We start from the raw sequence: 110,483 nt of genomic DNA on the forward strand, positions 1-110,483 counted from the left end.
AGCTGGGTAAGAAAATAGGGAAGAAACATTGCCATTAAAATTCAGTTGATCAGATACTCAAATGAATGCTTTGACCCCAGTGTCCATGACTGTAGTATTCACAATAGTTCAAGTTAGAAGCAACCCAAATATCCATGAATGGATGGATGGATAAAGAAATTGTGGTATATTCATAGGATGGATATTATTCAACCACTAAAGGAATGAAGTACTGATACATTCTTCAACATAGAAGAACCTTGAATATACTGTGCTAAATGAAAGGGGCCAGACATAAAGGTACTTATTGGATGATTCTGTATATATGAAATATTCAGAAGAGGCAGATCCATAGAGGCAGAAAGCAGACTGGTGGTTTCTAGGGGCTGGGGAATGAAAGGAAGGGGGAGTAATTACTATTGGGAATGGGATTTTATTTGGAGTGATGAAAATGTTTGGAGAGTAGAAAGAGGCAGTAGATTCACAGTATTGTGAGTATACTAAATGATACTGAATTGTCACTTTTAACTGATTAATTTTATGTTATGTGAATTTAAGCTCAATAAGAAAAAAGTTACCCAGAAGCAAAAGAAGGAAAGAAAGAGAAAGGGAGGGAAGAAGAAAGGGAAAGAAGAAAACAAAAGAGAGAAAGGAAGAAAGGAAGGGAAAAAAAGAAGAGAGAAAGAAAGGAAGAAAATTGCATAGTCAGGCTAAGTCTTTTTGAGAAGGTACTACAGGAGCCCTGACTTCCAGGAGGTGAGAGAGTTAACCTATTGGGTAACTGGAAGAAACTGTCCAGACAGAAGGAAGAACAAGTGTACAGTAGAAGCTGTCCTTGTGTGTTTAGGGTTGGAAAGGAGGAGTCAGAAGAGTGATGGGTAACCTCAGATTACATGGGCCCTCAGAGCTGCTCTAAGGGGGTTAGATGTGGGTGATGTGGGAAGACATTGGAGGCCTATATGATCTGACAGGTTTTAATAGGATTTCTGGAGCCTGTTTATTAGGAGCAGTCTGAACAGGGGGACTGGTGGAAGCACGGATAACTATTATAAGCTACTGTTGCAGTCGAGGTGAGAGATAATGGTGGCTAGGGAGAGGAAGATGGAGGTGGAGGTCGGCGGAAGTGTTTACAAATAGGATGTGTTTGAAGGTGAAACCTACAGGATGTCCTGGTGGATTGCAGGGCAGATGTGTGAGGACAAGAAGAGCCAATGACTGATGGTGAATTTTGTCTTGAGTAACTTGAGGAATGGAGTTGCCCCCACTGAGTTTGAAGAAGACTATGAGAGAAGTTGCTTTTCATAGGGGTAAGGCAGGGAAGGAGCGTCGAGAGCTCCTGGAGTTTGAAGTGTGGCAAAGAAGAATCCAAAGATAAGCACTCTTCCCAAGGAACACAGTGGGTTGTGCTGTCCCTAGAGCCTTCTCCCAAGACCACCTACCACCACATGGGATCTGCTCCCCTGTCCATTGCAGGCTGCCCCCATCGATTGCAGGCTCTACAAATACCCCATCATGAGAAATGGGAGAAAAGTGACATTCAATATGCTCTCTAATGAAATGGGGAAAAGATTTCCCCTTTGCTTATTCTTGTGAGAATTACTAAGAACCTGACCCACTTGGATTCCTATATGTGCAACATGACAAAAATGTCCTTGTTTTTGACATGGCTTACAGTAAGACTAGGCCATACATGGCCAGCTCTAGACTATGAGAGCACATCTTGATTTAGTTATGATACCAGGCAAGACAAATGGAGAAGTCTTACATGATATCTTATTAGTTATGAAATACTTGAGCGCCACAGTCCAAATGCAAATTGCTTGCTGTTACTCTGAAAATCAGGGCTTTTGGTTTTTGTTTATTTTTTGGCAGAAGTGTTAGTAAATTATAAATAGGGACATGCCAGATTTCAAAACTCTCATCCAAAATCAGAAGGAAATTATGGCTAAACTCAAAAATCAGAACAAATTTATAGCCAAATTAGGTTAGGTTAATTTTTAAAATGAAGAGTAGGTCTGAAAAATCCTTAAAAGAGGGTGTCTGCTAGAGAAATAAGCAGACATTGAAAGCTTTCTGCTTAACTCAAGAAATTTCACAAGTGCTCAAAATCACTGTTGTATTTATTAGTTAGAGGCCCTTGCCTTTCACATTTTGTCTCAGTTATTATGAACCATTATACATTTATATTGGATGGTGTCATAGTAGTGAGAAACCAAAGTGGTTTAGTTATTTATAAAAAGAAGCTTTTGGGAAATTAGACTAGCTTATTTTGTTTAATAACCCAGCCCACAATTTTAAGAAAGCAATCTTGACTGCTCTGTTTTTTTGTTTTGTTTTTTGTTGTTGTTGTTGTTGTTGTTCTCTCCTTTTTAGTTGGTATTCAAGAGAAAAAAAAAAAAAGAGCTTTGGCTTTGAGGTTCAACAAGTTTGGTTTCAACCCTAGCCACAAGTGGATGAGCTTGGTCTGATAATTTAGCTATCATCTATGGGGTTTTTTTTAATCTGTAAAAGTTGAGTGATATTGATGATAAGTACTTCATTTCTTTGAGTGAAAGAACTTAATTGCTGAATAGATTATTGGATTATCTACTGTAATCATTAGATTTTATGAAATGCTTCTTCCAGGTTTCAGGATCATGTTAACATTCTAATTGAAATCTGATTTTTAACTGAGAAATCTTATATTTGAAACTAGGAAACCCATGGAAACATGGTCTAGTCTTATGAAGAAATGCCTACATTATTTTTTAAAGATTTTATTTATTTATTTGAAAGAGAAAGACATCACATGCTAGCAGAGAGGCAGGCAGAGAGAGAAAAGGGGAAGCAGGCTCCCTATTGAGCAGAGAGCCCGATGGGGGGCTCGATCCCATGACCCTGAGATCATGACCTGAGCCTAAGGCAGAGGCTTAACCCACTGAGCCACCCAGGCACCCAGAAATGCCTACATTTAATCAAACCTTTTGAAAGATAGTTTAGTGTGTACAATAAAAGTTCATATTCAGGTTTAAGAACATTCAGGTTCATATTATTTTATTTAACAAAATGTTATCCAGAGTTTAACCATGCCCTGGGCACTGTTTCTAGCTCACTTGCTCCTGATTCTGTGGTCTCAATGTGAAACTCATATGCTCTTGATAATAAGAGCTTGGACAACTAACTCAAGACTAGAGATAAGCAGACCTGGTTCCTCGAATTGACACTGAACATCTTATGGTAAATCTGTGCTGTGACAGAATTTTGTATTTCTCCCTCCCAGAGTACATGACTGATGTCTAAACTATGACTAAATCCCCAAGCAGATGAGCATGCCTGCTCAAGAACACTGCCAGCTACAGTGGGGGGAATGAAAAACCTATTAGAAGAATCCTTTGTTAGCAGGAACCTCCTCTCTCTACCTTGGTCACCCAGTGGCAGTGTGACTTCATGATTAGACACCTAGCCTTAGAGACCAGCCTGTTTGGGTTCTGTCTCTTAGCAGTATGTGACTTGGCCAAGTTGTTTAACTTTTCTGGGCCTTCCTGTCCTTATCTGTAAAATGGGTATTATAACAAGAATGCCTGCCTCCCTGGGTATTGTGGCAATGAAGGAGTTAACACATGTAAGCCACTAGGAACTGGACCTTGGCATAGAGTGAGTTCTAGAGAAAGCTTAACTATTATCATTATATTATTGCACCAGTCTGCAATTAGTCCCTGGATTCTCTGGAGATGTGTTAAGTTTTAAAAGTGATTTGAATTTACTCATGATAGAGTTATTATAGCTATGTATAGCTCAAATCTAATTTTGCAATTAACATTCATTTTACATGGGGTCCAAGAGTTGAAGTTTATGGTCTTCCTATCAGTCCCCTTGAGGTAGCTTTCTTACTCATAGTTTCTCTCTATGCCCCTGAACTCCTTAGAAAACCTGTCCTTTTCCAGCAAAACTGATCTGAGTCCCTACGGGGACTTATATCTGAGGAGTTGAGATGCTGGGGGAATCTGGCTTTGGAAAGACTGTGTCACATTCTGGACCATAAGAAGAGCGCTTACAAACTCCGTAAAGTCTGGCTTACTCCTCATTACTTGTCTCCTCATTCGTTTTTGGAACTCTTTGTAGTTCATCCAGCCCAAACTGGATGAGCGTGCTGAGCTAGAATTTGCCAAATGAAGTGTCGAAGGATATCTAGAAAGGCAGATTCAAGGCCCCAGGACTTCAAAGATCACTGAGAACCTGGGGCACCTGGGTGGCTCAGTGGGTTAAGTCACTGCCTTCAGCTCAGGTCATGGTCTCTCTGCTCAGCAGGGAGCCTGCTTCCCCCTATCTCTCTGCCTGCCTCTCTGCCTGTCTCAAATAAATAAAAAAAAATATTTTTTAAAAAGATCACTGAGAACTAAATGAGTAATAATATCAGGGCAATAAACAGCAAACATTATTTAGCTTAAGAAACTGCTAAAATAAGGGGAGGTGGTTTGATGACTTCACCTAGAGGGATTACTCAGTGTTGTCCTTATGTTGAAGTATTTATGTACCAAGGTCAAGAATTCTTGGTACATGACGCACCCCTATTTTTGAACCAGTCATGAACTGTGACTAAAAATCAAATTTCAGTGTGGGTGGAGTAATGAATTCCAGGATGTCTTTGAGTGTCTCCCCTTCAAAATAAAAGAGAGAGTGCGTGCACCTGGGGAGACTTTGGAGCGGGAGTCACAAGAGCTGGAAACTCTTCTTAGCTCAGCCATCGACTTGGAGATTGCTCCCTTCCATCCTTCAGGTTGGGTAAGCATCACTTACTTATCTAAAGCTTATACTAAAAACTTTTCCATACACATAATAAGAAAAGTACCAGCAGATGATGTTTAGAGGAAATGTGCTTTCTTGAAGTCTATTTAGGGTTGCTGTGTCTATTGTTCTATTAGCTAGTTTCTATATTCATTCAATCCCTTCCCTGACTTTTTAAGAAAAAAAAAAATCTAGTTAAATGATTCTCTTGGTGAAAGGAAAAAGAAAAGCATGTAAATATTTTTCACAGACCTCCGACTATTCTTAGAAAAACTGGTGAATTTTGGAGACAGGTTGAGGTGGGCACACATTTTTGAGGGTTTGGCGTTGTGTCTAGGGCAATTACTCGATTAATGCTTGACCTGTCCCTTCCCTATAGTTTTAGTTGCTTTGTGATGACTATTTGCACGTACACCTGCATGTGGGTCACACGTGTGTGCACACAACCCCCAGCCTGTGTGGATAGCTGTGGTTTTTACCTTGGCATTTAGAACATTGTGTTTTCTAGGGTCTGTTGAATTTGTTATAATTTTAATTTGTTTCGAAAATAGAAACTAGTTTTCTTTCCTTCTAATTCAGCTTCTTCCAGTACATGGTCATCATACTATGAAACAGTACAACTATTGTAAAGCCTATGGGGCCCAAAGTTTCAGTAGGAATAAATGCAATGTTTCATGTCTGAAATCCTGCTGTTAAACATATTCATACCTAATAAATACCTGTTGATTGATTAATTCTCCTGGGGGGGGATTGAACAAGTAAAGATCATGACAGTAAGTGTTTTGCTTATGACTTTGTATGATGTATGTTTCAGCAGAGACATTGAAACTCTATGCTGCTGTAAATCTCAAAGGGTACTTTCAACCTCCTAGGGGAGACCTTCACCATCGTATGTCACGGATTCACCTTGAATAATTTCAACAATCAGTTACCAACACTTGCTCTGGATTGATAAGCTGAGAATGAGACTTTGGGTCTTGGCACTTCTAACAATTCTTGCACATTTCACAGCAGCTAAATTTAGTAAGTACTGCTTTTCAACTGAAATTGTAAAATTTTAAAATTAAGTAATTCCAAAGATGTTTGCCTTGTTTTTTTTTTTCTTAATGGTTTTATTTATTTATTTGAGAGAGATGGCACGATTATAAAATTTTAAAATTAAGTAACTCCAAAAATATTTGACTTTTTTTTTTTAACATTTTATTTATTTATTTGAGAGAGTGAGAGAGACAGCACGAACCATGGGGAATGGCAGAGGGAAAGGGAGAAGCAGACTCTCTGTTGAGCAGGGAGCCTGACGCAGGGCTCGATCCCAGGACACTGAGAGCATGAACTGAGCTGAAGGAGGAGGCTTAATGGAACCAACTAAGCCACCCAGGCACCCCATCATTTGCCCTGTTTTAAACTGCTTGTTTCTGGTTGTTTCTGGAAAATTCATTTATGCTTCACAGTCATTCTTTATCAGTAATCTATCAGGACAAATTCTTCACAACAAGTATATCATAATTTTAGTTTTACATATTTAAATACATCAAAATTTATCCTGCAGCCCACATGTAGGAGGTGCTGTAAGCGTTTGTTGTCCCATAGTATACTTCTCAGAGTGACATGTGGCTGCTTTGTCACTGGAGCAGTGTAGGAGGATTGGCTGCAAGTTAATTCACTCACCTGTGGTATGCATTAGAGCATTTCATAGAAGATCTTCATCATTTACCATCATTTACTATTCTTTCATGGTGAAAGTGTCACAGAAAATGGTCCATTTCTATATTTAATACCAGAAGGATACAGTATAAGAATATAATGTTGTTATATGGTCATTTCAGGATCCTATTTATGTTTTGTTTGTTTGCTTTTTGTATCTGCAGGCAAATCATCCTGGGGCCTGGAAGATGAGGCTTTAATTGTGAGATGTCCTAGGCAAGGAAAGTCTCGATACCCTGTGGATTGGTATTACCTGAAAACCAACGAAAGTATAACCACCCAGAAAAGAAATCGTGTGTTGGCTGCCAGGGAACGGCTTAAGTTTCTCCCTGCCAAAGTCAATGATTCTGGAATTTATACTTGCATTATCAGAAGGTATTAACAAGGCAGTCACCATAATCTTCAGCTTGTTCCCTTTTCTTTGCTAATTGACGGTGTGAGCTGTCCTTCCTTTCCTTTCCTTTCTAGACCTTTGTGGGACAGCTGAATTTATCAAGTGGTTTGAATAGAAGGGTATTTCTAGGAACACCATCTGGTTGGGTTTTGGGTGATTATGAACAATTTAAAGATAGAATTACAAGAATTTGTAATCCAATTAGGAAAAGACCTAGCTTTTGTAGTAACCAAGAAAACTGAGAGACTCACTCACTTTGGCTAGAAGTAGCAACAAACCAGCAAAAAGACCAGTAAGCTAGATGTTGGGCATCAAGAAGGCCTATAGTGGGAGCAAAAGGGCTGTTACCAGGCCTTAAACCTGAGGGTATTATAGAGGGCACGGATTGCATGGAGCACTGGGTGTGGTGCAAAAACAATGAATACTGTTATGCTGAAAATAAAAAATAAATTAAAAAAAAAAAAAAAAACCTGAGGGGCAAGCCTAAGAGGGTTGTGTAAGAGTGTGCCTGCAGATTATTGACTCTACATATATATTGTTAAATGTTCTGATCTTGTGCCTGTATTTGGTATATACAATATGTCAGATGAACTACATCAAAATGTGAGATGTGATTAGTTAGGCATCTAGCTTCTGAGGTCAGAAAACAGTCTTCGTTTCAAATTCCTGTCTTGTCACTAGTTGGCTATGTGATGGCAGCAAGTGATTTCTCTGTCCTTCTCTTTCCTTATCTGTAAAATGCATACAACAATATAGCCTACTTCAACACATCCTTATGAGAAGAAAATAATGTAATGTTAGCACCATGAATGATACACAGTAAACTCTCATTAAATACCAATTATCTTTATAAAATCCTGTTCTTGGCATGACAGCAGATCTAGTGCATAAAGAAATGGAGAGGGAGTCATTTCAGGGCTAATATAAGGAATATGTTTTATCTCAAATGCAATACAAAAAATATTTAAAACTCTAAATTTTTTAAATTAACATATAATGTATTATTTGTTTCAGGGGTACAGATCTGTACTCCTCAGTCTTACACAACTCACAGCACTCACTGTAGCACACACCCTCCCCAGTGTCAATCACCCAGGCACCCCATCCCCCCTCACCCCTCCCTTCCAGCAACCCTCCTTTGTTTCCTGAGATTAAGAGTCTCTTATTGTTTATCTCCCTCTCTGCTTTTGTCTTGTTTCATTAAAACTCTAGATTTTTATAGAGGTTTTTAAATAAGAAAACAATTCCTGTACATCAGTTGTTTGAAGAAAAAAAAAGCAGTATTAAGTAAAAGCTTAATGAAGTCATTTCATAATGCTGAGTAACTTTTTAAATCCTTTGACTTATTTTTAGTCCCACCTCCAACAAGACTGGGTATGTAAATGTCACCATCTATAGAAAACAACCAGATTGCAATGTTCCAGATCATCTGATTTATTCAACAACATCAGGATCAGAAAAAAATTCCAAAATACATTGTCCTACAATTGACCTCTACAACTGGACAGCACCTGTTGAGTGGTTTAAGGTAAAAGGACACGTGGGGGAAATGACTGAAAATTACACAAAACAAGGGCAAGTAAAGAGTCACTGAACATGAAATGGAATGTTTCCTTGCAGAATTGTAAAGCTCTTCACGGACCAAGGTATCACATACACAAGACCTATGTGCTGATTGACAATGCAACTAGCAAGGACACAGGTGATTATACATGCAAATTTATGCACAATGAAAATGGAGTCAGTTATGATGTCACAACAACCAGATCATTCATTGTGAAAGGTGAGCCTACCGAATGTAACAAAACATAATATTCAAAAAAAAAAAAATAACCTGGGTGGAATTGTGCCCTTCTTGTTGATTTTCCTTAACTGCAGACCCCCTTATCTGCAAAGGATACATTCCAAAACCCCCAGTGGATGCCTGAAATAGGGGATAGTACTGACCTTATATATATTATGTATTTTCCTGTCCATACATACCTATGATAAGGTTTAATTGATATGCTGGGCACGGTAAGAGATTAGCAACTATAACTAATAATAAAATAGAATGATTACAACAAAATAACATAATAAAAGTTACTACAGGTCCTAGCAAATTCAGCATATGATGTTTTTCTCTTTCCTTATTAAAGTTGAGAGCTTTCACCTTTTCACTTTGAGGAAGTGTTTAATGGCTTCTCAGGCTTCTCTGCATTGCCAGCGTCATTACTTTTGTGCTTTGGGGACACTATTAAGTAAAAGAGGGGTTACCTGAACACAAGGAGTGGGATGCCAGGAAAGTCTGCTCATAACCAAGAAAGCTACTAAGTGGCTAATGGACGTGCAGTAGAAATGGGGCAGATTTGCTAGACAAAGGGACAATTCACTTCCTGGATGGGACCAAGTGGAGCACTGTGAGATTTTATCGTGCTACTCAGAACAGTGAGCAATTTAAAATTTATGAGTTGTTTATTTCTGGAATTTGCCATGTAATCTTTTCGGACTGAGGTTGACCACGTATCCATGTGAAAAGTAAAACAAGTGACCATACTTCATGGTCCCGATATGTCTTCCGGCTTCATCTCCTCTTGCAAGTTCTCAACAACAGAGCAAAGAACTTTTCTAAATGCACTCTCAAGATTTCAGATGGGATTGGGAGGGAGACAAACCATAAGTGACTTTTAATCTCACAAAACAAACTGAGGGTTGCAGGCGGCGGGGGGGGGGGGTGGGGGGGGTGGGGGGGTGGGTTATGGACATTGGGGAGGGTATGTGCTTTGGTGAGTGCTGTGAAGTATGTAAACCTGGCGATTCACAGACCTGTATCCCTGGGGATAAAGATATATGTTTATAAAAAATTAAAAATTAAAAAAAAAGATTTCAGGAATTTTAGAGGGAGTTTACACTACTAATCTGAAATCAAATCTGTTCTCTCCTATAGGACTTAAACTTTCCTAAGGTGGTGTGATCTGAATGCTAACTTAATAAACTTATTTGGGGATGGCAATACAAGTGTTTGTAGAGCAAGATGAACTTTCCTTCTCCCAATTTGTTGTGAGAAGTTCTGTAAATAGAAAAAAATCTATTTAATCTCTACTGTAATTAACTGGATTAGAAATTTAGTGAGAGGTTCTGTAAGGGATGGATAGATATTGTTGGGTGGTTTTTAATTGTGAACCCAAAGTTATCAGGAGGCAATAAGAAAGCAAGAGTGTTTATTGGGGATAAAAGAATTGTAATTTGGGGTACACAGATTTGAGTAGCAACCCAGCTAGTGTCCACAGGTTGAGTAGCAACCCAGCTAGTGTCCCACTAGAGAGAAAAAGTCAGGTGATTTTAAAGCACAGAGGGAATGTGTGTAGACATTGTTTACAAAGAATTCTGATTAATATTGGCAGTAGAAAGCTAAGCTTCACTTAATACAATTGGTGACTAAGGCTATCGAAAGCAAGTCTCTTATTGTACCAGGTTGTAGCTGTTTGGGCTCAGTCTTGGAGTATTTGTAGTCTCACTAGTTCAAAAGTTCATGGTTCCACCAGTGAGGTCATGGGACCCATCTCCTTCACGGCCTCCTGGCTCCATTTCAAACCCCCTTGACATAAGGGACACCATTCCATTTTGCCTTTCACACAATCCTGGTTTGCAGTATTTTCTATGTTATCAATGACTTCATGTAGATAATTTGATTCTAAAAAGTGTTTTTCAAATGTTAAAGTCTATAAAAATACCTCACCACCAAGGCTCTCAAATCTATAAGGAGATTTCAGGGTTTCCTTAGCTTCACACTATCCTGAAATAAACGAGAATCCAGGGGTGTAGGAATGCAGCTGTGCTCCAGAAGATCCCCTTCAGTGTCCCTAGGCACCAGTGCCACAGCAATTAGATTTTCCACAGTGGTAGAAATCTGTGACCGGAAGTGTGGACTTATGTGTTTATGGTTGTCATAGAGCTTTTTAATTTTTTTTCATTCAATAAGCATTTATTAAGTATCTTATATATGCTAGTGTTTCACAGAACTTTGGAAATCTTCTTTCCTATATTGCTGTGCTTGTTCTGTAGAATTGTGGTTTTCTAGTAATTGCCAAGTTATGCAATTTATTTAATGTGTTGGACTCACATTTGTTTTAACCCTAATATTTGTAATATCTTTGTCTTTGATTTAAGAGGAAGAAAGTGTTTCTTGGTTTCCAGTAATTATAGCCCCTCCACAAAATGAAACAAAAGAAGTGGAAATTGGTAAGAAAACTTTAAGAATGCTATAAATGTTACTTGGAGAATCCTTCCATAGGACTCTTGATCTGAATTCCCTAAGCATGGGTCAGGCAGTTACATGATGGATCTTGGGAACTGAATGAAATGTCATGTGTAGAAATATTCATCTGGGTACTTGTTAATATTCGGAATACCCAGCATTTACATTTGCAATGTACTTGTAACTCATGGTGCTCTCACACATACTGTTTTACTTCATTCTTACTTCTCTCCTGGAGGTGGACATCAATCCCAATTTATGCGTGTGAATACTTAGGCTCAGGTAGGATCAATGACATGCCCAGGGCTGTGAATAATCGGTGATAGAAGGATAAGAACCCAGGCTTTCCAACTCTGCCCATCTCTGCCTTCTTTGGTTCCCTACCAGAAATGAGATACAGCTCAATGTTCTTGGCCTGTAAGAGAAGTTCCTTCATGAACTGGTTCTCACTGCATCCTGGCTTATTTGCAGCTGTTAACCCCATGTGCTCTGTGTCCCCTCCACCCTGACGACCTCACTGAGAAGGCAGCATTTCCATATTCTTTCTTGCCTTTGTCCATGATGTTCCTTCTTCTCATCTCTCAACAATGAATTAAATATCATTCCCCAACGCCACCCTCCTTACCTGCCAGCGGGCACCACCAGAGCCTCCATCCAATCTGGTCCAAGGAAAACATTTTCTTATACAGCGTGGCAGTCCTGCTCCCTAGGATGACTTCTCCCTCTGTATTCACATGTAATTTGTCATTCTTTCTATAGCCTAGAATACCTTGTATTTTAATCATTTGGGTGTGCCATTGTCACCGTCTGAGACACTCTGCATTCCTCATCCATCTGCACACTTCTTGACCCAGAACTAAGGGCTCAGGAAGGGATGGCTAAATGCATGTCCCCAGGTGGGCGGCAGCCCTCATGCTTTCTGCTCAGGGCAGAGGAAGCGTCCAGTAAAAGGAGGAGTAATAAAGGAGAGTTCCCTTGAAGGATTCAGTACTGGGATTGTAGCTGGGTCCAGCAAAACACAGTTTTACCAAAAAAGGGGCTTCCAGAGAGATGAAGAGAATTCGGTAGGAGGAGAAAGATGTGGAAGAAGGAAATTACAAAGAAATTCCAATTTAGAGTAAAAAGAAGCCCCTCCTTATAAAGTGGGATTGATAAATCCAGAGTTACTTACCTGCTGAGTTTATGCAGCAGGTGAGGGGAGAGAGGGAGCTGAGCGTCCTCCCAACTGTGAATGAAGGGTGTGGAGGCAAGGCGAGGGTCTGATGTAAGAAGGAGGGTGTTAATGATTAGGAAGGTGAATGGAATCAGTTCCCGGCACAACCCAAGTATTCAATGACTTTTTTCACATTGAATGAACTACTCCTGGCAGAACTGATTTTTATTGGTGAATTTCTTCGCTTCTCATCCAGGAAAACCAGCAAACATACTCTGCTCTGCTTGCTTTGGGAAAGGATCTCTGTTCATGGCTGGCGTCCGATGGAAGGTGAACAGAACCACAGTTCAGAACTTTGGTGATGCAAGAATTCAAGAGGAACAGGAGCAAAATCAAAGGTATTTTTTTATATTGAGGCTGACACATCCCCTTTTCCTCCTACACAATTTGCAACAGCGAAGTAAGTACTGAACGTAACATGTCGCCTTTTTAGTTCTAGCAATGAGCTGACTTGTCAGAACACGACTTTGAGAATAGATGATGTGAGAGAGGAGGACCTGTCGCTGCGGTATGAATGTCTGGCTCAGAGTCTGCATGGCTGGATACGGCACACCGTGAGACTAAAGAGGAAAAGGCCAAGTAAGGAGTGTTCCTGAGACTTTGGTCACCTGAGTTCGCTGCATCAACTGTAAGCTGAAATCATTTGCTTAGAGACCAATGTGTTGGAGTGTGGTTCCAGGGCGCGTCTCTCACGACAACGGACATGGCCCACCTCATAGAATGTGCTTCTCCTGTAAAGAACACTGACCTTTGTAGTATGGTTTCCCTGGTTGCTTCTCTACAGTTTTACTTCCCCCTTCCTCCTCCTTCTCCCACCCTTTCTCCTCTCCCTCCTACCCCCTCCTCCATTCTTTCCCCTCCTTGCCCCCTTGCCACCTTCCTCCTCCTTTGCCTCCACCCCTCCTCTCTCTCCTCCCCTTCCTCTTCCTCTTCCTTCTCTCCCTCCTCCCACCCCTTCCTCCTTTCCTTACCCCCCGCCCCGCCCTTACCTTCTCATTTTGGTTCCTCTTTAACATGCAGCTGCTTCCTTGGCCATCCTTCTGCTCTCATTAGCTCTCTCTGTCTCACTATATATGAAGGAAAACACTAACAGCAAATGTGAATATGTTCTTTGTTACCTTTCATGACTTTTATGGCATGTTATAAACATGTTCCCTTCTATAAATTTTTTTTGGGGTCCTAAAGAGTGCACATTTTGTTAGTGAGGCTGGCAAAGTAGTTGAAAAGATGAAGTATGTAATTACTGCCCATTCCAAGAAGATCTTAAGACACTACTTGTAATAAGACATCATGTGCCATTATTGTTAAACTTTATAAAATAGTAAATCTATTTATTTATTTATTTTCCACTTGCAAAACCTAAAGTAGTTACTCTCTGGTCACTTCCAGAAAAAGCGTGTGATCCCTTACATCCTGTCTCTTTTTAAAAGAAAAACATTTATGCTCTAATGCTATACTCTCTTATTTCCTGTAGCTGTACAGCCAACCCTGATTTTGGGTAGAGTAAGTCTTCCAATTTTATTCTTCATCAAGATTGTCTTGGCTGTTCTTTGACCTTTGTATTGCCACATAAATTGTCTTCAGATATATTTAGATTATAAACATGCTTTGCTACAAGTTATATAGAAAGTTTTATAGCTTATTTTATAATTACTTAATGTATAATAGAAATCTTTCCATGATAGTAAATGTTCTCCTACACCATGATTTTTAATGGCTTCATAGTATCCCATTATACAGAGAAACCATCATTTATTTCACCAAATACATTTTTGAGCTAAGTGTCTTTCTTTTTCTGTTTGTTTTTGTTTTGTTTTGTTTTGTTTTTTAGAGGGCCAATGTATTTAAACTAAAAAAAGAAAACACAACCTGTTCACCTATTTCTCCCACCCCCACCTCTGCCCCTGGTAATTATTAATCTCAGTGTAGGTGAAACTCATGGGAAGTCTGGTAGCTCAGCTCATTTCTTTACTGTATTTCTTATTCAACAAGCAATTCAGGTACCACCTTTTTGGGGTCTATATTCCTTGGCCACCAGTTTGGGGTCTATATTCCTTCCCGGTGTTCTTGTAGGGCCCTGTCTCTATGTGTACACCCCTCACACTTAACAAAAATCTGTTTGAGAGTCTGCTGAGGTGCGCCTGGGTGGCTCAGTGGGTTAAACCCTCTGCCTTCAGCTCAGGTCATGATCTCAGGGTCCTGGGATCGAGCCCCACATCGGGCTCTCTGCTTAGCAGGGAGCCTGCCTCCCCCTCTCTCTCTGCCTACTTGTGATCTCTGTCAAATAAATAAATAAAATCTTTTTTAAAAAAAAAGAGAGAGTCTGCTGAACATGACTCTAAGCTTCATGAGGGCAAGATGGCATCTCACCCATCTTCATGTCCTCCATCTGTAGTGCAGCGCCTCTGGTACCTATAGCATGTACTCTATAACAATTCGTTGAATAAATAAATGAATGCATACCAAAGGTATCAAGGAAAATGATTTTTGTACATTTCCACTGCTTTAGGTATAAGGCTTAATTATTCAACAAAACAACAGCTTACATTTATGTTTGTTAGGATAGATAAATTTCCCAGTAACTTGGAAAGGCCAAATTGTTTAATAACTTCTCAATAGTTTTATCTGAATCTACTGTGCCTTTAATGACTTCATTATAATCTGATGCAATAAGATATAAGTATAACAAACACAGGAAACTGACTATCCTTCAGTAGGTTCAGACACTATATATAATCTTTTAAAATTAAATGGAGAGAATGATCCGTCTTGGGTATAGGTAACAAGGTACATTGTCTGTAAAGAATCTGAAACAGTAATAAGATCATCTAAGAATCATTGTGCTTTTTTTTTTAAGATTTTATTTATTTATTTGAGAGAGAGAGAATGAGTGAGAGAGAGAGCACAAGTGGGGGGAAGGGGCAGAGAGAGAGAGAGAAAGAGATACCCCTGCTGAGCAAGGAGTCTGACAGGGGACTTGATACAGGGCTCAACTCCAGGGCCTCTGGCTCAGCCCCAGGATCCTGGGATCAGGACCTGAGCCGAAGGCAGATGCTTAACTGACTGACAGCTGGGCACCTCAGACTCACTGTGCTTTTAATCATCACCTTACCCAGACAACATTAACCAATGTTAGTGATGACACACTTGTCCTCTGGGGGACAGATTGCTTCTTCCTCCCCCTCCCTTGGTATGTCGTTGCGTGCAGTGATGTCAGCAAAAATAATTTTACAAACATTTCCTTCCTGAGCACCTGTCAACTTTCTCCCTTGTTTGCATTTCCAGGCAAAGACATCTTGTTTGTCAGATGAAGCATTGAATCCAGTATAAATGGGGAGAAAAATATGGTATTTTTACACTTGTCACTCCATGCACAACTACATGGAAATTATTTAATGTGTTTGTCACATAGTCAAAGGGAGATTTAAGTCCTCAGTTTATACCCCTAAGTAGGACATAGCCCAGATTAATTTGAATAACCACACAGAGGCACAACCTGATGAAAAAAAATTGGGGGTAACAGATAAGCAGACCACCAAGTTCATGTGGTTAAATCTCTGTCTGAGATGGTGCTTGGAAGTTTTGCTTTAATTTAGACTCAAATCACCAATTTGTAAAACAAACAGAATCATGACATTGAGTGCTGTTGAGTTCCATGGGTCGTCAGGTTTCTACCGGTAATAATGGAATCACCCCAGGACATATGGACCATGTCACCATGTAGTATCAGGGAGGTAGCTGGCACAGTGGATCTTCAAGGAGAGGGGAAGCTGTGCCCTTCCCCCGGAACTGCCATTGCCTCGGTATCCCCATGACTTGTTTACTACGTTGTCACTCTATGAATGTTCTCCGATGACCTGTGTATTGGAATTGTCTTCACGTTACATGTACTTGGTGACTTTTTTCCTTCTAGTTTATTTGTATGTGTTACCCTTCCCCTGTTTTTCTTCAAATTAACGTGGTTACACTCTGTTTCGACAACTGTGAACATTAAACAAAAACTGTTGCTATGGCAGTTTAATCATCACAATGAATTCCTTTATTTCCCATCACAAAATAAATTACAACATTGTCTCAAATTTCAACAACAAAAACTTTAAAAGCTTATGTTCCTGTATTCCTTGATGTGATTAAATAAATATTTGACACTCCTAATCATAGTAGTACACATTTATTCATTGTTTCCTTTGGGCCTCTCTGATTATTTCCCATCTCATTTCTTATTTATTTGATCAATAACCCAGGAGGAAGAGACTGTTACTATCACCCAGTTTTGCTGATGAGGAAACAAGAGGAGGTTAAAAAACTTGAGGAATTGGAGTCAGAGCCAGGACTCAAGCTTAGGCAGTGTTTTCCTGTTTATAAACATTTTCAAAAAGTATTTAGTGTTTACTCACCACATACGGAGTTATTTACAAAGGTTTAAAGTCATTAACAGAAAGATACTGAACTTCAACTTTCTTTACTGTCTCAGATTAACTTCTCTCCTCCCAGTGGAAGTGGCCACAGACATGCCCAGTTACTTCATCTCGATCTCCCCAAGAAATGGACGTTCCCAGAGGGTATCCAGATAGGACTTTTAGAGAGAGTGACCTGAAGGGGAATCCTGTTGAAATGCTTTCCTTAGGGCATATTTATCGTTTAAACTGATGACAGTACAGATAGTAAGCTCTCTGCCAATTTTCAGCAACACGCCTCCTCCACCATGCCCCCCTGCTTCCCCGTGTAGAATCTCTTTGCCTTAGCCATTCTTGATTTCACAGTTCTGGATCCTCAGGGTGCTGATGAGCAATGGGAGGAATCTGTGAATATGGATAAATGATTTTCTAGGGCAAGACTGGAGCCCCATGCTTTGAGATTTTAGACAAAAAAGGCAGGGAGGGTGTTACAAGAGACAAATCTCCTTTGAGATTGTTCTAATGGTCATCTTTAAGTGACTATTTGTAAGAGGAGAGTTAATTATAAAGAGAGAAGTAAATATAAAACAGCCAAAATATACCACTAATGAGTACAACGCTTGTATACAATTTGTACGTATCTGTTCCAAGTCTTTGAAATCGGGAACCATCTCATGTATACACTTTGTGCAGCAGTGAGTACGAGATGCAGTGCAGTGATGAGAAAAATAAGGGTTGTGTTTAGAACCTAGCACCCCAGGAATATGACTTCCCCATCAATTATGCTTTAGAGACTTACATGGCCCCTGCCTCTTCCCTGCTTTCCTATGCAGTAAGACCCCAAGACCTTTTGATTCGTTCTCCTTAATGCCCCAACCCCAGCTGTATCTGTTCTTTTCTCATTATTACACAGGTCTGAACCCTCCTTATGTTTCACCACAAGTATTGCAGAAACTTCCCGTCCATTTTCTTCTAACTAATTATGGTCTCTTCCCACAGAGACAAATCTTCCCCTACCTTCAGATTAATCCTTCTTGTCAACCGCTTTCATTGTTAACACCCGACTCAACACTCATCAGTGGCTCCTGGGACCTTCCCGAAGAAAGGCAAAATGCCTGAACGGGAGCCCCAAGTTTGGTCAGAACCGAGCCCTGACGCACATTTCTTGTTGTTTCTTCCACTACTTCCCCATGCTGGATTACTCCGGTTCCTCAGAACACACCACATCTCTGCCCTTGGGCTCACAGCAGCTCCTCTTGTCAGGAGTGCCTTTTTCTTGTTTCCTGGTTCTCTAAAACTGCTCTCCCCCTGCAGGAAGCCTCCCTTACCCACTCCAGCCTGGAGGGAGCACTTCTAAAAACCTCTGCCAGCTCCAAGGACACATTTACCTCCTATCTTAGTTAAGTTTACATTTGGGGCCGCACCTCATATGCTTTAAGAAGCCCCTACCGTGCCTAGCTTGCTGTCTTGCCTAGGGGGGCACTCGGTAAAGGTTCACTTACCGATTCGTGAAGCTGCCATGCGAATACCAGGCAGGCATCTCCTGTATGAATTTCTCGTCCTCCCAGTAGAGGTCTGTTTATTTTACCTTGTTCTAGGAATATTAGTGATCATTTTTGTCCTCCCCTTATCTTTTGAATAGATGACAAGCAAAGCACCTACTACATCCTGGCGGGATTTAGCACCTTGTTAATGCTAATCAATGCCATGGCCATAATGCTGAAAGTGTTCTGGATTGAGGTTAATCTGCTCTGGAGAGACCTAACTAGACCTTACAAAACGAGGAATGGTAAGTGGCAAGTTCCACATTTTTCTTCAAAGAAAAGGATTCATGCTGGCTGCTGGTGGCTCATTTGTTGATCTCTTAATAGCTATGGTACTAAACCCAGATTTTGCTGGCTAACATATTGTTAGCAGATCTTTTTTTTTTTTTTTTTTTTCCCCTCAGTCCACTCGGAGGCCAGTCTCTGTCCTTTTTTGCTGGTCCTTATGGTTCTGAGATACATCTCAACAGCTCAAATCTCCTCCCCCAATAGGCTTGTTGTTCCTGCTAAATCAAGAACAGAATCAGCCCAAGCCCAGCAAAGTTTAATCATTTTGGAAAATGTGTATTGGAAAACTTCATGGAATTCAAAACATTAACTAAAGTGTTCCTGCTTCCCAGATGTGAACAGCTTAGACAGAGCCATCAGAAGGCAGGTGTATTTTACCAGAAAGCCCACTCCTTACAGAGCCCTACCTGGGTGCACAAGTATACACCTGAAAGAATACATTTATGCCTGCTGAATCAGACAACATTCTCTCCTTTGGAGGCAGACATACTCTACATTTTCCATATGGCCCACTCAACTAGGGCTAATTATTTGATTTGTGGAAAATATAGATCCCTTAAAAAATATTCTCCTTTCGCATTTTCATTTCCTAGGTTAAGGGAAAACAACAGCTAAAACTGAGATCTACTCCAAAAACAGAAGATCCCTTATCCATGACAGATATTTATCAATAAGTTATTAATTTAATTTGACAATATGGTGTGTGCTAAACTTGCCTCTCTACCATTCAGTCTGAGGCAGTAAAGGGAGAAAACTTGCAGATTAAGATTGGTTTTCTGATGACATTTTGCAGTAGTGGGTTGTGGTCACCATCTCTGGATTCTAGAATATTTTGGGGGATGGGATACACACACCAATAACAATAAAATTCAGGGGAGAATGTCTAGGAAGAGTCAAATGGGAATTTCCAGAGCCAAAGAATAAAGTTGTACTTCTTGTTCTCGTTTTCAGATGGAAAGATCTACGATGCTTACGTTATCTATCCACGGAACTATAAAAATAGTCCCGAGAGGGCCAATGCCGTGGGCCACTTTGTTCACCAGATTCTGCCTGAAGTTCTTGAAAATAAATGTGGCTATAACTTATGCATTTATGGGAGAGATCTGCTACCGGGAGAAGGTAAAGCTATTAACACACATCAGGGACAGAAAGTCACGTTTATCAGAAGGCCAAGGATAGGTGGTCTTATCCCTGTGTTGGATATGGAAATACAATCATTATTCCAGGCCTTAAGACAAGAGTTTTTAAATATTTCTCCAGAAGAAGGAGATATTATTCTTTGCTTGTCCTTCCCCCATAGCCGACCTGATCATGAGGTCTTCATAAGAGTATCAGTGATGTGAGGACACTGCTATGTGGATTTAGCAAGACGTGGCCCCTACTTGACTTCCCATGTCCACTGTTAGGATAACTGACATACATCTTAATTCTCTCTAGAAGAGCTGAAAGAAGACTCAAAAAAAAAAAAAAACCAAAAAACAAAAACCAACCAACAACAACAAAGAAATGTGTTCTCATACCTAGAGGCATTGACTGAAATATTTGCAAGGATTCAGAAAGTCTTCCAGCTTTCCCCTGTATTGGACAAACATTTGCAAATGTGTATTCTCACCTCATCCACTAGAGCTGTCTTCTGTTTCTTAGTCAATTCCATGTACCGTCCACAGTTTGTCACAATTCTGGCCTTTCAGTAGCTGTTCTCCCTCTATATTTATGTCAAGTACCCATGAGCCCTCCTTATAGCTCTTCTCGAATTCCTCGGAGACCAGGAAGTGTTTGGAATGTTCCTGAGGCAGGAGCATCACTGAGGGTAAGTCCAATAAAATGAATGCTTAGTAGACTGTGAATTTAAACTGGCATTTCCACTGCACAGAGGGATTCAAACATCTGTAGATGTAAAGGAACCCCCAGCAGGTGAATCCACTTCATCCTGAAATATTTGGGCAATGTTAATCCCCCCACAATGGTGTGGATAACTTTGTAAAATGAATGATTCAGGAGAACGGAATCCCAGTTTTCTCTAGAAGCCTTCTTCTTCCTCCAGCTCTCCTGCTGGCTACTCATTCCAGTAGAAAGAAATGAGCCACGGTGCTCAAATGCTCTTTTCATGCTACACATCTTCTCAAGAAGCTGTAGGGACCCCAGCTGTTTGTGACGTCACACCACCTGCCACATCTGGCTGCAAACCCTTCATTGTTTTTTGTCTCAGATCCATCGACCTCCTTTCTAGTTCTACCTCTCTCCAGCCCAATGTGAACACCAGCGCGCTGAGCCTCAAGCTTGCGTGGCCTGCATCGTGCTGTTTTTCACCTGGGAACGTTCCCACCCCCTCTCCCTCAAGCATGTCTTCTGAACCTTACTTTAACCCAAGGAAGGTCACATATAACGAAACAACACCAAACTTCACTCGTCCCTTTGGAAAAGTTCATGACTGCATCAGTGGTATTTCTTCCCATGCTAGTTACCTTCTGGAGCTTTGCCCTGTCAAATCTACTCTGCACCCTGCTCCATCCAGTGGCCCCAGAGAGAGGGGGGGAGGAGCTGGTCATTATGGAATCTATCAGGCCCCTGCCCTCTGCTCCCTGCTGGGTTCGGCCAATGGAAGCAGAAGTACAGAGGCAGGCATCAGGTAAGGTTGCCAGGGGAGCTGGGCTCTTCTCTCCCAGAACATGGGCTCCTGTTAGCTGCCTTTATACACCTTAGCTTTCATAATTGCTTCTTCCCCTTCACACCCGGAGGAGGGTAATGCCTCCCTGGCTATTTCCCGTGCTGGGGTTCCGAGGCATCTCTCATTGATTTCTCCTTTATTTCTCTGTCCACATCTTTTATAAATTCTCCTCTCATTAACCTCTCTTAAGTCAGTCCTTTTGAGTGTGCTGAGTTTTCTGTTAGGATCCTGACCGATATGAAGTCTCTATCTGATGCTATTCAACATTTATTTCGCTAGTTCACACTACATGGGTTGGCAGTCTTTTGGCTGTCCTGCTCTAAGAAATTCTTGAGTGGTTTCGTTCATGGTTGAATTTCTTTGATTTCTCTGGTCCCTCCTTGCAGGGAGAGCTGAGTATTTTACATGTGCTTTCTAAGTCTGCCCAAAAGTTTCCTGCCATCACCATGGAGCTGATGCTGTATAAACTCTAAATTGATAAGGGGATCTGATCTTCCTTAAGATCTTTCTAGTCTGAATCAAATCACCTTCTCAAACAGAGACATTGGGGAGTGTTGTGAATCTAGGACTCCCTTAGAGATTTTAATCAGTTCAGAGGAGCAACAGTCCCTAAGAGTGAAAGTACTAAGCCCTGGTAAAACACATACGCTAATACTCTAAGAAGATAATACATAGCTAATGAACTTGAATTCTAATTCTTCCACTAAACACCTCTACCTGTCATGTAACTCCAAGGATTCATTTTAGTTAGAACTGACCTACTTGGGAAGGAAGAGGGGCTTGGGACTGATGTGCTCACAGTGAGAGGGGTAAGTTGAACATAACAGGTTGTCCCTTCAAGCACATTCCCCCTTTCCTGAATGAAGAACTGATGGGTGTCAGAATCCCATAACAGATTAAAACCATAACTTTTTTTTTTTTTAAAGTCCAGAACATTCATGATCAAAGCATTAGATTTCAAAACGCAGCAGCAGGAAATGTGATCCGGGGCTTTTATTCTTAGATGCAGCCACTGCCGTGGAGAACAACATACGAAAGAGCCGGCGACAGATTTTCATCCTGACTCCTGATCTGGTCCACAGCAGGGAGTTTGCCTACGAGCAGGAGATTGCCCTACACAGCGCCCTCATCCAGAATGACTCCAAGGTGATCCTGATAGAAATGGAGGCTCTGAGCAAGCCCAGTGGACTGCAGTTTGAGGAGCTTCAGGAGTCCCTCCGGCACCTCGTGGAAGTGCAGGGTACCATCAAGTGGAGGCAAGACCACATGGCTGACAAACGGTCTCTGAATTCCAAATTCTGGAAGCACGTCAGGTACCGCATGCCTGTGCCCAACCGACCCCTAGGGAAGACACCCAGTTTGGCTTCCCTGAGTGCCCAGGAGCAATAGTGCTGGCTTTGGTGTGCTAGTAAGGCACCCAGCTTCCACTGACCTGAACTCCTCCTCCTGGATGACGACACTGGACCAGACACTGGAGCAGGGGCAGGAGGAGTGGTGATATCTAGAGGAGGCTGGTCTCTGATTTCATCTACCAACTTGACTCCCATTTTCCTGATTCTGCGGGGATGCAAAACACCCAGAAATTTCTTTTCTCAACCCCTCTCTCTTCAGCCCACTTTTCCTGCCTTTTCTCCCTTTACTGATCTTTCTCCATGTGGCCTAGCATTTTTTCATTATGCTTTTTTCCCTCTTTCTCTCTCTTTCCTGTTCTCCTTCTCCTTATTCCTTGTCAAGACTCCACATGTTAAACTTCAAGCTGGAAGTATTAGAGCTAAATGTTCATGCAACCTTGAAGAACACTCAGATTTCCACAAGCAGAACAGTAACAGTCCTTCTTATTCCCAACCAGACCAGAATTTATTCTATTTTATTTGACTGGATGCTGGGTTTTTTCATCTCGATGTTGTCGATGTTATTGGAGGGGCTACCTGGTTGCCATTATAATCAAATTTTTGCTGCTGTAAAATTTCTTTCAGAGATTTTCATTCTCTTTAGAAATATTTTTTTCAGGTTCCTGGGTGGTTCACTTGGTTGAGCATCTGTCTTCAGCTCGGGTCATGATCCCAGGGTTCTGGGATCGAGTCCTGAATCAGGCTCTCTGCTCAGCTGGGAGTCTGCTTCTCCCTCTCTGTGATCTCTCTCACTTTCACTCTCTCTGTCAAATAAATGAATAACATCTTTAAAAAAGAGAGAGAGAGAAATTATTTTCTCCCTCGAAAAGTTACAGAAGAACAGAAAATATGAAAGAGGAAAAGAGCAAAAATTATCCATAAATCCATTATCTTAAGATAATGACTCTTAAACATTGTGGTAAATTTGTTTTCGAAAAAAAATTGAATTTGTGCTGAAACATACCATTTATGTAGTGAGATCATACAGTGTGTAGTTTGTTTGTTTGTTTTTTTAAAAAAGATTATTTATTTATTTATTTGACAGAAAAAGAGATCACAAGTAGGTGGAGAGGCAGGCAGAGAGAGAGGAAGGGAAACAGGCTGCCCGCTGAGCAGAGAGCCCGATTTGGGGCTCGATCCCAGGACCCTGGGATCATGACCTGAGCCGAAGGCAGAGGCTTTAACCCCCTGAGCCACCCAGGTGCCCCCAGTGTGTAGTTTTTATATTTTTTCCTATTTTGCATCATGAGAAAAACATTTTGACATGTCACTTAAATTTTAATATTTTAAATATTCATAGAATTCTATTTCATGGTTGTGCCACAGCTGATGTACCTCATTATTTATTGTTGTATATTTGAGTTGTGTTGAATGAAATGGCCATAATAATAAGTAATTCTGCAATGGCCATGTCAGTATATCTTATATTTCCCAGTTACGATTTTTTTTTTAAATTTAAGAAATTGGTTTGTTGCAACATTTCTATGAAATCTGTAGGGCATTTTGGCAGAACCATTTAGCAAAGGTGAAGGTAAGAATTCCACTGACATTAATTCCCTAAAGGAGTTCATATGCCCTCAGTGCCAGCAGTGTCTTCTCAGGTTGGGAGTCTTGTGAGAGCTCAGATTTTACAAGTGGATGGAGATCTTATCCTTAGCTGAGCTTTTTTTTTTTTTTTTTTTTAAATAAAGAAACAGATTGGGGCGCCTGGGTGGCTCAGTGGGTTAAGCCGCTGCCTTCGGCTCAGGTCATGGTCTCAGGGTCCTGGGATCGAGTCCCGCATCGGGCTCTCTGCTCAGCAGGGAGCCTGCTTCCTCCTCTCTCTCTCTCTGCCTGCCTCTCTGCCTACTTGTGATCTCTCTCTGTCAAATAAATAAAATCTTTAAAAAAAAAAAAGAAACAGATTTATTTTTTTTAAAATATTTTATTTATTTATTTGATAAAGAGAGAAACAGTGAGAGAGAGACAGAGCACACAAGTAGGGGGAGTGGCAGAGGGAGAAGCAGGCTTCCCACCAAGCAGGGAGCCAGACGTGAGTTTCGATCTCAGAACCCTGGGATCATGACCTGAGCTGAAGGCAGCTGCCTAACAACTAAGCCACCCAGGCACCCCCCAACTGAGCTTCTTTAAAAAGTGTATATTGGGGATATTTTTTAAAAAATATTTTATTTATTTATTTGACAGAGAGAGAGAAAAAGAGAAAGAGAGAGCACAAGGCAGAGGGAGAGGGAGAAACAGGCTCCCAGCTGAGCAGGGAGCCCGAAGTGGGGCTCAATCCCAGGACCCTGGAATCATGACCTGAATAGAAGGCAGACACTTAACCAACTGAGCCACTCTTGCCCCTCTGATTTGGGGCTGAACTGCAAAAGAAAACTGCACACCAGCCCCTCGACAGGGAGTGTAATTTTGAACTGTCATTCAATGCCTGAAAAGAAATTGTATTTCTGGAAGATTGCCTAAAGGATCTGTAGTTACCCCTCCCTTTATATACCATATAACCTGAATCTATATTCCCTGGATTAAAGGTGCCAGATAAAACACAAGACATTAGTTGAATTCAAAGAATGAAATTTCATCTGAAATTGATCTGAAATTCACATTTAGCTGGGACTCTTGTGTTTTTATTTGCTAAATCTGGCTGCCCTACTCTGGTTAGTTATTGTGCTTTTATATGGTGATATTTGATTTTACGGAACTGCTAAAACAACTAGTCTGTGGGAAGGATGCCGTCTAGTCGATTGGTTAACATCACTTAATATGGAATCAACAAGCCATCCTCTGCTATCAGCCGGCTTTGTGACTATGAGTAATACCATTAGGAAGAGATGTGCCTTTCATCCTGCTTCCCCACTGACCAAGACTGACAGAACTGTTTTTGATATGTGGACATAAATAATTTTACAACTGATTTTATTTTCCTCTTCAGTGAGCTACTTGGACACACAGAGCCCAACTTGGCCTCTTTCTATAGTGAGTACATAGGATATAACAAGCAAGTTATAATAATCTCTTCCTTGTTTTTATTAATGTTTTATTTTTGAATGTATTTTAACCGTCTATATTGTAAGCTGCTTTGTAATTTAACACTTACATTTTTCTGAATGTGCTCTGAGTATCTCTTAGACAGGGGCAGGGCGAGGAAAGGCTGTGGAGGCATACGCAGGGTCATCAGGCATGCTCCTTATTAACCTTTTGGGATTTGAATCCATTGAGGAAGCCCAGAGGGATGAGGGAAAGACTTCACAGAACCCAGAGAGGGCTGGCCCCAGGGCAAACTCTGACGTTGCTGAGCTCTTTTTTCCCAAACCTACACACCACCTCCCAAGCCATCCGAGCTTCAGTTTCTGCAACTAAATCATGGGAGGTTGGAGGAGAAGAGCTCTGAGGGCTTTCTCAGCTTTCTCAGCTCCAAGAGCTGATTCCAAGCGCATGCTCACAGAGCAGCCGCAGAACCGCCAGAAGTCTGGCTTCTCAGGCCAGCACACCACCAGCCTCTCCTGGTGTCTTCCTCGGTGCGGCGACAGTAACAGATGCTTCGCCTACCACACAAGGTAATGTGAATGGAATGAATTCAGCCAAAACCAGTGGGGTATCTACTATAGGATCCTAATAAAAATTCTGGTGAATTATAAAAACACAAGGAATTGCCCTTTCTCAGATCAAATTTCCTTGTGATAAAATGCAGATTGATGAGTCTTGACAATCACACATACCTGTGTAGTTGCCATCTCAAATCAGGTAGAAATATTTCCATCAGGGGCACCTGGGTGGCTCAGTCAGTTAAGCGTCTGAGTCTAGATTTTGGCTCAGGTCATGATCTCCTGGGTCATGAGATCAGGCCCCAATGTCAGGCTCCTCAGTCAGTGGGGAGTCTGCTTGAGATTCTCCCCCCCTACCCCTGCCCCGACTTGCATCCTTTCCTTCTCTCTCTCTTTCAAATAGAGGGATAAATAATAATTCTTTTTAAAAAGAAGTATTTCTATCACCTCCCAGGGAAGTTCCATCCTGCCATTTTCCAGCCAGTCCCTCTCCTTCCTTGGAGGCAAACAATGCTCCAATTTCTATCTCCATGGATTAGTTTTGTCAGATCTTAAAATTTCTATCAATAAAGTCAGATGGACAGCTCTGGGACTCCCTGCTTTCACACAATGTAAAATTTTGGAAATGTATCCATGGTTCGCATGTGTCCATACTTCTTTCCTCTGTGTTACTGAGTTGTATTCCGTTGTATGGCTGGACGCAGTTTAACCTCTCCCTTGGTGATGGACGTATGGGTTGTTTCACGTGGTACCTCTCATGACTATGGAGACTGTGGACATTCTTGGGAACATGTGTTCTACTTCTCTTGGCTCAATACCAAGGAGTGGTCTCTTAGAAAACTGTCAAACTGACAAACTAATTGTACCATTTTACGTTTCCTCCAGTTAACATGAGACCGTTCTTGTTCTCCCTCCTCACTGATGATTGGTACTGTCAGGTTTCTTTGAATTTTAGTTATTTCAGTAGGTGTTAAAAGAATCTTATTATGTTTTAATTTGCAGTTGTTTGATGATTAATGATGTTGAACTTTTTCATGCTCTTATTCACCAGTAAGATTCATGTATCACTCAGTGAAAGTAGAATCTTCTATACATTTAAAGATTGTGTTGCTTCTTTTCATGTTGTTGATGTGTGAAAATTTTTTATATATTCTGGATATGGATTCCTTTTCAGATAGGTATAAGGTGACAATTTCCCCAGGTTTACCTTCTTACCTCTTCATTTTTTTAATGGTATCATTGATTAGCAGACATTTTTTTTTATGGTACAATTAGCCAGTTTTATTGGAGATATGCTCAGATTATGTACATTGGCAGGGAGGTGGTTGTGAAGAAGGGCCACTGAAGTCAAAAAGCAAAGTTAGGGGTCTTCCCAATCATCGTGACTCTGCTCCTTCAGATTTCAGTATTGTGCTGCGATGCGGGGAGGGTGTCTTTTTTTTTTTTTCCAATTTATTTATTTTCAGAAAAACAGTATTCATTATTTTTTCACCACACCCATTGCTCCATGCAAGCTGTGCCCTCTATAATACCCACCACCTGGTACCCCAACCTCCCACCCCCCCGCCACTGCAAACCACTCAGATTGTTTTTCAGAGTCCATAGTCTCTCATGGTTCATCTCCCCTTCCAATTTACCCAAAAGCACATACCCTCCCCAATGTCCATAACCCTACCCCCCTTCTTCCAACCCCCCTCCCCCCCAGCAACCCACAGTTTGTTTCGTGAGATTAAGAGTCACTTATGGTTTGTCTCCCTCCCTATCCCATCTTGTTTCATGGATTCTTCTCCTACCCACTTAAGCCCCCATGTTGCATCACCACTTCCTCATATCAGGGAGATCATATGATATTTGTCTTTCTCCGCTTGACTTATTTCGCTAAGCATGATACGCTCTAGTTCCATCCATGTTGTTGCAAATGGCAAGATTTCGTTTCTTTTGATGGCTGCATAGTGATTAGCAGACATTTTTAATTTGGTAACAATCAATTGGTCTTTTTTAAAAGATTTTATTTATTTCTTTGACAGAGACAGGGACAGCAAGAGAGGGAATACAAGCAAGGGGAGTGGGAGAGGGAGAAGCAGGCTTCACACTGAGCGGGAAGCCTGATGTGGGGCTCCATCTCAGGATCATGACCTGGGCTGAAGGCAGATGCCTAATGACTGAGCCATCCATGTGCCCCACAATTGGTCAATTTTTCTTATATGGTTAGTGTTTTCTGTGTCTTAGCTAAGTGTTGTTTTGTTTGTTTGTTTGGTTTAACCTTGAGGTCTGGAGATATTTCTTCATGTATCTTTATGAAATATTCCAGTTTCCAGCTTTTCTATTTAAGTCTATGGTCCACTGTGAGTTGATATTCGCATACAGAATGAGGTAAGGGTCAACGTTCATTTTTTTTTTTTTCCCCTATAGAGATGCCCAATTGTTTCAGCAACACTTGTGGAAGACTTTTCTTTCTCTTGAACTGACATGGTGCTCTGTCAAAAATCATTAGGCTGTATATGTGTGGGTCTATTATTCTACTTTCTATTATTTTTCATTTATATGCTCATGCAAATATCACACTGCCAAGATTAGTATTTCCTTATTGTAAATCTTCAAGTCAGAGTAAGTTCTCTAACTTTGTTCTTTATGCCCAACATTGTTCTGATTGTTCCAGATCATTTGCGTTTTCATGTATATTTAAAGCCAGTTTCTCAATTCCTTTGAAAATTCCTCCCAGGATTTGGATTGCATGAAATATACAGACTCTATAACCTAAAGTCTTATGTATAGACTCTATGAACTCCACAGTTTGTGCAGAATAAATATCTTAACAATGAATCTTCCAATCCATGGTATATCCCTCCATTTTTATGTCTTTCATGTCTCTTAGCAGTATTTTGTTGATTTCATGGTAGACATTTTGTACACATTTATGAGAGTTATACTTTGATATTTGATTTTTTATGGTATTGTAAATGGTATTTTTAACAAATTTCATTTTTCAAATTTCCATTACCAGCATATAGAACTATAATTGATTTTTGTATATTGAATTTTTATTCCACGATCTTGCTAAACTCATTTATGACTTCCAGCAGCTTTTTAGTATATTTCGAAGGGCGAGCTACATAAAATTATGCCGTCTATCAGAAAGAGTAGTTTTATCTTTTCCTTTACAATCCGTGTGCCTTCTATTTTTATTTCTTTACTTTTCACAAAAAGACATCGTTATCTTGTTCTCTGCTTTATCAGATTAGGAATGTTCCTTTTGGTTTTCAGTATTCTAAGTGTTGTTAATGAAGGAAAAGCTGTTGAATTTTGTCAGATGCTTGTTCTTATTGCATTATTGGGATAATTGTATGATCTTTCTCTTTTATTTTGTGATGAACTATTTTGACTGAAGAAAAGGGATGAAAATCACTATCTCATTAAACCCTCTCATTGTCAGCCATTCTTCGGTTTTGTTGGAAAGATCCTACTACAGACCAATCTAAAAACTTTGAAACACGTGTTCTCTTTTTGCCTTCTTTTCTTCTAAACAGTTAAAAAATCTCAATTGAACACGTCTGCTCCCTCTCTATGACTTCCTGAAAGAGATACCCCCGCCCCCCAAGCCTAAACAGAAGTCCTCAGCACAGATCTGAGACTTGAGTGCCTCAGAGAATGGTCTCCTCCTCACTTTGGATGACCCCAGGGAGCCTTCCTGTGTTTGGGGGCCTCTTTCTTGGCCTCCTTCCCCTTAACCACAGGTGGTGCCCCTCTGCCCAGTGAAGGCTGTTTCCTCCCCAACCTGACTCTGGTGCAAATCTCTCGGCGGCCTGTAGGGTGCGCAAGGAGCAGCACCGAGCGTCCCGGGGCTTTACAGGTCCCGTGGACACCGCCCACCGCCCGGGAGCTCCCGAAACTCGCTGCGCGCTGCTGGGACCACAGCAGATCTCGGCGCAAGGGCGAGGCGTGGGATTTTCCGGCTTCGTGCAGTAGCGCCCGCGATCAAGCGGCTCCCGGAACTCAGAGGCGGGGCGCCCAGTGGAGTCCATATACCCGGTACGCTCCAAGGGGCGCCCCAGACTAGGAGCACCCCAGAACCAAAGCATCCGGAACCGGGCGTACCCCCCGCCCCACCTAGGAAAACCGCGAACTGGGAGGATTCCCAGCCCCGACCCTCACTGGGAGGAATCCCCGACGAGGAGCATCTCTGATTGGAGCATCCCTGACCCGGACACTCGGCGGGATAGAACAGCGCCCCACCTAGCACTGCGGACACGGAGCTGCGTCCCACCACAGCCTCCGCGGCTGCCAGACGCCTTTTCTTTCCGCTTACTCTCTGTTCCTTTTTTTTTTTTCTTCTTCTTCTTTTTTTTCTTTTTTCCCTTTCTTTCGCCAACCTTCTCTAGTTGCCTTACATCTTTAATCACACTTGTGATCACACTTTAATCACACCCCTCTCGTTCCTTTCCTGTTTCCCAGTCCCAGTGGCTAGGGAGGCAGCGCACCGCACTTTCTCACCTGCTTCTGGAAACCCTGCCTCCGCCGTCGCGACCAGAGTGCAGGAGGGACGGCCGCCCCCGCCGGGGCCTCGCGGAACTCGGCTCTGAAGGTAAGGAGCCGCGCCCCGCCGCCAGCCGCATCCCCTTCCCACTGCCCTCTTCCTCCAGCCCGCCAGGGAAGGGGCAAGAGGCGCCCCAGCCTCGGGGCAGGGCTTCTAAAAAAACAAGATCGTTTAAGAACGAGTGCCGTTATGTGTACAGATCTTCCTCCACTTCTGATGGTAGTTCTGAAAAACCCCGCCGAAGCTGGGAATAGCCTGTCACTGGAACATACATTTAATACATAAAACCTCCTGAACAACACACTTAGACCAGTTTACCTTGAAGGTGCTCCAAACACTTCCATCAGCCTACAGTTGGGCAAAAGCCTCTAACACGACACCTAATTCATAATAAGGCGTCAATAATAATTGAATAGCTTGTTTAATTGGTGGAATAGTACACTGAAAGGGAGATACAGAATGGTTGCTTGGGTACAGAGTGGTTTTAAGTGTATCTCTTGTTCACCCTCATAATCCCCATGGGGACTAGGAGTTGCAGCTGATGGGGATCATAGAGCATATCACTAGCCTGGGAAAAAAATCCAAATTCAAAATCCAAGTATGGTTTCCACTGAATGTGTATCTCTTTTGCACCATCACACAATCAAAAAAACCTAAGTAGAACCATCATATGTAGGGGCTGTGTATATATATGTATACATGCAGATATGTATATACATCAGTATAGTTTTAAATATTGAGTGGATGTGTTATATATATATATATATATATATATATACACACACACACACACACACTCAATATGTCTTAAATAGTAACTTATTGTTAAAAATATATACTTCTGATATATTAAATTGACTTTTAGGTATACAAATAAGTCCCCTAGATTAGTGTCTACCATGGTTGCATATTAGAATCACCTGGAGGAGTTTTATCAGTCAGGATGCTTAGACTGTACCTCAGCTGTCTGGCTGGGGACCAACATGCTGTGGTGGTGGTGGTGGTGGTGGTTGTTATTGTTATTTAAGTTCCAGGGGGCGATGAGTGCCCTAGCCTTCATATCAGTTGTTACATGTATTTTCTGAGATGTCATGATATTAGAAGTATTTCAAAGGTAAGATTAGGCAGATGTTACAGAGGATCAAATGATCACCTAAGACACCAAACTGTTTATACTTGATGAATTGAATGCATTCATCAATTTAGCAAATAATAAACAAACATAAAGTATGTCAGTTGGGGACAAGTGCTATGAATGGAAAAACAAAGCGCAGAGGAAGAGGAGAGAGTGGTGTGCGCACGCATGCTTGGGCATGCACACGTGTTTGCACACACACGCATGCACAGTGCACATATTTGCTCCCAAGCTGTCATGCTGTTAGATCTCCGTAGAGCGCTTGCAGACAACCCATACATGATTAACTATACTGTCAGCACACTGTAAAGGAATGGCAGGACTCTTTAATTAATTAGAGAGAAGGAATTAGTAGCTCTTTGAGGAAAACAAGTTGAGTTAGACCTAGCTTCATACCAAATAAGAAAATTGTTAATGGGTAAAACAGTTCTAATGTAAAAAAAAAAACAAAAAACAAACAAACAAAAAATCCCTAAGCCATAAAAATGAAGAAAGTATACCTTGAGTATGCATCTGACCACTGAGGGGAAAGGAATGTTCAACAATAGAAAAGTAATAGAAAAGTCAAAAAGGAAATCATGGTGGGCTTGACTTTGTAAATGTAAAGTCTCCCAAATGTGAAAACAGAAAAGGAAGAATTTGAAAGTAAACTCAACAAATTAAAACAAACAAAACAAAACACTAAAACATCTAAGAACTGGACCAAAGTCATAAAAAGATAGTTCATACACACAGGAATAAAATAGCTAAACACTATATGCTTAATATTCTCCCATATTTATATCAGCAGAATGCAGGTCTAAGAAAACCATGAGACATCATTACCAATTTGAAGAGTGAATTACATTTAAAGAATGAGAACACCCAATGCTTATTTGGGTGTGGTAGATGTATATTATCTTCCACAACTGAGGAGTATGAATTATTACATTTCTGGAATGCAGTTTGGTAGTAAGTGTTTATCATGTTTAAAATGTATTCTCTGTCCTATAAACTGTATTGCCATTGTCATAACACCAAGAAAATAATTACAAAGGTAGATAAGTAACTAACATTGAAGTGATATTTATGACACATGGATACTTTGCGCTAGTAATTCATGAAACCTTCACATCACTTCCGGGAGGAGGTATTGTTATTCTCTTTCCTGGATAAAGAAACTGAAGAGCAGGGAGGATAAGTGATTTGTCCAAAGTTATTCAGCTGGGAAAGAATAGGATAAGGATTCAAATCCAGCTAGTCTGGTGCCAGAGACTGTGCTCCCAAACCTCATCTGTACCGCCTAACACAAAAAGATAGTCATAGGGGTTATTTTGTAATAAAATATACCTTATAAATTATAATAGACACATACTGAGGGATATATGTAGCAATTAAGAATGATATTAACAAAGAGATTTTTGTGACACAGCAAAGTGATCATTGATTAAGTAGAAAATGCAGGATATGAACATTTTTTAACATCTTAATTATTTGAAAATCATGCAGAAAAAGTACAATGAAGCATGTTAAAGTATTATGCATATTGATATCATTTTCTTCTTTTCAATCTTCATTTTATAATGTCCTATATTGGGCATTATACTACTTTAGAAATCAAAAACAATTTTTTAAAAAGAAAGAGAAAGAAAAAAATTTAAAAATTATGGAAAGGCAAAAAAAAATCAATGTAAAACACAATACTAACCCCCCCAAATTCCTTCATGCAAGAAATTTAATATTTATATTCTTCTATGTATGTCTAATTAATAGTAGGATATCTATGACATTTCTTAGAACAGCTTTTCTTTTGGAAATGAGTTCTATTTTTTAATATCTTGATCTTTTAAATCTATAGTAAGTACATTAAAATTTATGTATCTACACACACAGAACAGTGCCAATATCAGCTAATTTGGGATCATAACATATTTCATATTGAAACTCAGAGGTAACTCATCAGAATACTGAATTATTTCATAGAAACTTTCTCTCTCAGCAGACCTTAAAAATTAACAGAAACCCAAACCAAGAAGAAAACAGCAGTGCCCTTTACAAGGCTGTGTCAACCTTAACCAGAGGAAATAATACTTTTCTTTCTATCTGAGGTAAGAGAATGGATAGTTAATAATAAATGTGTGTATGTGTGTGTGGGTGCTTTCCATATGTAGTTAACTCTTTGTCTTTACTTAATTGATATTTCTTGGAAGTTACAGCAGATGCTTTGTTATTCATTAAGATTTAGTTTAAGTTTACTTAGGTTTACAGTTACATTAAGTTTACTGATATTGGCACTGTTCTGATGTAAATAATTTGACCCCTTAGCCACTAAACTTCATCCAGGAATTGGGGATTAACAGTCTTCCCCCCCATCCTCCCCTCCTCCTCCTTCTTTTTTAAATATGGGAGGTGAGTGGCAGTTGGTAACAGAATTATCTGGGACTGAGGGGTTACCAGGCATCCAGAAAGCTTTTTGTTACTTAGCTCATCTAATGACTCAATAATTTTGATGATAGGCCTTCTTCCTCATCTCCATTTTGGTAGTGAGCAGATAGGGTAGATTTTATTACATTTGGTAATGAGAAGATAGGACCAATAATTTTGGTGATAGACCTTCTTCCTCATCTCCATTTTGGTAATGAGTAGATAAGATCTGAGACTTTAAGTAACTTGTCTAAGGTTACACCAGTAGTCAAGGCTCAAGCTGGAATGCTGACCCAGGTTTGTGTGCCTCAGGAAGCAAGCTCTTCTGTCCACCCAGTGGAGTTTGGTGTGTACTGTGCAAGGATCATGGGATTGCTTATGCAATATTCACACTAGTGTCAGAGACCCAATGCCCCCTTCCTCCGTTCTACTCTCTAAATCTGTAATTCATAGGATAAAAGATTGATTGAGTAGGATTGAAATTCAACACATATTTGAGTTCATGGAGATTAGGCATTTGGAGTATAGGAAACTCCTGTTTTGTCTCCCCACTTCCCTCAAATAAACACACACCCATACACCTATTCCTGTGTAACAAGTATTAATGCTTATTCTGTGCTAGGCATTGTTCTGGACTCTGGTGATATAGTAATGAACAAAATAGACTCAGTTCCTAACTTATAAAGAACTTAGTTCTGAAGAAGGGAGTTGGATATTTAAAAACCGAAGCCACAAGTGACACCTGGGTGACTCTGTCGGTTGAGCCACTGCCTATGGCTCAGGTCATGATCCCAGGATCCTGGGATCGAGTACTGCATTGGGCTCCTTGCTCAGCAGGGAGCCCACTTCTCTCTCTGCCTCTGCCCGCCACTCTGCCTGCTTGTGCTCTCCTTCTCTGTCTCTCTGACAAATAAATAAATAAATAAATAAATTTGTTAAAAAAAAATTCAAGCCACAGATGAAGATTATGATGAGCATTTTGGTATGATGAGAGAAAAAAGGACACACACACAGACACACACATCTGTACATGGGCAGACCTGCCATACATATCTCAGTATACCGCAGACTGTCTATTCATAGAGCAGTAGATTTTCTGGAAATATTTTTGTTCTCACCTTTGACCTTCGAGGTAAGGTTTAGTAGACCAGGCTCAAATACAGCAGACTCACTTGTATTAGAAAATTGCACACATAGGAATTTTTTTCTGGATGCTGAAGTTCATTACCTTGAAATTTTATGAATTCTCCGTGGCTGAAAGTTCTGAGAATACTTGGTGAGTATATAAAGAGATAAGAAAACTTACTTCACTGATTTTTAAAAAAGTCTGTGTGCCAGATTTTTAAAAATCTCCTTCATGAGACTGGTGTATGTTTGTTTGCAAATTTTGGCTGAACCTATCTTATTCTGTTTTCCAGAGAAACCACTAGAAGCAGAATCCTCAAGATGCATCGTATAGAACTACTCTTGACATTTCTGATGTTTATGTTTACAAGCACCTCAGGTAAGTAAGCATAATCATTCATAAGCATACTTAATGCGTAGTCTAGAGGGAATATCAAGGTTTCACTTCTGTATGTGGAGGTGGCTTTTGAGGATGCTGAATTTATTAAAATTAGTGGTTTTAGATTTTACTGTGAAAGTTGTCAACCCTTTGATGTCCCTGGCATAGAGAACAAAAGGTTCATAGGAATGAAATCAAGTAAATAATCCTATGGGTTTAATGAAAAGGAAAAGATTTAGTTCTCTGGGTTTATGCAGAGAGAGTAGGATTGTATCTGGAAACGAATTACTTTGGTCTGAGATGAAAATCTGCTTTATGTTATTTAAAACTGAAGAGTTCACAGCCATATTTATTATTGATTTTTAGAAATTTTTACACACATTCTTTTTCTTCCAACATGAAGGCCAAGATTCATCTCATTATTTAGGTCGTGAAGACAGTGAGTGGTAAATATTCCAGTTAGAAAGAGTACATAAGAAAGACTGCATAGACTGGGAAAAGCAGGTAGGATTTATATCAGGTGGCAGGTACAAGTTAAAACTGATTAGCAGTAGCCTCTGCTTTCGGCTCAGGTCGTGATCCCAGGGTCCTGGGATTGAGCCCTGCGTCGGGCTCTCTGCGCCTCAGGGAGCCTGCTTCCTCCAATCTCTCTCTCTCTGCCTGCCTCTCTGCCTACTTGTGATTTCTCTCTGTCGAATAAATAAAATATTAAAAAAAATTGATTAGCAGTGATGGCTTGGAGACTTTTATCAAGAAGGATTCTGTGGGTTCATCAGAATTCTTTGGGGAAGAGATTCATGACTGATTAGCACGGTTCTCCTTATGCTTTGGAGGACTAGGTGGGAACACAAATACTGATTTGACTTGTTCTGTTATCTAGGAGGGGGTAACACATGAGCCCATATCCCCTACTTTGAGAATTATTGCTGAAGAGATAGGGAATTTAAGTTATTGATACTTTCAAATAATTCCAGTCCCATATTTACTTAAGTGGGTCCATTTTTGTTGAGATCCAGATAATGCAATACTACCCAGATGTAAGAGGAAGGAGGTAGATGTGCTCCTCTTGATGCCAGATGACTAATCTGTTACGAACTGCAGAGTGAAAAAGCAAGATGCAAGAAAATGTGCACCATGGGTACCTTGTTCCATAGACATGCACTAATAACCTTGCTCCCAAGTTACGATGACACATGTTTCAGGTTCAAAAATAGTCACATAGCCAATTCTATAAGGCTACTAAGGTCCCAGCTCTTTGTCCTTTTAGGTGTCTGAAGAGCATCTCTCATAAAGGGTTGACTCTGGACAAATATGACAATATTCCACATGAGGATTAATTTAACCTAGTAGAAGTTGAATGACAATATCCCATGTATTGTTCAAACTCTAGACATTTCCAAACGTACCCATCCTTCCACAGTGTCTAGGTTGTTGACCTGTTGGATTCTTACTCTCTGTTCATATAGGAATGGGAGGAACTGCTCTGGACAGTCCATACACTTTGAACTCCATTCATTTTTTTTTTCAACCAATAACCATTTCTAATCTACAAAGCCTACAATGTGAAGCTAAAGATTAGGTAGTGGAAGCTGTTAGCTGCTAGGGGAGCATGAACTTTTAATCTCCAACATCTACCCCTGGAGAATATGTAAGCCAGGTTAGGTTTCTGCAAATGATAGATCCTCCCTCAAAGAAATGGTGGATGTGTCTATCACAACACAAGCACAGGTGGCTATAGAAGTATTTGGGTTTTTTTAAGTGTGACCAAAACCTAGAAATAACCCATATGTTCAACACCCATAGAATGGATAAATTGTCAAATATGAACACGACTGGATGTACTACCTATGAGGAAAGCACAAATCAGTGCTTCATGCAGCAACATGGATGTCTATCGGAGACATGATGAGTATAGACTGTAGGATCTGTGTCCTTTGTTTTATGTATATCACATCCCTGAAACAGGAAAATAAGTGAAATTGGTTTTGACTTGCCATCCTTTTGGATGTCAATTAAAACTAACACCAACACTTACACATGTATCACACCTTCTGTGTTGAAGTAGTGAAATGTAAGATGGAGTTTCTATAACAACCACCAAACTCAAGATCGGTATACATTAACACTTGTACTTTGAGGTAAATTTGACATCCATGTTTTCAAAGAATGCTTCTACCATTTGAGCCACTTCCTCTTGACATTGTGGTTAACAACATCGAGTTAAAACTAGACCGTTGCTTTGAGAAATAGACCCTAACTGGAGAGGAGGCATATTCTCCATGCCCTCAGAGAAATGCTCTACTTAATTTAAGGATTCTCGTTCTCAAAATTCAGCTAAAGGGCACAGTAGGTGGGAAAGTAAATTGATGCAGCCACTGCAGAAAACTCTATGGAGGTTCCTCAAAAAATTACAAATAGACCATACAATTCAGTAATTTCACTTCTGAGTATTTACCTAAAGGAAACACACTAATTTGAAAAGATACATGCATCCCTATGTTGACTGCAGTGTTGGCCATCTATCCATTGATAGATGAATGGATGAAGACAGTGGTGGAGATATATATATATATATATATATATATATATATACACACACACACACACACACACACACACTCACACACACACACACACACTAAAATATTACTCAACCACAAAAAAGAGTAAGATCTTGCCATTTGGGACAACATGGATGGACCTAAAGTGTATTATGTTAACTGAAATAAGTCAGAAAGAGAAAGACAAATAGCATATAATTTTGCTTATATGTGGAATCTAAAAAATAAATGAATAAACCAATGAGCAAATGCAGACTCTTTAAAATACAGAGAACCAATTGGTGGTTGCCAGAAGGGAGGCATGGGAGAGTAAAATACATAAAGGAGATTAAGAAGTAAATCTTCCAGTTATTATAATAAAATAAATAAATCATGGGGATGAAAATTATAGCATAGGCAGTATAAACAATAATTTTGTAATAACATTGTATGTGATAAAGGATGACGACATTGAATGATGGTTAACACCAAGTAATGTATAGAATTGTTGAATCAATATGTTTGTTGTACACCTGAAACTAATAACACTGGATGTTATTTATACTTGAATCCAATAAAAAGACACGCTGGAGCCACTGGATAACAGGATATGGAAAGGGTCCATGAGGGCTAACTTTGAACTATCGGAAGTTCAAAACAAGGGGAATGATGACTCTCTTAGCTGAAAGGATCAGATAACCTGCCAGAGTACCTGGGTTGATTGAGAAAGAGGGAGGGAGGGAGAGGGAAAGCTTGCAAGAGCACTGAAGGAGGGGATTAACAGATACCTAGACTGGGAGTGATACTGTATTAATCACTTCTTGATGATTCATGTGGTAACTTGGAGAGATAATGGGCTCATACACACTCTGAGCTACACAGGAGCCCCTTAACCATCCCCTGGGTTGCCCAGGGAATGGTCAGGTAAACTGATTAAAGGTACACTTCTGGTGAGCCAGGTGAGGAACTCTGAGGCCTCTACGTTTGTTTTGATTTCCGTGGAGATGTCCCAGCTAGCGACATTTTTGGGGGGGTGGGTGTGGCAACACTGTGACCTCTGTGGCTTTCCTTAGGAGGAAGCTGTCATGTATAACATTTTCTTTGAAAAGCTTTCACTGCATTCATCTGTCTTCTTGCTCTGGTAAGTTAGGTTTTGGTGATGCCCTGTTTGAAAAAAGTTGTTGGAAATTTTGTCTTCATTTATGCCCTGAGAGTGTCCTAGTGTTGGAAAGATTGACCCAAAAATGAGAACTCACAAGACTGAGATATTGGGGTTGCTCAGGACTTTCTTACTCTCCTGGCTTATTTGGCTCATCCATTAGGAAAGAAAAACATTCACCTTTGTTATTCTCATTTTTTTTCCTTCTACTTTGCTAATTTTATGAAGAAACCTGTACTTTACGTTTTAACATCACCGCAGTCAGAGGGGAGCCTTTCTATCTGAAATATTGCTCATTAGCACCTGAGCCCAAGAATGAAACAGCTGCCGTAAGATGGTACAAGAGTAGTGGATCCCATGGGCGCATTGAGCTAAACTCAAGCAGTTTTCCCAGAATTTCTCTGTATGATCATGTTTTGGAGTTTTGGCCAGTGGAACTGGAGGACAGTGGATCTTACTTTTTCCATATGGGGTGAGTATAGCTTCTCTTTGTGTCAGCATTGTTCATCGCACTCTTGGACTTAGCTCAGCAAATCAGATATACAACAATCCGAGAGGATAATCCGTGCATTTACTCTCCCCTGCCCTTCCTACACCATGCAATAAATACTTTGTTATGGAAAAATCAAATTAAATATTTGCCCTTGTGTTTATCTGCTTAGTGATCTTAGTGAAAGAGGACCTGAATATTTCTTTTAGGGGATTCTTACCAAAGATAAGTGGGTGCCAAATGAAATTCATTTTAAAATTCAGCTGCTCCTATGGTGTAGAGTCACTGGTCAGATGGGATCAGTGAAGACTCCTTAATGACCATGTGGTGAGGGGGGGCAACGTCAGCTTCCCAGGTGGTGTCCTCGGGCTCGGGGTCAGAAGGGGTGTAGACTCATCTCAAGCCAGTTTTACAGGGTTTGTTGGGTATCCAGTGGTAGTGTGAGTGAAGGATGTGTGAGCCTTACAGCCCATCACAGACCTCTAGCCAGGGGCAGAGAGAAAGAAGAGCACAGAAAAGGCTTTTCATGACCTTCATGGGACAGACCCCTGTAGTCTATGCCAGGACGCTCATAATCAAGAGTCCAGGAATAATCAGTTCTATGAAATTAGAAAAACCAACTGAATATTTCAGTGACTATCACTGAATTAGGTTTTCTCTATACTTTCTTTGGTAGGCTGGGAAGGAGCAACTGGGGCAAGCAATGTTCTGTTGATGGATTATTGGTCTTGATTATAGAGATCTGAGACTAAGATCTGAGATCTGATCTGGTGAAAGAGAGCTCAGGGCCAACTGAGGGAGTGGTGGTGGTGTGCTCTTGGGTGTAGGAGATTTCTGGGGTGGGTCCCGATCATTATCAACGGTGGTGTTGGGAGCAGAGTGAGGCATCCTGGTGAAACCTTGTTATCACTTGCATGGTTTTGCACAAAATGAGGTCATTTAGGTTTGTTTCTATACATAGGAACCCCCAGGAGTCAGAAAGAAATTCAGAACTCTTTTTCTGTTGTTTGTTTTGACCTGTTATAAATTTTACGTGTTCCCTGAAGAGGGAAGATTCTAGAAGTAGGTCACAGCTAGGTGTTTTTGCACTAAGGTAGAATGAATACTCACAAATGGGGTTAAAAAAAATCTCCATAAGCTTGATCAAATAAAGGCATGATTTAAATGGAAGAAGTACCCCGGACAGGGCAGGAAGAACGCATTGAGGGGAAGAAGAGCCAGTTATCCACAGAGGACGCTTGGAGACAGATAGGGACAAAAACCATTAACTGTCTCTCTGATAGGGAGGGTGAAGAACATAGCCTGGGTTAGGAAGGCAAAGTGGAAGCGTCAACTAGAAACAGGCTGTCGGAGAAGTGTGGAGATCTAGGAAGATGATCTGACAGGGCAGGAAAAGCAAGGTGGCTTAGTGGCTGTGGTGATGAACTTTGAAAGATGTTGGAGGCTGAGCAATAATGTGAGACTAAAGTGATGGACTGAGGAGAACCTTGACAGTGGTTTTGAAAATCAATGGGTGGGGGGCGGGGGGGTTCAACATGCAGGTGGCTGAGTCTGTTGAGCTGAGCATCTGCCTTTGGCTCCAGTCATGATCTTGGGGTCCTGGGATTGAGCCCTGCATCAGGCTCCCTGCAGCAGGGAGTCTGATTTGCCCTCTCCCCTAGCTTGTGGTCACTTTCTCTCTTAAATAAATACATAAAGCTTTTTAAAAAAGAAAGAAAAAGAGAAAATCAATGGGAACCTACTCAGGTTGTTTTGGATGCATAGGGGCATTGAAGATGGGGATTTCTTTAAATTTGGGACACCTGTGTGTGTGTGTGTGTGTGTGTGTGTGTGTGTGCACATGTGTGCATGTGTGCACAGATTTAGGTGAGTAAGTCTTTCTAATTTCACATGGAATCTGTCGAAGACCAGATTCCAACCCTGGAATCCCTCCATTAGAACCATAATCCTTTTGTTTTTTGGGAATCTTCAGCTAATAATCAAAGGTCCCTGAAGACTGATATGTGAATTGTGAAGTCAGATCAAATTTAAGAAGGAAATCCACCAAGAAGGGAGGGAATGCAGGAGAGAGGGGGTTTTTGATGCTTGAGGGAAGGGCATGAAGATAGAGAGAAAAGCACATGCAGAAGTCTCACAATCATGTTCTAGATTGGCTTAGTAAGGGGCCTCCCAAGAATGCTAGAGCTTTACAAATCCCCTCTTGTGTGTCAGGAGTGGCTCCTGTGACCAGGAATGGATGGCCTTGTAAGGTAACAGGAATGGTTACAGCTTTGGGGCAGTTGGCCTCAGCGTCACACTGGCCTTCAAGCTCCCTGAGCAAGGACGGTCGGTGTCCCCTTGTTTCCTCATTTCCAGTGCAGTGGCTGGGACATGGAGGCATTCTGCCAGTCAGTACTTACTGGGTGTTAGGAATTGGGGACTGCAGAGGTAGAGAACAATATGGCCCAACAAGTTGGAAATATGCATATACTCTCTTCCTCAGAAGCAGCAGGACAGAAAGATTTAGAAATACATCTCTGTCCAGCTCAGCAGGACTGAAATTGGGAAAACATTAGACACATTTGAGAAGAAGATAATGTCAATGGGATTCTGAATCCTTTCCAAGGGCCGGGTAGCTCTATTATATTCCATGGCCTTTGACAACTGCTTTTAACTTTTAGGACAGCTTGTCAGTGCACTCATCGCTTCCTGCCCAGCCCTGACCACTCTTGTATGAATGCACACCCAAGGGAAGGGCCAGACCCACCTTAACTGTGAGAGCATAGTATTGGGCAGTGCAGGCCTGGCCTTTAGTGCCAAACTGAATTGTGTTGCATCCTGACCTTGCTGCTGACTGGTGTGGGAACTTGGGTCAGGTACTCAGCTTTAAGTGAAGTTTAGCTTTCTTATTTCACATAAGAGAAATCATCATCCCCTTTGCACATGCACAGTACAGTGCCGAGCGCTCAGTGAGTGCTAGTCTTCCTTCCAAGCTCCTGTAGACCTAGAGGGGGACTGCAAGGCCCTGTGGTAGGTACAGAAGGCACAGAGGACAACTTAACACATGTCTGTTGTATTTAGTATGGGCATCTATATGTCATATATGCAGTTTCAACAAACTTCAGGTTGCAAACATTTCCTTGTTTAGAAGTTCCTTTTTATGGTTCATCTCCCCTTCCAATTTACCCAAAAGCACATACCCTCCCCAATGTCCATAACCCTACCCCCCTTCTCCCAACCCCCCTCCCCCCAGCAACCCACAGTTTGTTTCGTGAGATTAAGAGTCACTTATGGTTTGTCTCCCTCCCTATCCCATCTTGGAGACTATGGACTCTGAAAAACAATCTGAGGGGTTTGAAGTGGCGGGGGGGTGGGAGGTTGGGGTACCAGGTGGTGGGTATTATAGAGGGCACAGCTTGCATGGAGCCCTGGGTGTGGTGAAAAAATAATGAATACTGTTTTTCTGAACATAAATAAATTGGAAAAAAAAAAAGAAGAAGTTCCTTTTTAAAAACTGTGTTAAAGTTGTTTCATCTTCCAGATTACTAATTTCTAATCAGAAGGAACATCAATGAAATCTACTCAAACTAATGTTTACTTAGTAGAATGCTAATATAGCTATGCAGTCACTCCAGACTTGGCTTTAATCAACAGTAAGAGAAGAGGATTGGAAGAAACCACCCAGAGAAATATAAAACCCAGTGCATTTATACAGACTTCCAGAAAACAAGTTCAGGAGTCTGTTTGTGGACCTCATCAATCCACTGCTACTGTCCCATTCTGAGTTGAGAATCTTTGGACTTGTCCATCTCCAAAGATCATTGAAGTTTTAGGCATTTCTGTTCAGACACCCATAATATATGCTCTGCATAGGGTGAGTGTGTTTGTGTGTGTGGAACTGCTCAGGTTTTTCTCTTTCACTGCCTTTTAGCCTTGTCCCATGACAATTGTTAAATTTCTTGCTGCACCGAACCAAAATGGGACACAGCAGAGTCTGGGCATCAGTGAATGAGCCTCTTAATATGAAAATAAGGTGGGTGGATTGGTTACTAAAAGGTCGTATTTGCAAAGTTCTCTGTACTAATCATAAAATATCTTTAAACCTTTATTTCATAGAAATAATACACGTGAATGGAAATTAAATGTCATTGGAAAAAGTAAACACAGATGTTTTGCTGAAAAACTACTATTTAGTAAACCTGTGGAAGTTCAGAAATCTTTGCGAGTCAAATGTATAAATACACACTATGAAAAACTGGCCAACAGAACATCACTGTATAAGGTAACACTTTTAAAATATTTTAACTTAAGGGGCAACTAGGTGGCTCAGTGGTTTAAGTGTATGACTCTTGATTTCAGCCCAAGTCATGATCTCAAGGTCATGAGATTGAGCCCAACGCCAGGCTCCGGGCTCAACCCAGAGTCTTCTTGAGATTCTCCTTTCCCTTTGCCCAACCCCACCATGGTCTCCCTCTCTCTCTCTCTTAAACAAATAAGTCTTTAAAAAATATTTTAACTTGGGGCGCATGAGTGGCTCAGTGGGTTAAGCCTCTGCCTTCGGCTCAGGTCATGATCTCAGGGTCCTGGGATCGAGTTCCACATCAGGCTCTCTGCTCAGTGGGGAGCCTGCTTCCCTCTCTCTCTCTGCCTGCCTCTCTGCCTACTTGTGATCTCTCTCTGTCAAATAAATAAATAAAATCTTTTAAAAAATATTTTAACTTAAGACTTGAGGAAAAAAAGACAAAAATCCAAAATGAGAATCTCCTGGCTGTGGACATCCTTGTCTTGTCACATACAAGCTACTTGGCCCCTCGACAGCTCAGCCAGCCCATCTGAGCAAGGTGCTCCCCACAGGGTTGCTCAGATGAGCTCCTGCCCCATGGTATGTGTTCAGTAAATGGGAACAGCTTCCTCATCCTTGCCCCTCCTTCATTTTCCTTCTCTTTTGATAAATTTCTAAGAATGCTAGCTTATGGATTTTCATTTTCTTCTGCCACATATATTTAAAGTTTTAAATTCTATTGTATATGTACTTTTTTTCTAAACATACGAGTTCCTTTTATAAAAATGGAAGATGGAAAAATGCACAGTGAAGAGAGCAGAGCTCACTCAGAATTCCACCAGCCAGAGACTTTGGGATGTGTGTGTGTGTGTGTGTGTGTGTGTGAGAACACCTATTTTTTAAAAGTGGTAATTATAAATACTTTTTAAAATAAAAATTGTATTTTTAATGGCTTATATTTTTCCTCTAGTCATTAAAAATTATACAGTAACTATTCCCCTACATCTTTAAACATCCTTCCAAACATGGGATTCTGTTGTTTCTTACACTTGTGTTTAACTATTCCCCTGGTATTGGGCATTTGTTAGTTTCCTACTTTTCACTATTATTTACAAGGCTAAAATAAATATCATTCTCACAAATCTTAGGGTGTACGTATGATTTTATTCTTCAATCTCATCCCTAAAGTAGAATTATTGGCTCAAAGGCTATGAGTACATTTATGGCTTTTGCTCCACATTATTAAACAACTCTCTGGGGAGCTAGTTCAAAACCCCTTTTCAACCACCACCATGCACTGTGAAATTTGACATGCACAGTTTCTGTAATTTTTAGTAGTTTTTTCCCCATTTCTTTTCTTAATAATGAATTGAACATTTTTGTATATTTATTACACCTTAGTATTACTTCTTTTGTGGATTATCTATTTTCTTCAGCTGGTGTACCTTTTACTTGAATTGTAAGAGCTCTTTTAGACAATACTATGGAGATTATATATACATTCACAAATATATCATATATAAACTTATATACGCATATGTAATGTTACATACATAACATACCTACATGCAGACATCCAACACAAATTATATTATTTCTCTAGAAGAACAAACTGGACAAATGTAACTCTGTTACAGAAATTTTAAAGAATTCTATGGGAGAATGAGCCAGACATAAGTCCTTCAGAGAGTTGAAGCTACAAATGATTTCCTAGAAAACTTTGTTCGCATATTTTGGTTCACCACTGTTTACTAGAGATTTTTGAAGGAGAGCTCTTAGCCAAATGTTTTCTAAATGTCTGAGTCAGTCCTGAGTTGACTTGACTCTATTTCCTGTCAAAAGTGCAAATATTTGACAGTACATATAAATTTGTGAGTTTCAGTGTACTAGGTTTCAAGAAATCTCAACATGTGGATATTTAAATTTAGAAAATAGATGTATTGAGGATATTTCTAGCTAGATGATTAAAAACAGGGTTCAGTATTCTCAGCCTTTTTACAGATCATGGCCTACCTGAGGGTAGGAGGGCAAGGAAGCTAAATCAGAAAACAAATGATTGGAAATAAAAGTGAAGAGTCTTTGATATTTTAAAGTGCCTTATTAAAAAGCCTTTGGGATCATAAAAGTTTGACATACATAGAAACAATTTACTGAAGTGAGAACACATGTGAATGCTTCACAGACCCATGCTAAGCACCCTCTGGGTCTAGCCCCAGTTGCTGCCAGCTTTGGTACCTTCAAGAGAGGTCTGTGGGCAGTACATTGTCCTTGTTTGCTGTTTGCAGAAATGGTATAGCATAGTCAAGTTAGCAGCTTAGTTTCCATATTCCGTATCTGGATCTTAGATCACTTCAGAACCTCTTCTATGGGTGGCTGATGGCTAGATTGAAGAAGGTGGCTATTTTACCATTCCTTCTTGTGACCTCTGTGGAGATTTGTGATGGAGAGACATGTTTGTGTGTGCCTATGGATTTGAATATTCTTGATAAATTTCTAATCAGTCCTCTGACTTCTGGTGAAAGACATCAAGGGGGTGGGTGGTCTTCTAAGTACTCAGGTATGCGTGTAATTCTGCTCCCACCCCCAGGACGGATAGTCCTGAGTATATGGACTTAGACTAAAAGTGTTACTAAATAGAGTTGTACAAATGTTTACATCCAAGCAGGGGCTTTTTGTTGTAATGCACGCGCGTTCTCTCTCTCTCTCCTCCTTTACCTCCATCCTTCCTCCTGTCTCCCTCTCCCTTTCTCTTTCCCCTTTCCATCTTTGTGTGTAAAAGAGAGAGATGAAAAGAAAATGACAGAAGCAGCTACAGCACCCCCCTATATTCTGTTTCCCAGCATGTATTAATAACAATGATAATAACAGATATGGGACTATGGATCATCATTGCCACAGAAGCAATCCCAAAGCACTGGGACATTGACTCAGAAATTGCCAGTTTTCATGCTGTTTCCCCTTTTTTAATAAAAATCTTTTAAAAATTTGAATCAATGTTATATGATACTGCTTTTACTTAAAATATTTTAACTTGATTTTTCTTCTTCTTTTTTTTTATAAAACAGAACTGTCAAGAGATAGAGAACAATAAAAACGCAGTTTTACTGAAGAAAGCAGAGTTTGAAGATCAAGGATATTACACTTGTGTGTATTTCATTCCTCATAATGGAAAACTATTTCATGTCACCAAAACCTACAATATAACCGTAGTTGGAGGTAAGAGAAATTTGAGAATCAGAAAGGAACAAACGCATCTTTGTAAAACTGAGTTTTCTTTGTCATGTAGCACAGGAATCCAGAGGCAACTTACTTGGAGTTGTGACCACATCACTAGCTCAAATATAAGGGTCAAATCACTGGGGCATCATTTACTGCACTGGAAAGATTTTTTTTTTTTTTTTTTTGGCTTGGCGGGGTCAGTGGTAGTAAATGACCTTTATATATGTGAGCCTCCCATGAGCCAATGCTCTTATTTCATGGAGGAATTTGTGGAATCTCTCGTGGTTTAGGATACACTTTCGCCCAACAGATATTCATCAAAGTGTCTATATTCAATAAACTGTACTGAGCCTCCAGGTAAAGGAGGCAGAGAAATAGGAAATGAAGAGGAATTTGATTACATGTAAGAGTGCCCTCACTTATGAAACCAGATTCATCTGTGAGGTGTTAAGGATGTAGAGAGAGTTAGAGGAAGATCAGAGTCAGGGGATTCTGAACTGAGTTTAGAGGTTGACCATGATAGGTGGGCAGGAGGACCTGCTGAGGACAGTGTGCTCTGGGTTTTCAATGGTACACTTCAAGTTTTAGTGGATGGTATGCTGTCTTAAAGATACCCTTTTATACCACCTCTCCCCCAGGGTTCCTACTGACATTCCTGGGGGATGGGGGGGGGCAAAAGACAGATCTAGATGATAAGCAATAGCAATTTTCCATAAAACCACCCCTTTGTCCTCGAGTCAACTCATGTCCATCAGTATTCTCAAGACTTGAGAGTTCCTTATTTGGAGTCATCCAGATCCTCCTGTCTCCCTGTCGGTATTCCAGGCTTGCCCAGAGAGTCTGAATCCCAGAAGAATCAAACCTGACTCACCTGGAGTTTCAACTTTGCGAGTTTCATCCTCCAGATTTACCCACACACTCCCCAATCTGTTCTCTACCCTTCATTCTGTAGCACCACACTTCCTAACCAGGGTGCTGGTTCAGGAGAGCTCCCCACTCTCGCATCACTCCTTGTGCACAGGCCTTGTGTTTGCTGAGCACCAGTAAGTCCCAGGAGTTTGCTGAGCACCAGTAAGGACTGCTCTGTACATTACTTGTAAATGCCCCAGAAGCACCAGCTGTACCAAACGGTAGAGTCTAAGTCATGAAGAAAGTTTCCAGGGCTGATCATTGGACTAAGAAGAACTTGACAACACAGCAGGTTCAATGTGTGCTCTCAGTGTTCCGCAGTTACAAGCTGCCCTCAGTTTTCTATGACAGCATTCAGAAGGAGGCTGAGGCAGACAGAACTGGGTTCCTCTAGTCAGGGTCAGAAGTCATTCAGGAATAGAAGCAGAGCTGAGCCCAGGGGTGTGGACACCCCCACAGGGCCAGCCAGCACTGAGGCAAGGGAGGCATCCAGAACACAAAATTGAAAGGGTGCTCCCCTGAGTGCCGGAGCAGGAAGTGCCTGAGAATGAGTGCTTTGCCTACCTCAAGGAGTAGAGACCCTGTCCCCAGTACACCTGTCTGAGGAGTTGAGGGGGCGGGGGGCAACTGGAGGAATAAAGACAGAGCAGAAAGGCAGTTCCCTGAGACTTGACATCTAAGTCCTGCAGGTGTGTTTGTCTGCCAGGATGAACATCTTCCTCTGGCTTTTAGTTGCCGAAACCACAGATTTGAGCTGAGGGAAACCCAATTCAGGATGTTTTCTCCCATTACGTTAGCTTTGAGTAGATGGAAATGCAAATGACAAACACTGTTAGCCGCAACCATTAGTTACTGAAAATATGACAGAAGTGTAAAGTGATGACTATTAGAATCTTTGTTACATGGAGTAACATTATGTTCCTGCAAATACTTGTCTTAGAGGAGCTCAGTGCAATGCTGACACATTCCTCTTTTCTTCTTTCACTTTTAGATCGCAGCAAAATAACTCCTGTTCTTCTTGGACCAAAGCTGAACTATGTGAAGGTGGAATTAGGTATATTTTGACATACATAGAGTCTGCATTTCGGAATGGGAGTATCACTGAGTGTTCCAAGGCTAAATCTGACTCATGATCAATCCAATTGCGTGTGCATGCCAGGTTTAGTGAAGAATATTACAAAGGGAAGAAAAGCCTGTCATTGTTTGAATGTTTGTCATCTTTTAGCTGATGAAAATGAACAGTCTGTTGAAAACATGATAAAACCGTTTGTGGTTTTTAGATAGGGTTTTGGTCGCCCTGTGGTGGCTTTTCTCTAATAGTCTTTACGGTCACTTTTAAATATGAAACCATGAGAGAACGCTTTGGAGGAATGATTCAGACTTGTTCTGTGGTCTGAACATTTGATTGATGAATCAATGGACTTTGAATCATTGGACTTAGTTGACTGTACATTTAAGATTTGTCTAGACAGGGCTTAATGAAATCAATGTGTCCAGGTGTGTAATTCTTTTCCAAAAAGGAAAGAAGGAAGGTAAAGAAGAAATTCCCATACTCTAAACCATGTTTTGTATAAGGTGATTGAAATATATTCTTGAATTACATCCTTCAAACAACTCCAAGTGGTATTATTCTCATCTGGTGGATTAAATGACCAAAGCCCAGAAGGGTTCAGTAGTTTATCTAAGTTAAACCAGTAAAAAGTGGCAAAGCTGGGATTCAAGTTGCTGTTAACTATTTCCTAAGCTCACATCTTGGGACCAACACCTGCCACAATTGTTTGTGGGACTGGATATGCCCAGCGTCGCTTGGATAGTTTGCCATTTGCAACTGTGGTTTGCTTGTTTTTTATTGATTTCCAAACTTAGCTCTATTATTTCTTTCTTCTCATTTTGGGCTTAATTTGCACCTCATTTTTGGAGACAGAATTAGATTCAGTTAATCTCTCTTGTAGCACATGCATTTTAAGCTCCAAAGTTCCCTCTAATCATGACTTGAGCTGTTTCCAAGAAATACACGTATGCCGTATTTTCATTACTATTTGGTTCAAACATTTAAAAAAAAACAACAACTTCCCTTTTGATTTCTTCTTTATTCTATTGATTATTTGTAGTTCCTACTTTCCAGATCTTTGGAGGATTTTCTAGTTGTTTTGTTGTTGTGGTTGATATTGATTTCGATATCCAGTTAAGTTCCATTCTGGTCCAAGATTAGACACTGTATCATTTCAGTCTTATGAAGTTTGTAGTAACTTGCTTCAGGACCAGAATGTGGTGTGTCTTGATGAATGTTCCAAATGCATGTAAAACAAATAGGCATTCTGCAGGTTTTGGTTTTATCATTCCGGAAATATCACTTATGTGAAGTTAGCCAATGGTATTGTTCAGATCATCTCTCTCTATATATTTTTTAAAAGATTTCATTTATTTATTTATTTATTTATTTATTTATTTGACAGACAGAAATCACAAGTAGGCAGAGAGGCAGGCAGAGAGAGAGGGAGAAGCAGGCTTTCCGCTGAGCAGAGAGCCCAATGTGGGGCTCCATTCCAGGACCCTGGGATCATGACCTGAGCCGAAGGCAGAGGCTTTAACCCACTGAGCCACCCAAGCACCCCCAGATCATCTATATTTTAACCAAGTTTTGTGTGTTTTCTTTATCTGTTACCAAGAGATGTTAACATCTCCAACTACAATGATCAATTTATCTCTGTATCTTTTAGTTCCATGAATCTTTTCTTTGTATATGCTGAGGTTACCTTATGGGCACATACAAATTGATGCCTGTTGAATTGATACTTCATCATTATAAAATTTCTCTCTTTATCTATCATGCTTCTTTCCTGAGTGCCTACTTTCTCAGATAATAGACATATCAGTTTTCTTTTGTTTGAGGTTGGCAGGCTCTATCTTTATTACATCCTTTTGCTTTTAACATTTCTTTGTAAATCAAATGCACATTCAATGTGTTTCACATAAACAGCATATAATTGGATCTGTTTTTGAAACCCAGTCTGTATAGTGTGTCACCCATTTACATTTCTTGAATTACCCATGGAGGTGGTGTGCAATCTCTCCTCTCGCTACCCGTGTTTTAGTTATCTTATGTGTCCTTCCTTTCTGCTGTTCCTCCCTTCCTTTTGGATTCATAAAGTATTTTTCTTTTCTTTATTTAATCTGCTCTGTTTTCTTTTTATTTATACTTTATTATCCTTCCTTAGTAGGTCTAGAGATTACAATGTGTATCCTTGTCTGACTGCAACAGACAGACGTAATCTCAGCACATTTATAACTTCACAGCATGCGAGGACCTAGCAAACAGTTCATTGCATTTGTCCCTCCTGTTTCCCGTTACGCTCTTACATATTTCTCTCCAGCATATGTGCTAAAACTCATAATAGATCAGCATTAATAGTGCTTTAAGTAATCCTCAGTCTTTTATATTTACGCAAATATTTGTATTTCCTTTTGACCTCATTTGTTCCTGTAGTTCCTTGCTTTCCTCTGGGATAATTTTTCAGGAGTCTGAAAACTTCCTTTGGGATTTCTCCAAGTGTGGTTATGTGGGGGTGGGGAGGGGCGTGGGACCTCAGTCCTGTGTTTCTTGTACATCACTTCCTCCATGGGGAACTTTCTCTTCTAAGTCTTATGAGACTGCAGGAGGAACCGCTCAGCCTTTGCAGCCTCCCCAGCAGGCATCCTACAAGCCCATGTGACTGTTAGAATTTCCACTAGGCTCTCTTTTCTCTATGAGATTCCCTCCACACTGTACAAACCAAAACAAATTTCTCCCAAGAATAAGATGGCTGGCTATCTCAGCTCCCCGAAGAAGGGCTTTTTCCTGACTGCGTTTCCAGCTGTTCTGTTTCTCTTTGTTTTCTCTGCACGCGGAGGTCTTTAATTTTTAGCTAATTTCATTTTTTTTAACATGTGATTTATCCATTTTGTTTTTCTAGAAATTGCCATGGGAGTATTGATCTGACACTCCCCCCTAAATTGTATGTTGAAAAGAAAGTCCACTGGCTACTCTCATTTTTAATAATTGATGTAAACATAACCTTTGGAAAGAAACCAATTCATATTTTGGTGGTGACTTATAATTGCTAATCTCTCTGCTTTATAAATATTTTTAAAATTTATTTTTTATTTTTTTTCAGTGTTCCAGGATTCATTTTTTATGCACCACACCCAGTGCTCCATGCAATATGTGCCTTTCATAATACCCACCACCAGGCTCACCCAACCCCCCACCCCTGCCCCTCCAAAGCCCTCAGTTTGTTTCTCAGAGTCCACAGTCTCTCATAGTTCATCTCCTCCTCCAATTTCCCCCAGCTCACTTCTCCTTTCCAACTCCCAATGTCCTTCATGTTATTTGTTATGCTCCACAAGTAAGTGAAACCATGTGATAATTGACTCTCTCTGCTTGACTTATTTCACTCAGCATAATCTCCTCCAGTCCCACACATGTTGATACAGAAGTTGGGTTTTCATTCTTTCTGATGGAGCCATAATATTCCATTGTATATATGGGCCACATCTTTATCCATTCATCTGTTGAAGGTCATCTTGGCTCTTTCCACACTTTGATGATGCTGGCCATTGCTGCTATGAACATTAGAGTACAGATGGCCTTTCTTTTCACTACATCTGTATCATTTTTTAAAATTTAAAAACAAGGGGCGCCTGGGTGGCTCAGTGGGTTAAACCGCTGCCTTCGGCTCAGGTCATGATCTCGGGGTCCTGGGATCGAGTCCCGCATCAGGCTCTCTGCTCAGCGGGGAGCCTGCTTCCCTCTCTCTCTGCCTGCCTCTCCATCTACTTGTGATTTCTCTCTGTCAAATAAATACATAAAATCTTAAAAAAAAAAATCTCAAAAAAAAATAAAATTAAATTAAAAAACAAGGCATAGCTGTTCTGTTTCTGGAATGTAGCACTGTATTAGCTTTATATATTAAGTTAACATATATAGATTATATTCATTTTAAACTTTTGGGAAATCTGAGTTCCTAAGATCAGAACATTGGTTGTCAACTTTCACATAGGAAAAGACGTAAAACTCAACTGCTCTGCTTTGGCAAATGAAAAGGATGCTTTTTATTGGAATGTGTGGGAAGAAAATGGAAAGGAACCTAATGTACATGAAGAGAACATAACAAGAATTAGGTATGTATATGTGATGTATTGTTTATCACTACATATACAAATCACATTGTGTTGTAGATACATGATATAAAAACATCAGCATGCTGGGCATCTGGGCTCTTTCCATAGTTTGGCTATTGTGGACATTGCTGCATAAATATTGGGGTGCAGGTGCTCCTTTGAGTCAGTATGCTTGAACCCTTTGGGTAAATACCTATAGTGCAATTGCAAAGGCAAAAAACAAACACAAAACCCAGAATCCTGAATGGCTGATTGGATATTTGAGGTATGTTTACATTTTAATTATAATTTACATATTCTGTCCTTTCACCATGCTCTAGGTTGATAGATTATGCAGAAATCTAATGCCAAGATCTAAGCTAGAAAAAGAAGTTCGGTGAGGCTGTTTCACATCAGCTTACAAAAGTAGCTTTTGGTTGGTCAGGATATGTTGGGGATGGGGATTTTACTTAAGCATCTGATAAAGTTAGTAATCATATAAGAGACTCCAAACTTGTCAGATGTAAGTTTTGTCTCAAGGAAACGCTAATGTCCCCATCACCTACACTGTGGCATTCATTGTTGGCAGATTGACATCGAACATAGTTATTACTGTAACATTTTGCTGTCAAGAGTCCATTAATGGAAATTAGAAACACAATAAGAACAGGTAAAAGAAATTTAAAAAAATAAACCAAGAGGGCATTGTTAGATATAAATATCTAGGAGGTAGCTTTGGTTCAAACAGTTTCAAATTGTTGTGTATTAGTACTTCCATTGCCTATGTTCTTCCAGGAAGGAATGGTCACTCTTAATGCTCAGCCTGTGGCCATTTAAGTGTTTCTGAATGACTTTGGGTCATTACTCTACTTAATAATGTATTGATACACTCAGGTTTTAGTGAGTAGTGATCCCAAGGTATCTGTCACCTTGGCTGCCATCTTGAGGTTTTTTTCCCTGCCTTTTACACTTCAGAATTTTCTTTGTCATCATGCCGGCAGCTCTCAATTCTTGCTGACACTTGTCGGTGAGTTCCTAACAGTGTCAGGTGTGTGGCCTCGCCCGACAGCAGACGTGTAAACATCGGTCCTGCTGAACAGCATGGACACCTTGCCATTGTGTCTTCTCTTCAGCATCGGACCCTCACGGGAGTTCTGCGGTCCCCCTTCTAGTGATCTATCACTAATCTTTGGAGGGATAGAAGACCAACTCACCAAACTATTTGAATGGAGCTTAAGCTAAGCTAGGGGAGCCAGGTAGTCTTTCTTTAGAGTTAGGTGATGAGCTTTATTCTGCCACTGGCCTTTTGTGCCTTACTTTCGGGGTCTTTCACTGATGTTGGATAGTTGATATTCCTGGATTGGTGACTTCTGCACCAAAGTATGTTCTAACCTGTGTTTGAGACAGTTGAAGGCTAAGGTGGGTTCCGTGTCCCATGTACTGGAAACACCTGCTGCTAGGGGGTGGCAGGTGAGTGAGCCACCCGGGGAGGGCTTTCCCAAGTTGTCACTGGCAGAGAAGCAGATATCATGAGCTGTTACCTTGCCTCAACGACAGCACAATGTGGATCTTTTGAGAAGAGAAAGACAACTTGCTACTGGTGTTTGTCTAAGTCATTTTCTGACACTTCCTGAAAGCTTAATTGGTATTTCTCACATGCCTGTGGGTGCATCTGAGAATAGTGTCATTCTTTTTTATTTTTTTTAAAGATTTATTTATATGAGAGAGAGAGAGAACATGCAAGGAGGGGGAAGGGCAGACGGAAAGGGAAGGAATCTCAAGCAGGCTCCACACTGAGCTCAGGGCCCGACACAAGGCTTATCCCAGGACCATGAGATCATGACCTGAGTTGAAATCAAGAGGCAGACGCTTAACTGTCTGAGCCACCCAGGTGCCCCAAACAGTGTCATTCTTAAGTTTATTTTCAATGCTGAACAAAATAAAAGTGATCTTTAGGATCGCATGGAGAAATTTGATAGGAATCTGTATTTATGCCAAACCATTTGCCACCTTGTCACAATCCATGGAGACCTCCCTGTGGGAGTAACGCTAAGTAGTTAGGAGAAGAGAAAGAGGGGAAATAGTTGAGAGACTATTTTCTTGTGTTTTCAACTCAGCATCGTTACCTTCTAGCATATTCATTCTGGACAGTGCATGGCGTCTTTCCCTAGGTGGTCGCAGGAGGGCTGTTTCTGTCTGTCCTGACACTCTCCGGAGGAGTCAAGGTTCATGGTTGCCCACACCCTGCGTCCCCATCAGAAAAGGAAGGTTCCATGGAGCCAACAGATCCATTGCTTTTGAGTATTTTCACATGAGAACTCCACTCTCATGGGTAATGTTGCTGGCAACGACCAAAGCCTATCACAGAATTATTTCCTCTTTTACAGGACTCCAGATGGCAAATTGTATGCATCAAGAATATTGAGAATTGAGAATATTAATGAAAAAAATCTAAACTTTTCATATAATTGTTCTGTGGCCAGCGAGGGAGGCACAGACATTATAAGCTTTGTCTTGTTGAAAAAAGGTATGGGAAAGTTTTGTTGTGGAAGCTTGTGGAAGCTTGGAATGTTGCGGCTGAGAGACCCCTTGAAGATCGCCACTCTCTCCTTTTACACCCCAGGAAGCAAGCTCCCAAGAGATGAAATGGTCAACCTTGTGTCACAGGCATTTAGGCTAACCTGGGGCTAAGTCCCCTGCTGGAGTCCCCTGTGCATTGATTGTGTGCAGAGAATAAAAACACTATTCTTTTGCCCTCAATCATATTGCAGACCCAGGTAGAAACCAGAGGCCTGAACAGGGACCCAGACGCAGACTGGAGGCAGAGATGCGTGGCTGGTGTCGAGGAGACGCAGGCAGGGCCACTCTGGCATACCTACGACAATGGGAGGCCAGCTTGTAGCTCAGCATAGGGTGAGGCCAATGATAATGATTGTACTATTGCCTCCAACCTACCTTAGCTGGGCACAGGGCACAGGGCACAGGGCACAGGGGACCCTTGGGTGTGGTCATTCATTCAACAAAGATTGACCAAGGCCTCCCTCCCTTGAACCAGTTTCTGGACCTGGCAGGTGGACAATTGCTGGATTGCATCAGTGGACTCCTAAACTTTTGCACTGCCTGACTGATGGAGCATTCCAGAGCCATCCCCCTCTGTCTTCTACCAATACAGTACAACCCAGGGCCATTGGCCCAGTAGCTGCTCAAAAGTGGCTTCATACTATGGCGAAGACACTAAGAGTTAAGGGCATCAGTGACTTTCCCTGGGATACAGACTAAGTGATAGAGCCAGGTGGGGAGCCCAGATGACCTCAGCATCTGCTCTCTCAAAATGATGCAGTTCCATTTACATTTGCAATATACTAGCTAAGACGTTGGTTTGGGTCCCTCTGCATTTCACCCTGGTATCTTACCATCCTAGAGACGCGCCTTCCCCAGGTGGGGATAGGCTATATCACAATTATTTCAGTTCAGGTCTCTGAATGTCCTTGTACACACTTTTATTCTTTAAACAACCGGAGTGGAACGAGTAGTACTCCGGACCAAAGGCCGGCATGTGGATGAAGACAATGGGATGTATCAGAAAGACACCTGGATTCATGTTCAGTGTAAAAACTGACAACTGCACTGTGATGTTGGAGGACACTGGTAAACTGTCTTTCACTAGTTATTCCCATTTTCTTTTTCTTTCTAGAAGGTATGGTTGACATCCCAGGCTACGTCTTCACCAGAGGAATGATCATAGCTGTTCTGATTTCAGTGGTGGTTGTGTGCCTAGTAATTATGGGCATCATTTATAGAGTTGACCTGGCCCTATTTTATAGACATTTCATGGGAAAAGATGAAACATTAACAGGTAACAGATATCGTAATACTGGGATTTCTTATCTTATGGCTTCATTAAAAAACCAAATAAAGAAACATTAATCTTCCTTTCATTTTGATTATATTGTTGTCTTACTGTGTGGGAGAGGTTTTCCACAGGAAAGACTGGTTTGAACAGATCATCCATCATGACCATTGTCTCATATCTTTTTTTTTGTGCTAACTTGTATGTTGCCAAAAATAATTTGCCAAGCAATTGTTAATTGTTTGATATATGTATGTCATGTCCTCCTAAATGCCCTGTGAGATGCTTGTGCCTAGGGACTGTCATTATTCACACATGATCTGGACACCTTATATAATGTGCACATTCAATAAACTTCATTAAATAGAATTGAATTGTATTGTAGTTCATTATTTTAACCTGACAAAGGAGGCAGCCTTATGTATCTATAAGAACCCTGAACTAGAAGCCAAATGACCTGGGTTCTGGCTTCCTAGATTTGTTTTTCTCTATGGCTGTTTCTATCTGAGGACTCTATTTTTCAATCTGATTTCTCTATTTTTAAAGGTAATTTGAAGAAGTCCTCAAGTTATAAGATAATTACTGCATTGTGTCAACTATACTTTAGTAAAAAAAGATAATTCCTGAATTGAAACAAATCAGTCTAATCCATTGCACTTGCTCTGTGTGTGTGTGTGTGTATGTGTGTGTGTAGGACACAGTTCAAAACACAAAAAGTCTAAGAGTAGAAAACCACCTGTTAGTCCCATGTCTCTGTTTCTCACATCATCTGTTACTGATAGTATATATGTCTAAATAAATATGGATATGGGATCAAATTCCACTCCTGTGCTAAAAACAAATCTTGGCCAATCATGTACACTCTTCTGAACTTCTTTGTTTTGCTATGCCTTGGATGCCCTTCCATAACAGTTTATAAAGCCTCCTGTTAGAGTCATATAGTGTTTTATATCTGAAGATGTATCCCTGTTTGTTTGGTCACCTTTTGAGTTATTCACAACCTTCTGTTATTACAGAAATGGTGTGACAGAGAGTTTTGTAGAGTCATTGTTTCATCTGTGTGCAGTGTAACTGAAGGAAAAACTTCCCAAAGTGGAATTGCTGGCGATATTGAAGGGTAGATAGAGTTGTTCATTGGATAGTCATAGCCAATTTGACCTCCCTTCTATTGTACTCCTACCACCTTCAAAGAATGGGGGTTACTTTTTGTGCATGGCCTTACCCACAACCTTTTGGCTATGTGCCAATCTGATAGGTAAAGTTATATCTCAGTATAGTTTTCATTTGTATTTCACTTACTATGCAAGAGTGTAATTTTTCATTTTTTAAGGTTCATTTTTATTTACATTCTCAAAGCACTCATTCATATCCTTTGACACTTTTCTATTGTTTTCTTTCTCTTGTTTATTTCTAAGAGCTATTTATATTTTAAGGAGGTTAACTAACTATTATCTACACTATGAAGGTAGTAGAAAGTATAGACAAAAAATTTGGCCTTTTTTCCCTTTTGTTTATTTCTAAGAGCTATTTATGTTTTAAGGAGGTTAACTAACTTTTGTCTATACTGTGAAATGAAAATATTGTTCTCAGATTGTAATTTGTCTTTTGACTTTGCTTATATTAGTGTAATATGTGGAAGATTTTTTGTTATTCTTAAAGTATAATTGAAACAGCGTTATTTTAGTTTCAGGTACACATTTTTATCATTATGGAAGATTTTTTTTAATGTACTCAAGTTTATCCTTTTATGGTTTCTAGATTTGTGGTCACAAGTAGAAAGATCTTGACCACAAGTTACGAAAGAAGTCTCATGTTGTTCCTGTGGGATTTTTCTAGATTCATGATTCACATTTACAGCTTTTAGTTAATAATATCAAATTAACAAAGCCAATTAATTAAGCTTTGAGCTTAATTATGTATATGCAATTTTGGGGATGGAGAGAAAGACTATAACTGAGAGGTCTATTTTTGGTACCTTTTTGAAACAGGTTTCTACTTGCATGGACCTGAACATATCTCAAAATGGGCATTCACTAATACCTTTCTGATCTTCAACGAAGATTTTTTTTCCCCCTCTCTGTTGTGTTTGACCCAATTCACAGATAATTTTTTTCAGTTCACACTTCCTGCTTCCCAGCATGGCAGTGCATAGAAACATTTACAGATGGGCTCTACATCAGCTCTATTTCAAGTGTGACCTGTGACAGAGATCAGTTGTGAAAAAGCCAGAAATAGAGACATAAGTATAAAAACCAAAATTTTCATAGCAACTTGATATTGCTGCAATATCCAAGAATGTTTTCAGTATGAGTTTTTGAAGGACTGGAAATGAAAGAAACCAAACAACCCAAATCAATCAAACTCAATGAAAGCATGGTCATTTGCCCAACACAGTTTGAGAAGCATTAGCCTGACCCCTTAAAGCCCCAAATATACATTCACATGAGGGTTTTGTTTATACAGAACCCAAAATAATTATTATTAATTTATAAATACCTTATCTTAAACACTTCACTTTGTCAGTTATCAGAGCCAGCAAGTCATTCAATTACGTGGGTTTAAATTAAATTGTAATATATATTACAGGATTTGCTAAACCAAAAAGAGAATTGCTTGAAATTGGGCATTTCAAAGCAATCAATAGTGAAAAAACCATTTTTCATCTCTCATGGGTAAGAGTAAAGCTGTACTCCAATCCCTATACCATCTAATCAATTATCATGGGACAGGGATAGACCATTTCCCTCCCACTTCCCCTTCTTCCTCTACCAATCTCAGTTAGCATCAATTACGTCATTTAGGATCGGACTCAAAATTTCATTTTCTCAGGAAGCAGGTCCCCTAAAGATCACTTTTTAGTTTCTGACCACATTGATTGTTTGTTTTGCCTGTTTTGTTACACTGCCTCACTGCTAATGTGTTATTTGCAAACTTTTTCAAGTTCTTGCATTTGCTTGCTTTGTCTTCTGAGATAGGTTGGATGAAGGTAGAAGAAGGGCATGTATATAATTTTGTGGTTTCCCAGTTAGTACAGTGGTCTTTGTTATTTAGGTAACACTTTCATCTTGACTTTGTCCCATTAGCCTTCTGAACATTGCTTTATGATTATCAGGAATTTAATAGGAACCAATGTTATTATCCATGAAAATCTTTCAATAGACCAGAAGTTTTCATATTGGCATCTAGGACCGTATTTACTTTTAAATATCACAGCATGTGTTGTGATAGCCCTGTGTTTAAATCACCTCTATTGTTTCTTCCTGCTTGCCAGTGTAAATGCTCTACTTTGTTTCTGTCTTCACTTTCCAGTGAGTCATTTTGAGTATAGACATATTAAGATGCTGGTAGGATTAGGTAATAAGAGAAAGCCGAAGTGAGATTTGCTTTCCATTCCTGGAACAAGGACATAGCTGGGCTCCTTGGCCTTTTGTTGCCTTTAAATGACTTTAATTCCTGGATTTATATCTTGTATTTCTCTCCATCACTCTATGGTGTCATACAGTGAGAAACTTAATCTACATGCTTAAAAAACAATTTGCTAATTGGTTGCTTGATTAGCATTTGAGGTTCATGGAGGCTATTTTTTTTGTGTGTCTTTAATAATAATTGAATTTATTTCTTGTTTTTGACAACGTGGTTTTCCCAGGGCGAGGCTCATTCATTGCACTCCGGATGTGCTGACCCCTGCGATTTCCCCAAATGTGGGAAACTCGACTGCATAATTTGTGGTAGTGGGGGACTGCGTTCGCGCTTTCCCCTGATTAAAAAAAAAAAAAATCAGAGAGCGAATAATGCCTAAAAAGAATCATAGAACCAAAAAATATTTGATGAATTTTATGAGTTACCTAGTTTAAACATGTTTGTTTTGTTTTTTAATTGGTTTTCTGGCAAAAAAATATTTTCTATATCCTTTTTTTGAATGGCTTCATTGAGCTCTAACTGATGTACTAGGAACTGCACATATTTAATGGGTACAATTTAATGAGTTTGGACATGAGGATACTCTGTTTAATTTTTTTCCTTTATGATGGTTCCTCTCCCATTTTTCACAACTTTCACTCGAATTTTATTTGCACTGTAATTAAAAGAGTAAACCTTATTTCCTAGATGGAAAAACATACGATGCTTTTGTGTCTTACCTGAAAGAATGTGGACCCGAGAATGGAGAGGAGCACACCTTTGCTGTGGAGATTCTGCCTGAGGTGTTGGAGAAACACTTTGGGTATAAATTATGCATATTTGAAAGGGATGTGGTACCTGGAGGAGGTAAGAAAGTAATACCAGATAGAAAACCAGTGGGAAGATTTTCTTTTTAAAAGCTGAATAGTGTAGCCTTATGAAAGGCAATCCTGTTTTGCTTAAAAACAAAGGAATAAACATGATCCTATAAACCAGAAATAATCAGCTAAATCAGTATATTTTATACAACAGGATCGGTTCCTGACTTAACACGTGACCCTCTGGACTATACACATCATTCATTCTTACCAGAAAATACTCATTCTTTATTAGGTTGGCACTGGTGTGAAAATTATAGTAGTGGATAGGAGAGTTGGAAAAGAATAAATAAAAGGCGATTGGTGATTCATGTCGGATTTTAGTTATGCAGTTCAGTTTTTTTTATTAGTATCTGAATACAAATGACCATAAAACATATATTGAAGCAAATTCCAGCTCGAAGCCAAGAAATTAAGTCACATGTCTGTATTTTCTCTGAGGCCTCCCAGAGCAAGTATTCGAAATCTGGTGTCAGAATACTTTGGGTGCTGATGCATTACCAAGGATGCAATATAAGCATTTCTATTGCCACCATCACCCAGTCAGCAAACGTATACTCGTGGCAAACTCTGAGCTGGGCACTGAAGACATGGCAGTAAATAAGACATAGCTGTGTTTTCCCCCCTCCCACATTACAACCGAGAAAGGGAAGATACGACCAATTAGAAGGAGAAAACATACTATTTTTTAAAAGATTTTATTTATTTATTTGGCAGTCAGAGATCACAAGTCGGCAGAGAGAAGGGGAAGCAGGCTCCATACTTAGTCAAATCCAGGCTATCAGCCTTGTTAAAACATAGCTAAGAGCTGTTTGTGTGTGGTCTGCAAGGTGCCTTTGAGCTAAATAGCAGAGATGGGTAATATAAAACCAGAAATAGTCACTCTCTGGCCCTTTACAGAAAGTTTGTCAACTTCTGGTCCAGAATCATGGTGGGATATATATATTTTTATCTTTAAATTCAGATTTCAGTGCTCCTCCCTGTCTGCCAAGAGGTAAGATAGCATCACAGGACTCCAGAAGGCAGACCGCCTAGGTCCTGATTCTAATTCTAGAATTTGCCGACTATTGGACTCTGGTCTAGTTGCTTAACCATTCTGTACTTCGGCTTCCTCATTGGTAAAATGGTGGTGATAACGACATTGTCTTTGTAGGGTCATTGTGATGCTGTAGTGAGTTGATACACATAAAACATCTAGAAGAGTAAGCACCAAGTGTTCATTATTGCTGTTACTTGGATGGTTGTTTTTAACAGTGTATAAAAGTTGAGAATAAGTGGTTTGTCTTGAAAAACTTATTAGTGAAGAGTTAAATAATACAAAACTAGACCTTCATCTCCTGTCTGCCTTTTTAGTTCTCTTTAACTACTATGCCACATCTTGCATTTTCAGCTGTTGTTGATGAAATCCACTCATTGATAGAAAAAAGTCGAAGACTGATCATTGTCCTAAGTAAAAGCTACATGTCTAATGAAGTCATGTATGAACTTGAAAGCGGACTCCATGAAGCGCTGGTAGAAAGGAAAATTAAAGTCATCTTAATTGAGTTTACACCTGTGAGAGACTTCATGTTCTTCCCCCAGTCACTACAGCTTTTGAAATCTCACCGAGTTCTGAAGTGGAATGCTGATAAACCTCCATCGTATAACTCAAGGTTCTGGAAAAATCTTCTTTATCTGATGCCTGCAAAAACGGTCAAGCCCTGTGGAGCTGAATCTGAAGTCCTACCTGTTCTTTCACGGTCCTGAGCTTTAGGAAAGCTGAACATAAGAAAGAACTGTTGACGCTCTGGGCCCAGAGTCGATAGGCCTGTTTTTAACAAAGGCACTATTAAAAATGTTTACCTCTCTGAAAATCCTTCTTACAGTTCGAAGATGACAGTCGTCATTAGGTTGCCAGGGATAAGACTGAACACTGAGCTGCGCTCATGTGCTCCTGGAGGAACCTGGAATTCCAAAGCAATGCATCTCCTCTTTCTCCCTCCTCCATAACTGGCTATAGGTGCTCATTCTCAATTCATGTTCAGCAACTGTGAGGCAGGGCATGAAGCAGAACACCTTAGGCTCTTATAAAAAGGGCCTGTCTCCATGTTTGTTTGTTTGTTTTTTTAAATTTCTTTTCAGCGTAACAGTATTCATTGTTTTTTTTTGCACCACACCCAGTGCTCCATGCAATCCGTGCCCTCTCTAATACCCACCACCTGGTTCCCCCAACCTCCCACCCCCTGCCCCTTCAAAACCCTCAGATTGTTTTTCAGAGTCCATAGTCTCTCATGGTTCACCTCCCCTTCCAATTTCCCCCAACTCCCTTCTCCTCTCTAACTCCCCATGTCCTCCATGCTATTTGTTCTGCTCCACAAATAAGTGAAACCATATGATAATTGACTCTCTCTGCTTGACTTACTTCACTCAGCATAATCTCTTCCAGTCCTGTCTCTATGTTTTTAATGCTAACGCTTGAATTAAATGATTGTAAGCATTTTCTGGGATCCGGTAGGTGACATAATAGCAGGAATGGTGCCTTCACTCTCCCACAGTGCAGCCTATAGCTAAGCACCTGGGATAGTGCCGGAGACATGGCAGAGAGCTCGTGGGGCTGTGTGCACTGGAGACCCAGGTGTGACAGGGCCTTAGCCTCAGGACATGTTTAATGTGTCCTGGCCATAGCTGCAGACCCACTATTATCAGAACCCCCTGAAGCACTGCTCAGGGCTTGCTTATTTGGGTCTGTTTGGAGGGAATGTCCCCAGACTGTTTTATCCTTCATGAGAGGCACACATTTGAATTAAGATAATTCTCTGGGTTTTTCAAAATGGTCTACAACATTTGTTGATTTAACAAGAATGTTTATAGACCCAATGTCAGATCATATCTTCCATATTAGCCAATAGTCAGTATTATACATTAGCCACAGCAAAATAGGATAGTTACTGGCTTGATTTGTTAAAAATCAAATACCTTTAAGGTGGAGGCAGCATGGCATGGGGTTGAGCACGAGCTATGCAGTCAAGACACTTGAGCTTGAATCCTGGGCTTGCTACTCACTTTGGGGACGCCTGGAGCCTTTTGAACCAATCTGCTCCTCCATTTCCTCATCTGTAAAATTTATATGAATTTATAATAACAGTACCTACTTCACAGGGGAACTAAATGAATAGATACAAATAAAGTACTTACAACAGTTTTTGTCACCGACTAAATAATCTACATGTGGCTATTACTGCTGTTATTTTAATTGTTAGTATTAATTGTTACTATTAATTGTTAGATGAGTTATTTAGTAGTGAACTAAGATAGAAGGCAGAGAGCAGAGAAGGGAAAGAGATCTGGAAGGAAGGCAGTTTTGACTTGAGGACATTTGTATATAGAGAGAAACACGTCATTAGGGCAGAAGATATTTCTCCCTTAGATGCGTGAAACTTTTGACTTTGGCAGTCATGTGTCTGTCACCCTAAGGTGAGTCCAGCACTGTAGGCCTTCTTGGTGGGTTCAGCAGTCATGGCTGCCCAAATCACTGAGTGAGTGACAAATAGCCATCTTACACAGAAAGAAAAGGTTTAGTAAATCTGGAAGCCTGGATAGAATGTATGGGTGCCGAGTGAATGATCCAGAGAGTTTTTAAAGCAGAGATGGTTAAAAACAGCTGTAGTAAATATTGCTGAAAATTAACAAATTGAGATTTTACTAGATTTCTGGTGTGAGAAACTGATTTACTTTTGTAGAGCTTAAAATTTTGTGTGCTAATTAGGTAGCTAAAAAAAGTAAAAGAATTTGATTACTAACTGAATGTTTTATGTGTGAAAACATATGGTCTAGAGAAATGCTATTTGCTATCATCAGTGTCTCTAATACATAGACTGATTTTGCTCTTCTCTTTTATTGTGTGTGCTGTAAAATACATTAAGTATATTTTGTATTGTGTGTTTAATACATATAATAAATATATGCTTTAGAAGACAGTAGTAGGGGCACCTGGGTGGCTCAGTGGGTTAGAGCCTCTGCCTTTGGCTTGGGTCATGATCCCAGGACTCTGCTCAGCGGGGAGCCTGCTCCCCGCTCTCTCTCTGCCTGCCTCTCTGCCTACTTGTGATCTCTCTCTGTCAAATAAGTAAATAAAATCTTTGAAAAAATAAAAAAATAAAAGACAGTAATAAACCATTAGTCTAGTGGTCTTAATTTTAGAATGCCTCTTGATAACCTTTTTCACTCAGGTGAAGATTCCACTTTCCCATTCTCTATATTCCCACCTGTTTTAATAAGATACGAGTCATCCAAAATGGACTCCTACATCTGTCTTCTTCTGCCTTTTTAAATGTCAAATTAAATTGTACCTACGTTCTTTGTTGTACCTTCCTTCCTGAGCAAAAGAAGAATTCCCTTCTCCAAAGCTATGAAGACACTCAATACACAGCACGAGTATTAGCTCTGCACATGCCAGTTTATTCATGTGCATATTTTTAAGTTTAAGTGCAAACACTTTCAACTAGAACCAATAAACAACTGTTATTGATAGAATAATGTCATTCTTTTCTGGGGATACAAGTGTCCTTAAACTATGGGGGCCATTTCAGAGAATCCATCAATAGCCAGCCAGTACATCTCTATTATGTACTGGAAACATTTATTAAAATAAAGTTATATTCCCTTAAAGTAAAGAGAGAGCTTATTAGCCACATAGTCCAAACCCAGGAGGCTGAAATGGGCTAAGTATAGGGAGTTGGCCCAGGTCACACCACTGGCTACTGTGGCAGCTGGGGGCAGAGAGAGGTGTTGTCTCTTCTCTTTGGAGTTGCCTGTTGGGACAGTGAGTCTTCTTCTTTTTCTTTTAATTAACATATAATGTATTATGTGCTTCAGGGGTACAGGTCTGTGGATCATAAGTCTTACACTAGTCACAGCACACACCATAGCACATACCCTCCCCAGTGTCCATCACCCAACCACGCCATCCCTTCCCTCCTCTCCAGCAGACCTCAGTTTGTTTCCTGAGATTAAGAGTCTCTTATGTTTTGTCTCCCTCCCTGGTCCCATCATGTTTCATTTTTTTCCTCTCCCTGCCCTCCGTAACCCCCAACCTGCCTCTCAAATTCCTCATATCAGAGAAAGCATATGATATTTGTCTTTCCCTGATAGAATTATTTTGCTTACCATAATGCCCTCAGTTTCAATCCACATCATTGCAAATGGCAAGATTTTCATTTTTGATGGTTGCATAATATTCCATCACACACACACACACACACAGATGTATATATACATCATAGCAAATGGCAAGATTTTCATTTTTGATGGCTGCATAATATTCTGTTACACACACACACACACACACACACACATACACACTGCTTCTTCTTTATCCATTCATCTGTTGAAGGACATCTAGATTCTTTCTGTAGTTTGGTTATTGTGAACATTGCTGCTATAAATGTGCCCCTTCAGATCACTACATTTGTATCTTTAGAGTAAATACCCAATAGTGCAATTGCTGTGTCATAGGTAGCTCTATTTTCAACTTTTTGAGGAACCTCCATACTGTTTTCCCAAGTGGCTATATCAGCTTGCATTCCCACCAGCAGTGTAGGAGGGTTCCCCTTTCTCTGCATCCTTGCTAACACTTATAATTTCCTGACTGGTTAATTTCAGCCATTCTGACTGGTGTGAGGTGGCATCTCACTGTGGTTTTGATTTGTATTTCCCTGATGCCGAGTGATGTGGAGCACTTTTTCATGTGTCTGTTGGCCATCTGGATGTCTTCTTTGCAAAAATGTCTGTTCATGTCTTCTGCCCATTTCTTGATTGGATTCTTTGTTCTTTGGGTGTTGAGTTTGATGAGTTCTTTATAGATTTTGGATACTAGCCCTTTATCTGTTATGTCATTTGCAAATATCTTCTCCCATTCTGTGCATTGTCAGTCTTCTGTATCACTAATTCTTCTGCCTCATTTATCCTAGCAGTAAGAGCCTCCATTTTTTATTTCATCTCATTAATAGCTTTTTTGATTTCAGCTTGATTATATTTTTGTTCTTTTAGTTCTCCAGAAAGGGCTTTTATTTCTCCAGAAAGGGATTCTCTAGTATCTTCCATGCTTTTTTTGAGCCCAGCAAGCACCTTGATAATCATTCTGAACTAATCTAATCATTCTGAATCATTCTGATAATCATTCTGAACTCTAGTTTGGACATCTTACTAATGTCCATATTGATTAGGTCCCTAGCCATCGGTACTGCCTCTTGTTCTTTTTTTTTTTTTTTTGAGGTGAGTTTTTTTGCCTTGTCATTTTATCCAGATAAGAACTGATGACTGAGATAACAAAATACTAAAAGAGTTGCAGTGATCCCAGTAAAATATACACTAACTAAATCAAAAGAGATATGAAATCAGGGGGAGGAGAAAAAAGAAAAAAAATTAAAAATATATATATATATATTAGACTGGTGAACAGAAAAGAGCCACACTTGATTTTGGGTGTATTTTGGTCTGTTAGAAGAAACTCCCTCCCAGAATTTTAAAGAAAGAAAAACATATATATACATATACATGTACATATACATACATATGTACATATTACCCATATACATATATATATATATATATATATATATATAGTTTACCCATATACATATGTATATGGGTAAACCCAATGAAGAGATAGAATATGATTGTAAAGATGAAAATTTAAAAAGGAGTTAATAAGAAGTTGGTTGAAAAAGAAAAAAAGAGGAAAGAATGTGATCAGGTTGGAGACTAGTACAAAGCCATGCACTAGATTTAGGGTATATTTTGATCTGTTAGAAGAAACTGTATCCCAAAATTTTAAAGAAAGAAAAACCTATACGTATACAAAAAATAAGGTTAAATACAATGAAGGGATAGAATATGACTATAACAATGAAAATTTTAAAAAGATTTTTAAAAAGGTACTGATAAGATAGTTTTAAAAGGTTAAAATACAAAAGAGGAAAAATTGAAAAAAAATAGAATAAGAAAAAAAATAAAATTGAACAAAATTTAAGTTTAAAAGACTAGAGAATCATGGAAAAATAGCCATGAATTCTATGTGTTGTTTTTCCCTAACTCTGGAGTTCCATGGTTCTCATTGATCAGTGAACTTGGTCTTGGCTGGATGTTCTTGCTGATCTTCTGGGGAGGGGCCTGTTGCAGTGATTCTCAAATGTCTTTGCCGGAAGCAGACTTGCACCGCCCTTGCCAGGGGCCAGGCTAAGTAATCTGCTTGGGTTCACACTAGGAGCTTTTGTTCCCGGAATGGTTTCCATACAGCTTTGGAGAAGGGAAATGAAACTGACAGTCCCCCAGTCTCTGGCCCAGAGGAGCCAAGAGCTCTGGGCCCACTGCTCAGTGCACCCTCAGAGAAAAGGGGTCATTCCTTCCTGTCTCCCTGGCCTCCAGCTGCACTCCAAGCTCACCCGACCTGTGACTGAATGTTTCTGTCTCTGGCGCACAGCCCATTTGGAGTCTCCAAACCCAGCAGATTCCTTCAGTGTGCTCCCATGCCACTCCTCCCAGAGGAGGAAGGTGAGTCTCCCCAGATCTGCCTCTTGTGGGGTCCCTACTTGAAGAGCAGTGTGGTCTGACTGTGCCTTGGATCATGGTTTAAGGTAACCCTGACCTGAGAACCCACTCCTCAGCTCCATCCCTACAGCTGGTTTCCCTGTCTGGTACCTGGCAGCTCTGTCACACTCAGACACCCCTGGTCTTTTTGTGAACCTGAGGGTCCTGAGACCACACTGTTCCTGTGAGGGCTCCACACAACTCCTTCTCCCTCTTCCCCACCCCAGCCTGCCTAGCCTCTGGAGCGACATCCCTCAGTGGAGCAGACTTCTGAAAGTTTTGATATTGTGCTCCGCTGCTCTCTCACTTGCCAGGAGCCGGCCCCTACCCTAGTGGTCTGTCTTCCTGTGTATCACCTCAGATTCACTTCTCTGCATGTCCTATCTTCCAGAAAGTTCTTGCTTTTCTGTTCCTAGAATCGCTGCTCTTCTTCTCTTCTATCTCCTGTTGAGTTTGTAGGTGTTCAGAATGGCTTGATAACTATCTAGCTGAACTCCTGGGACCTGGGGATATTTAAGTATTTGACTCCTCTGCCATCTTGCTGCTCCAGTTGTTGAAAGCCTTTAGACAGTGAGTTTTGAAACAGGTTTTTGGAGGGAGATGGTACTTTCCTGGGGTGGGGGCACCTTATACAAAGGGGGTCTAGGGCAAAGCCTGCACAGTAGAAGCATGGCTACTTAGGAACTAGCTCAGAGGAGGATGAAAGAGTATAAAGGATCTTCAGCCTTTCTTCTAGGCTACTAGGATAAGGATAAAGGAGGGAAATAGCACTCAGTCCTATGTAGGATGGAAGTGTACACTTGACTAGAGCATGGCTGCTGTGGCATCTGCAAAGATACAGGGAGTTAGACCTCTGACAGGTACTAGGAGCTCACACTGTGTTGATGCTGATGGTTGGCCAGGATGGTCAGTGAGGCACAGAGAGGAGGAGCTTCCCTGCAGTTATCAACATACTTGTCTAAAGCAGAGACAATGGCAAAACCAGTTTTCAAGACCAAGTCAAATTGTAGCTTTAAATTCTAGGAGGAAATAGTGAAGTGCAGCTCTGAGGGAGGAGACCCAGTGTCTGGGGAAAGCCATATTGTTGAGCAGAAGCTACTCTGAGAAGTGGGTTTAGGAGTAACATAGGGCTCTTCAAAGGGCGAGAAAGCCACAGATCTAACAGGAAATAGTGTGTGTGTGTGTGTGTGTGTGTGTGTGTGTGTGTGCACGTGTGTGTGCTGTGGGCAGGGTACATGGTCTTTCCTGCATGCTGCACCAGTAATGACCACGGTCCAGGCTGGAGGCTCTGAGACCAACATGTATATTTCTGTGTGAGGCTTGTGACAACAAGGTTTTATCTCTAGAGTCCATCTTGTGGTTTCTCATACACACCCCATGATTGTGATTTATGTTATCGCCATTTATACATCAAGGCATACAACTTGATGGGTGTGCTTAATAATCAATGGTGAACATGTTAAGAATAGAGTTCCAGATCGTGTTTTGGGAGTCCTAGGGATCCTCATGGTGCCTTAGGGACCATCCTGGGCAGTGAGGTGGAGTGAGGGGCAATATGGGACCTGGGTTCATTCTTCTCCCCAGTGCTCATTCCTTCCAGATACCTCAACTAGACCAACACTGCTTTTATCCATTTTTATGTTGAGGTTCCACATAGTCACTTTATTTAAAAAAATAAAATACCTCTGAATAGGTCATGGTTTAGATGTAATGAACATAATCCACTCTAGCTAGTTTAAACAGAAACAGTTCTAGAATTGTTCAGAGAGGGAAATAAACAGACCCTAGACTAACCTTTCAAGAATATCTTCCAAAGTCACACAAAAAACCGGGCTGTCAAAGGAGCTGCTTCTCCTGCCACAAACAAGAAGAAATCTGCTCAATCAGGATGCTCTTGCTGTAGTTACCAGCTCCTGAACTAGTCTGGAGTTGAAGTAGTGGGAAAAACCTATACTGTGGAATTGTCCAGGACTGAAAAAGCCTATTGCTTCTAGGTACCTGGGTCTACCAGGACCAAAATTATTAATTTGCTTTATCCCACAATAAACATAATAGCCTCAGGATAATTTATAATACTAACACAGCTATCCATATTTTGTTTATTTAAAAAATTCAAGATTTGGGGGGAGGTACTATTTTATACCTTGAGAATATCCCATTAGGATATAATAAAGACAAGTTCTTGTGTTCTGGAGTCATTGGAAGTTATTTTTCTTGATGTAGTTTTGTCAACTTAATAAATAGTTCAATTTCTTTGATTTCGATTTTTAAGGATTGCTTCTTGAAATTTTGTTTGGTTTTATAATAATGCAAGATAGTTACAGCCTTCTAGAGCAAATCTATAAAATAAGGTACATGCAGAAAAATCCAGCTTCTATTCCTGTCCCTGCTGCTTGTTTTCTCCCTCCCATATAGGCAAACCTTTCTAAAAATGATGTCAATATATCCTTCCATTTTTAATATAGATAAAGATACATATATGTCTAAATCCTTTCACCTCTCAAAGATAAAGGGTAGCATAATATATACAATTTTTCCTGCCTTGTTTCCCCATTTCATAATATATTCAAGAGATCATTGCCTATTTGCATGTGGTGCTATTTCTCCTTCTTTCTTGGAGATACATGTGAAGTTTTACCACAGTTTATTCAATAATCTCAGTTCCAGTCTTTTGCAATCTTAGATTATGTTGTAAAGAATAGTCTTATGCATACATATTCTCACATTTTTGCCAGAATATTTTGGGGGATAGATTGCTGGAAGTAGGATCTCTGCATCAGAGAATAATACATATGGACTTTGGCTTAATATTGCCTTTTCATAGGGATTGTCCTTTTTAATTCCCATTAGCAATGTAAGGAGTACTTACATTAGCTTTTGCCAAGTTTTCTCTAAAGATAATGATCTTGTTCATCTCTATCACTGGAAGATCTTTACATACAAGCCATTAGAACCCTGCAATGTAGTTGCAAATATTTGTGTTCCCAATCTATAATATTTCTACTTTACTATTGGTATTTACCCATTTCCTGATTATAGAGAAATATATGCTTTCTTCCAATATTTGTATATATTCACTTTTAAAAATTAAAATCTTAAATTCATTTGAAATTTATTTTGGTGTGCAGTGCAAGGAATGGATATACTGCAACATATTCTACATAGCAGTCCAGCTAGCACAACACCGTTTTCTAAAAATACCATCTTTTACCCACTGATGTAGCTTCCATTAAACTTTCATATGCCTCCAGATCTGTTCCTAGACCATCTAGTCTTTTTTATTGGTCAACTTTCTATTCATGCAATAATACCGCATTGTTTTAATTATAGAGATTTAAAATTATATTTCAATATCTTATAATGCCTATGTCCCTTGCTGCACCCCAAAACTCCTATTTTTCTGATTTTCTGATATTTCTCACATGTTTTTTTCTTCCTAATGAGCTTAACAATTAGAATGCTTAATTCCAAAGAAAAACCTGATGGCATTTTATTAGGTTCACATTAGAATTTTTAAGTTAACATAGGGAGGATTGATTTTTTTTTTTTTGAGGTTGTTTCTACCTAACCAAGAACATAGAATGTCTTTCTCCTTGTTTAAATATGTATTTGATTCTTTCTGGAGTGTTTGATAGTTTTTCTCTTAAAGATTTTGGCTACTTCATGTTAAGTTCTCTACAGATAATCATATCTTCTCCAAAAAGAGATGTGCAATTACATATAATTAATTAGAGATAAGTAATTAGAGGCACTGGAACTGGAAGGGAATTCCAATGCCTCCAATTGCTTTTTCTTCTTTAATTGCATTGGCAATTTATCCCTGTGAAATAGAATTCATTCACCCAATAGTAATATATGTTTCAGTTATTTATGACTGTCTAACAAACTATCCTAAAACTTAGTTGCTTAAACATAACATTTTATTATTATTACTCACAGTTATGCAATCTGGATGGGCTCAGCTGGACCATTTCCCTTCTCCATATGGTGTCTGTTGGGACTGGAACATTCAATATGTTCTTTACTCATGTGTCTGAAGCTGGAATGGTTGAAACAACTATAGTCGGACCAGACTTCTTCTCTCTCTCTCCCTTTTCCTGTCTCTCCCTTCCTCCCTCCTTGTTTTTACAAACTGGCCAACTTGGGCTTCCTTACAGAAAATGATTTTAAGATATTTGGAATTCTTATATTGTTCCCGACTTCCAAAAGAGAGGAAGTAGAAGCTGAAGATCTTTCAAAGACTGGTTCAGAGCTGGCACATTGTCACTTCTACTGCATTCTGTTGGTCAAAGCAAGTCACAAAGTCAATCCAGATTTAAGGACAGGGAAAATAGACTCTACTTCTGGACACGTAAAGCAGAATGCACATCATGGAGCAGAGGAATTGAGGGCAGCCATTTTGGGGATGCTATCCCCTCTCTGCCTATACCAGGATAGCCCATCTCCTGCAAACCTATTCAAATAATACTAAAGTGATCAAATTCATTATCAAGGTCTGCATTAGGATCTCTGAAACTTCAGAAGGACTATTTCCACACTCTGATTCACTCAAATCTAATTCAATTCATCAGTCATTGAATACCTATCATAAACAACACTTTATGTTTAGACTTCTCCTTCTGTCCTACCCATGTTTCTCCCCGGCTCCCAGGTCTGTTGCCTTTCTTCTTGCACTGTGCTGCTCCCACAGGACACTGTGAGCCCGGGACTTCACATTCCTATTATTTTTATGACCTCTCTTGGAATAGGTCTGAAAAAAGCAGTCATATCCTCTTTGAATCCCAGACAGATTTATGATCAGTGGCAGATATCTTTAGGGGTCCACTTCTGGCTATAATTGCCAATTCCCTCTTCTACCATTCTAACCTCACCTCAGGTAAACACTTCTTTTGCCTTCATCTCAAAGTGAACTTGGTCTTCACCTGTGTGTTTTGTTCTCCTCTATTTATGTGTAGAGATAGTCCGGGAACTCTGATGCACTCACATGAATCAGCCTTATCTTTGCCAGAATATGAGCTTCTTGAGGGAAGGTGATATCAAGATTTACCCAGTATGCTTTCTGGGCAGCAGTCTTTGGATTTGTGTGGTCTCAGAGTCCTTATGAGGTGATTTTAGTTGTTCTATCAAAGGAATGGTGGCACTCTTAATTATATTTTATATTTTGAAGTTTTCTCTATTAATAAATAGGTACCAAAAAAACCTGGGTGATTTTAGATTTTAAATTTTATTTCCCTTTCTGTCAATAAATTATTACTGTATATAAACAGTGTGGGAGAGAGATTGTTTTCCTCTTCCATAATTAAAATTGGTCATAAGAAAGACTTAAGCTTGTATCTTAAGGGTTACACTTTCGGAGGTTAGTTTTACAAAACAAAAAAGAAAAAAAAAGAAGTTGAGAAATTGAGTGCTAATATTCTTTACAGGAAATTCCTGTAAAGGAAACAGGCTTACTCATTCTTTCAACTAAACCTAACCACAAACCTTATCTAGTTGAGGTGGTTGGTCACAGAAGAGTTTTCAGTGCTTCATCTTTAGGACATTTCCTTCTATTGATAACAGTTCATTGGATTTTCCTCTGTGTGCCAAAGTTTTGACAAAGACAATGGTCATTTGCAAATTAACAAATGTTTTCTTTTTTCCTCCAGGTATATATAGAGATATATAATAGAACTCTGAAAATGGATATTCTCTCATGTTCTTCAGATAGAAAAGCTGGCAGTTACTGAAATAAAGACTCAAAGTTCCTTCCTCTTTTTTTATGTCTTAAGAACAGGTGATAAATGTAAGAATTGTTTTTACTAGATCTCTTGACCAGAAAATGTAAGTTGAGAAAAGAGCTTAACTAATTTTCAAAGTGAATTTCTAACACAGTTCCTTTTCATGAAATTTTTTAAAGCTTTTTCAAGTTTTTTAAAAATATTTTATTTATTTACTTGACAGAGGGAGAGAGAGAGAGAGGGGAGAGGCCAAGCAGAGGGTGTGGCCGGCAGAGGGAGAGGGAGAGTGGGACTCCACCCTAGAACCCTGGGATTCTGACCTGAGACAAAGGTAGACACTTAACCCAGTGAACCACCCAGGCACCTCTCATGAAATTTTTAAATAACAAATGTGTTGTCTGAGAAAATTTGTACCTCCCTTTATATAGAGTTTTCACTTTATATAAACCATGACAGTTATCAAAAAACCGAGGTATAGTGATTTGAGCATTTTGTGGGTTTTGGCTAAGTGTAGAAGGGCTCTAGATGTTTGCCAAATTCTAATGTTTGTCTCGATGTGATCATAAGCTCAAGTGAGTGAGAGCAGGGACTATACAGCAGATTTTCTGTATTTCCCTGACAAAGAGGTATAAAGCTAACATGGACCATGTGAAAATCGTAACAATATTAGTTGAATCAAACACTCACTATTACACTAGAACAAATCTCTATGTGTACCTGTATTCTCTGTGTGTAGTCACTGCTGATTTTGTGGGCAGTTATAAGGTAGGGTCTTTAAAAAATATGTTATTTATTTATTTGAGAGAGAGAGAGCACGAGTAGGGGGGGAAGGGAGAGGCAGAGGGAGAAACAGACTTCCTGATGAGCTGGAAGCCCGACTCTGGGCTCGATCCCAGGACCTGGGATCATGACCTGAGCTGAAGGTAGATAGATGCCTAACTGACTGAGTCACCCAGGTGCCCCTAACGTAGTTTGTCTTTGACAGTAGTATTTCCATTCTTAAATCTCTATTGATACCTGCCTTCTCCAGCATTTTCTTCTCTTTTACCTTATGCCATCAAAAACTTTGGTCAGCAAAAATTTTAGTTCACTGTTAACCTAAGATAGTTGAAGGTATAGCTTTTTTTTTTTTTAAAGATTTTATTTATTTATTTGACAGAGAGAAATCACAAGTAGATGGAGAGGCAGGCAGAGAGAGAGAGAGAGGGAAGCAGACTCCCTGCTGATCAGAGAGCCCGATGCGGGACTCGATCCCAGGACCCTGAGATCATGACCTGAGCTGAAGGCAGCGGCTTAACACACTGAGCCACCCAGGCACCCGAAGGTATAGCTTTGACCAGTGGAGGTGAGGAATCATCAACCTCTGAGAAAAGAATTGTGGCTCTCAAAAAGCAAGTATGAAAATGTTTTCATGTTGCTCTGTTGGGCTCTTGTCTCCTTCTGTGAGGAGGTATCATGTGGTGATGAGAAAATCAGAGGCTATGAGACCCTCTAAATCTGGACATGAATTCTTTTTATACTTACCAGATGTGTGATTATCATTAATAGTGGGGTCCACTGTTTCAAACAGTGTGAGGTTTGGTTGCCCATTAGTAAAATAAGAAAGACAATCATCTTCCCACGTGTGATCAGAAAATAAATGAGAGCACTATGTTCAGGGACACCTACCCATCGTTTTAACTCCCCTCAAGAGAGACTCTACAGACTGTTTTGGATTAAGTTGCCCTTGCTCAACAAGCCATATACTATGTATCTTACGTGATTCCTTATGATTCTGAAAGCATTTTGGTGATGGTGGAATGAGAGTCATCACCTAGATGTTAAATACTCCTAAATAGGTAGATGTGGACGAACAAATCATATAGTGTGTTATCCCATATAAATGGGGTTTCCAGAATAGGTTTGTCCTTGTGTTGTTCAGTTTCCAACTGTGCTGACAACCGCTCTTATAACTCAGCATGGACTCATGTCTCTAGGCTCTATTCTTGTCTCTGAGTGGGGCTTCCCAAGGATGCTTCTTGGATCATAGAAACCCTTGTTGATAACATAGACTCCAGGGTTCTCTGCAAGAATCTGATTCAATATGATTTGGAGAGCCCAGAAATCTGCATTTTTTAATCAGTGTTCCAGGTGACTATTGTAATCAGGAAAATTTGAGAAATGATATCCCAGAGACAGCTATATTCTAGAAACAGCTCCAGGCAGCCTGACGCACTAGGCAGCAGATGCATGCGTCATGGAGAACTTCTGTTGGGTCAATGTTGGGATGGAAATTCCTGGGGTCTGAAGGCTGCTGGGGATGGTAAATTGGTTACCAATTTACTATAGACTTGGCATTCAAACATGGAATCACAAAATGTTAGAGCTGAGATGATCTTAGCAATCATGTTCTCATGGTTTCCAAGCCAAGGAAATTTAAAAAAAAGACACGTTTCCTAGTTTAAACATCAGAAGTTCAGATTCCCTAGGTCTGAGGTGAAGGAATACTGATACAACCCAAAGAATTCATTTTGCAGATGAGAAAACTGAATTACAGAGAAAGGTTAAGTGTCTTAACTGGAGTCACACAGCAAATTAGTGTTCAAACCTAGATGATATGCATTCATTCTGACCCTTCCTGAAGTGTTTTGCATTTATCTGGAGAAGAGAATTGATTGTGACCCATACATAAAGCTTTGTCCTGGGATTTGGAACTACGATTTCTGAAACAAGATCCCTGCTCTTAAGGAGCTACCAGTCTCGTGGAGAACACAGCATATGCGATACCAATCATACTGTGGTGAGGGTAAACTAAGAACAAGATGTTACTCAGGCCTTGTTGTTAGCCAGACACTATTCCTGGAGAGAGCATGCAGGCTAGAAAAGACAGACCCAGCTCCTACTGGCATGGAGTTTCAATTCTTGTTGGGGCAGAAGTCTTTAAAACAAAGTATTTTGAGACCATAATGTGAACTACCACACAGTCATATAAGGTGAATAATAAGATGGTTGCCGGCTGATGCAGTGGTGAGGAGGGAAGGATGGACTTCATTATTCCAGTGGCCAGACAAGGTCTCTGTGGAGAAGAAATGCAATGTAAGACATGAAAAAGCTGAACCAAGCCCTACAGTGTTTTGCAAATGGTGGCTGGAATGGATATTTTTAAAAAAATATTTATTTATTTGTTTTAGAGAGAGGGAGAGAGAGAGAATGAGAGAGCTTCCGCAAGTGAGCAGGGGGAGAGGCCGAAGAAGAGGGAGAGACAGAATCCTCAAACAGACTCCCCACTGTGCATGGAGTCCAATGTGGAGTTTGATCCCAGGACCCTGAGATCATGACCTGAGCTGAAGTCAGACACTTAACAGATTCAGCCACCCAGGCACCTTGGAATGAATTTTTTTATCTCATGTGCAGTGCAGCTGTTGAATTCTGCAGCATGGAAATGGCATGCTCAGGTTTTCTCTTTAGGAAGATGCTTCTAGAGGTTGGAGATGGAGAGATTATTCTTTGAGGCAAAGAATTGGAGACCACATCTCGAAAGGCAGTAGCTGATCCTGCCTTGTTCCTTGACCATAGTCCTTATAAGAAGAGCCATCATTTGTCACCAGTGGGGATAAACAACGCAGAGACTCCCGTCCCCAGGCCTGGCTCTCTTCAAGGTGCTCCACCATCCTATGAAGCCGCTCCTCTCCCAAGCATCCTCTCCTCTCAACAGGTCAGTCACCACTATGCTGGTCCCCACCTGGGTAAATTGGTCAGGATAGACCTTCCTACCCTGCATGGCCCTGCAGCCTCCTGTCCAAGCCTGATCTCTCTGTGCTTTTAGGCAGTCTGTCTTTTCCTCACTCTCACTTGTACTTGACCTGCCAACCTGCTTGCTCCTTCCCCTCACAGCTGAATGGTGTCTAAGCTCTGCCCTTGTTAACAAATGCTCAAATTCTGCCTCTGACTTCCCTGCACAGTGTAGCCTGTGGACTACATGGCTTGTCTCCACCCGTCACACTACTTCCTTTTCTTGCGCTGCTCTCTGTCACCTCACCCCTGACCCCGACACAAGCTGATCTGATCTATTGGAGCCAAACACAGAAGACACTTCTCAGTCCTTTTCATGCCAACTCTATAGCTTCTGACACTGATATCCCATTTTGCCTCCAGACTCTCTCCGTGCTTAGTACCAGGATAGTTTCCATGTTCCGTTTCTTTTCTTCTTTTTGGGTTCATTCTTCTTCATTTTAGCCTTGGCTCTGACCCACCTTCTCCAGGCTCCTGTTCTTCCAGGAAATCTATCTGCCCTCTCCTTGCAGCTTACAGGTGCTCCTGGCTTGAACTCTGACCCCAAGAAGCATTTCTGAGTCACTTGGCTTCCTTTGCAACGCTCCAACTGGGTCGCCAAAGATGCCTCAAGTTCAGTGTTTCTGTTAGAGAACCATTACTTGGGGCACTTGGTGGCTCAGTCAGTTAAATGTCTGCCTTCAGCTCAGGTCTTAATCCTTGAGTCCTGGAATCGAGTCCTTTGGCTCAGGTCATGATCCTGGGATCCTGAGGTGGAGTCCCATATCAGGCTTCTTGCTCCATGTGGAGCCTGCTTCTCCCTCTGCTTGTCACTCCCCTTGCTTGTGCATGCCCTTGCTCTCTCACTCTGGCAAATAAGTAAAATCTTTTTAAAAATTTTATATTTAGAGAAACATTACTTATTAATAAAAATTATGGATATTAAAATTGATCTTTCCTGCATCTGAAGATGTTAGAGATATGGTGTGTGTGTGTGTGTGTGTGTGTGTTGGAAACTGGTCAGAAATGAAGAATTTATAAGGTGAGGAAAGCCCAGGGAGCCTGCTTCCTCCTCTCTGTCTCTCTGTGCCTGTCTCTCTGACTACTTGTGATCTCTGTCTATCAAATAAAAAAAAAAAAAAAAAAAAAAGGATGAGGAAAGCCCAGTCTGTATTTACGAGAAAAAAATGGAGATGCCTGGAAAGAAATGTTCTGGGAAGGTTGGGGGGTGGAGACAGTCATCACAGGAAGAACCAGTGAAGGCAGGGAGAGGTGAGGAAAGGAACTTGCTTGGCAGGGTAGATATGGAAAAGAGAGAGATCGATTTTTTCAGCTTCTAAAGAATGTGGGTATCATGGGAAGGTTTTTAAAAGGCCAAATGGTATTTCATGTAACTTTTCTTTCTTTTTTTCCCTTTCCTTTCTTTCCTTCTTTTTTTTCTCCTTTTCTTCCTTCCTTCCTTCCCTCTTTATTTTTTCTTTTATGTCATCACTGTATTTGTTTCTGTCTTGCAACCTCCTGTAATTGCTTACTTGCAAGTTTGTGTTGACAAAGACTCTTCCTGACCAAATTTTAGTCAGGCTCCTCTGAGACCTCTTCCCACTAGACCTCGAACCCCACCCTAGTTTTATGTCTGGCCTTAATAGCCTACTCTTAGCAAAGCATCCTGCTAAGTCATCCTCCTACCCTCAATTTCTAAGCCCTTGACTCACCTTGAGCAAGAACTCTGTTAGGTTAGTTTAGTAAGAATCCTTCTACTTTGATGTTTCCTTAGTAACTCAGCCCCTGACCCCCTCACCTTGTTCCTTGGCTATATCCTCCCCTGTTCTTGTTGTCCTCTGAGTTGAACTTGATTCCTCTTTCCTATTGTAATAGTCTTGAATAATGGTCTTTCTAATTATTTCAATAAGTGTCAGAATAATTTTTTATTTAACAATGTTCTTCACGTTGTGACAGATGTTTGAGGACAGATGCTTGAGGACTGTTTATTTTGTCCCACACTACCCCCACTTTAAAGAGCCCGAGACAGTATGGGAGTGTTTCAGGTGGAATTTTTCGGTAAAGCTTAGGGGTAAGTCTTCTTATTCCCATAACCCTAAGAGTAACACACAGAGTAATACGGAATACTTTTTATGTTAGTGATAGTAGCTCAGGACTCTAGAAGGACAGATGAAATAGTCATATAACAAAATTACTTTTATTTTCTGCTTGAGATAACATTAAACAATAACCAAATATTACACACTATACTTGATTTTCCAAATTCACATGCTGAAATTCTAACCTTTAAAGATGATACCACTAATGATGGTATTAGGACGTGGGGTCTTTGGAAGTTACTTAAGTTATAAGGGTAAAGCCTTCATGAATAGAATTAGTGTTTTTATAAAACAGACTCTAGAGAGATCTCCAGTGACTTCTACCACATGGACACAGTGAAAAGGCACCATATGCTGGATAGAGGGACTTCAGCAGAATACAACCATGTTGGTGACTTAAACTTGGACTTTCCAGCCTCCAGAACTGTGAGCAATAAATTTCCATTGTGCATAAACCACCCACCATGTGGTATTCTGGTCTAGCAGCCCAAATGGACTAAGACTCCCACCCAGTATCCTTATCTCTCATCTCTTATTAATGGTTTGAAAATTCCAATGGCCACCCTATCAGTCAGGGGGACAAAAGTGCCATGAGCAACAGGCCAGGTTCTCATTCTCTCTCTTCAGGTGATCTTGTTCCTCACCTTTTCTATTTCAGAGGTTTGTTTTGCTCCCCGCCCAAACCCAGCCTCCTTTTCACTTTAAAGAGCCTAAGTCAGTATTGGAGTGTTTTAGGGCAAATTTTAGATAAAGTTCCTTATTCCTACAACCAACCCCAAGAGTGTTACACAGAGTATTATGTAGTATTGCTATCCAGTGACAACTTTTCCTTTCTTATCTAGAGAACAGAGAGTCTATTCTCTAACGGTTAATACAGATAGTAAAGTAAATAAAACAGACATGCAGACATTCTCAAATCTTACACATACGAGCTATAGCATAGGCTTCCAGAACTATGGAGATTCTGACATTTTTAGTCAACTTGGGTCACCTTTTCAGGAAAAGTTTCATTTAATTTTTTCCAACTCACTCATGGAAATAGTCATGTTAGGTGATAATGTTAAGGAAGAAAAAAAAGAAAAGAAAAAGAAAAAAAGAAGTCCTTGAAGAAATGGCACCAAAAGAACACACAGGGTCCAAGTGGTTACCATGAGCTTGAGACACTCTCCCTCCTTTAGAGGTATCAGAAGTGACACATGCAGAGACTGCCACACACCATTGTGGGCATGGGAAGGTGCATTTGGGTAGGACCCGCCCCTTTCAAGGCTTCCTGTGTGACTTGCATTTTGCTCACTGGTTCTAATTTCTTCATTTCTCACTTCTTGACTTCCAGAAATGAAGAGGGTTCTCAGGGAGGAGCTCTGAAACACAACGTTCCACAGCCTGGCAACAAGGCAAATTCATCGAAGTGATGACAGGACCCGGGGAGAATGGTGCTTTATTTGGGCTGGATATTTCTTTGGCTTGTCACAGGAGAGAGAATTAAAGAAATGACTACTTCAGGTAGGGTTTTCACTTTTCATGTTAACACTGTGAGTCTTGTGGTCAAGGTTTGAAGTGTCAGGTAATCTGATATATCAACAGCTTGACCTGTTAACACAGAGAATTTCCTTCCTACAGTTGAGATGGGTGCAGGAAGAGAGAAATGATGGGGGGGGGCAGCTTTCAGCAGATGCCACGCATCAGTGAGGAGATCAGTCGTGGTAGCGCAGTGTTCGGAGGGAGCAGCTGAAGAGGAATGAGGGACAGTTTGGTCATCTTTAAAAGGCAATTGCTGTGCTACTGGCCAGCTCAAGTTCACCGGGAGGGAGTCAGAGCATGACGTTCTAAATAGAAGCAGGGAAGAAGACAGACAAAGGAGAAATCTTGGACTCTTTCTAAATGTCAGTTAGAGTTTGATTGTTTTCCCCTCCAGTTTTGTTGAGATAGAAGGGACAGACAGCATGGCACAAAGTTAAGATACACAGCAAAATGATTTGACTTACATGTAGAGTGAAAGGATTACCATGATAAGTTTAGTTAATATCCTTTATGTCTTATAGCTACCAAAAAAAGAGAGAGAAGAAAAAAAGAAGCTTTCTTGTTTTTTAATCATGATGAGAACCCTTAGAACCCACTTTCTTAGCACCCCTCAGATCTATAAGACAGGAGTATTAACTAGAGTCCTTGTGTTCTCCAGTACATTCCCAGTACTGCTGTATCTTATAACTGGAAGTTTGTGCCTTTTTGATCACCTCATCCAATTTCCCCACTCCCCAGCCAGCCTCAGGTAACCACAAATCTGATCTTTTTTTTTTATTATTTGTTTTACTTTTTCACGGTTAGACACTGAAAATAATATTAGATAATTTTATTTGTTCAGTTTGTTCGGTTTCTTTTGTTATTTTTTAAAATGTTACTAAATTTCACTTTATTTTATTTGTATATATTTACTTATTTTTATTATGTTTATAAGTTTGGTTTTTGTTCTGTTTTGGTTTTGTTTTGAGACTCCACGTATAAATGATATCATATGGTATCTGTCTTTCTGACTTATTTCACTTAGTATAATGCCCTCAAGGTCCATCCATGTTGTTACAAATGACAGGATTTCCTCTTTTTTTATGGCTGAATAATGTGTGTGTGTGTGTGTGTGTGTGTGTGTCTAGCTTCTTTATTCATTCATCTGTTGAACAGTCTATTTCCATATCTTGATTATTAATCAATTTATAAACCCAACAGTGCCCAAGGGTTCCCTTTTCCCCACCCCCTTGCCAGCATTTCTTACTTCTTCCTTTTTTTCGGTAAGCCATCCTGCCAGGTGCGAGGTGATATTTCACTGTGGTTTTGATTTGCAGTTCCCTAATGATCAGTGATGTTGAGCACATTTTTATGTACCTGCTGGTCAATTATATATGTTCTTTTGAAAAATGCTTATTCAGGGTCATTGCCCATTTTTAAGTGGTTTATTTGGGGGGTTTTGTTTGTTCATTCTTGTTTGTTGGTTTTGCTTTTGAGTTGTATGTGTTCTTGGTGTATTTTGGATGTTAATCAGATATATATTATTAGATATGGCTTTGAAGATTTTTTTTCCTATTCTGTAGGTCATCTTTACATTTCGTTGATCATTTCTTTTGCTGTGCAGAGGCTTTTTAGTTTGATGTAGTTCTACTTACTAATTTTTTTAAAAGATTTTATTTATTTATTTATTTCAGAGAGATAGAGAGATTGTGAGCAGTGGGGAGGACAGAAGGACAAACAGACTCCCTGCTGAGTGGGGAGCCTGACGTGGGGCGCCATTCCAGACCCCTGAGAACAAGGGTCAGGTCTTAATGCTTAATGGACTGGGCCACCCAGGCGCCTGATACTTTATTTTTTTATCTGGTTGCTTGTGCTTTAGATGTCATGTCCAAAAACTCATTGCCAAGGGGCAGTTTCATCTCCTAATGCATCTCTCTGTTGCTTGGTTCCTTGTGGCTTTCAGATTGCTTCACCAAGAACCTGCTTTGGGAATATTCCTCAACGAGGGAGCAATTTGTCTTATTTTGTAACTTAACAGAGTCACAGACATGCCACTCATCCCACAGAAGTCAACTCTCACCAATGCAAGGTTCTGAAAACTTGCCCTGGAGTGGTTACAAGGACCTATCTGATGTCCAGTGGTATCTACAACCTCAAAATGGAGATTCACCATGGGAAATAATGAACAACTCTGCTCACATCATTGAAAAGGGCATCCTACACTTTTTGACCACGGAAATACATAATCCTGGATCATATATCTGTAGGCCCAGGATTAGGTATGTCCCAACTGCATTCTTATATGAAAACACTCCCCAATCCTACATTATCTGGATATAACATTTATGTTCACAGACCTTGTTACCTCTCCTAGGAGCCCTTGTTGTGTCAAGATCATCTTAGAAGTTAAGCCCAAGACAAAACTACCCTGTATACCACAAAACTCTGTATCACATGAGCAATACCTTCTTCTCGGTAGCACTGCCCATATTCATTGTCCTAGCCTCAACTGCCAAAGTGACGCACAAAGTCCAGAGGTGACCTGGTACCAGGTAAGAATGACTTCTCCAAAGGTCATGTGAGAGTATGTTTTTTATGGTAGCATCTCCATAGATGCTTTATAGAAATGTGGGTTTGCGAATCTGAGGTCTAGAGCTTCGCAAACACTTGTGCCTCCAGAGAAGACCTGACCTTCTTCAAGAAAGTTGTCTTTCTCCTAGGGAGCAATAGAGTGTGATAGTGCAAGTAGGAGAGCCACCTTTTGCTCAGTGCCAGTAAAATTTTTAAAATTTGAGCACATTATTCATGAGGGAAGACATAAACTTGCAAACATCCACTAAGGCAGAAGACCAGTTGAATTCATTTCTAGTGTCTTTGGAAAAAAATGGGCACTTTTAGGGGGAAGGCAGACACCAATAAGTGAGGTCCAGAGGGTTTCTGAACAAAATAGGAGATGAGTGCTTTCCAAAGAGAGCATATCTAAGAGGACAGTTATGGCAAATATAGGTGGCCCAGGTGACAGGTGTCTTGCACAGGTGAGGGGGGCAGGGAGGACAGAAAGGCATTATAAAGAGGAAAGGGGGTGAGGGCAAGGAAGAGGCAATGTTCCTAATGATTTTGAGTTATGAACCACATGTGAGTCAGCTTTATAACAAAGACCACTTCATGTTGCCATGGCATCTTAACAGTTTTTGCACATGCTAACAGATAGATCAATGCAGCATAAGCATGTCCTTCACCATAACACCATGGTAGTTGACCCCTGGGTGGTGGAAAAAAGGATAGAATTTAAATTGCCTCCTACATTTGGAATCATTGTTGGAATTTCAATACTCTGCTGTGAAAAGTCACATAAAATGTTAAATATGACTTCAAATCGTGTTTGTTAAATATAAAAATATCATTTTAAATTGCCACTGAAAGGGTCACACAAGGGACCCATGTTTATCTGGTGGCTCTATGCACTCCAAGACTCAGCAATCAGAGTCGTGTGTGTACAAGCAATGTGGTGTGAGAAGCCACTTCCTCACTCGATTCCACTGACACAATGGGTAGATAGGCATTATGATGTTTGCTATAGAAATAAGCATACAGGGCGCCTGGGTGGCTCAGTTGGTTAAACATCTGTCTTCAGCTCAGGTCATGATCTCAGGGTCCTGGGATCGAGCCCCACATCAGGTTCCCTGCTCAGTGGGGAGCCTGATTCTCCCTCTCCCTCTGCTTCTCCCCCTGTCTTGTGTTTTCTCTCTCTCTCTCTCTCTGTCAAATAAATAAATGATATTTTTTTTAAAAGAAATAAGTACACAGACAGAACAAGTGATGTGATGTGTTGTAGGTCTCACATTTGTATTTTAAAGGGCTCACTAAAATCCCAACTTAAGTAAAGCATTAATTTCATAACCTTTAAAATGAGGTTAGCCAGAAGAGGCCATGATTACGTTCATTATTTTCAGTTCTCTTTTTTTTTAACCAAAGATTTAACTTATTTATTTGACAGAGAGACAGAAAGAAAGAGAGAGTGTATATAGGTGGGGAGGAGTGGCAGGTAGAGGGAGAGGGAGAAGCAGGATTTCCACTGAGCAGGGAACCAACTTAGAGCTCCATCCCAAGACCCTGAGATCATGACCTGAACCAAAGGCAGCCACTTAACCAATAGGCGGGTGCCCCTATTTTCAGTTCTCTTAAGAACAAAACCCCCTGGGTTCAAAAGTATTTGTGGTCTGGGATGACAGATATTTGCTACGTCAACATAGGCTATTCCTAGGCCAGTAAAGCGGGCTTGCCCCCAGTCATTTCAGATCCAAATGCATTTATATTTTCAAGGATTTTACCCCTAAAATGAAGGCTGCTTTCACTCTCAGGGAAACAGAAGCCACACAATAGTTGCCAGTTTCTGCATAAATTGCTCTTATAAAAGAAACCCTAACAGGGTATGGCATTCACAGAAGGAAGCTTTATTTCACGTCCTTGAGGTCTTGTCGGGATGTGTTTAGCAGTAAATAGGCATCTGTCCTAAGAGTGGGCAGACGACGGCTCTTGATCATTGTACATTCTGATGCAGATTCGGATGAGTCATCATTCAAGTTGGGTTTCCCAGTTGCATGTATGTGTGCGCGTGCCTACGTGCACCTGCGTGCACACGTACACACACACACACGTGCACAGACACGCATACATACGTGTGTGCAGTAGCCTGATATGTTCCAGACCTCACAGAAAGAGTGTATCACTAGAGGTGGTGACATTAGGCAGCAAATAATACACAATGAACCTTTCCTTCATGCTGAACCCCCAGTCCTCCGGTGGTGGGTGGGTCACACCTAAGCCATCTCCGGAGAGATTGCGGATGCTAACACTGACTCAGCAGATGTAAACATGGTGTTATTGAATTCAGATGAAACTCCTGACTGGGGATGCCTCTGCCAGATGTATAGGATATCCCACTGAAATAAATCAACGGGCTTGAGGCTCTGGGGGCTTTCAGATTTTTAAAAGACACGTCAAAAAATTTAAGCTTGGCAATTTTTAAAAAAAATATGTATTTTTAAATATTGTATTTACTTAACAGAGAGACAGCGAGAGAGGGAACACAAGCAGGGAGTGTGGAGAAGGAGAAGCAGGCTTCCTGCTGAGTGGGGAGCCCAATGCTGGGCTCAATCCCAGGACCCTGGAATCATGACCTGAGTTGAAGGTAGACGCTTAACAATTGAGCCACCCAGTTGGAATTGGGGATTCTTAACTGAAATATTAAATGACCACAAAGTCAGAGTTAAAGTGAATTATCTGTTCTTTACTTCAAGAACATTTTCACTGTATTTGCTACTTTCTAAAAATATAATAAAAAATAGTCTACACAGATTTCATCTTAAATAAATGAAAATTGCATTTAATGAGAGGGCATTTTACGTTCTTTAAGCAAAGCTATGACATGGGCAAAATCATAAAGGGCAGCCAGAGAAGTCCTTCTGCAATGGCATTGAGATACAAATGTCAGCGACCCTGCTGTCTTTTTGTCATTTAGATGTGTGCCCCAAGCAACCTTTCCATTGGTGGTTTAGGACACTCTCGCTCATATGCCACACTCACTGGCCACGATGCTGACGTGGCTGCTGCTTCACCTCTGAGCCCTGTGTTCGATGGAATGTACGCACTCAGACTGGCTGCTTTTCCTTCTCATTTCTTTTTGGTCTACTTTTCTCAGAGCCACGAGTACTCCTGGCATTTTGTGAGCCTTAGTGACCCAGGGAACCAATGGGTTGGCGAGACTGGTTAGACCAAAGATCAATGTGATTCCGAGTAGGGAAGAAGTAGAGATCATTTTGATTTGATTTCTGAAAAGTATTTTCAAGGTTAGTATAGTAGCCCATTCAGTTGTTCTCACCGAGCAATTTCAGAATTGCTCAAAATCCTGCACAACTTCCTAACATCTGTTCAGTGCTATAAGCCACATGTTGCCTAGCCAATAGTGAAAACAGAGAAACTATTTTCTTCCTTGCCTTGAGCAGCATATCGATGCAGTCTACGATAGCATGAGCTTTGGGACAACTCCATAATGTGGTCAATCCATTTTTAGTTGGCAGGTAGGGGACTTTTGTTTTGTTTTGTTTTTTATTTTTCACAAGAACTGGGATCAAGCCAATTCATTTTTGTGCTAACATAGTAGAATTTATAACCCACATTCATGATTTTACATTTATTCTAATTAAATTCTGATTTGTTGGTTTTAGCTCACCATTCTGCATATCCATTGGAATTTTTTAAATTAATTTATTTATTTTCAGCATAACAGTATTCATTATTTTTTCACCACACCCAGTGCTCCATGCAATCCGTGCCCTCTATAATACCCACCACCTGGTACCCCAACCTCCCACCCCCCCCGCCACTTCAAACCCCTCAGATTGTTTTTCAGAGTCCATAGTCTCTCATGATTCACCTCCCCTTCCAATTTACCCCAAACTCCCTTCTCCTCTCTAACTCCCCCTGTCCTCCTTGCTATTTGTTATGCTCCACAAATAAGTGAAACCATATGATAATTGACTCTCTCTGCTTGACTTATTTCACTCAGCATAATCTCTTCGAGTCCCATCCATGTTGCTACAAAAGTTGGGTATTCATCCTTTCTGATGGAGGCATAATACTCCATAGTGTATATGGACCACATTTTCCTTATCCATTCGTCCGTTGAAGGGCATCTTGGTTCTTTCCACAGTTTGGCGACCTTGGCCATTGCCGCTATAAACATTGGGGTACAGATGGCCCTTCTTTTCACGACATCTGTATCTTTGGGGTAAATACCCAGGAGTGCAATTGCAGGGTCATAGGGAAGTTCTATTTTTAATTTCTTGAGCAATCTCCACACTGTTCTCCAAAGAGGCTGCACCAACTTGCATTCCCACCAACAGTGTAAGAGGGCGGATCAGCTAGAGTCAATAGCTGAGCTGACTGGTTGTTCAGTGCTATTCAGTATCATGCCTGCCTCTCATCCTCAAGTCACACGAGTCTGAGAATGATGGCTCAAAGAGGGTTCCCCTTTCTTATCCATTGGAATTTATTTTGAAACCCACCATGGATAAGAGGGTTCCCCTTTCTTATCCATTAGAATTTATTTTGAAACCCACCATGGATAAGAGGGTTCCCCTTTCTTATCCATTGGAATTTCCAATAATCCATTCAAGACTTTGGCTAGAGATGAACATCTAGCTCATTGGTCTATGCGTTTCATAATGTACCCTTTTCCACTTAGAAGATAAATATGAGTACAAAATTTACATACAATTAGAATGTGGTCAGTTGATGATTAGGGCAGGAGACTGAAGCTGCAGGAGAAGGCAGATGGGTCACAGAAAACAAAAGCACAAGGGACACATGAATGGTGAGTGGCTCAACATAGTGGGAGCAGAGAGGTGTACTTAGGGTTAGGGCTGAGAAAAAAGGCTGTAGGTTGATTATGTGGTATGGTTATTGGGGGTGCCTCTTGGTGTGATTGAAGTTTAAGAGCATGAATCCTGATCCAGGGAAATAGCTTTGGGGACAGAAAAGAGTTGGTGGATGCTAGTGATATCTTCAAGGAATAAATGCAAAATGAAATACTTTGGGGGACATAAAAGAGATGTGTTCTTCACACATTCATTTAAAGTCCAGTTTTAGTGTCTTCTTCTTTTCTGCATGCCTCCGTTCTAAGACTTACTGACATTCTTCATACAGGTTCACATTGAGATGTTCCTCCTTCCATATTTTGTTCAAGACTGTTTCACAGCTGAGCAAAACAGCCCCATTACCATCTCTCTTTCCTACTGGAATCATTTGCGATCATCTTACCAGAATGGGTTCCCCATCATTCTTGACACAAATGGCCTCTCCCTTAACTGTTTTCTTTGATGTTTCCTTTTAGTTCCATCTCATCAAGTCTTAAGAATATATATAAAGTCATAACTCTTTAATTTTTATTTTTAAGATTTTATTAATTTATTTAAGAGAGATAGAGGCCACAAGCAGGGGTGGGGGAAAAGCAGACTCCCTGCTGAGCAGGGGGCCTGACTCAATCCCAGGACCCTGAGATCGCAAGCTGAGCCAAAGGCTGATGCTAAAGCAACTGAGCCACCTAGATCCCCCCATACTTACCTTGTTATGAAAAAAAAAAAAAATCAGATGTTTTGACCCATTCCCCACTGTGGTTAGCTGAGGTCTCAATCATGACTCTGCATCCGCTCCCCCACTACTTTCTTGGGTGATTTATGACACACCTCTTCTCCAATTGTCACTCATTCTATGTGATTATTGTATTTTCTAGAGTTTTATCTCTGAATTTCACTCCATGCTCTGACCCTTCTTTTGAAGGGGTCCCTGACCCTTGAGATCAGCTGATCTATATTTAACATTGTCTGCCCCACTTGTTTGTTTTCTTTTACTTCCTGCCTGCAGCTGCCCCTCTCTGACCCATTCTGACGCTCAGGCTCTTTGCCAACTTACTGGAAGTCCCTTCTTGGGCCACAGAAACCACACCGGAGACTTGGAGTAGGGGAATCCCTGCTCCTATGAGTTAGCATGAGAAGTGGAAGGGATTTTCCTCAATGAGAACATGAAACTCAAGAGTAAGAAAAATTCACATTGACCCCTGGTCCTCTCAGTTGCTAGCTCTGGGATGCAGAGCAATATATGAACTCCAAAGCTTCAGTTTCCTTCTAGATCTGTGCAGTCCAAGTCAGAGAATCCTTTGAGTGAATCACATTAGAAAGAATTTTATAATCTTTATAGGTAAGAGATACTTATTATTTTGTTATTTGTGTTTCTTATCTCTGCTTTGGACTGCTGTGATGAGAGATACAGTCTGGGGGCTATTTGTTGGAGACTGGAAGCCCATGTGCTACATGGAAGTTAGGGGCTATAGAATTATTGGTACAGTGCAATTCAACCATGCAACAGATATTCATCGAGCCCTTACTATGTTTTAGCCCGTAGAGATAAAAAGGTGATTACATGACTCTTACGTTTCAAGACCTTTCAATTATACATACTTTAGTCACTCAGCATTTACAAAGAGCTTACTCATGTTGGCCTGCTTGCCATATACTAGAGACATAAAGACAAAATCCGTCTACATACAATCAGCCTCTTCACTGTGGCTTTATTTCCTATAGCCCTACTCCATTTCAGATGTTTCCAGAATGGCACTTACCTTCAATGGAGTGATTCCTGCATATTCCTCAAGGCTCTGATTAGCCTGGAGGGAGCATCCCTGTTTCTTGTTAACTGAGCCAGGGCTGCCCAAGTGCTTCATACTCTGGCTTACTCCTTGGCGTCTGCCGAGCGCTCTCCCAGTCTCAGAAGGCAGTCACACTCCACATCCTCTGATGAGAGGGATCTATGTTCATTCCTGCCAATGTGTCCAGGAGCAGCTCTGTGTCTTGGCACAAAGGCTCTCTCTACACTGATGTAGAAAGAGGTAACTGTCCACAGAAATTACGACCAGAGGGCTATGAGCAATTGTGGAGGTCTGGGAGCATGCAGGGACTGGTTCTGCTGGGAGCGTGCCTGGTCACTCCCTCCACGAGAGTTACCTCTTGAGTTAGAGTTAAAGACTGAGCTGCAGCTTACCCAGTGGTGAGGAAAGTGGTGGGGAGAGATGTATGGACACATGGATGGAGAAAGAACACGGTTATTGGGGCACCTGGGTGGCTCAGTGGGTTAAAGCCTCTGCCTTCAGCTCACGTCATGATCTCAGGGCCCTGGGATCAAGCCCTGCATCAGGTTCTCTGCTCAGTGGGAAGCCTGCTTCCCCCTCTCTCTCTGCCTGCCTCTCTGCCTACTTGTGATCTCTGTCAGTCAAATAAATAAATAAAATATTTTAAAAAGTACATGGTTATTTAGGAAATGGCTGGTAGGTGGAAAGGCAGTAGCAGGAAATGAGAGCAGGAAGGCATGGTAAGTTCAGATGCGGGAGAACTTCAGACCTTAGAAGAGCATCCCTGATGGATATGCTAAATAAGGGAAAGAAATGTTCATAATTGTTTGGGTCCTCCATGAGTTCTTTGTTTCTCACTCATCAATTATTCTTTGTCATATCTGTATACACCTGTTTAGTTATTTACTTAATACTTTTAATTTAAATCTCACCTTTTTTGAGTTAAATCTATTTAGAAAAGAAACTTTATATTAGCCCCATACACACACAAAAAAACCATTGTCAGTTTCCATAAATATAAATACACACAGTTAAAAAAAAAATCATCGAGGTATCAACTCCTTAAAGCACTATGAGTTTTCTAGAATATTCTTAGAGGCCTGAAGTCATGCTTTGGGAAATACTAGGCTAAGTAAGTTTGTGTATCAGTGGGCTTTGATGCCTCGATCTCAATGGATAAGGTAATCGTATTTAAAAATGCCTCTTGGGGCACCGGGTGGCTCAGCCTTTAAGCGGCTGCCTTCGGCTCAGGTCATGATCCCAGGGTTCTGGGATCGAGGCCCGCATCAGGCTCCCTGCTCAGCAGGAAGCCTGCTTCTTTCTCTCCTGCTCCCCCTACTTGTGTTCCCTCTCTCTCTCTGTGTCTCTCTCTGTCAAATAAATAAATAAAATCTTTTAAAAAATAAGGGCCATCTGTACCCCAATGTTTATAGCAGCAATGGCCACGGTCGCCAAATTATGGAAAGAACCAAGATGCCCTTCAACGGATGAATGGATAAGGAAGATGTGGTCTATATACACTATGGAGTATTATGCCTCCATCAGAAAGGATGAATACCCAACTTTTGTAGCAACATGGACGGGACTCGAAGAGATTATGCTGAGTGAAATAAGTCAAGGAGAGAGAGTCAATTATCATATGGTTTCACTTATTTGTGGAGCATAACAAATAGCATGGAGGACAAGGGGCATTAGAGAGGAGAAGGGATTTGGGTAAATTGGAAGGGGAGGTGAACCATGAGAAACTATGGACTCTGAAAAACAATCTGAGGGGTTTGAAGTGGCGGGGTGGGGTACCAGGTGGTGGGTATTATAGAGGGCACGGCTTGCATGGAGCACTGGGTGTGGTGAAAAAATAATGAATAATGTTTTTCTGAAAATAAATAAATTGGAAAAAATAAATAAATAAATAAATAAAATTAAAATGCCTCTCAGGAGCCAATGAAAATCTTACAAGTATAGCTTCTGAACAGAAGCTCTTCATAGCTTAGGTGATGCTCTCATTTGTGATTTTTTTCTATTGTTGTCACTAATATTAATAACAATTATTTGGCTAAAGAAGGTTATTTATTTTTCTCATTCCTTGGATTAGAATGGAAAACTACTCCCTGAAGAAAGAGGCAACTCAATCCTGGTGGATGAAGTTTACGAAGAACAGGAAGGCACATATGTATGTGATTACACGGAGTCGGTTAACACAAGTTCACGGACAGTCAGAGCTGTTGTTCAAGTGACAACCATCGGTAAGGGAGATTTTCATATCAAGATCTGGGATTTGAAACCCCATTACCCAATTAAAGTAAATTCCTTTGGCTTAGTCATGCTTTCCTTTTTTGAAAAAAACAAAAAAAAAAAACCAAAAAAATAAAACCCTATACTGGTAGTCATAGGAAGCCAAAGCCTTAAATGCACAAAAACATTAATTTTCTCATTAACCTAGATTCCATCCCCCAGGAAAGGTTTAGTTCTGGATCACGTTCAAATTGTCACAAGTTGGGTCACCAAGGGAGTGAGTCCAGAGAGACGAGGGCCTGGAATGGAGGCCGGGAGGATTGCAATACTTGGAGGGGTTGGGAAGAAGGGTAGGATTCCTAGAGGAGCTAGAGCAGGGGTGTGAGCACTGAGGGAAACTGCTTCAGGGTGAGTGACTCAAGTATCTCCGGGCAGAGGGAGTGAAGCTCTGTCTCGGTGCTGACGTTTGAGAACTCATCATAGGGTCTGGGAAGATGGCAGTCATTATTTACATAAGTGACTGGGTACTGGTGGAAGGATGGGGAGAAGAGCTATAAAGGAAGTGAAATTGATGACGTGGGAGAGAGATCATTTCAAGGTTCAAGACTTTTTGTAAGGAAGAAGCCTAGAGAGTCAACAGCACAGCACAGAGCAAGGAAGAAAACTGATATGCATGAGAACCACACAGAAAGTGCAGCCCCCAAACACACTGGGAAGTGAGCAGAGAGGCAGAAGGTGAATGGGAGAGTAGGGAAGCAGGGAAGCAAAAGACGAGAGGGTTCCAAGAGATGGTGTCCAGCAGTGCCCAATGGTACTGGGAAATAAAAGTGAAGAAAAACTCCGTTGTGCCCAATGGAATTAGGTGCCAGGAGGTCACTGGGGTCTTGAGCCAAAGCAGTATCTGTAGCGTGATGGGGGCAGGCATTGAACTCCACGGGAAGTGAAAGAATGAGGATGAGCATAGAGAAGGAGAATGAATGCAGCAGGGAAATGAGGTAAAGGGATTTTTTTCTTTATCCCTGGGTGTGCCTGGGTGGCTCAGTGGGTTAAAGCCTCTGCCTTCAGCTCAGGTCATGATCTCAGGGTCCTGGGATCGAGCCCCATGTCATGCTCTCTGCTCAGCAGGGAGCCTGCTTTCCCCCTCTCTCTCTGCCTGCCTCTCTGCCTACTTGTGATCTCTGTCAAATAAATAAATAAAATCTTTTAAAAAAAAGTTTAAGATAGAGAGACTGAGCATGGATAAATGTCAACGGGAAGAAGTGGTGGGAGAGGAGGAGAGGGAGAGAAAGGAGGAGAGAGAGAGAGAGAGAGAGAGAGAGAGAGAGAGAGAGAGAATAGGCCAAAAATACAAGGGAGAGCTGGAATCTTTGAGGGAAAAAGTCCCTGAGAAGTAAGAGGACAATGTTTGAGCAGAGGTGATGAGTTTTCCTTTATCGGGAGATAGGACGTAGTCAAGAGGATGTTTGACCATGGTGCTCTATTTGACAGTTTGGGGCAGGAAGTAGAGGGATAAATGAGTAATGTGGGGCCAGACTCACCTTTATGCTGAAGTAAACCACGAGCTGGGTGATGGAGGGGGTGGAGTCCAGGCTGGCTGACGTGGGCATTTTCTCAGGTGTGTCCTTCTTCTGAATTACTCAGCCAGATGGTGCTAAAAAGCAATCTTGTAGGAGAAGACAGGAATAGGGGCTCAGGTCTGCAATGGTTGAGCAGGGCTGGTGTGGAAGAAAATGCACCTTTTGCTAACACCTGCGAACTGATGTCATGGTCATTTTTGGAGACTCCTTTTTTTTTTTTTTTAAGATTTTATTAATTTACTTGACAGGCAGAGATCACAAGTAGGCAGAGAGGCAGGCAGAGAGAGGGAGGGAGCAGGCTCCCCTAGGAGTAGAGAGCCAGATTTAGGGCTCTATCCCAGAACTCTGGGATCATGACCTGATCCGAAGGCAGAGGCTTTAACCCACTGAGCCACCCAGGTGCTCCTGAGGACTGTTTTTCACGTGGAAACCGAAGTCCCTAGCCTTATAGAATATGACTCGAAATTGAAGAGGGAGCCCCAAAGCATTGAGATCAAAGTATCCCTTTGTATGCATATCTTCAGCAAGCAGGCTTTCAGATTTCCCAGTGCACATAATAATTTCTATTTTCCTCTTTTAGTGAAAGACACTAATCACAAACCAGATATTCTGGATCCCATTAAGGACACGCTGGAAGTAGAACTTGGTAAGGTGGGTTGTGTTATCGCCATTGAATGACACTGTGCTTCTGGGAGCAGGTCTAAGTGTGGTATAAGGAAAAGAGTCTCAGGATTTTTTAAAAAGATTTTATTTGTCAGAGAAAAAGGGAGAAAGACAACACAAGCTGGGGGAGTGTCAGGCAGAGAGGGAGAGGGAAAAGCAGGCTCCCCACTGAGGAAGAAGCCCACAGCGGGACTCGATCCCAGAACCCTGGGATCATGACCTGAGCTAAAGACAGACGTTTTACCGAATGAGCCACCCAAGCATCCTGAGGCTTGATATTTGAAATCGAACAGAATTGAGTATGAATCTTGGCTCAGCATATGGCTACTTTTGTGACCTTACGGAGTTACTTATTCTTTCTAAGCTTCAGATTTTAAATCTGTAAAAAGAAAACTGACCTCATCTGGATGAATCAAGAAATAAAGGCTAATGTATCTTAGGTGGCTGGTGCAGCGAACATGATCAATAGGTTTTAGATTCTTCCTTACTCATCCCAGAAGCAGGTTATTAGGTCCATTGGTGAGTCTGTTAGTTTAACCAATTTACCAACTTGAATAGCATGAATCTTTACAAACATGGTGTTTGATGTGGCCTTTAAGATAATTATAGAGGAACGCTACATCCCCTCATAGCCCCAAGTAGCGTCTTCTTTTGGGTAGAGGTGCTAAGTGACTTTCCTATTGGTCTCTTTGTATTTTATCAACTTCAATAACATCTACATTTTCGCACACAGTAAAATAAGAACTGCTCAATTTAAAACCAAGTACTGGTTATTCCAATAAAATAAGCGCTCTTTTAAATGCTAAATATATGCTCTTTTAAATGCTAAAATATTTATAAGTGGCAAAATAGGTACTATGGTAAAAGACCGCTAGATGGCAGTATCAGTGTGTCCCGATTATGGAAATGTAATTTGCAAAATCAGCAGCATCACAAGAATGCAAGGAAGGAGTAAAGAAAAAAAAAAAAAATTAATAATTCAAAAATAGCCAAGCTACATATGGTTCCGGTGAATTTTGAAGAATTACAGGGCAGGGGGACATTATTAAGATGCAAAGATGATTTTTTTTTTTAAAGGTGAAAATTTGGGTTTGAGGCAGAATGTATCTGGATAGCCCTTAAGAAAAAAATGGGTAGAAAGAGGATAATGTAATAATCCGCATCTCTACCTTAGTGCATTGTTCAGGAAATTGATGGATATCTAAATAATTTCTTCTTTAAACACATTAGCATAACCTCACAATTTTATTTTATTTTATTTTTAATTTATTTGACAGAGATCACAAGTAGGCAGAGAGGAAGGCAGAGAGGGGCAGGGGGTGGGATAAGCAGGCTCCCTGCTCAGCAGAGAGCCCGATGCGGGGCTCGATTCCAGGACCCTGAGATCATGACCTGAGCAGAAGGCAGATGCTTTAACCCACTGAGCCACCCAGGTGCCCCTCACAATTTTAATTTAATATGCAAATACCGGTCTGCAGTAAAATGTTCTCTGTTGACACACCTTGTACTGAACAGCAGCAGCGTTAGAACAGGCTGATCACTGAGGGGACTCCTCGTTTTCCCCGTGTCTATCCTCCAACCACATCAGAATTCTTAGTGCTATGACCATATAGCCGCAGGTTTGAGATACAAGTATTGCCCATTCTTGTTTGTTTCCAGATGAAAAACAGCTAAGTTTGGTTACCCCTGGCACGCCTGATTTTTACCTACAAACATGATTGTAGTCATGAATGATCTTGAGGTGGAGTGTTCCTCCTGAGGACAAAGCGTTCTCACGGACTTCCTATTTTTTGCGTCACCTTCATTTTCAGGAAAGCCTTTAACTCTTAACTGCACGGCACGATTTGGCTACCAAAAGGACTTTATGCCTGTAATAAAATGGTACATTAAAGATTCTGACCGGGAGTGGGAAGTCCCAACATCTGAGGAGATCAGGTAAGAAGGAAATTAGCAGACTATTATTATTTCTAATCCACACTAAATGCTTTCACCTTTGGAAACCTTAAAAATGCTGGAGGGATGGGGGGACTGAAGGATGGACATTGGGGAGGGTATGTGCTATGGTGAGTGCTGTGAATTGTGTAAGACTGATGATTCACAGACCTGTACCCCGGAAACAAATATAACATTAACTGTTAATAAAAATAAATGTAGACCCAGAGGTGAGCCGGCAGGCCGAGTTGACAGTGTGGCCACTAGCGCCCGCTAGTGGTGAATAGAAAAGCATGGAAATGCGAAGTTCAGGTTCATTTTATTTTATTATTTTTTAAAATTTTTAAAAAGACTTTTATTTATTTATTTATTTGACACACACACACACACACACACACACACACAGTGATCACAAGCAGGCAGAGAGGCAGATAGAGAGGGGGGGGGGAAGCAGGCTCCCTGCTGAGCAGAGAGCCTGATGTGGGGCTCCCTCCCAGGACCCTGAGATCATGACCTGAGCTGAAGGCAGAGGCTTAAACCCCTGAACCACCCAGGTACCCCCAGGTTCATTTTAAACAGCAGTTTATGATAAGCCATAAAATATCTAAGTTTTGTGAATATTTGTGAACCTCAGTTTATATCAACAGTTTGATGCAGCTTTACACATCAGGCTGACAAGCAGATAGGCATACCCACCCAGGCTGTCTGAATAGAAGTAACACGTCCAGCCAATGGGAAAGAATGCTGCCCTCCCCTTACCCCATTTTCCCCAGCGCCTTCCATTTAGAGTAGTGGTGGGTTCAGGCATCCAAATCTTCAGTTATTAACAGTCTGGGATGTATCTGGAGGAAAATGCACAATAATGGGTCTGACAAAAAAGATGTGAAGTGAGGAACAGTTGAAGCAATCCAAATGGAAAAGAGGATTAAGAGATGGGATATCTGTCTTGTAGTCCTTACGTTTTATGGAAACTAGACTTAGTTTGTTTCTCTCTGGAGACAGAGCCCTGATTAGTGGACAGAATTTACTGGGAAGACAGTTTGGCTTAATAGAAAGGAGAACTCTAGCTATTCAGAGCTATCCAACACCTCATGAAGCCGAACTCTGATCCCTGGAAGGATTCAGTGTTTGGATCTAATCAGTCAGGACTGTCACTAAAAAAGAGTCTCTTGTTTTTCCAAAATCTGTTCCCAAGTAATAGTCTACTCATTAAGCACTTCCTTCTGATTCTTAAAACATTTCAATGAACAAATGTAATATTTTGGAAAAGTACACTTTACTACAAAAAGTAAAGAACAAATTTTGATAACAATAATAGAATTTAGCAAGAACTTCCAAGACAAGAGAAGTCACACAAGCGCTCGGGTTTGAATATCTGTTTTTCACCTATTGGCAATGTGACCTTTGAGCCCTGCAAGACTCCATTCCACCACCTGTAATCTATGAACACTTATGTCCACTTCTCAAGATCCTGGTAGGGAACTGATATAGTAGAGGTGACATGCTCACCTGACCAGTAAGAAGCATTCAGTGAATATGAGTTGGTATTGCAGGGTCCAAGCAACACAGCCGAAAACCCCATCCATATTAACAGTATCCCTTCATGTAAAGACAGATTATAGATTGGCAACTTTAGAGAACTCAGACTGTGAATAAATACTGAGACTTACAACTTGCTGGATGGGGCAGAATGGCATTAGGCCCAGGACTCAGGCTGCCACTTGCAAGCAGAGTGACCCTGAACTGTCACCTACCTACTGTTTGTGTTGGTGGCCAAGTCAGGTGGCCAAGTTAGGGTGTTCATACTCTTACCTCATGGGGGCTCCTGTGAGGTGAGGCATGAGGAGACTCGATAGTCCACATTTAGTGTTCAAAAGAGTGAGCACAGATACAAGATAAACCCCTGGTGGAAGTGAGTGAATAGTCAGTTTCATTCTTAAAGTATTTTTACTGTCTGTTTTCTTTTATTTATTTATTTAATATTTTATTTATTTATTTAATGTTTTATTTATTTATTTATTTATTTGACAGAAAGGGAGAGAGATCACAAGTAGGCAGAGAGGCAGGGGGAAGCCGGATCCCTGCTGAGCAGAGAGCCCAACACAGGGCTTGATCTCAGAACTCTGAGATCATGACCTGAGCCGAAGGCAGAGGCTTATCCCACTGAGCCACCAAGCACCCCTTTACTGTCTGTTTTCAAGGGAAATGCTTAGAGTAATAAAGATCAGATGAGGCCCGCCAGAAATAAATCCTGGTATAAATGCTTAAAATGATGCCTAGCAGATTCAATAATCAAAAATGATATCCTATGATCAGATGGTCAGTCTTATGTTCCTTGGGCATCTCCCTTTACTCTTTGATTCCCTAGCTCTTCTGGAAGCCAAACTGTTTGGCAGCTAATATAAATGCCAAATATTGCAAAAGGTGGTCAGTTTGTGCTACTGAATGAGTAAGGTGTTCATCCTTCTTTCCTAGTGTAAAATCTACCAAAAAGGATAAAGTCATTGCCCGCGTTATCCACTTCAAAGAAGTTACCCAGAGGGATCTTCGCAGGAAGCTTATTTGCTTTGCCCAGAACTCCATCGGGAACACTACCCAGTCCCTCCAACTGAAAGAAAAGCAAGCAGGTAAGCCTGGAAGGTTGCCACACCATGCACACAACTGCTTTTACCTGAGAGGAGAGGAATTTTCCTAAAGAATTGTAATGATGATGACAGCAATTATACTTGCCAGTCGCCACTCTGCACTTCACTTGTATTAAACCATTTGATACTTTGACCAAAGACACATCACGAGTAAGTTTCAAATCAGTGATCCAGAACTGGTCGTCTTAACCAATACCCTATGTATGGGAGCTCTGTTAAAAAAAACCTGTCATTCATTCATTCACTTACTCATTTATTCAGTCTACAAATACCTAATAGGTACCGTGCTAGGACTTAGTCCCCTGTTAGGGTTTTCTTTTACTGCCTTCTCAATTCAGAGAACATGATGATCGGGTATTGGAGTCACCCTGCTTATTGCTCCGTAACATCACAGATCACAGCCTTTTAAAGGTGGAGTGGAAATTCCTGGTAGAGAATAGTTTTGAAATTTCTTTAAGAAGACACTCAACGATAAGCTTGATATCATTCGTTCAATTAATAAATTAATTAATACATGAATAAATGCAAGTTTTGAATGCTACTGAGGCTTACAGGAGACATAATTTGTGCTTGGCCATAGTGGATGCTCCATAATGGGGCTCCAGTTAGAAGAGGGGTGTGGAAGGTCTGATGTGTTAGGTATGATGGAGGGTACGAAATGTAACCAAGCCATGCATAGCTCCTGGCCTCAGGAAGTTTAGACTTTACTGGTGATGATAGTGCATGAAAATAATTTATAATATGCAATGACAGGATGTAAATGGGTTGTGGGGAAGTTTATAGGAGAAAAGTAACTAAAAGTGGCCGTGATCAGTTTCCCTGGCCACCGCAATCAGGAATGGCTTGTTCCTGTGAATTGTCTCCGATTCATTGCAAGAAGGTGCCCTTGAGATATAATTGTACATGTTTCCAGCTTCAAGAGGATGCTTCCAAGAGAAGTGATTTTGATAAAATTATAGCATCAGAAAAGGTGCTGGGTGGGCATAGCATTGGTTAGAATGTGGTCTTGTCCCAGGAAAGCTGTCTCTGCATTTGCTCATGGCTGCCATGTTTCCCCTAGTGGTGTTTCTATACATCCTGCTTGGCACCGTCATGACCCTGGCAGGCATGCTGACGGCAGCTGCTCTGCTCTACATGTACTGGATTGAAATAGTCCTGCTATACCGAACCTACCAGAGCAAGGATGAGACCCTCGGGGGTAAGGCAACCCCCAACTTGCTTCTAAATTTTCCTCTCTGAACTGACTTAGAGGGAGAAACTCAAGAAATGGATGTTCCCTGGTAGAGAATGTCCTGTCACTCAGCCTTTGACACCTTCTTCTACGTCTGGTGGCTTCAGACCTGGGAGAGCTGGGAGCAGGTGGAGGCACAACTTCTTCTCAGTCCATTTACCAGGAATCTTGCTGACCAGCGATGCTATTGTAGATAGAGCATGTTGGGCTCAAAAATAATCTCTCTGCTCACCAACCTAATGCAATCTGACAAATGACCCAACATCCCCATGCCTTAGTTTCCTCTCCTGTAAAATGGGATTGTAATCACCATTTTGTAGTGAATACTCTGAGGACTCACTGAGTTAAGACATAATAATCATTTAGAAGAGCATCTAACACATAGTAAACATTCACTAGAAGCCAACTGCTATTGTCTCTTGAGTACTGAGCACATGCCAGTCAGGTGTATTGGTGGCTTGAGCTGTCACAGTGATTCTGCAAGCCTGGCACAGGGACATGAAGTCATGGGCCCAAAACTGAATTGCAGGCATGGTGCTAGAATTGGAGATTTGGACCCAGGCGATTTGGTTTAGAGCCCCCATTAGCTATTACCTTGATTAGCCTCATCTATAAAATGAGGGGCTTTGAAGATGGTGACAATGTTCAAGAAGTATGAAAGTCTATAAAATCCAAGTACTATTACAATGAATGCACACTTCCCCAGGAGAAGGGATCATAGTACTTATTAGAATAGAAGAGCTTGCTTGACTATTTTTCTAGCCCCAGAGGTCCCTAAGATCAGAAGATTTGCAGTTTTAGTGAATGATTCTCTTGCTTGGAAAGGGCGGGATGCCTTCTGCTGGATTCCCAGGCTAATTACTTCCCATGTCAGCGCTTGCCCCGCAGTGAGATGCAGTGAGGAGCTGTCAGATCTATAGGAAAAGGACAAGTGATGGGATGCATCAATTGTTCCTTTCTTTGGACCAATTATTCATGCAAGGAATCCTTAAGCCAAGAGTGTTTTTTGAGAATTATTTCTTTATGAGACTGACGCGCTACCTACTGCACTAACGAGGCACCTGAGAATTATTTCTTTAAATTGGTTCTTTAGCTTTTACGAGTTGAGCAAGTTATTTAACCAATGTCTTAGTCATTCCCCTAGATGACTTACACTTTTTTTTTACTAAAATGATATTTATCTTAAGATTCTAGAGCTTGTACAAAAGAGCCAATCAACCACGAACCTTTTAAATTTGTCCTTTCTTGTTTCACTTTGCACAGACAGTAACCTATTGAGGAGGCAGAACCCGGTTTTAAGGCACGGTGATTCATTGCCCTTCTGTGGCCAATCTAGTTTTACAGAAAAATGGCTGTTTCCTTAGAAGTTAATGCTGGATACCCAAAATTTTAGAGACGCATAGATGGGCGAAGTTGCAAAGGACCTACGCAAGGTCCAATACTCCCATTCGTTAACTTCATTTCCAAAGAAATTTAATGTTTCCAGATTACAGAAAAATCCAAGCCTGCTGGAGTTTCACAGGGATCTGGAAGGAACAGAGGTGAATTGGGTGTCTCACACATTTAAATGACACAGCCCTTCCCTGCTGGCCATGCCCCATCCCATATCCCCCCCCACCCACCCACCGTCTGACAGTGAGGAACTTTGCAGATGAGCCTCATGGGCCTCCATTCTTTGGCATTCTTCAGCATCCCCCTTTCTTTTGTCATGGACCTCCCCCTGCCTTCTTTTTCTACTGCTGGCATTTCCATCCACTAGGGGTTCTCCTTATGTCCTGTTCAGCAATAGCATCAGCCCCCAGTAGCATCAGCCCCCCCACCCCCACCCTCACCCCGGGCTATCATTTGCTACTATAACATTTCTATTTGCCAGTCATTGTGCAAAGGACTAGAATATGACGCAATTATGTCCAGATGCCGATGCCCATGAGTGAACTTTAGAGATTTTCTCCCTCTCTTGGTTGGTTAGTTACATAGCACATCCCCGTACTCAACGTGCATTTGTCATAATCCGCCCAACAGAGGCACATGAGACTTTACAAATACCCTGAAACGAGTTTTGTAAATATGATTTCCCATCTGGAAAGCAGGGGAAAAGGATATTTTATCCTTCGAGCCTACTATGAGCTGGACACCAAGCACTTTATATACTTGATATCATGCAACCCTGAAAACCGTCCACCAGGGCATTCTTATTGCAGCCTTTCACACACAGGGATTCTAAAATAGGTGCTTGTGTTGTTGGTTCTGTCCTCTGCAAGGTGCTGGGTCTTGGCAGTGCTTTGCTCGCTGGAGGTTACCACGCTTTGACAGAACAGTCTTTGATGTGTAACTCCTGAGACAGCAACAGTGCAGTGCAAAGAAAACTCAGAGGAACCCCCGAGTATGTGTGATTTAATCAAGAAGCCACAGATGTTTGATCTGATCTCAGTGAAAAGGCAGGAGTGCGTCATAAATTAGAATTCAAATCCGGTCGGATAATCGACACCACTCAGCAGTGTGATTCTGAAACGGACACTGCTGCTGCTTTTTATTGTGACATCAATTCAGTAAGGAACCCGAAACTTAACTTTTGCCCATATAAAGTAGGATACAAAGCCCGTGTAGAGATACCACGATAGTGAGGCATAGGTAAATGGTTGACTTTTTTTTTTAAATTGTTTTTCTTCCTCAGATAAAAAGGTATTTGATGCTTTTGTATCTTTTGCAAAATGGAGCTCTTTTGGGAGTGAGGTCACTTCCTCTCTGAGCGAGGAATACCTGGCTCTGAATCTGTTCCCTGAAGTTCTGGAAAACAAATATGGATACAATTTGTGTTTGCTCGAAAGAGATGTGGCCCCAGGAGGAGGTAGGTCCTGTGTGCCAAGAGAAGATCTAGAACAAAATGGACAGTTGAAAACAAGTGCTCTGTGGGCTTTCCTGTCATTCCTTCTGTTGGGATATACCTCTTCTGGAAAGTTCCATGAGCTTGGAATAGGTTGGGCCACAGCGCAGGAGAACATGTATTGCAGAGACGTGTTCTGTTGCCCCTCCCACCCCCAAAATAAATAAATAAATCCATCTTTGGGAAAAATGACTGGGCCCTAGGGAGGACTTCCTGAACAGATAGAGTTCCTGCCTCCTCTGTAGGATGTCATCTCTGTTATCCTAAATAAGTGGTCCCCCGGCTTTGTAAGACTCTACTGGCCACAACCCTCAGCACTGGGTAAGACACTGGCCACTCATTAGATGTGCAGATCTCACTCCGTACCTCCCTTCCCCTTCTCTAGGCATCCCACCAGGGAGCCTGGGTCATCCCATGCCCCCCTGTTATCCCAGCCTGCCTTGTGCCAACAAGCTCTGCTCCTAGAGGAATTGAGCGTTTGAGGACATGGAACACAAAGAGAGGCATGTAAATCTGAGTCACCTGAGACCAGAGTGTATCTTCAACTGTCAGCAGAGCTAATACTGAAAAAGGGGCATAGAAAACCATGCTTGCTTTTCTCCTTCCCCAAGAGTGCCTTTGAAAGGAACCCTCTGGGTAGATCTGGGAGATTCAGAGATTCGGGGTTATGGAGACTCCAGGTTTAGCGATTACAGTTTCTTGAACTCTATTTCCAGTGTATGCGGAAGACATTGTGAACGTGATTAAGAAAAGTAGAAGAGGAATATTTATCTTGAGCCCCAGCTATGTCAGTGGACCCAGTGTCTTTGAACTACAAGCCGCAGTGAATCTGGCCTTGGATGATCAAACACTGAAACTAATTTTAATTAAGTTCTGCTCTTTCCAAGAGCCAGAGTCTCTACCTCATCTTGTGAAAAGAGCTCTCCGCGTTTTGCCCACAGTCACTTGGAGAAACTTAAAATCAGTCCCTCCCAATTCCAGGTTCTGGACTCAGATACGCTACCATATGCCAGTGAAAAACTCGGAAGGATTCAGGTGGAACCATCTCAGAAGTATCCCTGAATTTTTTCACTGGAAATGACTCAGTAAAACAGAAACCACTGGGAGGAGCTCCCAGCCTAGGAAATGGTGAAGCAGACCTTGAGCCATCTCCTCCCTGTCTCTGGTGAGTAGAGAAGTGGATGGACAGAACACACAGCACGGATCGAGCTCATAGAAGATGGGAAGTGTTTTGTGACTCTGAGCAAGCCTGGCAAGCCTGGAAATAACCCCGAAGCTCTGGATAGTGCCTCTGATAGGCTATGGACAGAGGGCGAGTACATTCTCCAGATGCTTGCACACATTCAGCACACAATGCCCCTCAGACTTTCCAAGCGGTCTGAGCTGAATTGGCAGATATAGTCACTTTTGCTTTGTGTTTATCGGCTACCAGGCCTGCTATTTGTTATATATATGTACATTTATATCTATTTGGAATCAAATAAATATTATTTTATTCGAAGTGACTGATTTAAACTTTGCCTAAAGCTTTTCTGTTAAGAAAAAAAAAGTTCTTACTCCACATTCACCTACTGACTCTGGAGCACAGAAAGTAAGTGGGAAAGGCAGAAACCAGGGGGGCCAGGTGCAGATGGGGCCACCATCAGTTACTACTCTGTCCTTGAGGGAAGCGCGCCCTCTGAGCAGAGGAAATAGAGGAAGGAGCGCTTCCTGTGATGGGCAAGGGGGTAGTCTTATGCTGGACACAAGGCCAGGGAAGCAGCTGCTCCTTGTCCCGCTGGCCATTGGGCAGGGCATGAAGAACAACACCTTACTCCGGTCCACTGGAAATGGAGACCAAGCAGGTCATCATGACTGGGCCAATGAGGAGACAAGGAACAGCTTAGCACTTACAAGGTAGAAAGGCAATGACAAGAGTTAGCAGCCAAGGTACAAGTCTGGGAAGTGTATACTTTGTTTAAAAGACAACAAGGATGGAGCTTGGACAGAGCTTTGGTCTGAGCCGCTTGCCATTGAGGCTGCATTCCTTGCATGTGCTTCCTGACCTACTGATCTCAGCTGAGTCCTGAGTAACAGGGCAATATGCTAGAACACCCAGTAGTTTTCCTGACCGCCAAGGCGGATCTCATTCTCGTAAATTCATTTTCCTTAGGAGAGTTCAAACTATAGTCACAACAGTGTTCTGCTCCCAGAGGACTATAAAATCTTCACCCTCTGCCATCCCTGTCTGAATGGAATGATTCGTCTGAGCAATGAAGACAAGCAACTTCTGGGCTCATTCAAATGTAATGTGTCACATTCCCTGGTACAAACACCATCCAAGTTCAGAATGGTGAAAAGGCATCATTGTCTGGCTACTGCTTGGAGCCTGTATGAAATGCTCTTGAGTGGTTTTTCCACAGAGGCTCCCACATCAGAAAAACCACTGCGGCTTTGGCATCAAGCAACATCCTTGTTGGGAATTTCAGTGATGAAGTTAAAGATGAGTTAAAAGGTATAAATTATTCCTGGAGGAAGTTTCTTGTGGGAAGGCTCATTGTAGGGTCTCAGTGGGGAAAGTATCCACACTGTCATTGTGCCCTTGTGCTATGGTGATGGCCAGCATCCCTGCTTTCCCTGCCAGCTGCTCACTGAGCTCTAAGACTCAGAAACCTCTTTGGGCCAGTTGACCCAGGTTTATTTTATTTGAAAATAAATTTTGCTAAAACTTATCAATCCAGTGGTCCACAGTTTTGTTCTTACCGTAACAGAAGCTCACACTGAGCCTCAGGTTTGTACATACTCAGAAAAGACCAAGGGAGGGACTACCTAAGCCAACATTTTACAGAATATACTCTTTCTAGGTTGGTGGAGACATTGAAAATGACAAATCAACCTTAGGGACAAAGGTTGATTTATACTTCTTACATACAAATCAACCATAATAAAGCAGGCAACTGAGACAAATATTCTATGTATAGGAGATGAATGGTAATTAAACAGTTGAACTCAGTGGAATACAATGAGAAAAGAGCATAACTTCCCCACTTCATTTTCTAGATAAGGTGACCATATGTTCAGTTCCTAGTTTACACCTGTTGTCCCTCTATAATAACCTCACTCTGAAAAGGTGCCCTAGTTTAGATGATGGTCATTTTGCCTCTAATATACGCTGGAGAGTACTCCTTACTAACCCTGGATGTTACCTCGGGCAAATCTCACAGCCATCCTGGCATCTTCTGGGGTTTAATACCTACATTTTCTATCTCTGTTATTTCCAGATTGCAGTTCTAGGTAAGATGGAGTAAGTACATACCACCTTATCTCTCCCATTCACTGCAGCTATAAAATATGGATCACATGCTTAGAAAGTCAGTTTCAGGATTTTTGAAAAGTAAATCAAGGCAGAATGATTGGAGAGGACTAGAATTCAAAGTTTCATGATTTTATTTTCCTCTGCTATCCCTTGGCTTGGACTCAACGCAGTCTGAAACCCAAAAGTGGATGTTGGTAATGACAGAGGGTTCCAGAAGTAGCCCCCTTGTTTCACTGTGAAGATTGGGAAAGGAGTTTCCTAACACTCTTGTATTTTTTTCCTTTCTATGTTCTTTTACTTCCTGGCCCCTATGCAATTCTACAAAAGCAGAGGTAAGAGGACCTTCATTTCTGTGGAAGGGGAATTGTCCCCTTTGTTGCAAGAAGCTGTGGTCCCCAGAGAGTGTGGCAAACATCTTTCGATTTAGGTGTGGAGATAGAAGCAGTTGAAGAAGTGCACTATAGGGTATATAAACACCAACACTCTAGCCAGAGAACTGCAAAAAAAGAGGTTAAGAGGCCTCTAGAATCAGAAAGTGCCATGAGGATTGAAGACAGAAAGGAACCCGGAAAAACAAAACATGAGGTTGCTTGCAAACACCTGGGCTCATCCTTAAGCATGTACATGTGCACAGATCTGGCCCAAAATAGAATACTATAATATTGAGAATTCTATAGAACAAGGCCACTTCCAGAGTTCCAGACTGACCACTGAAAAGTGTACATGTATAGTAAGTCTGAGTAGAACTGAAAGACGGTGAAATAGAACTGATATTGAAACCACAAGACTGATTAGAAATTGGGGTGTGAATCCAACTAGGTCAAATACTTGCTAAACAAAAATAGCATTCTACATAAGATTTCAACAAGACCCAAATCGGCATAACAAAATACTTAAAATGTTCAGGATATAATCCACGGAAAGCAAAGAATTATATCTTCTAATTATATCTTCTAAGTTTTCCAACATAGGTAGATACAATATATACGTTAACTACAACATAAAGGAAGAGGGTACGAGAACTTATATGGTGGTAAGGCATCTACATATCACTTGAAGTGGTAAAATATTGATTCTAAGTAGAAAGTGAAACATAAATATGTTATAACATAAGTATGTTATATATAATGCCTTGGGCAATTGCTAAAACAAAGAAAAAAAAAACAAGCTTGAATGAAAATAGAATAATGAAGTTATTTAAATAACCCAAAAGAGGGAAGGAAAAGAAAGGGATTTAAAAAACTGAGAAAGCAAATGGAAATCAAGTAATAAAATGGTAGGGGCGCCTAAGTGGCTCAATCAGTTAAGTGACTGCCTTCAGCTCAGGTCATGATCCCAGGGTCCTGGGATCGAGGCTCATATCAGGCTCCCTGCTCAGGAGGGAAGTCTGCTTCTCGCCCTCTCCCTGGTCATGTTCTCTCTCATTCACTCTCCCTCTTTCAAATAGATAAAGTCTTCTTTAAAAATTTGAGAGATAAAAGTAACAAAATGGTAGCTATATCAATGATTCTATTAAATGCAAAATGTATAAATATAGCTAGTAAAAGGCCAACATTATTAGAACACATTCTTTAAAAAATGTATTCCCTCTACAATAAACATCTTAGATATAATGATATAGGTGGGCTGAAAGTAAAAATTAGATATAAATATATTATATAATCATTAACTAAAGGAAAGTTGGAGTGCCTATATTAATATCAGCTTAAGTAGACTTCAGAGTCTACTTTATCCAGAAAATTACTGGATAAAGACAATATCATATGAGGATTAGAAGGATAAATTTTCTAAAGAGATATAACAATCTTAATAACATAAATGTGTATGTACCTAACAACAGAGATTCAAGCTAAAATAAAGTAACAACTGATAACTAAAAGAAGAAATACATAAACCCTCACTTGCACTCGGAGACTTTAATGGTCTCCTCTCAGGTATTGATAAAACTAGTAAACAGAACTTAGACAAGAACAAAGTACTGACCAATTACCATTTCATGGTAATTTCTAAATCTAGTTGACAATTATAGCAGAACACCTGACAACAGCAGAATATATATTATTTTGATATACACATAGGACATTTTCCATGATAGGCCATATCTTAAGTCATAAAGCAAAAATTACCAAAAATTAAAAAAATATATAAAATATGTTCTCTGTAATAAATTTAAATTAGAAAATAATAAGAAAGTGATAGGAAAAAAAACCTCAAAACACTTGGAAATAAAACAACATATTTCTAAATAATTCCTAGCTGCAATAGGATGTCTCAAGGGGAATTAAATGTATTTTGAATTGAAGGAAAATGTAACATATCAAAATTTGCAGGATTCGGCCAAAGTTGTGCTTAGCAGAAAATTTAAAGTATTAAGATCTTATATTAGAAAAGGAAAATAGGGGGAAAAGCAAGATGGCAGAGGAATAGGAAACCAAATATCCTTGGGTCCCAGGAGCTTAGCTAGATAGTTATCAAACCATTCTGAACACCTACAAACTCAACAGGAGACTGAAAAGAAGAAGAGCAGCAATTTTAGGAACAGAAAAGCAACCACTTTCTGGAAGGCAGGACATGCGGAGAAGTAATTCTGAGGTCATGGGAAGATAAACCACAGGGGGAGCGGCTGGCTTCTGGCAAGTGGTAGCACAGTGGGGCACAAAATTGGAACAT

General features: G+C 40.7%; 3 protein-coding genes and 1 pseudogene across 6 annotated transcripts; all 4 read left to right on the forward strand.

Moving 5' to 3' along the window:
- The first annotated feature begins 4,660 nt into the window (after positions 1 to 4,660).
- Positions 4,661 to 23,021, forward strand: IL1RL1 (interleukin 1 receptor like 1). 3 transcript variants are annotated; one of them, XM_044263755.1, is made up of 11 exons: positions 4,661 to 4,740; positions 5,558 to 5,766; positions 6,612 to 6,822; positions 8,195 to 8,369; positions 8,462 to 8,624; positions 10,991 to 11,062; positions 12,488 to 12,629; positions 12,725 to 12,870; positions 18,331 to 18,477; positions 19,472 to 19,639; positions 22,192 to 23,021. In XM_044263755.1, exons 2-11 carry the CDS (start codon positions 5,706 to 5,708, stop codon positions 22,575 to 22,577), a joined length of 1,671 nt encoding a protein of 556 aa, XP_044119690.1. In that variant the 5' UTR covers positions 4,661 to 4,740; positions 5,558 to 5,705; the 3' UTR covers positions 22,578 to 23,021. The 3 variants fall into 3 exon arrangements, with proteins under 3 accessions (XP_044119690.1, XP_044119692.1, XP_044119691.1); XM_044263757.1 differs by having other exon boundaries at positions 8,462 to 8,543; XM_044263756.1 differs by having other exon boundaries at positions 4,662 to 4,740; positions 5,616 to 5,766.
- A 5,225-nt stretch (positions 23,022 to 28,246) lies between these two features.
- IL18R1 (interleukin 18 receptor 1) lies at positions 28,247 to 63,694 on the forward strand. 2 transcript variants are annotated; one of them, XM_044263760.1, is made up of 12 exons: positions 28,247 to 30,700; positions 33,766 to 33,874; positions 35,609 to 35,694; positions 39,622 to 39,865; positions 43,979 to 44,144; positions 47,210 to 47,360; positions 49,264 to 49,326; positions 53,312 to 53,432; positions 55,799 to 55,938; positions 57,106 to 57,267; positions 61,369 to 61,527; positions 62,929 to 63,694. In XM_044263760.1, the coding sequence occupies exons 3-12, from the start codon at positions 35,637 to 35,639 to the stop codon at positions 63,282 to 63,284; spliced, it is 1,620 nt and encodes a 539-aa protein (XP_044119695.1). In that variant the 5' UTR covers positions 28,247 to 30,700; positions 33,766 to 33,874; positions 35,609 to 35,636; the 3' UTR covers positions 63,285 to 63,694. The 2 variants fall into 2 exon arrangements, with proteins under 2 accessions (XP_044119695.1, XP_044119693.1); XM_044263758.1 differs by having other exon boundaries at positions 33,769 to 33,874.
- LOC122916550 lies at positions 60,884 to 61,021 on the forward strand (annotated as a pseudogene).
- An 18,311-nt stretch (positions 63,695 to 82,005) lies between the features above and the next one.
- Positions 82,006 to 105,872, forward strand: LOC122915672 (interleukin 18 receptor accessory protein). Its single transcript, XM_044262423.1, has 10 exons — positions 82,006 to 82,173; positions 84,134 to 84,449; positions 84,545 to 84,722; positions 93,447 to 93,597; positions 95,744 to 95,809; positions 97,638 to 97,761; positions 100,234 to 100,385; positions 101,464 to 101,601; positions 104,309 to 104,482; positions 105,235 to 105,872. Exons 1-10 carry the CDS (start codon positions 82,101 to 82,103, stop codon positions 105,597 to 105,599), a joined length of 1,737 nt encoding a protein of 578 aa, XP_044118358.1. The 5' UTR covers positions 82,006 to 82,100; the 3' UTR covers positions 105,600 to 105,872.
- Positions 105,873 to 110,483: the final 4,611 nt, after the last annotated feature.

This window comes from Neovison vison, chromosome 8 (genome assembly GCF_020171115.1).
Source record: "Neovison vison isolate M4711 chromosome 8, ASM_NN_V1, whole genome shotgun sequence".
NCBI lineage: Eukaryota > Metazoa > Chordata > Mammalia > Carnivora > Mustelidae > Neogale > Neogale vison.

Bases quoted from the DNA above. Each gene is read 5' to 3' on its own strand.
- IL1RL1 (XM_044263755.1), top strand. From the start codon at position 5,706: ATGAGACTTTGGGTCTTGGCACTTCTAACAATTCTTGCACATTTCACA. The intron at 8,370-8,461 runs GTAAAAGGACAC...GTTTCCTTGCAG, and splicing joins CACCTGTTGAGTGGTTTAAG to AATTGTAAAGCTCTTCACGG. The intron at 12,630-12,724 runs GTATTTTTTTAT...TCGCCTTTTTAG, and splicing joins GAACAGGAGCAAAATCAAAG to TTCTAGCAATGAGCTGACTT.
- IL18R1 (XM_044263760.1), top strand. From the start codon at position 35,637: ATGCATCGTATAGAACTACTCTTGACATTTCTGATGTTTATGTTTACA. The intron at 55,939-57,105 runs GTATGGGAAAGT...TTTTCTTTCTAG, and splicing joins CTTTGTCTTGTTGAAAAAAG to AAGGTATGGTTGACATCCCA. The intron at 57,268-61,368 runs GTAACAGATATC...CTTATTTCCTAG, and splicing joins AAAAGATGAAACATTAACAG to ATGGAAAAACATACGATGCT.
- LOC122915672 (XM_044262423.1), top strand. From the start codon at position 82,101: ATGGTGCTTTATTTGGGCTGGATATTTCTTTGGCTTGTCACAGGAGAG. The intron at 93,598-95,743 runs GTAAGGGAGATT...TTCCTCTTTTAG, and splicing joins TGTTCAAGTGACAACCATCG to TGAAAGACACTAATCACAAA. The intron at 101,602-104,308 runs GTAAGGCAACCC...TTTCTTCCTCAG, and splicing joins CAAGGATGAGACCCTCGGGG to ATAAAAAGGTATTTGATGCT.